This window comes from Budorcas taxicolor, chromosome 16 (assembly GCF_023091745.1).
Source record: "Budorcas taxicolor isolate Tak-1 chromosome 16, Takin1.1, whole genome shotgun sequence".
NCBI lineage: Eukaryota > Metazoa > Chordata > Mammalia > Artiodactyla > Bovidae > Budorcas > Budorcas taxicolor.
In genome coordinates this window covers 39056198-39200376 of record NC_068925.1, presented here as the reverse complement: position 1 = coordinate 39200376, position 144179 = coordinate 39056198, and the positions used below count along the sequence as shown (strand labels likewise).

At 40.1% G+C, this 144179-nt stretch overlaps 1 protein-coding gene across 2 annotated transcripts; it reads right to left on the bottom strand.

The window, feature by feature from the left end:
* Window positions 1–45513: 45513 nt before the first annotated feature.
* On the bottom strand, window positions 45514–119631 carry PRRX1 (paired related homeobox 1). 2 transcript variants are annotated; one of them, XM_052653764.1, is made up of 5 exons: window positions 119361–119631; window positions 60108–60283; window positions 55238–55419; window positions 51415–51486; window positions 45514–45707 (listed from the first exon to the last, which is right to left on the bottom strand). In XM_052653764.1, the coding sequence occupies exons 1-4, from the start codon at window positions 119599–119601 to the stop codon at window positions 51432–51434; spliced, it is 654 nt and encodes a 217-aa protein (XP_052509724.1). In that variant the 5' UTR covers window positions 119602–119631; the 3' UTR covers window positions 45514–45707; window positions 51415–51431. The 2 variants fall into 2 exon arrangements, with proteins under 2 accessions (XP_052509724.1, XP_052509723.1); XM_052653763.1 differs by lacking the exon at window positions 51415–51486.
* Between the last annotated feature and the right edge of the window lie 24548 nt (window positions 119632–144179).

Below are 144179 nucleotides of genomic sequence, written 5' to 3'. Positions count from 1 at the left end.
CCTGCCGGATTCTTACAAAGCACTGCAGCCCGCGCCTCCCGCGCGTCCCTGCCCTGCCCCCACTTCCCAGTGGCGGATGCAGGCGTCTGTGCTGCTTTTCCGCTGGGGGAGTTACTGTTGGGCTTGTAATCTCTTGGTTTTAATTATTTCTTTATTTTTCCTTCCTGTTATGTTGCCCTCTGTTTCCAAGACTCGCCACAGACTCGGCAGGGAGAGTGTTTCCTGGTGTTTGGAAACCTCTCTTCTTAAAATTCCCTTCCTGGGACGGGCTTCACTTCCCGGGACGGAGCTCCCTCCCCACCTCCTTTGTCTCCTTTTTCGTCTTTTATAGTTTTTCCTACCTGTTTTTGAAGACAATGGTCTGCTTTTCTGGTTGCCTGATGTCCTCTGCCAGCCTACAGAAGTTGTTTTGTGGAGTTTGCTCGGTGTTGAAATGTTCTTTTGAGGAATTTGTGAGGGAGAAAGTGGTCTTCCCGTCCTATTCCTCCACCATCTTTATGCTGTTATCTCTAAATTCTAGTTTTTCTTATATAAATATTACTACCTTAGCTTGCTCTTCACTTTCATTTATATAAAATACTTCTTTCATTCTTTTATTTTCAGAGTAGGTATGTGTCTTTAGGTCTAACTGAGTCTCTTGAAGGCAGAATGTATATGGGTCTTTTTTGTGTATCCATTTACCTACTCTAATTATTTTTATTGGAGCAGTTAGTCTGCCTTCTAATCTAAATAGTAATATTTCTGGGTAGAGTATTCTTGATTTTAGGGGTTTTCTGTTTTATCATTTTGAATGTATTGTGCCACTCAGTTCTGCCTGAAAAGATTTTGCTGAAAAGCTGCTTATAGTCTTACAGGAGTTCCTTGAATGTAACTAGCTGCTTTTCTCTGGTTGCTTTTGAGATTTTCTCCTTATCTTGAAATTTTGCCTTTTAATAGTGTATCTTGGTGTGGTCCTCGTTCTGTTGATCTTGTAAGGGACTCTGTGTGATTCCTGGACCTAGATGAGTGTTTCCTTCCCCAGGAAAGAAAAGTTTTCAGCTATTTTTCTTTAAATAAGTTCTCTGTCACTTTCACTCTCTCCTATCTATCATTTCAGTTCAGTCACTCAGTTATGTCCAACTCTTCATGACACCAGTCCATGGGGTTGCAACTGAACAATAAGACGTCACAGAAAAAACATTAGTAAGTTTGAGAACATAACAATATAAACTCTCCAAAGTAAAACACGGACAGAAAAAAAATGTAAAAATAAAAGGATCATTAGTGTATGTGGGACAACTTTAAGTGATCTTTTTTATATGTATAACTGGAGCCCTAAAAGGTGAAATAGTCGCAGAAAAAGTAGTTAAAGATATAATGGCCAAAATGGTCCCAAATTTGATAAATACTATAAATACACAAATCTTAAAATCTCAAAAAAAAACCCTCTAGCACAAGAGTATTGATTAAAATTATACCAATATATATCATAATCCAATTGCGTATAATCAGTGATTAGGAGAAAAACCAAAAAGCATCTGCAAAACAAAGACACATTACAAATATAGAAATAAAGGTAAGGATGGCTACGGATTTATTGTCAGAAACAGCGCAAGTGCGAAGTCTGTGTAGCAACATCTTTAAAGTACTGAGAGGGGGGAAAAATGTCAACATAGAATTCTATACCTAGTTAAATCATCTTTCAAAAATAAAGGGCCTTTCTTTAAACTAGAAAGAGATGGACTACAACTTAGCCATAAAAAGAATGAAATCATGTCATTGGTAGCAGCCTGGGTAAAACTAGAGATTATCATGCTCAGTGATCTAAGTCAGAAAGAGAAAAAAAAATAACATATGATATCACTTATATGTGAAATCTAAAATGTGACACAAGCGAGCTTACCTATGAAACAGAAACAAAATCAGGGACCTGGAGAATAGACTGGTGGTTGCCCAGAGGGAAGGTGTGGGAGAGGGATGGATTTGGAGTTTTGGATAAGCAGATGCAAAATGTTATATATAGAATGGAGAAACAACAAGGTCCTACTATATAGCACAGGGAACTATATTCAATATCCTGTGATAAACCATATTGGAAAAGAATATGAAGCAGAATACATATATGTATGACTGAGTCACTTTGCTACATAGCAGTAATTAACATAAGATAAATCAACTATACATCAATTAAAAAATGTAAAAAGAAAGGTATTCTCAGACATATAAAACCTAAGAAAAGGCATCAGACAGATTCACTGTACAAGAAATATTAAAGGAATTCTATCAATCAGAAAGAAAATAACACCTGGATGGAAGTATGCATCTACAAAAGGAGAGAAAAGCACCTTCATTCTTGTATAAACCTATAAGAAAGTTTCTCCTATTATTTAAATTTTTAAAGATGATTTTAGTTTTAAACAAAATTAAAAATAAAAATAAAAATGATATAGTATAAGATTTATATATCTGAAAAAGTAAAATGTATTACAACAATAGCATAAAATCAGTAGAGGACAAAAAGAAGTATACTTTGGTAAAGTTGTTGTAAAATACCTGGAGTAATATCATTTGAAGGTTGACAGTGAAAAGTTAAAGATGTATATTAGAAACCTTAAAACAAGTCCTAAAATAAGAAGACAAAGAGTTATAGCTAATAATCCAACAATGAAGATGAAATAGAATCTTTTAAAAGCACAAGTTCAATTCAGTTCATTCACTCAGTCATGTCTGACACCTTGCGACCCCATGCAGCATGCCAGGCTTCCCTGTCCATCACCAACTCCTGGAGCTTACTCAAACTCATGTCCATTAAGTCGGTGACACCACCCAGCCATCTCATCCTCTGTTGTTCCCTTCTCCTCCTGCCTTCAATCTTTCCCAGCATCAGGGTCTTTTCTACTGAGTCAGTTATTCACATCAGGTGGCCAAAATATTGGAGTTTCAGCTTCAGCATAAGTCCTTCCAATGAATATTCAGGACTGATTTCCTTTAGGATTGACTGGTTGGATCTCCTTACAGTCCAAGGGACTCTCAAGAGTCTTCTCCAGCACCACAGTTCAAAAGCACCAATTCTTCGGCGGTCAGCTTTCTTTATGGTCCAGCTCTCACATCCATATATGACTACTGGAAAAACCAGAGCTTTGACTGCTGCTGCTAAGTCACTTCAGTCTTGTCCGACTCTGTGTGACCCCAGAGATGGCAGCCCACCAGGCTCCGCTGTCTCTGGGATTCTCCAGGCAAGAACACTGGAGTGGGTTGCCATTTCCTTCTTCAATGCATGAAAGTGAAAGTGAAGTCACTCAGTCGTGTCCGACTCTAAGTGACCCTATGGACTGCAGCCTACCAGGCTCCTCCGTCCATGGGATTTGCCAGGCAAGAGTAATGGAGTGGGTTGCCATTGCCTTCTCCAATAGCTTTGACTAGATGGACCTTTGTTGGTAAAGTAATGATGTCTCTGCTTTTTAATATGCTGTCGAGGTTAGTCACAGCTTTTCTTCCAAGGAGCAAGCGTCTTTTAATTTCCTGGTTGCAGTCGCCTGCAGTCACTTCAAAATCATGTGCAATGATTTTGGAGCCTCCGAAAATAAAGTCTTTCACTGTTACCATTGTTTCCCCATCTATTTGCCATGAAGTGATGGGACCAGATGCCATGATCTTAGTTTTATGAATGTTGACTTTCAAGCCAACTTTTTCATTCTCCTCTTTCATTTTCATCAAGAGGCTCTCTAGTTCTTTTTTGGTTTCTGCCATAAGATTGGTGTCATCTGTGTATCTGAGGTTATTGATATTTCTCCTGGCAATCTTGATTCCAGCTTGTGCTTCATCCAGCCCAGCATTTCGCATGATGTACTCTGCATATAAGTTAAATAAGCAGGGTAACGATATACAACCTTGACCTACTCCTTTCCCGATTTGGAACCAGTCTGTTGTTCCATGTCCAGTTCTAACTGTTTCTTCTTGACCTGCATACAGATTTCTCAGGAGGTAGGTCAGGTAGTCTGGTATTCCCATCTCTAAGAATTTTCCACAGTTTGTTGTGATCTACACAGTCAAATGCTTTGGCATAGTCAATAAAGCAAAAGTAGATGTTTTTCTGGAACTCTGTTAGTTTTTCGATGATCCAGGAGATGTTGGCAATTTGATCTCTGGTTCCTCTGACTTTTCTAAAACTAGCTTGAACATCTGGAAGTTCATGGTTCACGTATTGCTTGTACTTTGCTAGCGTGTGAGATGGGTGAAATTGTGCAGTAGTTTGAGCATTCTTTGGCATTGCCTTTCTTTGGGATTGGAATGAAAACTGACCTTTTCCAGTCCTGTGGCCACTGCTGAGTTTTCCAAATTTGCTAGCATATTGAGTGCAGCACTTTCACAGCATCATCTTTTAGGATTTGAAATAGCTCAACTGGAATTCCATCACCTCCGCTAGCTTTGTGATGCTTCATAAAGCCCACTTGACTTCCCATTCTAGGATGTCTGGCTCTGGGTGAGTGATCACACCATTGTGGCTACCTGGGTCATGAAGGTCTTTTTTGTATAGTTCTTTTGTGTATTCTTGCCACCTTTTCTTAATATCTTTTGCCTCTTCCAACAACACAAGAGAAGACTCTACACATGGACATCACCAGATGGTCAATACCAAAATCAAATTGATTATATTCTTTGCAGCCAAAGATGGAGACGTGCTATACCATCAGCAAAAATAAGACCGGGAGCTGACTATGTCTCAGATCATGAACTCCTTATTGCCAAATTCAGACTTAAATTGAAGAAAGTAGGGAAAACCAGTGGGCCATTCAGGTATGACCTAAATCAAATCCCTTAAACTTATACAGTGAAAGTGAGAAATAGATCTGATAGAGTGCCTGAAGAACTATGGATGGAGGTTTGTGACATCGTACAGGAGGCAATGATCAAGACCATCCCCAAGAAAAAGAAATGCGCAAAGGCAAAATGGTTATCTGAAGAGGCCTTATAAACAGCTATGAAAGGAAGAAAAGCTAAAGGCAAAATAGAAAAGGAAAGATATACCCATTTGAATGCAGAGTTTCAAAGAATAGCAAGGAACAATAAGAAAGGCTCCCTCAATGATCAATGCAAAGAAATAGAGGGAAACAATAAATGGGAAAGAATAGAGATCTTGTCAAGAAAATTAGAGATGCCAAGAGAACATGTCATGCAAAGATGAGCACAACAAAAGCCCAAAAGAGGATAGAAAAGGAGGGGAAAAAAGCAAAAAATAGAATAGACAAATAGAAAATAAATAGTAAGATAGTTCATTAAAACACCACTTAGCTTTCTTTAAATTTTGTTTTACCTCTACCACCCAGCCTCCAAAGGCATCTCCAGCTCCCAAAATATCTCCTCCCTTCCAAATCCTGTTTCTACACATTTTCCAAGTTTGTTCCTTTTTGACTCCCAAGAACTCAATGCTTTGGACTCATGGGATCTTCTATTCTGTTTTCAGTATTTTCCAATCAAAGTGGATTCCTCTTCTTGGGTGGTTTAGTTGATGTTAATTGTGCTCTGTCACTGCAAGGATCCTAACCTGTTATAACATTCTCTTCTGTTCAGTCCCTAACTGACTCTCAGCTGTATTGTGAGTTCTGGAACCAATTCTGTTAATCTCAATTATTCATTTCTCTACCTACATGTTAACTGGACTTTGCATTTTCTCTGTTTCCTTATTATGTGGTTGGCATAGGCCATGGTTGATTTACTTTGTATCTTTTAAAATTTCCATTGTTCTCAGAATGTATGAATAGATTCCACTGTAGGCAACCCACAGTATCTACAAGCAGCTCACATTATCTATCTTCCTGTGTTCTTCCTCGCTTTTTATTTTTTCTTCAGTGATGTATAAGGTGGCTTTCAACATCACTATAGCTTTCTTTCCAAGATCAGCCATGCCCTTGTTGTAGACATTAATGGATATATCTCAGTCTTTAACCTTACTTGATACGTTTGTACATTTTTGGCTACTCCCCACTTCTTAAAATACTTTCTTACAGTCTTTGATAACACTTTTCTGGTTTTTCTTCTATTTTCTTGCCTGCTTCTTGATTTATGATTTCTTTTTCTTCTATCTGCCTCTATTTGACTCAGGGTTCTTTCCTAAATCCTAATCTCTTCTCATTCTAAACATGTTCCCTTCCTTTCATAGCTTCACTTTTCATCTCTATGCTAATAATTTTCAAATAGTTGCCTAAGCTAAAATCTCTTATCCAAATCTCAGACTACGTGCCTAACCACCTGTTGAACATTTCTATTTTATGCTCCAAGGACACTTCAAACACATCATGTCCCAAATTAAATGAATTACTAAGCCTTCACTTTTTCCAATCTTACTCATCCTCTTAAGCACTGCTATCAGTGATTTATCACCAACCAAACAATTCCCTAAGCCCAAAACTTTGTGAACACCCCTTCCTTTTCCTCTCTCTATTCCTCAATGTCCTAATGATTCTATATATTTGTTATCTGGTGACTCTACATTACCTTAGTTCAAGTCTTTATCATCTCTCACCTGGATTATATCACAGCCTTCTACCTACCTAATAACAATAATTTCCCCCTTCCAATGTATTACTCATACTATAGTCAATTTTCTAAACTGTAACTTAATCATGTCCCTCAATTGCTTAAAAATTTCAATGACTCAACCTGCCCTCAGGATAGGGTCTAAACTGAATAAGACTTACCAAGTCAATAGTTTAGCCCCTCTGTAATTCAGCCTTTTCTCTCTCTACTCTTCCACCTTACACTCTACATTCTAGTCATATTAAACCTTGAGTAATTTTTATAAACAATTCTAGGACTTGGCTTATGCGTCTCCCCTTTCTTCACATAGTTAACTTCCAATGATCTCTTAGGTTTCATCTTAGATTTTCTTTCCTATTTGAAGCCTTTCCTGAACCCCTCAAGAATGAATTAGGGGCACGTCTCTTTGATTTCATTATATCAGGTACTTATCCCTCGGTAGGTCTTTTCATACTCTAGTTGTAATTTTTTGATTGCAGGTTTGTATATTCTGTTAGATGATGAGTTATTTGAGAGAATAAACATCATCAGCAGCTTACCAGTAACATCTGACCCAGAACCTAGCATATAACAAACACTGAGTGATTAACTGTTAAATATATATATGCATACATATGTAAATGAATGACTTACACTTAAATATTTATTCCCAGTTATTAAGCTACTTATTGATATTTCCCTTTGCACATTAAAAAGCATGAACATTATTCTCAAGTGGGTATGACTTATGATGACAATAAAATTCAAAGGTATTATTAGTGAAACCTGGCTAAGTTTACTGTGTAGGTAATAGTAATAGGTAATAGTTTTGAACACTCAGTGTTCTTAGCACCTTACAATAATTCAATGAGATTGCAACTGTCCCATTTTATAGACAATAATCTGATTTAGCAAGTTCCTCAAAGTTACACAGCTGGTAAGCAGAGCTGGGATTTGAAACCAGGCAATCTAGCTAAAAAATGCTTTTGATTTGAGAGCTTTTGTATATGAATGTTCTTGCCACCCTTTGATTTATCTCCCATCTTTGCTATGTGTACATATGTAAATATTGAGTCTACTCTACTTAGACTCTACAAAACCAACTCAGAATTAACTTTACCTTCAGAAACCAAATACATAAATGCTAATATCTCTTCTTATTTTGAGGTAGAATAATTCCTCCACATGTGTGCATTCTTTTTCATAAATGTGAGCAAGCATACATACAGCATTGCGTTTCCTTTTTAAGTCTCAGGACTTACTATGTAATTTTCAGGAACCAGTGCAAAATGAGAATGCATCACCCCTGTTTAAAAATTATTAAGAATTTCAAGGTGTCGACAGCAGAGCATTAAACCAAGCATGAGGCCCTTCTAAGCACAGGGCCCTTTGCAACTGCACAGGAAGAACGCCCATGAAGCCACCCTTGCTAATTCTCTTTCCTAAGAGGCAACAGGCAGTCAGCCCCTTGTCTACAGTTAATAATCACTTGATAGAAAGGCTGCTTCGCTTTTCTGTTTGTTAGACTAAAAATTCAATTCTTAACTTTAAAACAACACATTTAATTTGTTTAAAATAACAATCCTCACTACTATTATCACAACACAGAATTTGGGGATTTAACATATGTAAAGTGCATGTATGTGTGCTAAGTCACTTCAGTTATGTCTGACTCTTTGTGACCCTATGGACTATAGCCCACCAGGCTCCTCTGTCTATGGGGATTCCCCAGGCAAGAATACTGGAGTGGGTTGCCATGCCCTCCTCCAAAGGATCTTCTGGACCCAGGGACTGAATCTGCGTCTCTTTTATCTCCTGCATTGGCAGGCAGGTTCTTTACCACTAGCTCTACCTAAAGTATCTATTTGTTTTACCCATCAACACACCTAATTCAGAACTCTGTGTGTTAGAAATGTGTCCCTATTTTACAGATGAATAAAAAGACCAATAGAAATCCTGTCACTTCTTTAAGGACACCTAACTAGTAAATTTGAGAAGCTACTAGTTAAGCCCAGAGTCACTTGCCTCCAAAGTCCACAGTTGTTGTTGTTGTGTTTTTTTCTTTTCATTTTACCATGCTACTTATTTTGTGGCAATGAAATAAAAGCACAATCAATCATGGTCTAAGAAGTTGAATTTTGAGGTATTTCATTTTTGCCCTAAGCAAATAAAACCTTACTCTTTTTTCCCCTGTGTGTCTCTCCACTGTTAATCCTAGATTCTTCAATCACGAGCATGTGTGCACGAAACGATATGTTACTCTTTAAAAGAACAAGGCTATCTTCTTGGGCATGGTGAGATCCCTACTGGGAGTGCTGTCGTGGTCACTCTCAAACATCAGAGGCAGATGTAGTCTATTAGAAATTACAAGGCAAGCTGTTGTTTCATATCATTAGACTTTTGAAACCAACTGGGAAAAATCTACTTCTGCCAAGAGGCAAGTCTCCAGGCTCTGCAGCAAACATCAAATCCAATTTGGTTGAAATTGTGCAGCGTTTTTTTTTTTATATATATATATTTCTCAAGGTTCCAGAAGTGATTCCCTGCACATTGGTTGGAGCTTAACCTGAAATACATCATATTTTCCATCTAGATTGAAGAAGATGTGCGTTTGCTCATGCCTGCCCACTGAAACAGAGGTGGGGTACACATTTTCCATCTAGCCTGAAGAAGATATGCATGTATTCATGCCTTCTAGACCAGAAGTGGGGCATAAAACTTGGGACTTTGAACTGAGAACAGTGCATAACTTGTAGGACCAGTCATCTTGCCTTAGTGGAAAAAATAAAAGAATTATAATTTGTTATTCTGTCTTGTGAACAGTTATGTTGTTTAGTAAAGTTTACTGGATGCCCAGAAATTTGTAAATGGCTCTCCTTGGCAAAACTTGCTTTTGAGTTTGACAGCAATTTGATGATTTCATTGCATTTTAGAATCATGAAGTATTAACACTGGAAAAGACCTCAAAGGTCACATAATCTAAATATCTCATTATTTGATGTTGTTGTTCAGTCACTATGTCATATCGGACTCTTTGTGACCACATGGACTGCAGCATGCCAAGCTTCCCTTGCCCTTCACTATCTCCTGGAGTTTGCTCAAATTTATGCCCATTGAGTCAGTGATGCCCATCTAACCATCTCATCCTCTGTCGCCCCCTTCTCCTCTTCCCTCTCTTTCCCAGCATCAGGTTGTTTTCTAATGAGTCAGCTCTTCACATCAGGTGGTCAAAGTGTTGGAGCTTTAGCATCAGTCCTTCCAGTGAATATTCAAGGTTGATTTCCTTTAAGATTGATTGTTTTGATCTCCTTGCTGTCCAAGGGACTCTCAAGAGTCTTCTCCAGCACCACAATTTGAAAACATCACTTCTAGGGTGCTCAGTCTTCTTTATTTTCACATGAGGACACTGATGTTCAGAGACAAGGTGGCTGAAGTCATAGAGCTAGCAGGTGAATGGTACTGGAAACTACAGCTTCTGATTCTAGTTTTGTTCTCTTTCTATTACGCCACAGCTGCCTTGTCTTACTTCACTGACATGTCAAACTCCCTTTTCTCTAACTGTGCCAGCAGTTTCCAATTTAGCAGGGAAGCTCTTTGAAATTGGAACACTTAAATGAATCAAGTTTTACTGAGCATATATACCTATTTTTCCTTTTTAAAATATTCAACAGTTTGCTTCTTGGCCTTTTGGCTAAGATCAAATGTAAAATAGTCAACACAACATTCAGCATGGCCCTTTGTAAGTAGGGGGACTTTGGTCAATCTTCCATTCATTTGTTCAGCCAACAAATACTTATTGAGCATAAAAAACATAATAGTTTCTTATGCGGAGAAGGCAATGGCACTCCACTCCAGTACTCTTGCCTGGAAAATCCCATGGATGGAGGAACCTTGTGGCCTGCAGTCCATGGGGTCGCTAAGAGTCAGACACGACTGAGCGACTTCACTTTCACTTCTCACTTTCATGCAGTGGAGAAGGAAATGGCAACCTATTCCAGTGTTCTTGCCTGGAGAATCCCAGGGACGGGGGAGCCTCGTGGGCTACCGTTTATGGGGCCGCACAGAGTCGGACACGACTGAAGCAACTTAGCAGCAGCAGGTTCTTATGAGTATGAAATTCATTGCTCATTTCTACTAAGATAAATATGGTATGACCCTGCCCTAAAAGAGCTTACAGGCCAGGGGGACAGATACAATAGCAATTAATAATTGATTAATAATTATATGAATATACATGTATTCAATAATAAAGACACAAAAAATAAAGAAAGATGAGCTTTGGTCAAAGGCTTTATTGAGTAGGTGGCATATGGTATCAAATAGAATCAGATGTATGGAATAGCATGAAGTGTTATGTGGTATTCTGAAATCTTGGAGGAGATTAGGGTGCACAGCAGGTGAGCAGAAAGGCAAACTTACATCAGATCTTGGAGGCTACTGAACACCAAGCAAAGGAATATAGATGTTATCATGTAAACAATGAGAATATTAAGGTGATATTAAGAAACAGTGATGATCTAATCTCTTTGTTTAGGGATAGTGTAAAATTTGTACAAGAAAAGAGAGAAGAGAGATAACTAGTAAATAATTACAAATTAATTTCTAGCCAATGTAAATGAGAAAATCCTACCGATTGTGTTTGACTATGTCACTTTCTTGCTTAGGATTCTAAAATAGCTTCCTATTACTAATCCTTTAAAATCTAAAATCTTCAGTACTTCACTGAATTTCTGCCCCATACCATGAAGCCATGAACAAAAACAAATGTAACAAACTTCCATGCTTGTACATTGGTGCATTATTTACAATGCATTTCCTGATATATTGTACCATTTGATCCTTACAATTGCCCTCTAAAGTATGTAGGAAGAGGCTAAAATCTTCATTTTATAGATTGTAAAATAAAGGCTCAGGAAAATTAAGGTCAGTTTATTGAGGGCCTCTTAAGCATGGGCTTCCCTTGTGGCTCAGACAGTAAAGAATCTGCCTGCAATGCAGGAGACCTGGGTTAGGTTGTGAAGAGCCCCTCAAGAATGAAATGGCTATCCACTTCAGTGTTCTTGCCTAAAGAATTTCATGGACAGAGGATCCTGGCGAGTTAGTCCATGGGGTTGCAGAGAGTCAGACATGCCTGAGTGACTAACACACTAAGCATGTTATTCTACTTCTCACCTTCTCTATGCTCACACATCTAGAATGACAGTGGCCGCTCAGCTCCTTGACTTGTCTTCTATCAATAATCTTATCCTCCATGACCCCAGTCACACCCTCCCATGATCATTCCCTGGACTTTGTCACTACCAATAACTGCAATTACTTTTAATTAATTGTTTTTAATTCTTATTACATTGTTTTTAATTCTTATTCTATTTTTCCCACTCACTCCCTTCATCAATCTAATCCCAACCATCAGTCCTTCAAACTCATCATAATTGATAACCCTACCACTTTCTCACTGGATCTCACTCCTTTGATGTTTTTTTTTCCTTTTCCTTATATAATTAAATGTATAGCTAATCATTAGAATCATTCCATTGTTTATACTTTCAGTAACCTTGCCCTTTCCCACTTTGTCAAAGCTGCAGCCCATAAGCCCAACTATCCCATCTGTTCCATGCCCTCTATTCCATGCCTGCACTTAGGTAGTTGAACATGGCTGGAAAAAAAATCTTAACTTTATAACCAAGAACCTCACATTGGTCTTAATGCTGTCAGCAAGTCAAGGTTTCCACACCTAGTTCATTTACTCTCCTAGTGTCCCAGATGAATATTTAACACCTTTTCTTTTCCTCCTCAAATGTTCAACATCTCCCTCATCCCCACTCTCAGCTGATGACCTTGCTCCCTGTTTTCCTGAGAAAACTGAAGAAAACATAGGAGAATTTTCAGATTCCCATTGTCACATCAACTTATATGATGTGATGATGTGATGATGTGATGATATACTCTGCCTTACTATCTATTGTCAAACATATAACCCTGTCTATGCTCCTATGTAAGGCCAAGTTATCTACTTACACAGATTTCACCCCTTCTCATCTGTTCAGGGACATTACTCCAGTTCTTCCCCTCATTCCTATAACATCAGTTTTCCCCTCTCTACTAGAAAATTCCAATCAGCTTACAAATATCTTATTATTTCTTTCATCTTAAGACCAAAAACAAAAATATTGCTTCATCTATAATCACTAGCCCCATTCCTTTGCTTCCCTCTGCAGCTAAGTGTTGTCTGTAGTTGGTATTTTTGATTCCTCTAATTTCTTAAAGCCATTTTACTCAAGCTAGTATGTCCACCCTGGTCAAAACCACCCTTGACATAGTCACTAATAACTTCTCCACTGCTAAACCCAAATGGTCAATTCTCAGGCTTTATCTTACTTGAACCATTAGCAATATTTGAGACTATTGATAACTTCTCCTTAACATACCTTCTTTAGGCTTTCGCAACATCAACTTTCTTGCATTTTCTCTTGCTATTGCTCCTTCTCAACTTCCTTTTGTTGGTTTCTCCTGGTCTCCTTACCTCTAAGTATTGCAGGTTACAGAGTTTCCTGTTCCACAAATTAAACTCCTCATTTTCCTTGCTGCTCTCCCTAAACCTGTTTCTTCCATGGCAATACATATCTCTGTTAACATCAATTCCACACTTCATTTGTGCAAGCCAAAGCTTTTACAGTTCAGTTCAGTCACTCAGTCGTGTCCGACTCTTTGCGACCCCATGAGTTGCAGCACGCCAGGCCTCCCTGTCCATCACCATTCTCAAAAATATCTTTTCTCTGTTTAACTCTTCTTCTCATATCATACATCTATTCCATCTTTACCTTCAAAATCTATCTGGAATCTAACCACTGCTTATCACATCTTCTGCTACCATCCCACTCTGAACTACCATGATCTCTAGTCAGGATTATTACAGTCATCCCCTGAAATATCTTCCTACTTCTATTCTTGTCCCTCAGTAGTCCATCCAGGTGGCTTTCAACTGAGGGCAATTTTATGCCCTCTGCCAAAGGACATTTGGTAATATCTGGAGACCATTTCTGATGGTCACTACTGGGGAGGTGGTGCTACTGGCCTCTAGTGGGTAGAGGTCAAAGATGCTTTAAATACTATAAATGCACAGAACAGCACCACAACAAATAATCATCTGACTTGAAATGTCAATAGTGCTGAAGTTGGGATATCCTTGTTTATCTTCATCACAGCTGATAGAGTGATCCTTTTTTAAAAACAAAATTGAATCTGGGCACTCCTCTATTAAACATGCTGCAAAATTCCTCCATGTCACTTATGCTAAAACCAAACCTTCTACAATGACCTATGGGCCTTGTATTATCCAACTACCCATTAGCTCTCTGATGTCAATCTCCTATCAATCAGCCTCTATAATGCTTATTCTGCTCCAGAGGCAAGCACTACATTAGAATTACAATTTGCTTCCTCCCCTGGCAATACTGACTCTCCTTACTCTGTTTTGTTCCCTATTTTCCATAACAATTATTACCTTTTAATACACTATAAAACTTATTTTATTATATACATTGATTACTGTCTGTCTCTGAGACATACACTCCATCAAAGTACCCAAGCATCTAGAAGCATGCTTTCATATGGTAAGCACTGAATAAACATGTTTTGATGGAAAGAAGAAGGTTGCTTGAAGGTAGAAACTCAACACTGAAAAGCTGGATGTGTTGGCATAAGTATACAGATCAAGTCATTCTTACAACAAATTTAAAAAGAAGACATTCTTGACCCTATTTCCAGATGGGCAAGAAATTAACGTAACTCACCCAGAGTGAAACAATAAGTAGGAGAGCCAGGATTCAAACCAGGTCTGCCTGCCTCCAAACCTCTGTTCTTTAATAGTGTTAAACTGAACTTCAGTAATCAACATGAGATTAACATAGGCTGAAGGAGAGGAATCTTTTATGACTATATTAGTCAATAAGCTGAGCTAAACAAAGATGATAAAAAAATAACAGATAAGTAAACAAGGTTGGCAAAAAAAATTTTATCTGAAAGAATAGAAGTAATGAGAGCAGAAGAAAGAAGAACAAGAAAAGGATAGTAATTTCAAAGAACCACACAGCTGTCAGGAACTTAGAGGTTGTACAGCCTTTACCTAACAGATGAGGATGCTGAAATCTAAGGGGCAGGACAATTCAGTAGAGTTCAAAAACAGTTATGCTATGACAGTGTCAGAAGGGATACTTGAACATCCTATTCTAATCTAGTGTGTTTTTTAAAAAATTATCTCTCATCTTTCTATAGAAAATAGAGCTGCTCTTCAAAAAATAAAATTATGCACTGTGGTAAGACATAGTAAAAATTTGAACAATTTGATTTAACTCAAGGGTGAAGGAAGTGACTACTCAAAATAATAAACTGTTCTAATAGATTGTTTTATAATTCACGTGATAACAAAAATTAAGTCTAAAAAGTGTTATAAAATACTGATACTTTGGTGACATATCTTAATTAGCATTCTATTGTTAATGTGCCTTGCTAATATACAATTACATATATAACAAACTTTTAATATATAATCATTCTTTCTAAAGTAACTAAAAACTGTTTTCTCTCTTGAATTTCAATACATGTGCACAGGCTATGATCCACCTCTCTAATCTAGCAGATACGCATTTATTTAAGTATGTACATGTATTATATATATGTATGTAGCTCAGACATTAAAGAATCTGCCTGCAATGCAGGAGACCCAGGTTCAATCCCTGGGTCAGGGAGATCCTCTGGAGGAGGGGACGACAAACCACTCCAGTGTTCTTGCCTGGAGAATCCCACGGACAGAGTAGCCTGGTGGTCTACAGTCTGTGAGGCTGCAAAGAGTTGGACATGACTAAGCGAGAGACATGGGTTCGATCCCTGGGCTAGGAAGATCCCCTGGAGAAGGAAATGGCAACCTGCTCTAGTATTCTTACCTGGGAAATCCCGAGGACAGAGAAGCCTGGCAGGCTACAGTCCTTGAGTTTGCAAAGAGTCGGACACGACAGAGCACACACACATACACACACACCACATACACACCACATACACACACAGAGCGACTAACACTGCTACTATCATCCCTTGTTTCTGAGCATGACAGGAATCTACTCATTTCCCAGATTATGGCGTTGTCCTCCCCACATATAATTATAGCTATCAGACCTGTGGAGAGGATGGGCAGGTTCCCAAGCCTCAGCATGGAACAGCTTTCCTAGAGCACCAGATTCTCTAGCCTTAGGGATTCCATTCTGACTGAATGACAGCCTTGATAGCTTCAAACAGAAGTAAGGGAGTTAAGAACTGGATTCCACAGGGCCTTCCACTGGCATCAAGTCTGCTGGGTTAAACTATAACAAAGAAATATTAGTCTTTCTTCAACTAATTTTCTATATAATAAATCAAAAAGTGCTTTCTTCTGCTTAAATGTAAATGCTAATATACTATAAAAAGTTACACTTATGCCAGAGCTATAAGGAATGTTTTATGACCCCAAAAGTAAATCGATCAGAATATTTGCTTCCTTGGAATTGGCCATCTGGCCACTTATGTACCATATGAATGTCTTCAGGCTAACTTGGAATTATATAGTGATATAGCTGTATCACCCCTATGGCTCTTACTTAGTTTTCCAAGATTTTCATCCACTGCTACACCATATATATCCTACAGGGCTGTTTACCTGAAATCACTTTCCCATCATTTTCCTTATCCATCTTTAAGATTCTACTCAAAGATTTATTCTCTGTTTCAGTATCATTCTTTGATCAACTCCAAGGGTAATCAAATGCCTACTCCTTATCCACTCCAGCCTAGTCATTTTATGTTTTCCAGAAAACTTTTATACTGGTTCTTTCGGTAATCATCTGCCTATTTCTAAATTATCTTGCATAGGTCTTTCTTCACAAGTAGACAGTAGGGTCCTCCAGAATAAGATCTGTTTCTAACTCATCTTGTGTCCCTAATAACAGTAATAAGAGCAATAATTCTTAATATGAATAGAACACTTCTTAGTGTTCGAAGAACTTTCATATACCCTACCTCACTTTATTCTTATATCTTGGTAAAGTATATATATTTAAGTCCAAAGGGCTTTAAGGAGACTCATTTGATAGTATAAAACAAAGAAATTGTGGCTTTGCACCTAGAACATAGAATTTTTATTCTTAAAGGAATTTATTAAAAATTAAGATATAATATTTAAAGTCCATAATTTTAGTGATTACAAAGTCATTGAAGATATTAAAGAATATATTTGCTTTCTGTAGCATAGTGGGTAATAAACCAGTTTTGAGAGTTTGTAGTATGTCTTCACAGAAAAGCATTAGAAGGAGAAAGCTCACTTAACAATTTTGATAGTAAAATGGAGAAAGATAAACAATTAGGTTGATGGAGTGGCAAGTCAAGCGAGTATTTTCAAGTCACAAATCTATTAACATAGTGATATATGTAGTAAGAAGAGAGATTAAAGAGACAGGCTGAAAAAAATTAGACAAGCACAATTCAAGGAGTATTTTCCAGAAGTAATATGAGAGAAGATCAAAAGAAAGAACAGCAAGCATACACAAAGAGAAAATTTTATTTTAATACTTCTTTTTAAATTGCATTTCTAAATAAAATACTGAAGATACCGATTTCAAAATAGAAAATACAATAGCAGATTTTTTTTATAGTTTTTAATTTTTTTAATTTTAAAATCTTTAATTTTTACATGTGTTCCCAAACATGAACCCCCCTCCCACCTCCCTCCCCATAACATCTCTGTGGGTCATCCCCATGCACCAGCCCCAAGCATGCTGTATCCTGCGTCAGACATAGACTGGCGATTCAATTCTTACATGATAGTATACATGATAGAATGCCATTCTCCCAAATCATCCCACCCTCTCCCTCTCCCTCTGAGTCCAAAAGTCCGTTATACACAGCTGTGTCTTTTTTCCTGTCTTGCATATAGGAAACCAGAATTGAAAGAGACACATGTACCCCAATGTTCATCGCAGCACTGTTTATAATAGCCAGGACATGGAAACAACCTAGATGTCCATCAGCAGATGAATGGATAAGAAAGCTGTGGTACATATACACAATGGAGTATTACTCAGCCATTAAAAAGAATTCATTTGAATCAGTTCTGATGAGATGGATGAAACTGGAGCCGATTATACAGAGTGAAGTAAGCCAGAAAGAAAAACACCAATACAGTATACTAACACATATATATGGAATTTAGAAAGATGGCAATAGCAGATGTTTTACAGATGCATCTTATATTCATTCAACAAATGTTGGTCAAGTATCTGCTATACACTGGGCAGTGTTCACCCATGAACTTATCTTTCTGGCAATGACTCTTTGAAGTTGTTATTTTGACCTTCACTTTTTCAAGTAGGAAACTAAGTCTAGTAAGTGTATAATATTCTGAAGGTCACACAGTTAATCCTGGAAACAGGCTGATGTCTCATAGATTTTGTCTCCACTACACTAGTCTGCCATTCTGAGATGAAAGACACTGCCCTGTCCTTAAAGGATTTACCCCTCCTGGGTGAGAAAGACAAGGGTGAAGTGGGTGATTACCACATCCAGTCCTGTGAGGTTCCTAGCCATCCAGGGACTATTAGAAAAGGTTTCATAAGAGAAAATAGTGAAAAGTACTTCTTTGGTGGTCCAGTGTCTGGGACTCGGCATTCTCCATGCAGAGAGCCTGGGTTTGATCCCTGGTCAGGGAATCGGATCCCACATGCCACAGCTGAGAGTTTATATGCTACAACAAAGAATTCTCATGCCGCAACTAAAAATTCCTCATGCCAAAAGAAGTTTGAAGACCCCATGTGCCACAGCTAACAGCCAAATAAATAAATAAATCATATTTTAAAAATAAAAATAAAATACTTCTTTGAAATATTTAGGAAGCAATTTCTAATATTCAGTAGATTTCCTATTTTTAACTGCACCTGTTCTGTGAAATTCTCACCATGCCTGGGAGAAAGAGGTTGCTGCAAGGAAAACAGCTTTTAGACATTTTGTCTTCTCAGTGCAGTTCTTTCCAGAGCCGCCATGTGGTATCATTGTGCAATTAAAACAACTACTGCTTTTAGCCATTGGGCCTTTCCCTGGACTAGTTAGTTCTAATCTTAAGCAGATCTTTCTTGAATCCTATCTGTCAATTCTATAATATGCACTTATATTCTCCCCCTAATGTTGGACTTTTAAAATTTCTGTGTTCTCCAATTCCTCTAGAAGCTGAGGGGAATGTCCAGCCAAGCGTGTTTGTTCAGAAAAAGCTGCCAGACACATTTACCCGTGTCACTGCTCCAAGGAAGGGGGGACAATTCTATATTTGTTGGCTGCCATCTTTTCTCACAGCACCACATGGAATAGCAGTGCTTGGGTGGCAGGCTCCTGGCATGAGATACCCCAGGGCCTGTGCTCTGTGCACCACTTGGACACACTGGCCAGAGCTGGTTTCTGATGCTCTCCAGCTCTTCCGTCATGAGAGCCTTATAAAAGCACATGAAAAATTAGGTCTCATCTTATAACTCCCTAAGGGAAACTATTGCGAAGGGGAGGACAGTGCAATAGAAGGAGCACACTGAGCTTTGGAATTTGCATCAGAAGTCATGGGATCTCTTTGGAAATCTCTGGAAAATTCCAGGTGTGGAATTTCCCATCTGTGCTTTAAAGATTATCCTTCCTACCCATCTCAATCATCATCATTACTGTTTATCAATATTATGCTTTATTTGACTTCTTTTGCTGTTATATCCGGACACCCAAAAGAACCATTACTCAGACATCACCAGTTCGTTTTTGAAAAGGGACAAAATCTCAACTCAAATAGAAAGGTGTGCATGCTAAGTCACCATCAGTCATATCTGACTCTTTGCAACCCCAAGGATTACAGCCCATCAGGCTCCTCTGACCGTGGGATTCTCCAGGCAAGAATACTGGAAGAGGTTGGATCTTTCCGACCCAGGGATCAAACCCGTGGCTCCTGCGTTGTAGGCAGATTCTTTACCACTGAACCACCAGGGAAGCCCCAGAAAGGTATACTTAAATGCAATTAAGGATAACCCTGATACTTATGGACAACATTGCTTTGAAATTTTCAAAGTGCCTTCTCATACAGTATCTCATTCATCCTCACAGCAACTCCGTAAAGCAGGTATTGCTAACTACCAATCAGGAAACTTCACTTCTGAGAGGTTCAGGGATTTTCCTCAAATCCTCAAATGACAGAAGTAAAGTGGAACTCAGGCTTCTGATTCTTAGTATTTCCATTTGCATTTCCACTGTACCTCAGCTACCCAAGCTAAGTGGCAGAATATAACAAACAAATGTAAGTGAAAGTGTTAGTTCCTCAGTCATTCTGACTATTTGCAATCCCATGGACTGTAGCCCACCAGGCTCTTCTGTCCTTGAAATTCTCCAGGCAATAATACTGGAGTGGTTAACCATTCCATTTTCCAGAGGATCTTCCTGACCCAGGTCTCCTGTATTGCAGACCAATTCTTTACCATCTGAGCCACCAGGAAAGCCCATAACAAACAAATGCATGCTCAATTATTAAAGTTAGGGATAAAATACAGAACAAGGATATAACAAAGAGGAGGGAACTGGTGAAATAGAGGACTTCCATAAAATGGGTGCAATTTTAATAATCAAAGTATAGTACATGCTCTGAATTCTTTAGGCAGAATTCTTATAAAATAGCCTGGTAGGCAGAAGGAAAGTTGATTCCATGGCTTTAAAAAACAAAAACAAAAACTTTTCATCAGCTAGTGTTTGCCATGATGTCTTTCATTTGAAAATGTGCTTTGCACATGTGACTGCCTAATAAATGCTAGTTGCTAATGACAATGAGAACTGATGAACTGAAATCACCTTTGGCACCAAACTTGTCAGCTTTCACGTGAGTAGCACATGATGAAGAATGCTGCATCCCATTAATAGCTTGCTGAGCATTTGTGTCTCTAATAGTAACTTTTTTAACCTACTGCAGTGTGTGTACAAGGGTTCTTAACATAAAGCCCTATATACACAATGCCAATCATTCTGATGAAAACTGAAAAATTCAGTCAGTCATCTGGGGATTTATCTCCATGACACCTAACATCTGGATGACTAAATGTTTCCAGTTTCCATCAGGATGGTGCCATGTAGATGCTTAAGTCTACTCCTAGAGACTGGTAATGCTCCAAGATAAATAAACTTCTACATAGCATGGTGCATTTGGGGCCACGGGAGTACATTTCTTTCATTTATTCTCTTAGTAAATCTATTTCTAAGACAAAGTACTGTATATCACCAATCCCTCTTTTGATGCAAGAAACCAAGCATGCACAAAGCATCTATAATCCAGTAGAGAAGATAGTGGTTACAATACATGGTAATAAAGGCCGTCATAGAGGCACAAATGAAATGTTAAGGGACCGCGAAGCAGAAATGAACTATCTGTGTCTAACAGAGTTTGCAGATCTTTAAAGATCAACTGGCATACGAACAAGTTATCATACTCAATGAGTATGCATGGTTATTCTAGGTGAACAAGAGACAGAGTGCTGTGTATAAAGACAAGGAGATACTTAAAAAAACTTTTTTAGTGAAAAGGAGAAATTAGGAAGTGGGCTTCCCTGGTGGCTCAAAGAATCTGCCTCCAATGCAGGAGACCTGGGTTTGATCCCAGGGTCTGGAAGATTCCCCTGGAGGAGGGCATGGCAACCCACTCCAGTATTCTTGCCTGGAGAGTTCCATGTACAAAGGAACTGATAGGCTACAGTACTGCTGCTGCTGCTGCTAAATCACTTCAGTCGTGTCCGACTCTGTGCAACCCCATAGATGGCAGCCCACCAGGCTCCCCTGTCCCTGGGATTCTCCAGACAAGAACACTGGAGTGGGTTGCCATTTCCTTCTCCAATGCATGAAAGTGAAAAGTGAAAGTGAAGTCGCTCAGTCGTGTCCGACTCATAGCGGCCCCATGGACTGCAGCCTACCAGGCCCCTCCGTCCATGGGATTTTCCAGGCAAGAGTACTGGAGTGGGGTGCCATTGCATTCTCCGAGGCTACAGTACATGGGGTTGCAAAGAGTCGAATACAACTGACCAACTAACACTTTCAGTTTAGGAAGTGGGTAGTACAAATGGTGGGCTTCCCTGGTAGCTCAGCTGGTGAAGAACCGGCCAGCAATGCAAGAGACCCTGGCTGAATTCCTGAGTTGGGAAGATCCCCTGGAAAAGGGATAGGCTACCCATTCCAGTATTTTTGGGCTTCCCTGGTGGCTCAGATGGTAAAGAATCCACCTGCAATGTGGGAGACCTGGGTTTGATCCCTGGGTTGGGAAGATCTCCTGGAGGAGGACATGGCAACCCACTTGCCTGGAGAATTCCATGGACAGAGGAGCCTGGCGGACACAGTCCATGGGGTCACAAAGAGTCGGACACAACTGAGAGACTAAGCACAGCAGAGCACATAGGGTATGTTGGCTGTACCTTCCTGAGGCTCTGTGTAATGCAGGAGCAGGCTTCAGTCATCCTCAATGAAATACCTTCCATGGAACAAGTCCATGAGCAAAAAGATATACCTACCAATAGCACATGTCCACCCCTTATAACCCTCCTTCCCACCTCTGCCCTTTGCGGACCCCAATCTAGTTTCCTGGGATCCATTCTTTCCTTACCCAAATGTTCCTAATCCTTCTTGATGACCTGCACAGACCCTCCTCCAAATTCATCATGCTGCTGATGTGAACTCATCTGTACTCAAGTGAGGACAATGGGCAGATATTTGGGGCAAGTGGGTATGGATGAACGTGGGTGTGTGAGCTGGGAGTCCATATGGTATGTATGAGGCTCCTCACATTGTGGGCTAGAGCAGGATACGGTAACAGAAGGGGAGCAGGCTGCAAGCCTGAGGCTGGGAGCCAGCTATTCGCACCCCACCATTCTTAAGAGTCCAGGAAATCTAAATTTGAACTTAGCCTTCCAGATTGTTATAAAGATAGGATGATCAGTGCAGGCAGGATACTCTGACAGGTGTACTACCTTGCTTTATGGGCTTCCCTGGTAGCTCAGCCAGTAAAAAATCTACCTTTGATGAGACCTGAGTTCAGTCCCTGGGTCAGGAAGATCCCCTGGAGAAGGGCATGGCAATCCACTCCAGTATTCTTGTCTGGAGAATCCCATGGACAGAGGAGCCTGTTGGGCTGCAGTCTATGAGTCACAAAGAGTTGGATACAACTGAGCGACTAACCATTTCACTTTCTACTTTCACCTTGCTTTATAACTTTAAACATCTAAATACATGGTATATGAGCCTCCATTGATACTTTTGACCTTGGTTTTTCAAGTTTTAGGGACAGATCTGTCCCTTGGGGAAACTGGTTAGAGAAGATGGAACGAGAGGTTGGGACTAGACTGTGGAGGACTTTACATGACAGTTTAGCATAGACATTTATAAAAATAAATATCTGAGATGGTAAGTAGCTCAAATCTTTCCCTTTCACATCTTTTCCAACTGTTCCTGCTCTGAGATGCCTTTCTTTTCTAAACTACTGTTATAGTTATTATCTACTTTATATTTAGCTCTTAATTATAGAGTAGCTAATTGATTAATGAATATCACCTTAACTTCCCAACCCGACTACAAGCTCTAGTATAAAGTAGCAAATATCTTACTTAAAAAAAAAAATCTTCTATGTATGTCTTGCATAATTTTAGAGTGATAGTTTTTTTCTCATAACTACTTAATGATTCATTGGAAAGAATTATTGATAAAAAACAAATTTCACTGTCACATTTGAACTATGATCTAATGCCAATCATTTTTTAAAATTAACTTATTTATTTTAATTGGAGGCTAATTTCTTTATAATATTGTAGTGGTTTTTCCCATGCACTGACATGAATCAGCTACGGGTATATGTGTGTCCCCCAGTCCTGAACCCCCCTCCCACCTCCCTCCCCATCCCATCCCTCTGGGTTGCCCCACTGGCTTTGAGTGCCCTGTTTCATGTATCAAACTTGGACTGATCATCTATTTCACATATGGTAATATACATGTTTCAATGCTATTCTCTCAAATTATCCCACCCTTGCCTTCTCCCACAGAGTCCAAAAGTCTGCTCTTTATATCTGTGTCTCTTTTGCTGTCTCATATATAGGGTCATTGTAACCATCTTTCTAAATTCCATATGTATGTGTTAACATACTGTATTGGTGTTTTTCTTTCTGATTTACTTCACTTTGTATAATAGGCTCCAGTTTCATCCACCTCATTAGAACTGACTCAAATGCATTCTTTTTAATAGCTGAGTAGTATTCCATTGTGTATATGTACCACAACTTTCTTATCCATTCATCTACCGATAGACATCTAGCTTGCTTCCATGTCCTAGCTCTTGTAAACAGTGCTGTGATGAAAACTGGGGTGCATGTATTTCTTCCAATTCTAGTTTCCTTGGTGTGTATGCCCAGTAGTGGGATTGCTGGGTCATATGGCAGTTCTATTTCCAGATTTTTAAGGAGTCTCCACACTGTTCTCCATAGTGTCTGTACTAGTTTGCATTCCCACCAACAATGTAAGAGGCTTCCCTTTTCTCTACACCCTGTCCAGCATTTATTGTTTGTAGACTTTTTGATAGCAGCCATTCTTACCAGCATGATATGGTACCTCATTGTGGTTTTGATTTGCGTTTCTCTGATAATGAGTGATGTTGAGCATCTTTTCATGTGTTTGTTAGCCATCTGTATGTCTTCTTTGGAGAAATGTCTATTTAGTTCTTTGGCCCATTTTTTGATTAGGTCATTTATTTTCTGGTATTGAGCTGCATGTGCTGCTTGTATATTTTTGACATTAATTCTTTGTCACTTGCTTCATTTGCTATTATTTTCTCCCACTCTGAAGGCTGTCTTTCCACCTTGCTTAAATAGTTTCCTTCATTGTGCAAAATCTTTGAAGTTTAATTAGGTCCCATTTGTTTATTTTTGGTTTTATTTCCATTACTCTGGGAGGTGTGTCATAGAGGATCTTGCTGTGATTTATGTCAGAGAGTGTTCGCCTATGTTTTCCTCTAGGAATTTTATATTTTCTGGTATGACATTTAGATCTTTAATCCATTTTGAGTTTATTTTGTGTATGGTGATAGAAAGTGTTCTAGTTTCATTCTTTTTCAGGTGGTTGTCCAGTTTTCCCAACACCACTTGTTAAAGAGATTGTCTTTTCTCCATTGTATATTTTTGCCTCCTTTGTCAAAGATAAGGTGTTCATAGGTGTGTTGATTTAGCTCTGTGCTTTCAGTCTTTTTATAGTCCTCTATCCCTTTGTGACTGACTATATAATTTGCAGCACATTATGCAAAATGACTGGTTCCAAATAGGAAAAGGAGTACATCAAGGCTGTATACTGTCACCCTGCTTATTTAACTTCTATGCAGAGTACATCATGAGAAATGCTGGGCTGGAAGAAGCACAAGCTGGAATCAAGATTGTCAGGAGAAATATCAATAACCTCAAATATGCAGATGATACCACCCTTATGGCAGAAAGTGAAGAGGAACTAAAAAGCCTCTTGATGAAAGTGAAAGAGGAGAGTGAAAAAGTTGGCTTAAAGCTCAACATTCAGAAGATGAAGATCATGGCATCTGGTCCCATCACTTCATGGGAAATAGATGGGGAAACAGTGGAAACAGTGTCAGACTTTACTTTTGGGGGCTCCAAAATCACTGCAGATGGTGACTGCAGCCATGAAATTAAAAGACGCTTACTCCTTGGCAGGAAAGTTATGACCAACCTAGATAGCATATTAAAAATCAGAGACATTACTTTGCCAACAAAGGTCAGTCTAGTCAAGGCTATGGTTTTTCCTGTGGTCATGGATGGATGTGAGAGCTGGACTGTGAAGAAAGCTGAGAGCCGAAGAATTGATGCTTTTGAACTGTGGTGTTGGAGAAGACTCTTGAGAGTCCCTTGGACTGCAAGGAGATCCAACCAGTCCATTCTAAAGGAGATCAGTCCTGGGTGTTCTTTGGAAGGAATGATGCTAAAGCTGAATTTCCAGTACTTTGGCCATTTCATGTGAAGAGTTGACTCATTGGAAAAGACTCTGATGCTGGGAGGGATTAGGGGCAGGAGGAGAAGGGGACAACAGAAGATGAGATGGCTGGATGGCATCATTGACTCGATGGACGTGAGTTTGAGTGAACTCCGGGAGATGGTGATGGACAGGGAGGCCTGGCATGCTGCGATTCATGGGATCGCAAAGAGTCGGACACGACTGAGTGACTGAACTGACTAATGCAAAATGAAAATGTGGGGCTTCCTGTTCAAAAATTATTAAGAATTTTAGGAAGGTGACAGCAGAGTATTAGACCAAACATGGGACCTTTCTTGGCATGGGGTCCTGTGTGACTTCACAGGTCTGCTTTCATTTACTCACTTAAGACAAAATGCCTTTCCTTATGCTTTGTTAGTAAACTCAGTGAAAATAGTCTTTAGAACTCTTTATCAAAGTGTGGTCCAGTGGTAGACAAGATAATCTGAAATGGTAGACATGTGGGCATTTGTTTACTGTAATAGTTATGTACCAATGTGTTATGATATGTGTAATAGTTGTACAAATATGTTTTAGGGAAATAAAATTTGCACATGAATCAATAATTTCATGTTTATTATTGTTTTGGACAAGACTAGAAATGGACGAAATTAAAGAGCAATATTAAAGAAAGGAGTACGGATGTTATACAGATGTTGTAGGAAGTTTAATATAGTACTTCAGTGGTTGAAATTGGAAACAGTAGAAAAGCTGGATGGTTAAGGTATCCTAACGACCTTAAATATTTGGATAGTATGCTTGGGTCACATTTTTTCTTTATTTTAAGCTGATATTGCAGAATATTGAGCAGAGTTCCCTGGCTGTACTGTGGGTCCTTGCTGCTTATCTATTTTAAATATAACAGTGTGTACATGTCAGTCTCTTGGGTCACATTTGATTTTTGATTTTTGTTCTAGTTGATTCTTTTCTGGTTGTTTTCTCATTAGGCTGGTAAAAGATTTTCTAGTATTGAAAATAAAGGCCACTGAATCTGGAAACTTGTAGGAGGCAGTCAGCAGACACCTCCAGAATCTCAAAATCCATGAGCCATTCACCATGCCCCTTCCTGATCCCATTTTGCAGATGGAGACGTCTCTTTATGATGGGCAGAATACTTGGAACTAGCCGCAGAGCTCCTTCTACCAATGTTCCAGTCAGCCTTCCGCCTCAGTTTTGGCTCCTTCCAACTTTATAGTGGGCATGCAAAATTTGGCAAGACTATTTGAGATAATTGCCTGAATTTACCTAAAGTACATAAAAGGGTACAAAGCAAAATTCTTAATCTTCTTCGAGCTCATCAACAATCCAGTAAAGTGTTAGTATTTCCACATTGCCAGTTGGTTGCCGAAGGCTGTCTAGAGGGTATGTCTCTGTAAGAAGGTTTTTAATCTAGCTCTTCCAATTTCTAAGTTCAAAATATTTTGATCATTCTTTGCTAAGGCACTAAATACTGAAACTTGATGTTCTGTTCATGAATGATGTTTCCTCCCAAGTTCACCAAGGACTAGTGCCTCAAATTCCCAAGTATTAATCTTAGGATTTAGAAACAAAAAATTAGAATTCCCAAAGTCATAAATTATTCTTCAAATATTTTCAACATTCTGTATGCTTTTTACTTTTTATTATGAATATACAAAACATGTTTGGTTATAAATATGTGCAAGCATGGGTGCTCAGTCACTAAGCTGTGTCAAACCCTTTAGCCTCCCAGGCTCCTCTGTCCATGAATTTCCCAAGCAAAAATACTAGAGCGATTGCCATTTCCTTCTCCAGAGGATCTTCTGGACCCAGAGATTGAACTCATGTCTCCTGCATTAGCAAGCGGATTCTTACCACTGAGAAACCTGGGAAACCCTTCTTTATAAATACATTTATTATTAATTATTACTGTATTAATGTTCATTATTAACAAATGATATATATTAAGTTTAATAGTACTAAAAAAGAACTATAGTCTGATAGCAAATACACAAACACTGGAAACGCCAGAAAACACTATTGGGTGGAATTTAAATAATGTAACATTTAGATCTTCCAACAAGGTTAAGAGTAGTATACATGAAATCATGTGTCAACATTACCAGTTTAAGAACTTATTTTGTCTCGAAAACCTGTTATTTCCAGAAACACCACTCATAGCCGTTGTATAAAATATTCCTTGTGTTTTACTTACTATATTTATTTTACTTACAAGACAGACTCACTCTTAACAGCCCACAGGGCCATGAGCAAACACTAATGCCATGGTAACCCCTACAAGCAAGACTGATTAAACTGTGACCGCCCCCCGCCATGTGCTCTTGTCCTGGTACCAAAAATGCTGACCTTGAACTTCCACTCCACATGTCACCATCTCCCAAAATTCTTTTGATTCAGGAACTTCTCTATGTTGTTTATTCAGGGTAATTGTCTTGCTGCTGCTGCTGCTAAGTCACTTCAGTCGTGTCCAACTCTTAGTGACCCCATGGACTGCAGCCTACCAGGCTCCTCCATCCATGGGATTTTCCAGGCAAGAATACTGGAGTAGGGTGCCATTGCCTTCTCCGGTCTTAGGAGATGATATTTTTCTTCCCAATTTCCCAGATTGTGCTTTGGGTTTTAGAATTTATAAAAGAATATAACGGTCAAAGAAATGCTGGGAAGAAATATCTAGGTGGAAATATCACCTAGGACAGGCAGCATCATGAGCATTTGAGTGGAACAGTTAGATCAAATTGTTTGTGTTCCAAGAAAGAGAAGGGCAACAACTAAGTAAGGTTTTTAACAGCACTTCCTCCTTTTTGAAATAAAGAGCCTTTTAAATCTTATATTAGGTACTGAGTGTTCTACATGGATTTAAAATCCACTATCTTCCCAGGAAGAACTATTATTTAGGAGTTAATTGCTAGTTGCTTGTTTAGTCTTTCTGTGACTGTCAGATTATTGCTGAGTGGGGGCCTCGTAAACAAGAAGCTCCTAGCATGTCCTCTCCAGACCAAATGGACATGTGTTTCCCATTTAAACATTTCATTGCCCCAACTAAAAACAAATCAACTGTGTCTTTGGGATGTTAAGGGGAGAAGATTGGGATTTATTCCTGGACAAGCCTGAGGAAAACATTACCCTAATGGATGAAATATGTTTGTACTAAAGACTTCTTAAAAGTGTTGAACTGGTCTTTCCCAACTCGATCTCCTCTTCCTTGAACAGAGAGAAAAGTCCATTGGTGTTATCCTAACTTTGTCATTATATGAGGAATAATGGATAAAGATGGCTTTGGTTTAGATAAGCTTCAGAAGGAATAGTTACTGCCTCTAGAGATTATTCACACACCTTTGACAATGTGGTTTAGATGTCTTTCTCTCTTGGCCTTATACAGTATTAGAAAACCACTTCCTGTTTTCTGAAGCCAAATTCCTTCTTCAATTCAATTTTTCCCAAGAAGGCGCTTGCTGATTTCTCAATGCTCGGTGTGGTTAGCAAGAAAATTGGGTCTGGAAAAAATATTTGACTTTCTGCATCAAAAATAATGGTCTCCTCAAGACTGCAAGCCCACTGTGGAGGAATTTTGGCTTATTCTGTGTTTTGTACCCTGATGGAGCACAGGAAATAGGAAAATAGATTATTTTCCTTGGCAAACCTAGGGCATGTTTGGTTTAGCAATTGAATAATTTTTAGAGTTCAAGCTGGGCAGGACAACATGAAGCAACTCTCAAAACTGTGTGCCAGGTTCCCAAGCATAATTAGGAAAATTCATCAACACTAATGATTTAATTCTGAAGTCTATGCGATAGGACTGCCCAGTAAGCAAATATGTCAAAGGGTTGTTTCTTCTCTTTTTTGAGTTTAACTTTGCCACAAGAGGTTTGGAAACTCAACGAACTTGAGAGTTAGTATATTCCACAGTGAACCCAAAGAACAGCTAGCTAACCAGAAGCTGGCATCTTGCTGGCATTTTACTCATATTGGTGCCTAGCCACTCAAGCATTGAAAATATATCAGGATACTCTAAAAAGGGTATTTTAAAATTGTCCTCATAGATACCTAATTCAAAATTAGAATAAAATGTACAAGTCACTTTTCCTTCACTAAAATTGGTGAGCCTCCATTTGGAGAGAGTACAATGTATAACTCTTCTTGATTTAGGCTTGCTTCTAGAACCAACCTGACTGTGTCTCAGCAGAGAAAATTTTAGCATCTAGGATCAGTCTGTGGTTTTACCTAAATTACCATCAAGCTCTCATATTCATAGATTGACATCCGTCTTTGAATTTTAGTTTTAAAAAGTAACACCCTAGGTTTTCTCCATTATCCTTCTGTGATTTTCATTCATGTGAAATGGAAGCACATTATCTCATATTGGAAAATCAGGTTCTGTTTGTGTTTGGTACCAACGTTATTATCTTCTAATGGTAGATTGTGTTTAAATTTCAGGAAACTTCCATGTGAACATAAGATATATTATTCACCAAGGGAAGTGAAAATGTAATTAAAAATAATTAGGATCATGATAACAGTTGTAATTGCTTGTTTGCAGACCCTAATCCTTAAGGCCTTCAAAACAATTCTGAATAAATAATATTCTCTGAAATTACAATGAGAATTTTTTTGGTATGAATGCCCAGTTAATTGAATTAACCAGGATGTACCAAAAGTTTGTTCATTGCTTTGCAGCTCAAGTCATTAATTAATAACTGTTCTTAGATTCCCCCTTCCTACAATTTAAACCTTTCTTTGCAGGGTCATCAAGGTACTTCTGTTTCTACTACTATTATAGATGATTTATTGATATTGCTAACATTTTCTTAGATTTCTACAATCATACTATTTTTAATCTTTATTGAAGTATAATTTACATACAAATACATAGTTTATGAGTATGGCTTGATGAACTTTACCAAATGTGTGCCATCATGGAGCCATCACCCAGGTCAGGGTAGAGAATTGTTCCATCCCTCAGGAAGATCTCTTGTAGCCTTTGTAGTCAGTCCTCCCAACCCCAGCCCTAGGAAACCCACTGAACTCCTATTCCTATAGGTTAGATTTATCTTTTCTAGAATGTCAGGTAATAGATTCAAAATACATACTAATGAAAAAATCCTATTCAGTCAAAAATTATATTGAACTGTACTATATATCATTATCTATCTCAAAATTCCTTATTTTTTCTGTTGAAAAATGAGAAACTTATTAAAAAATTCTCTTGGACATTTTCAACTTTCTAGCTACCAGTCTGAGGATAAAGTCATCAGGAAAAAAAGTATGTAAGGACTGCTATAATAAGTTTGCTAATTTTTGAAAGTCTCCCAGGAATGAAAATCCCAATCTACCTGTCTACAAATCCTGCCAATTTAGCATAAAGTACCTGACTAAATCCTATCCTCTTGTTTGTGGCCATACTCTCTTGTTTCTTTTTTTTTTTTCTCAAAAAGCATATACTCCATAGTTTTCTGGAAAGCAAAGTCAAACAATACTTCATACATTTCATTAGGGGGCTTAAACTTATGAATGTTCAAACAGCTATTGCTTGAGAAAATCAATCTGGGATCATTTTTCTAAAGGATCCTTAATAAAGTTAGTGATGTCAGGATATACAGCACATTCTCTAGGACAGATGGAAGGGCAAATTTCTACACCCTAAGATTCTGCAATTATGGCTTATAATGTCTAAAAGAATGAGAGTAATATCACTTTTCAGGAAACCCAGCATTCTCAGTCTTATACAGGCCAGAGGAGGCCTGAGCATAGGCTTGTCAGAGTATAAGCCTGAGATCATCAAACTTACTGTTATGTAATATGTTGTCGCTGGGACCAATTCAATATAGTACATTCAGCCACCTCCCTCAACTCCTATAGGCCAACATGAGTTTAGTCCTGGGTATGTACCTGAACCCAGTACAGCAGAATAGGGACAAGGGTTAATTGCTCGGAAGTTTCCAGGAGCCAGACTATCAGGACCTTTGACTGGCTGTAGGGCTCATCCCCTATACCCATATAGGTATAATGCCTATTATCTCCTTTCCTTAAAACACTGAAGTACCTTCCTGAATCTACTCTTCTGGAATACTGAATGCTGTCCATGAACTTCAAACATGGCCCGTAGTGTTTTCCCCATCATAGTTCTTTTGATTGCATTTAATTAATTTATGATAAAAAAGATAGTTTATATAGTATGCTGCCTACATGGGGCTTCCCTGATGGCTCAGATGGTAAAGAATCTGATTGCAATGCAAGAGACCCGGCTTCAATCCCTGAATTCGAAAGATCCCCTGGAGGAGGAAATGGCAACCCACTCCAGTATTCTTGCCTGGAGAATTTCATGGACAGAGGAACCTGGTGGGCTATAGCCCACGGGATCCGCAAAAAGTCAGATACAACTGAGCAATGAACATTTTCACTTTCTTTCACTCATATGAGTTCTCTGATATTTAAAATTTATTTTATATGATCAACATGTGTAAAGACAAAGCTTATGAATTGTCTTGTTCAACTCTTCTATAAGCTTTCTAATTTTTACTGTTTATCATTTACTGAGAGAAGTATGTTAAAATTTCCAATTTCTATTGTGAATTTCTAAATTTTATTTTGTAATTCTGTTAGTGTACGGATTATAAATTTTAAGACTGTCATTAAATATTGTTAAGTATTATTTAAAATTGTTATGGTTTCATGTTGAATTTTTTTTTCACCATTATGGAATGATCTATCCTATCCTAAGAGTACTCTTGACTTTAAAGTCTATAATATTGTTGTTTAGTTGCTAAGTCATGTCTGGCTCTTTTGTGACCACATGGAATGTAGTCCTCCAGGCTCCTTTATTCATGGAACTTCCCAAGCAAGACTACTGGGGTGAGTTGCCATTTCCTCTCCAAGAGGTCTTCCCAATACAGGGATCAATCCCGTATCACTTGCAATGGCAGGTGGATTTTTTATACCACTGAGCCACCTGGGGAGCAGTCTATAGTATCTGTCTAGAGACCAGTTCCTCTGGCCTAGTATTCAACTGATTTACATTTTCTTCAAAATTCTACCCCTGTGTTTTGTGCATCTCTTGTCTACAGCATATTTGCGGGATACTTTTAATCCCACCATCAGCAATTCATTTGGTGTTGGGGTAAGATGGAGAAGGAGGTTCATTCTCTACCTGGGAGGACAGGGGCTGAGTTAGGTACCTGGTGAAAGGGGCAGCAGGGGCAGAGGGGACACAGTCCCGTACTTCAGTGTTTTTAAAGCTTGAGGAAGGGACATTTTGTAATCTCTCTTAGGTATCTATGGTGGCTGCTTTTCTTCTCACTACACAAAAATAGTTAACTTTAAGAAAACTGAAAACTAACCTGCAGACCAAAAGGGGAAGGTAAGGGGTCAGGAGGAATAGAGAGTGCTGTCCAGGCTGAGGGAAATTCTCCTCGGCTAACCGACACCAAACACTCCATCCTTGAGTATCAAGGGCGTTGCACAGCAAGAAACAGTAGGGAAAGGGGGTTGAAGTGAAATAACCTGGGGGCTTTGTCTTCACTCAAGAATCAGCTCTGCAGGGCTGGACTGTTTTGTGTTACAAAAGAGAAAAAAAATCATCAAAACTCTTCTCGCTCACTATTCTGTAGAATTTGCAAGGGGGTGGGGAAAAGAGGCTTGTAAACTTAGTTTCGTTTTTGTACCCAAAGGACAGGGAGGGAAAACAGCTTCAATTTTAAGAGTAGATAGCTGACTAAGGTCCGTCTAGTCAAGGCTATGGTTTTTCCTGTGGTCATGTATGGATGTGAGAGTTGGACTGTGAAGAAGGCTGAGTGCTGAAGAATTGATGCTTTTGAACTGTGGTGTTGGAGAAGACTCTTGAGAGCCCCTTGGACTGCAAGGAGATCCAACCAGTCCATTCTGAAGGAGATCAACCCTGGGATTTCTTTGGAAGGACTGATGCTAAAGCTGAAGCTCCAATACTTTGGCCACCTCATGCGAAGAGTTGACTCATTGGAAAAGACTCTGATGCTGGGAGGGATTAGGGGCAGGAGGAGAAGGGGATGACAGAGGATGAGATGGTTGGATGGCATCACGGACTCGATGCACGAGTTTGGGTGGACTCCGGGAGTTGGTGATGGACAGGGAGGCCTGGCGTGCTGCAATTCATGGGTTCACAAAGAGTTGGACATGACTGAATGACTGAACTGAACTGAACTGAGGCAAAAGGAGGGGCTTCCCTGGTAGCTTAGATGGCAAAGAATCTGTCTGCAATGCAGGAGACCCTGAGTCAGTTCCTAGGTCAGGAAGTTCCCCTGGAGAAGGGACAAGCTACACACTCCAGTATTCTTGGGCTTCCCTGGTGGCTCAGATTATAAAATATCCACCCGCAATGTGGGAGACCTGGGTTCAATCCCTGGGTTGGGACAATCCCCTGGAGGAGGGCATGGCAACTCAGTCCAGTATTCTTGCCTGGAGGAGGAGCCCGGAGAACAGAGGAGCCTCGCAGTCCATGAGGACACAAAGAGTCGGATATGACTGAGCGACTAAGCACAGCACAGGCAACAGGAGAAACATCTAGTATATAATTCCTGGAAGAGGGCAGTCACACACATTCTATATACTCCCTCTTTTCCTTTCCATGTTTTTCCTCCTCCTCTCATTGGTTGCTACATAGCTCTCATCTTTGAATTCCTTCAGCTATGTCACCGCACAGAATCTGGGCCTTCTAACCTGCAAACCAAGACTCTGTCTACTGTATCTGAGATACAGTAGAGATGTTTCTGAGATGTCGCTTGTAAGTACGAATAGAAAAGGAAATCTATGATGTGATTTAAGTAGGATGTTAATCCTTCCCATAGGATGCCTGGTTTAATCCCTCCATCATTCTGTGGTGTAGGTAACTGTGCTCATGCTCAGGTGCTCAGTCATGTCCAACTCTTTGTGACCCCCTGGACTATAGTCTTCCAGGTTCCTTTGTCCATGGGATTTTCCAGGCAAGAATACTGGAGTGGGTTGCCATTTCCTCCTCTAGGGGATCTTCCTGACCCAGGATCCAACCCATGTCTCCTGTTTTGCAGGTGGATTTTTTTTACCACTGAGCCACCAGGGAAGCCCACAGTGTAGGTATTACTTTACAAAAGAAGAAAAAAGGCTCATGGGGAATAAATAACCTGCCAAGATTACACCACAAATAAGAAAGCAGAGACCAGAAACAAGGTCCATGCTTTTTCCATTTAATCATATTATTCCCTATATTCTCCTCTGTAGATTTTTCCATCAATGTTTGGTATTCTGCCACAGGATTCCCATACCCCACACACATACTTCTCCTCTGCTTCCATCACATGCATCAAAACTATGTCCTATGGCTTTAAGACTATGCAGGAGTGATAATGGCTAATAATAACTTCAAGATATAGAAGTTATATCTTGAATATAGCTTCCATATGTATATTCCATATATATGGGATATATTTATATATATATAATATAAATTGGATATATATATATATATATATATATATATATATATTTCCAGCCTATATACAGGATATCTATACAGCCCAGATAATGGGAGACTCCTGGAAACCCTTCCTGTGAAGGCAGAAATTTAGGTTTATGGTAGTAATCCAAGGGAAATATTCTTGGTATAAATCTTTAAGAGGCATTGCTTCTTCTGTGTCTAGAAGCTTGATTGGGTGAGTTAAGTCATATGTAGAACTTTTTTAAGTCCTCTTAAAGATGTATCATAACATCTTTGCTCCCCACTTGGCTATAGCAAAGTCTTCTTGTTGTTGTTTAGTCACTAATTCGTGTCTGACTGGACTGTAGCCCATCATGGACAGCAGCCCACCAGACTTTTCTGTTCATGGAATTTTCTGGGCAAGAATACTGAAGAAGCTTGCCATTTCCTTCTCCAGGGGATCTTCCCGACCCAGGGATCAAACCCAAGTCTCCTGCATTGGCAGGTGGATTCTTTACCAGTGAGCTGCCAGGGATGCGCTAGAGCAAAGTCTAAGGTCACACAAACACAGCCACCGACAGTCTTGCATGACCCTCTGCTGAGATTGTGGGATATACATGCCCATTCTTTTTTCCCACATTTAACACACTGTGAAATATCATAAGCACACAAAAGTACAGAGATCAGTATTTTGATCATACTGTGCTTGCCACCCAGCTTTTGTCAAACTTTAGTATTTATTTTCATCTCATATTTTTTAAGGAAATGAAATAGTTCAGATTTATTTGAAGCACCTAGTGTGCTTCTTCAGATTCTGTCCCCTACCTCCTTACTCAGAAATTGCTTTTTTCAGAAATTAGTATTTTGAAGTTATTTTTCATTTCATTTTTTATTTATATGTATGTGTGTTTTACCACATACACATGTTTATAAAAAATATATAATTTTATTATCTATTTTAAAACTTTAAATAAATAGTGTCATATATCCCTACAGTTTATTTTTTTCTTCTCAAAGTGATGTTTCTGAGATGTCTCCAACTAGAGGTGTGCAGCCATTTCTCATTTATTCATTTTTTTATTTCTGAATAGTATTCCATTGTATGAATATATCACAGTTTGTTTATTCTCTCTTTGACGGACATCTCATTTGTTTCCAATATTTTATTATTGCAAGCTGTGCTATGATGAACATTTCTATTCATGTCTTCCTGTGCACATATGTGAGTTTCTCTAGCTGTCCAGGATTTCTAGCCTTATTTTACCTCTGAGTAACTGAGTGTCACTAAGCAGATAAATATGTGACTTTAAGAAATAGTTTTCAGATGTCTTCAGTTTGTAGATGACCTGGCATTCATACTTTCAGGAATGCTGCCTTTTTTAAAACTAGAATAACATTTTGACATATTTCCCAGGAACTCTACGGTGTCAGGCACTAATTTATTGAAAGTGTTATTTAGTCTATTTATTTACTTCAACATTCAGTTAATTATGTATTATACAAAGGGCACAAGATGCTACAAAACCATATACTATAATATTCAAGTGTCCAACATGGAAGAATGTGTGCTTATGTGTAACTCATAAGTCTATGTGTTACAAGGATCTTGAAATGCACATGATATTGAAGGAAGAAGGGAGAGGAAAGGAAAAGGAGGTTTTAGGTTGGGCTGAGTTGCAGTTAACAAATAGACTTTGTCATGTCATGGATTGACAGAATAGAACTTTATTTTCTCCACCGTATAATACTCCAGAATGTTTTCAGGTCAGCAAGAGTTGCAACTTTTCTTCCTGAAGTCACATTTCCAGTCCCAGGTTGACTGTTGCTTTACCATCCTTAAAATGTGGCTCCCAAAGTTGATTGGATGCTGTCTTAGCACTCAGCCACAGGGAAGAAAGAGCAAGGGAAAATGCAGGTCGGAATTATGAGCCAGAATCAAAACTGTCAAATACCACTGCTGCTCACATACCATTATCTGGAATGTGTCACAAGACCACACCTACCTGCAAAGGATGCTGGGGAATGAAACCTATCCATGTGCCCAGAAAGAAGAATAAACGGACTCTGTTGAAATGCTAGTTGTCTCTTCAACAAGAATGAAGAAAGGAATTGATACAGTTTTAATTGATGTATTTGCAGCAAGCATTTGTCAACGTCAACAAGAAGCAAGTTAATACCAATTGAGATGGAAAACAATTGACAGTCAAAGTGTTCTTTTCTCCTTCCTCGATCTGGAGAACCTATGTTACTTTTATCTGCCTACATTTCATTTCATTCTCTCTTTCTTCTGGTAACACCAGGTTCCCAGTATTCAATCCAAGTTTTGGAGAGGATGCCCCCTGGCAAAAGAGATAAAGCTCCATGTTAGTCAGAGACCTCCCCTCACCCTCTCCCTAGAAAAGCACAGATGGAGGTAATGGCTGACATGCAGATGGTTTATTTGGAAAATGGTCACAGGGAGCAGGACTGAGGAGCTGAGGGAATAAAAGGATGAAAATGGAAAACCAATGCAAGGGTCCATTATCAAGGTGGCCACCATCACTCAGGACTGATGTCCAAAATTGGTATGCCTGAAAATGAAAGTGGGGAGCATTTATACATTGGTTTAGTTGATGTTCTATCTGCAAGACTCTGGAAATATACTGAGGATTGAATGTTTCAGTACTGACTAGATGTAGAAGTGAGGACAAGAGGCATTGCACTGGTGCTCAAGTGGTGTCTGAAAAAGGCACACACCGCTGGTCTAGACACTTAGTACATCTCCACCCCTAGGGTTCAGTGATTGGATCATGAGTGTGCATAAACCAAGCCAGGACATTAAAGTTATCTCCCAGGATATTTATAACAGGAGATGGTTTCTCAGATCTTTCTTCTAAGCTAAAAGGATACAAGTCTCCTCTGCCAGCAGCCACTTTCCTTACTCCATGGAGATAATTTGCCTGCAGAGATAAGACACAGACAGGGGGTTCTGGTGATGTCAAGTCTCAGTTCCAGTGACTGAGCTTCTCAGAACTACCTCGATTCCCTTGACTCCTTCTTTCTTCCTCTGATCTACCTCCAAATCCAGCTAATAAACACCCTATTTAAACCACCTCAACTTAATTTCAGTTGGGTTTCTGCCACTTGCAACTAAAGTGCACCAGACAATATAGAAATGAGTATTACAGGCCTTCAACTCTGAAATGAAATGACCTGAGGTATTCTGTGCAACAGGGAGGATTTCAACCCAATGCCAGGTCTGCAAGACTCCAAGGGTCAGACTGTAGAAAACTCTGAATTGCAACAGAAATCCCCCCTTGTCAAATAAAGACGTTGGAAACACAAGGAGACACAATGGAAAGTACTGGGGCTAAGAGGAACTAAAGCAATAACTGAAATCTTCCTTCTCGGCCCTTTCTCAAACCTCTCTGCTGTTCTGTCTCCCCACAAGCATAATGTAAACCACAACCCAGGTAAACCACAATAAATTGGTATGCTGACTGATAAGGGACAGATAAAGTGAAAATGAAATTGCTCAGTTGTGTCTGACTCTTTGCGACCGTATGGGCTGTAGCCTGCCAGGCTCCTCCATCCATGGGATTTTCCTGGCAAATTTACTGGAATGAATTGTCATTTCCTTCTCCAGGGGATCTTCCCAACCCAGAGACTGAACTCGGTTCTTCCGCATTGCAGGCAGACTCTTTACCATCTGAGCCACCAGGGGACAGATAAACTCTGTTCAAAACTCTCCTGTCACCCTGTCCCAAGGAAGACTTGAAAGAAGCCTTCAAGCTGAGGTCCTACAGAGGCACAGAGGTCTGAGTCCAATTTCTAAGAGAGAAAAAAAATGTGGGGCCAGAATGGGTTCATGTTGGAGATTTATGACTCAGAAAGCTTTCTGGCACTGATTTCTAGTTAATGTAATCTCCAGAAATTAAATCAAAAGGCAGCCAAGCCTGGTGGCTCATCCATGGGGATGCTAGAGCCATATTCAGGCTAGAGAACAAACAAAGGCCTGCATATTCACATACAGACACTAATGTTATAAATTAAGCTAACAAACTGTTAAACAAATTATATTCCACCCTCCTCCATTAATAAACCCATTTATAATGACAGGAAAAGCCAGGTTCTCATTCTAAATTCTCAGACTGTTTGCTTTATAGTTCCTTTCCAGAACACGGCAGTGTAGAGAGCCTCTGGCCAGGCCTTAGACTGCAGCCTGTAGCCTCCCCACTTCTCTTCTCACCCAGCCCCATTCTGCACCAAAAGTAGACATGCATTGCTGTTGTTTAGTCGCTAAGTTGTGTCCGACTCTTTTGCGACCCCATGGATTGTAGCCTGCCAGGCTCTTCTGTCCAAGAAATTTTCTGGGCAAGAATACTGGAGCAGCTTGTTATTTCCTATTCCAAGGGATCTTCCCAAACCAGGGATCGAACCCGCATCTCTTGTGTCTCCTGCATTGGCAGGTGGATTCTTCACCACTGAGCCACCTGGGAATAACTGCAGCATGCATATCCAAAAGTACTCTGTACTCTAGAAAATCACTAATCCAATGGGCTTTTCTCTATCTCCGATTAGCTGGTCTGCTCTATAGCATTTGCATATATTGAGCATTCCCTTCTTTTCATTTATTTTTTAAAACTTTTTATTTTGTGTTGGGGTATGGCCAATTAATAATGTTGTGACAGTTTCAGGTGAACAGCGAAGGAACTCAGCCATATATATGCATGTATCCATTCTCCCCCAAACTCCCCTCCTATCCAGGCTGCTACATAATATTGACCAGAGTTTCATATGCTATGTAGTAGATCCTTGCTGGTTACCCATTTTAAATATAGCAGTGTGTACACCTCCATCCCAAACTCTCTAACTATTCCTTCCCCCTATTTTCCCCCCTGGTGACCATAATTTTGTTCTCTAAGTCTGTGAGTTTCTTTCTGCTTTGTAAGTTCATTTGTATCTTTTTTTTTTAGGTTCCACACATAAGGGATGTCATACAATATTTCTCCTTCTCTCTCTGACTTACTTCACTTAGTATTACAGTCTCTAGGTCCATCCATGTTGCTGCAGATGGCGTTATTTCATTCTTTTTAATGGCTAATATTACGCTATATATATGTACCACAGCTTCTTTATCCATTCCTCTGTCAATGGACACTCAGGTTGCTTCCAAGTCTTAGCCATTGTAATCAGTGCTGCAGTGAACATTTGGGTGCATGTATCCCTTCAGATAATTTTTGTCTCTGGATATATGCCCAGGTGTGGGATTACAGAGTTATAAGGTAGTTCTATTTTTAATTTTTTAAGGAACCTCAATCCTATTCTCCAATTTACATTCCCACCAATAGTGTAGGAGAGTTCCCTTCTCTCTACTCTCTCTCCAGCATTTATTGTTTGTGGATTTTTTTTTTTTTTTTTATGATGATGGCTGTTCTGACTGGTGTGAGGTGGTATCTTCAAAATTTACAAACAGCTCATGGTGCTTAACAGCACCAAAACAAACAACCCAGTCAAAAAATAGGCAGAAGGCATTTCTCCAAAGAAGACATACAGATGGCCAAGAGGCACATGAAAAGATGCTCAACATTGTTAATTATTAGAGAAATGTGATTCCCTTCTTTTTAAAAACTTCTCTTTTCTTAAATCTGAGATAATAAAAAAGCTGAGCTCTCCCATATTTTTTAAAAAGCTCCTTGTAAATTGCTTTCAGTAGCTCTCTTCCTAATTGGAAGTGTTTTTCAAAGTCCTGTCTTTCTCCCTGGGCTAACTACTTCCAAAAGGCACTTACTGAAATAATTATCTGAGTCACAATGATACTCTTTCTTCTCAAAGAATTATTCATACAGACCTCAAGGTGTCACTTCCTTAAAGATGAATCCCAAATTTCTGTCTCCACCCTTGACCTCAGTTCTAAGCCCTACTTCTTCACATACTGAACACTTACATTTCAGGTTTTTCTTTTTTTGGCCATGCCATGCTGCATGTGGCATCTTAGATCCCTGACTAAGGATCAAACTCATGTCCCCCACAGTGAAAGTGTCACGCCTTAACCACTGGACTGGCAGGGAAGTCCTTAGAGTGCAATATACCTTTCTCCTGTTATTGGCCCTCTCCTGTTTTTGCTGATTTTTGTCAGTGATTCATCCCCCTCGTGCCCAGGTTTTGAATCAGGGTTACTTCACTCCAGTCTCTTTCTCCAATCATGAAGTTCTGTTGATTTTTTCCTTGCAAGATGCTTCCTATGCATCCTTTGTTTTCTGTTCCTCTTCTATCTGTTCTGCTTCCAGTTTCTGTTCTGCTCTAGTTCATCTCCATCCTTTTACCACAACAATCCTGCAGACTTTCAATGAATCTCGATGGCCTGAGGAAAAATCCATACTCCTTTGACACATAATGCATAGCAAGATGAAGAATCAACTTCAGTCTTCAGTGTTTTCTTCTACTCTGCTTCAAAATAAGCTCTCCATCCCTTCTAGGCCCATCTTGCCATGGTCCTGAAACACAAATTCCTCATTCTTGTATCCCTCCCTTCATCCTTTCTTCTGTACCACTCCTCCCACCTGAAATCCATCGCCTCCCCTTCTCCTGCCCAGATCCTTGCTGAGGAAACTCAAGTCCCAGTTCTTCAGTGAAACTCTCTCCCATTCCAGCTCAGTGTTTTCTTGCTTCCTTTTCTGAACTCCCGTCTGCTTTATTTCTTGGACACATTTATTGTCTTGAACTATAGGCTTCCCTGTGGCTCAGAGGGTAAACCGTCTGCCTGCAATGCTGGAGACCTGGGTTCGATCTCTGGGTTGGGAAGATCCCTTAGAGAAGGAAATGGCAACCTACTCTGGCACTCTTGCCTGGAAAATGCTATGGACGGAGTAGCCTGGGTAGGCTACAGTCCATGGGGTCGCAAAGAGTCGGATGCGACCTCACTTTCTATTGCATAAATTTGTTCATGATATATTTGCCATTTAAATCAGATTTACTTTAATTTGTATGAAAAAAACCTCATTTCCCTATTTCATTTTTCTACCACCCCTCCCCCACTTACTACACACTCAATACTGTAACAATAGGTGCTTAAGAAATTTTACTTTGTTACTTCTTTTTTCTAAAAGAAAAGGCTGTTATTAATCTGTTTTGTCTAATGATATACATTATTGTGGATACTAAAGAGGTAGGTGAAAAATAGCCAAACTCTCCTTAAAGGTTCCTTCTACACTTACCCATTCTACTGAAAAGTGCCCCCACCTTCTGCTACTGTTGTCTTTGTCTGTGAGAAACAAACAAAATATGTAGAAAATATTATTATACTCTAAGAAGTTATCTTGTTCAGAAATTCCTCTTACCTTCACTTTTTTTCTGAATGCAGTCTTAGATCTTAGCAGATCTGTTTTTAAACTTCAAAGGGAAAAGAACCATCAGACTCAGCAGACATAGTTGTATCCTTCTTTCTTTTTATTGAAAAGGAATCACTTCTATTCTAGCGCAAACAATGTATATTTTACATCATAAAGCAAGATATAATTTACATATTACATTTCTTATGAGATCTTTATACCCTAAATGTCATTCCCTTTTTTATCCAGTCACCTCTTCCAGCTTGATTTAACCTGCCAAGTACTCTACAAATCAGTGTCTTGTTTGGGGAGGGACTGGGAACACAGACGGTTGGCATGTATTCATCTGTTATCTGGGTATAGATGATGAAGAACAGGGCTATGCCTTTGAACTTCGTGGCCCTGAGGCCCTCTCACACCTGGTTTAGGAGCCAGAATGCTGTTCTTTCAAATCACATATGAAACTTCTATTTTTTTTAAATCAATAATGAATGAAAAAAGTTGAGTGCTGGTACCCTGTGTACATTTCTCCATCAGATCCTTACATAGTTAATGTTTGTGGTATTGGTTCACTAGCAATAAAAGCTCCTATGGCTGACAGCATTGATTATTCTATATTCCTGGACAGCAAGCAGTTGCCCAGGCACTGCCTAATTTCATCCAGCACTAGGGTTATGGGGGTTCAGGCTTTTCTCTTCACCACTCAAAATGAATGTCAGGATGAAAGTTTCAAATGACCTTGTTTTATATGATCCTCTATCTCTTTACTCACTCTTCTAAGATTCCCCCCATTTTTAGCAAAATCTTTTCACCTATGATGTCGATTCCCTGCACTATACACCCCAAATCTTCTATTAGTTTGTTCTCCCCAGACTCCAAAGGTTCACTAGTTTCTTGGACTGCACTCTTTTCACAAAAAATGTTTTGATCTATTAGGATAAAACCTTGATAATCCTCAGCAGCTAGTGGGACAAGAGAATCAGTTGAAGAATACTTTAGGAAGCAGTAACGTGTGTTGTTCGGCCAGCCTACATAAACCATTCGGTAAGAAATGACTTAATAGTATGTTAAAAGAAGAGGAAATCAGTTGATGAAAGCAAATGCATATAAGATGGGCTTCCTTCTTTAAAGGAAGTTTAGAATCAACATTGGAAATACATTTTCAGGTTGATGACTATTTGACTGAAAATACCACCATTAGTTCAATCTGATATGCCAGGGAAAATCACAAATGTGTACTGAAAGTGCACCCTAATTCCCAAATCCTTGCCTGTTACTCACAGTTGGCATATTTGGCCAAAATCAATCTAAAACTTTTTGACTAATTTTAAAAATTATTATAAATCCAAGTTGGTCAGGATGAAAATATAAGTCAAAGAGATGTCTGTTCTGTGTGTCTCAAGTTATTTTTTGGTCAAATGATATGGTTTTTGAGAGGTCTGCAAATATAAGCCTATTTCTCATTTCCAAATGCAAGGTTATAAGTATTTACAGCAAGGTAGCATCTCCTTGCTAGAAAACAAGGCTTCTGGGTACCATAGCCTTCTATTAACATAGTTTACTTTCATAGTCCCTTCCCTCCCATGGCTACAAAGTGCTGGACATACAGAGAATACAGGAAAGAATAAAGGAGCAAATGATTAGAGCCTCACAACACCCCTGTGAGGTAGGTAAGTATTGTTAAACCCATTTTACCAAAAAAAGGTAAACCAAGGCACGGCATGATAGTGTGGTTTGTTCAGGTCTACCTGACAAGTTACGAAAGCATGGGTGGAAACAAAGAGAAAGAAACAAAAGATCAGTCAGTCCTGGCTCCCAGCCCTAGATACTAAACTTTATTTCAATAGATTAGAAGATACAAATAGCCAACAATTGCCTTTCAAATTCTTAGAATTTAGATAAACCTTTAAGTATTTCACTGAATCGTGTATCTTTCCTATTCCTGTTGAGTAGGAAAAGGACAGATAACTAAATGGCTTTTCCTCTGCTAAGTCTAATTCTCCTGCTTGTTTAGTATGTATCAGCATTTCACCAGAGTTCAGGTGCCAAACTCAAGGACATTTTCATAGCCTTGATTGTTTCTAATGTATTTAAAACACTAATGTGAAAGTTACAGCTGTTCTCAAACAGCTGCTTTATCAATTGCTCTGTGGCCATAGTAAAAATTTTGTGTAGAGAAAGAAAGGAAACAAGATCCCTAATAAAAAGTCTTAACCACGGTAGAAATAAGGACATTGGCAATGGTGTGAAATTTGCTCTTGGTAGTGTTTGAGAAACTGCAAACTCAAGCTTGTAAGAATATTTTATATATATATATATATAATATATAAATATATACAGTATATATATAAGTGTGCATCTGACTACCCTTAAGGCACCAAAGAGATGTAGGCCATGCCTTTCACAACTTAGTGTTTGTTTTCCTAGAGAAATGTCTCTTCCTCTCTCAAGTGAAAAATAAGTCTTCTATCAAATAAGCCTATGTTAGCAAATTACTCAAGAAACAACAAATGTCTTTAACTTAAGATGGCTGTTTGCTTGGATAGGGGTGAGGGGTAGTAGTGAGGTGATATTATCCTCTATTGCTTAGAGCTTAAATCTAGAGCTTAGAGCGTAGAATTAGCCAGACATAGCCAATCACATTGGATTAGACAGGCCAGTGACCAGATGTTGCATACAATTGCTTTGTTTCCCCCCCCATAGCAGCTGATGGAATAACCTTACCATGACCAACACAGATGGAGACAATGAGCAAGGGAACTATGTCTGGCACCAATTCTTCAGAAAGACTTTGGCTTTTCAGAAGTTCCTAGAGCTTCTGATCAGAGAACTGAGAAGAAGGATGGGGTAAGGCACTGAGGTTCACTGAGGAGACTATAGGCAAGTATTCTGAATATATATATACATATATGGTTTCTTTGGCTGCTGTCGATTCTTTTAAAACCTATACAATCATGGGGGTGGGTGGGCTGAACTTAACTGAAGAAGCTCAGAGTATATTAAGCAAAGCATATGAAGAGAAGGAAAAACAAAATTAACACACACAGAAACAAGTGGTGGTGGTATCCCAGAGGGAGGAGGAACATTTGTTAACTAATTTTCATTTTGCTCCTCTCCTGCTTTTCTCTGCCATGGTCCCAATAGTTTAGTTCTGGTTTTTTTGTTTGTTTGTTTTTATTTATTTATTTTTCCAGCAGATGTAGAAATGACAGAGCAGGATAGGTGTCTTATGGTTTTTGATTTCTTCTTAGGCCTGTTTAATTATTTTTTTTCCTCAGTTGACTGTTGGCACCTGGTTCCTCTGTAAACTATATTCCTTGGCCTTCAGTCTCAGGTTGGCAATGCTGTTGGCCATGTTGATGCCCTGTGCAGGGTTATTGTTGGCACATGTGGCAGAATAAGTAGCCATGGCGCTGTAGGGACAAAGGAGAGAGCAGGGAGAATAACAGGCATTAGTTTCATGAAGTCGCAAGTCTGTGCCCCAGATGGGTGCAACTCTCAGGATGGGGGCAGGCGGATTGGACTACATGACCTCTGAGGTCCCTTACAGCCCCAGGTTTTCATTAGTCTAAGGCCCTTAGTGTGTTGAAGGTCCTTAGTGGCAAGTGTTTTGAAGGGCAGGGGAAAGCAGTGGAGAGTGGAACAAGGTGAGGGGGGAAGTATTTTCTGTGTTGGATACAATGAGTAATGATTTATTTCTGGGGTGAGAGAAGAAAGCTGCTTATGGTGGATAACAGGTGTTTCATCAGCTGACCGATTAAAACAGTATTTAATCTTGTCCTGCCTACATCACTAGTTTCTGGGAGCGAGGAGGAAGAGAAGGAGGCATTTGGGAAAAGAAACTAAAGCGCATTTTGCCTTCCTCACTCTAGGTAGCTGACTTGAATTCTAAAACATTTTAACACATTTTAGATAATCACTGAATACCATATTAAGTAGTTTCCTTGAAGAACCAGTTAAACAACCTAGGATGACTTCTCTGGCTTTCTTGATCCACTGGTTGATGGTACCAAGTATTGCAGAATCAAGAAGTTTCCATCCCTATTGGCCTTGATTTTATATACTCAAAAGTACTTGAGCAGCTTACACTGCATGCCATGTCCATTATTTTGGAAATGTTTAAATATCCTATATAAACTAGCAAATGATCCAGTTTCAGTATTCCTGACCTCAGAGGTAATTGTTTCTGACTGTTCTTATTGCAGAGAAAAACCCAAAGTCAGAGACTGTAATTAAGACCTAGGAATACCACTGGGCAGAAATTTGTAATTGGTGGCTTTCTGTTAATTGCATCCAAGAATTTCTTTAAAAGGAAAAGTAAAGGTTTCTTAGACTAGGATGCAAGGTATCTATTACTTGATACTAAATAGCCATAAAGGAACAACTCATTTTAATTAAATGAGCATATTTCTAGTTGTTTCTAAGATTAGCAAAATACCTTTCAACTGAGGGTTGGGATGAGATAGACTTATAAATGGAATGACATGTGCTCTTCTGGTGCCTGCATTCCTGTGCAATTTTGTCAGCCACACAGGAGTTTGTGGTTCTGGGGATCAAGTGTTGGACCAGAAAGAGAAAAAAAACTAAAGCTACTCTACAAATAGGAAGATTATATCATTAATACTTATTTGGGACACCATGTAGTCAAGACTTCGAGTCAAGAATTATAGTCAAGACTCACAATAGCCTGTTTCAGCTCAGTTACTAGCAATTAACCCAGGAAAACTGGGTTAAAAATTATAATTATGTCCTACTAGAAAATATACATCCTTAATTTAAGACCCTTATAACACTGGTATGTGTGTGAGTGTTTATATGGGTGTCCTAGCGCAAGAGGAAGACTCGGAAGGGTTCCACAATAATACTACACTCTTTCATTTTTTTGAAAATGAAAATCCTTACTCTTTTCTGGGTACCTGATCTTAACTGTCTAGACAAAGTTAGGTTCATCTATAGCACCCTGTACTTTTCCTTTTAGCACTTGTTTTAATTCCTCAACTATAAGCTCCATAGATGAGACACCATATCTGCCTTGTTCGCCACTGTGCCTCCAGGTAGAGCTAACACCATATCTAGCACATATTTGGCATTCAAGAAAGTATTTAGTGAATAGATAAGTAACTGAGAAATATCTAGGTACTGTATGATTAAACTGATTACTGCTCAGTATCAGTGATCTCCGTCACCCTGCTGTGAGTAAAGACTTCTAAAAGTATTTTACCAACAGACTTTTATTTTAAGGAACCAGTCCTTCCCATTAATTTTGGTATCTTACTAGGATGAGAAAAATCAGAAGGGACATATCACAAGCAGGGGCTGATGACTGCATATTCTTGGCATATTCTTAATCCACCACAAATAGCTTTTAACAGTAACCAAAAAATGAATAAATATTGGTGCAGGTTAGATTTACTGAAGAGACTATTACTTCAACCACTATCTACCAAAAGACAACAGCTGAGAAACAGTCTCAATTCAGTAGGTTTTAATTAGGAGTGAAAAAAAAATAATCAGAACAACCTGTTAAAATGGGACACGTTTTTGTTTTTTTTTTCTGTTACAATATACCAAGTTTCACTTATTTTCAAAATCCATTTACGTATTATCATTTAAGTTCTATATGAATTACATGCTTCCATTCAAGACCCTATCAGAAAGAAATGCAAATCCATAAATCACATACTTGAGAAATTTCTAGGATATACTGAAATCTAAGATTTCAAAGAAACAAAAAAATCTAAGTATCTAAGAAAAGAGACCTGGATTTGGGAAATGAACCTAAGTTGTATATTATGAAATCAACCAAATCAGCCTTTCTTAGCCAGATTTCTGTGAGAGAATTAAGTCCTAAAGATGATACATGGTACCAGTGTAAATGTATAGGCGATATGTTGGGATTTTGAGTTATCTGTTTTTTTGTTAAATACTGAGAATAAAACTGAATGGCTTCTGAAAACAGGAAGCTAAAATTTCATGAAACAGCAAAAAGAGAAAAGGTTCTCTGATGGCAAATTAGAAATATGGCAAAGATGGAATACTGTGCTTTTAAGAATTTGACTCAGTTTCCTGAGACATCCTTTGACATTCTAAACAAGGAAAGTCTCATTTAATAGAGATTCTCTCTTTCTTTTGATAATCAAGAGTGTGGCCTATTTTCCTTAGTTGACAAAGGGAATTAGAACTATGGGGGATTAGTTTGCTGAAGATGCTGTTACTGTTTTCTAGAAATGTCTGTTGTACTTGTGATTTCAATTTTGTCTATTATACAGTTTTGCTGTAAACTTCATAATTTACTAGTGTCATCTGGTTTTCTAGTCTGAAGACTTAGTATGGTAACACATTTCTTGGAAATATTGAGACTCTCTCTCTAATGCAGGCCAAATGTTAATATTCCAGATGAGATGAATGTTGATCCACTTCCCATCTCAAACCAAAATTAGTGAAATCGGAGTTGTATTTTACCTGGGAAACTAGATTTTCACTGAGACACCTTTCCTTAAACAACAGACTTTGTTTGCAGAGTTGAGAATATCACTCTTGTCTAATCGTACTGTGGTTCTTTTATAAAGACACCACTGTGTTTTGAGACCATGTTAATGCCTTATAGGTAGCTCTCAAGTTAGAAGGTTATCTGAATAAAAAAAGCAGTTGCTATTAATGAATGAGTTTTGCAATATCCTAGATGCTTGATAAGTGATAAGATTTTCACTTGATAAATGTTTAGAACAGTTATAAACTTTCAAAAATTGGTCTAACATTTCAGCATTGCATATCCATAAGAAGTAAGACTGTCTTAATTCACAGCCTCTAAATAAATGCTTAGAATACACAACTGTATAGGCAGAGACCTCAGTGATATTTTGTGCATATATTAAAGAAAATGAGTCTGTTTTCCCCCCAGTAGTTTGACATGAGTCTAGTCTCTCAATCTAAATTAAAAATGCCATTTAGGCAAGTAGGGACCAGTCCTTTGACATACCAGTGCCAATCAAGACATGTTACTGTCAGAAAAGATAAAATTAATCTAAAAACAGCTTAGTCATTCTTTTAAAAGGCCTTAGAAATATGATGGAGAGGACCCACTTCCAAAAGTAACAACAGATGCAAGAAAGCCTTGAGTGGCTGCCAATCTGAAAGATTGTTCATGACCACCTGTTTTCCATGTCATCAAAACTTTTGAAGCTCTGTGTTAGGAAAATAAAGAGAACTTTGAAATGTTTTCTCACAAGACAGAAACCAGTAAGGTTAATAAGCTGTTTTCAACCAAATTTTGGGAGCCATTAAGATCATGGCCTTCCTAAACAGGATTAAGCTTCCTGGACTAAAAAGATGAGGTTAAAACTAATTAATTTATTAAGCACATGATAACACAAAGAGCTTGCTTACTGACACCTAGAGATCTTGCCCGTTGATCTTACCTTCTGCCTATTCCTCTAACAGGATGGAGACATGAGATAAGTACTAAGATTGGGCTTTATAACATTTGGCCAAAGCAACATTTCTATTTGGTTTTTAAGAATGTAAAGTTCTTTGTGTCCGTGACCAAGAAATCACACTGATGAATAAAAGGCATTGAGGAATCAGAGATGAAAAAGAAATACTTGCATCCCAACTGTTGATTCAGCAAATCTGCTCTGGAACTTGCACAGAGCTGACACATTTGAGTAAGCTTGAAATTTTTCCATCTCCTTATTTGGAGATTCCTAACAGATGGAGCTCAGCCATAGACAGCAGAATGCTAACCACCAGCAGGGTTAGAGTTCTGTTTTCACAGGGGGACAAATCATTTTTGATAATTTCAACCTACCTTGAGAGGTTGTCCTAAGGAACAATATGTTAAAATGGCTGTCAAACACCAAAGGAAGTATGGAAAATACTATGCATGGTATGCAAGCCAGGAAACTTATGAACATCTCCCCTTCTGCTTTCTAGTCACCCAGAATGCAATCCCACCAATCACAAAACAATTAAGGAGAGCTGAGCGTGGGGGTGGATAATACCTGACTCAGTTTTCAACTCTGTTTTCTATTTGATCCTTCCGGACAAATGATAACAAACTATGAAAAAATTCACCCCAAAGACAGATTTGTCAGCCCAAGAAGTCTGTGTGTCTTTCTGAGATCCTAGGGATTCTCAGATTTTTCCAAAGGCTATAGAGCTTGAGGTTTTTGTGAGTCTGTTTGTGATGTGTAAACATTGGAGATCATCTCTTGGGTTTGTTCTGTTGTCAGTACAAGAACAACAGAGGTTTACGTGCTTCCATCTAATAAAATTCAATATGAGTTTTCCTAGGGGAATTTAAACTTTTAAAGAGAGACCCGATAAATCCTTTGGGAAGTGATCTTTTGTAATTTAAGTAATCATTTCCAACTTCTCTTTTTAAAACTCAGAAGTTGATCTCTTTAAATGTGCATTTAGCTCTTAAAGTAGACACATTTGGACCATATTTCATTACTAAGACTTCAGTTTGCACTGCATGTTCAGTGATCCATCTGCCATTGTAAACATTTTTCCTCTAAAAATGTTTTATATATGAAGTCTTGCATCTTTCTGCTATCTCAGTGATTTTTGTTTTTCTTTTTGAAATGCACGTTGCTTAACCATAGGTTCCAAACGCCCCTGTGTGATACGTAATAGGGAAATTCTTACTAGCTCAATCTTAGAGATACAAGGCACATAAGAGATTCATGACTCAACTGGCCTGAAGAGCAAGAGCCAGGACAAGAACATAGTTCTTCTGACCTCTGTCCTATATACCCTAAAGCCTCACTATTCAAAGCATGTACCAAGTGTCCACAGCCTGGGCATCACATGGGAGCATGTTAGACGTACAATTCCCAGGTCTTGCCCTAGACTTACTGAATCTGAGTCTGCACTGCAACATGATCCCAGCTGATTCATATGCCCAGTAATCCTTGAAGAGTCCTTCTCTAGGCTATCATCCTACCCTGAACTCTATGGACATATTTTTCTTGCAGCTCTGGTTTCCAATAGTATTTCCCACTGGAAGACCTCACTGCTTTCATTTCTAGGACTGTAAGCCCCGCTTTCTTGAACATACTTAATTCCCACTTACACCCTACCCCCAGCAGCCACCCTCTTCCCCCTCTGACAAGTTACCTTTTCAGTGTCTTCCGTTAGAATCCGTTATGAAGCCCCTCGTGTAAACAACATCTTGGGAGGGAGGAGGATCTATTTTTGAAAGTGTGAAAGGGAGAAATGAGCCAAATGCGTTCAGCAGATGTCAGGCAGCACTGTGACCACGATCAAATGAGGGGAGGAGGAGAAGGTTGGGGGAGGGAAGTCGTGGATAAGGATCACTGGCCTCTCTTTCACTTGTCATTAGTTTCCTTTGAAGCCCAGCCCTCCCTCTGGAAACGGCACTCCAGACCAGTACTGCAGAGCCAGACCATTCTTTATCTTTCACAGGAAAGGATGTCCCTGAGGAAAGGTTTCTTGACTACTTCATCCAAAACAACAGTCAAAAGTCCAGGACTTGGTAAATCACTGCTGACCAAGAGGCAAAACTGTCCAAGTCAAGGAGTCCTAATAACTCTGGTGCTTGTGTGTGCTTTCATTTGCCTAAGGAAATAGTTCTGAGCAAAGCAGTGGGTATGAGCGCTGAAGACAAGCTTCTTTCAACTGGCTTTGAGTAGATAAAGAAGACACCTGCCAAGACAGTAGTGTCCAGTTAGGGACTACTTTGCTACTCTGGGCGACTCAGTTGCCTGCCTGACATCATCACCTCTAATATCCTCGAGGTAATGAAGGAGGTCAGGACATGCTATAAATAGAGTGAACCATATGTCTCAGTTTGCCAGGGACAATCCCAGTTTAGGCCTGTTGTCCTTGTGTCATTATTAATAGCACCCCCCTTTTACTCTCACAAGTGTCCCAGTTTGGATGATTAATTATACAACCACCACTCTGGATATAAAAGACACCCAGAAAAAAAAAAGTGTTGGCTGTTTCCCATGTTATAATTCTGACCATACGGAAGCTATCTGCTTTGAGACTTGGTTTCCTCCTCTCTTCTTCCAGGGGAAAGCTGTGGAAGTCACCAAACTGTCCTCTCTGGCAAAATTGTCTCCTCACAGTCCCTGGGTTGCATGTCTCATTCATGCCAGGGAATGCCCACACACTCCAGAACATGGACCTCAGTGGCAGGCATGCTTCCCACATCTGAGACAAATCCTGAATCAAACAAGCATGATTATGTAGCTTTCCAGTCTTACTCTTTTTACTATTTTCAGTAGAGTAAGATTTAATGTGAATGAAAGTAGGGTTATATGGCCTCATACATTAGACAGAAACAGGATTCGTGAGCCCTGGCTCTAACTCTGCGTGCCAAAGGCTTAAATTCAGGCAAGTGTTCAGTCTCTTCTTTGGAACCAGATCAAGGACAAAGCTGCCACACAGAAGCATCCAAGGATTAACCAAGAGAAATGCTTTTTAATGAATGTCACATGTGAGATAACTAATTTGACATAATAGTACCAACAGAAATAGCAAGTTAATTTTCCATAACACAAAAGATCTATCATTTCCTTTGCTTTTCATCACTTGGTTTTCTTTTATATTTCCTTGAAAACACTTATATTTCCTACCAAGCTTCAAATGTGAGATCATAATGAGTATTTTGGCTCTAACCACAGCAGAAATATCTTTAAGGAACAAGATAATTTTTTGCCACTTTTTGAAATTAATCAAAATATAAACACTTCAGTCAACACTGGGTCAAAAACATAATTGTTGATTAAATTACTGTTTAAACCATCATTTTTCTACTTAAATCTGGAGATTAATTTATTCTTCATACAGAATAGTCAGATTCTGTGAGATTTTTAATTATTTTTAACAAACTCTGTGTCTAAGAGAGAAAAGATATAAAAGTATACCATGAATTGAATAAGAAGTAACTAGGTTATATGATTTTAAGTGAAAGGAGCAGAATACAAAATAGTATTTACACTATGTCTATACTATATAAAATACTGAACTCTAATTGCAAAAATAAACAATACTTATCTCAAGATGGTGGAATTATGAGTGTTTTTTTAAAGTGTATCTAGTATTTCTACACAATCTTTCAAATTAAAATATAACACTTCCCCCAAAAGCATACATAAATTGCATGCTAATAATTTCAGTTAGATGCCCATATACAAAGTATGTATAATGCAGGCATGGGATTTGAACTTCTGCTGAGGTCCAAGTAATCTAGTTCAATATTAAGGTTTTCATCCCCACTATGCAGGATACTGCGCTCTGTCTCTCACTGGTAAGGACCACATGACAGCCATCTGGGTTATTACAGCTGGTAAAAAAAGTTCCTTACTAGGATCCAGGAATAAATAAAAAGGAGCTAAACTTCCTGGTTGTGACCAAATTCAAACCAGAGACTTCAAGCTCTGATCCACATCCATTTCCCAAACCATTTAATGAGTCTATGAGCTACCAATATTTATCAAAAAACAAAAAAACAAAAAACAAAAAAACCCACCAAAGCAATCTTTCACTTACTTAAAAAATTAAAGAATATGTGATTTTATAATGGTCTGCAAAATATATTTTTCAGTAAATCCTTTGGGAGAGGAGTCTAAATTTTAAAAAGGACACACAAATAGGACTAATCTTTTGAAATCAGTAAAGCATACTATGTCTAAGAGCAATAGTAATTTCCAATTTCCTAAGCATAGACCAAAGCAATTCAGGCTAATTTCATAATGGGGAATTTAAAAGAAATTTCCAAATGCATTTATGGCATTTCTTTCAAGGAACTGATTTCAAACAGAAAGAATATTTAGGTAAGGTTTTTGCTTTAATTAGAGAGATCAAATTTGAAACTATCTGCATTTCACTAATGTTGCATTTCACATCAGGAACTCAGCATCAACTGGGAGATAATCTCTTACACTTAGTTTAAAACCTCTCTTTAAACTCTTAATTAACCTTAACAATAAAAAGGTAAACAGAAGCATAGTAAGTGGTTTGTAAATACTTCTTCCTCTGCTGCAACTGACCAGAGAAAATAGAGCCTTGACCTGGTTTCTAAGAGTACACAGGCTTAGGTTCAAATGGACACTTCAGACTGATGACGATGCATTAGGCACAAGTATTTCAGCTTCCCTCTGGCATTCGCCTGTTTTCTTTCTGAACAGCATAATCGATGAAAGTTAAAAGCTTTTCCAAGAAATTGAAATAATATTATGTTATTTGCTTCCTTCATATTTTTCACCTTTTAAATATAAAAATTTTAGTGAAAATTATACACTGCTTTCATATATATATTTTTTAAACCCACACAAACTAACCCCCAAAGAACTTCAAATAAGTTGATAAGAACTAGCAATGGAACAGGAAAGCATCTTGGATCACAAGACATTCCCGCCTCTTAATAAAGAACTATGGCCATTAGAGTGATCTGAATGATCTTGGGTTTTCTCCTTTCTCTCTCTGTCCCTCTCCTTCTTTTTCCCCCTTCCTTACTTCTTTTCATTCCACATCAGTTTTATTGTCAAGTTTGCCTTTGGTCCTACACTTAGAGCCTTACGTGTTAAATTCCTACTTGAGCATAATCGAACCGGTCTGTCCAATTTGGAAATGCAATAAAGTTTTGTTCCAGAATGATTGCAAGAGGGACTCTGGGCATAGCTTAATGATTTTTTCTTTTAGATCCTTCCCCATCTTTGAAACCTTTGCAAGAGTTCCTGAGTCCAAGAGGAGACTGCTGTTGGCCTGCCCCTCTCTCTTCTGCCCCAGACCCTGCTCCTGGGGCAACTAGTGATCTCCTGTGAAAATCTGGGGATGTCAGCAAGTTGAATGTCTCTGAAGAGGTTAACCCAGTAAGAAATGTCAGCCAGCTGCACAAGCAGCTTTGAATGTGACCAACCGCTGAGAAATGTGTGGAGGTGGAGCAAGGGAGAGTGGGCCAGTCATTCACCTGTACGGAGAGGCCGTCCCCCAGGAGAGATAATCAGTGGGTCTTGGAGCAGGACGAGGTACGATGGGCTGCTCCACAGCAGTCACGTCTCCTGAGTAGGATTTGAGGAGGGAAGCATTTTTATTGGCCAGCATGGCTCTCTCATTCCTGCGGAATTTGGCTCTTCGGTTCTGAAACCACACCTGGAAGATTGTCAGAAGGAGAGAAGGGCATGAGGAGGGAGAGGAAAAACAAAGGAGAGGTTCCATGAATAAACTCCTGGTTGATTTTTACCGTACAATACCTTCCCAAGGAAGATATAGGCTAAGCATGGAATTCTTCCTAGAACAACAGAAAGCATGCCATAATCCTTCCCCAGTGGGCCATGTTCCAGGGCTATTAAGAACAAAGACTAAGAGGTGCTTCCAGTGATCAAGCCACCAGATATGGGATCCATGATGAACCCATTTGACAGCAGATTGTGGATTATAATTCCTCTTGGAATTATAAAAGAAAAATCTCACCCAGATTTCTGCCACAGGTATAATGACCTTTTTAAAGTTTCTTCAAAGTTCTTCAAAGGGCAGAAACATCATCTGCTTTTATGATACTTATTGGATATTTAAAGAAAATCTCCCATCTTCCCAGAAGTAGACCCTGCGTTAAGGATTTCAGAAGCAAATAGTTTATCTGGGAGGTGAAAGGAACAACCACAGAAGAGGGAGGAAGTAACAGAAGAAAAGCAGCTGCTAACTGGTGTGCTACTGAACCAGCTCTGTCTGTGGGAGCTTAATCCTTGAGGGACCCTAAGGATAACACAGGGCACACACCTCCCCCTGGAGGGATGAAAGAGTTGTGGATCCATACATTGACTTCTGTCAGTCACTGATTATTAATGTTCCAACACTTCTGGCATGTCTCCTGAAGTTCTAGAAAGAAACTTGTGAAACAGAAATTCAGATACTGAAAGTTGGAATCTGGTTCAGGAGTATATTTAATTTCAGGCTTCCAAGGAAATGGGCAGCACTGATACCATTGACGACAGCTAATAAAAACTCTACCATTTATTAAGTGCTACTAGGACTAGGAATTTATACAAACATGTTACCTGCATTTTTCATAGTAATGACAATTCCACAATTAGGTGTTATTATTTCTATTTCAGAGCTGAGAAAACCATCTCAATGAGATGGACTCTGTTGAAGTTCACAGAAGTAATAAATGGCTGAGTTTTTGAGCTCAAGAACATCTGACTTATGATCTTACAACTCTTCTGTACTGCTGTGGAATTTTATTCCTTCATTTACTCATTCACAGTCTTTGTGGAGACTGCATTCTAGTTCCTGGCCTAAATACTGGGATGGAGAGATGAGACTTACTCTCTGCTCATAAGCAGCTCACAATCTACTAAAAGAAGATAGACATGTAAATTTGAAAGACAGCAGTACAAGAATTTTAGGTACAGTTCTGGAAAGGCATGACAAGGTGTGGGAGAAAGAAATCCTATAGTGTAGAGTAGGAAATTTCACAGCGCTAGCTGGCAACATTCACCATATGATTGGTGCCCCATGGAAGGCCAGGGCGCAAATCAGCAGAGGAAGAATCTTTTCTGGCTTCAGCTCTTTTCTTTCTAAGGTGTCCTTCACATTCCTATTAGAGTTATCATTTTAAATGCAAATATAATTATATTAGTGCTTCTCTTTAGCTTTCTATCATCCACTGACTCTCTGTCACCCATAGAATAAAATCAAAATGTTTTATCAAACATATAAAAGATAATATCTTATCTTTATTCTAGAACAAAGACTATTCAAGAATTAGCTCATTGTCCATTGATTCAGCCACATTCTGTATCACTTGGCCCTCATGCACTGGTGCTTCATCATTTCAGATCTTACTCTGGAGTTAAGACTCCCACATGTATTTGGCTATTTTCCCACCTATATGTATTCACACTGAACATTCTCTCTGTCAGCAGTATTCTCCCCTTTTATCCAGGTGTCAAAGACACGTTTTTTTTTTTTTAAGATTTAACTTGAATATCACCTTCTTTGTGAAATGTTAGTGTGGAAGGAATGTGATTTTAAAATCTAACAGAGTTAATGAAAAATACTGGCTCCATGACTTAAAGATTTGTCCTTGGATAGTTATATATGTCTCTGATCCTTTGTCTCACAATCAAATAAAGATGATAATACCAACTCACAGGTTATTGTGAGATTTGGCATAGAATGACTACTCATTGTTCACATATTCTCTTTTTCCCCAGGCAGATTTAATCATTCCTTCTTCTGATCTATCACTAGTTCTTGAACATTCCTTTAGTGTAGGAATCATCTTATGCTCTGATAATAGTATGATCTGCACATTTGTCTTCTCGGCTCCCAGTCTGGAACATCTTTGAGGAAAGAGCCAGTGTATTATTTATCCCCAGCAAACCCAAACCAGTTCCAAGAGAATAACAGATGCTTGATAAATATTTGAAAGGGAAAAAATGAGATTGCCATGATGATAAGATATGGTTTCTATCCAAGAGAATTCACAGTCTAGCTGGGGAAGTTGGCCTGTGTACAACTCAATATAATACATGTCACATTGTGATAAAGGTCATAAATATAAAGAAGGCCAGATTCAGAGGCAGTGGTTCAGACTGGCAAAGGGTAAGTCTTCACAAAGGGAGAATTCTGTCCTGCTTACATGGGAAATGTTCACAATTCTAAAAGACTTTAGAACATAGTAGAATGGAAAAGGAAGAAGATAAAATAGTTTCAAATATAAGAAAATCATTTGCTTATTGTGATGGGACCAATTTAGCTCCCTAATCCAAAATTGCTCTTTCACCTTTTTTTGTTAATTCCCAGCATTGCCCTGTTCAGGTTCCCTTGTTTAAAATTCAAATCGCCATGGCAAAAGTGGTACTTTCAGGCATTGTGAGTTATTGACCTAAAATTATTTATTATGCCACTGTAGGCCAAGCCTGGGGCATAAAAATATATGGGTTTTGAAGGAGAGAAGAAAGGATTTAAGAGTAGAAACAGGGAATGTGTTTGGAGATCCGTGGTGTGCAGCATGGGGGAAGAGGATGTGGGAAGGCAGACCTCAGAGTTGTGCTGTGGACCGCAGGATGGAGAGAGCAGAACTGAGCTTGTGCCTGTGGACCACTCTCACCTGAGCCCTGAGACTCCCACATAGTAACAACAGCATCCTCACATCTGCCTTTTCCTAACCTATCCCTGGGGATACCACAGTGCCCAGGCAACTTACCCTTTTTGTCAAAGACCTTTTTTTTTCTCCTGGAGAGGACTTCTAGGTGAAATCCTCATTTCACAGGGACAATGCTTGCACACTGTCTTCAGGCTGAGGCAACCTCTCAGACCATCTCCCTCAACTCAACAAATATCTCTCACAAGATAGGGTTCTGCATACAGTTCCTAGCCTCCACACCCTCCTACACCCTAGCCCAAGTCCCCCATCAAGAGAGTTATCATTTGCAGAAAGAAATCCTTCAAGCCCAGGGCCTACCCTGGTGACTCAGGGATGAAGATTCCACCTGCCAAAGTAGGAGACACGGGTTTGATCTGTGGTCCAGGAAGATCCTACATGCTGCAGAGCAACTAAGCCCATGCACCACAACTATTGAATCTGTACTCTAGAGCCCATGCTCCCCAACAAGAAAAGCCACCGCAACGAAAACCCATGCACTGCTATGGAGAGCAGGCCCCGCTCTCTGCAACTAGAGAAAAGCCTGCACAGCAATGAAGACCCAGCTGAACCAAAAGTAAATAAATTTTTTAAAAGGTATTTTTCAAAAAGAAATTCTTCAATCTCAGACTGAACACAGATTTACAAACAATAATTTATTAGGGAAGACAAGCCTACCTCTAGCAATATGGAAGATAATCAAATCTGGACTCTGAGCAGAGATAGCAAAGCACTGCTTGAAAAAGCATGTAGCCAGAGGACTTGTATTTATGTATTTATTTAAAATCTACTGTAATGCTTAAAATCATGAACTCTATATCTGCATATGTGTCTTCGGATTCTAGTTCAGCCCCTTCCTAGCTGTGTCACGTTATACACAATCCTTTAACCTCTGAGTCTCAGTTTCCGTATCTGTCGGATGAATAATATTATCCACCTCACTGAATTGGGGTGAGGATTAGACAGATTAGTTATGTAACTAAGGACACTGGTTGGCATATAAGGGCTCAACTCGTAGTAGTTATTATTATCATCATTATCATTCCTAATCACAGATTGTATTATTTCTAGATGCCTGGCTTGTAGTTGATGAGTCATGGCATTAATATTTGAAAGAATTACTATTCTCTCTTCAGCTTGTTTTATATACACTTACCCTTCTTCACTTCACAGAAACACAAAATCACGTACTTAAATGTGCTCTTAATGCAGTTTCTAAGTTCAAGGTCTTTGATGTGTTCATTCCCCACTGCCATCCATGTCCATCACTATAAATATGTTTCTTGAAGATTTGGACATTCCCAAAGTCTGGGGAGGAAAACTGAGGTGGGGGTCAGAGAGTTCATCTCTTTGACCACCTGACTGCTCAAACTGAAGGCTGGGGCAAGGTGGTGGGGAAGGTGCAGAGTCAAATGCTCTGATGGACAATGTTTATAACATGAATCTGGAAGGGTGGGAAACAGTGAGAGGAGTGAGACCGCTAGCAAGCCATATTCTGCCTTACTGAAAGGCCTTCACTTTGATTTTTTTAAATATGCTTCTGCCAAAAGAAACACAATCAGAAACTGATTCTGTCCTCACGCTGCCCATGTATAATCCTTCTTACTATCAGCCCTGGTCTGAAATCTACAAGTGGTGTTCTTCCACAGTCTTCAGAGATGTGCCTTTGAGGGGGGAGTACTCTGATTACCTGCACTCTGGCCTCAGTGAGGTTCACCCGGCGGGCGAGGTCTTCTCGCACAAACGCATCTGGGTAGTGTGTCCGCTCAAAGACACGCTCCAAAGCCTGCAGCTGACTGCTGTTGAAGGTCGTCCTGTTCCGCCGCTGCTTTCTCTTCTTCTTTTCCTCTGAGTTCAGTTGATCATCTGGAATACAAGAAATTGATGATAAAGGAGATAAAGTCATGTCAGAGGTCTGGTTTATGCCTCTTCACTGTACATCTACAGTGAAGCTGTCTCCTTGGCCCCCATGCTCATCAAAGTGCTAGGGCCAAATGCCACTTTCCAGGGGCAAATACAGGTTTTGGTGCCGTCGAGTTCACACACCAAGAACCCACCACAGTTTTGATGTTTGTTTGTTGCTTCTAAATCTTCAACCAGACCTGAACTGTCAGAGAGATCTTTTCATATGCTCCCTGAAGCCTGTTTTGTGAAAGAGGGCAAAAGAAATATTTTACTCCTCTCTATATTCTCTGCATGTCTCCAGAGATATGGAAAGGAGAAGAGATTGCTTTGGACTTCATTTGTCTTAGGTAATGCTCTGTTCATTCACAATTCCATAACCAAGGAGCTGAACAATTCCCTGGTTATGTCACCTCCACAAACCCACATCAACACAAATGCAGTTATAAAGGAAAAGCCATATTCAAACAGATAAGAAGGATTTCAGTTTTTCCCATGCATCTTCCTGGAAAAAGCAAATAATCCCTCACTATGTTTGTTCAAGGCTCCATGCTGTTGCTGAGTTAGGCATCAAGGGCATCAGCTTAGATCAGGGCTAGTGCTACGACACCCACCCACCCCAGCTGATGCTGACCTCGAACTCACTAAGAACTCAAGAATAGTCCTGAAAGACCCCTGAACCAGTTTCACCCCAAATTTGAGTTCTAGGGCTTTGAAGTCTTAGGAACCTTTGGAGAATCACGTCCTCAAGTTTTTAGCCATCAAGATTCCTCCTTGATTTTCTCAGAGTTCCCCCAGAGGCACCATGGCTGGTTGGTCCAGCCAGCCCTGGGCTGTGAGAGAGTAGTGTGATCCTGTTCTGCTGCCCTCCCTCGGTCCAGCAGGAGCGATGGATTTGTGGGGCTGAGCAGGATACCAGCTGTGCTAACATCACTGTCTTAGCCCTTACCCTCATACCCAAGGCACCGCTGAGCCCCTGCAGTACTCAGAGATTTACAGCTCGAGTTGCTCAGGCCCAAGTCACATGCTCGGCCTGATGAACCAGACTCACACTTCACACTCGCTTTTCCCACTCACCCCGAAGGAAAATACAAGGAGTGAAAGTGAGGATGGAGGGAAAGAGCATGTGGCTACTTGTTCCACATTCAATGGAAGTAGCTCTCAAGTCGCTTTTTTTCAACATGTAAATTCTCCTGAGGGCTTCCCAGGTGGCACAGTGATAAAGAACCCACCTGCCAATATAGGAGACATGGGCTCGAACCCTGGGTTGGGAAGACCTCCTAGAGAAGGAAATGGCAATCCACTCCAGTATTCCTGCCTGGGAAATTCCATGGACAGAGGTGCCTGGAGGGCTAGAGTCCACAGGGTCACAAAGACTCAGATATGACCAAGCCACTGAACAACAGAAGTCTCCTGACCCTCTGTAACTATGAACACACAAAACACTCAAGAAAACTACTAGCATGAATCCTGATGTCCCAGGAGGAATGATCCACACCCGAGCTATAGTGTTATTACTGTAGACTGGGGGCATGTTCCAGAGTTGGGTGGGGATTCGAAGTGCAGCTTAAATCTAGGAACTCCCAGCCCAGATCTCTCAGTGCCTACCTGAGGCCTCCAAGACATCTGATGAGAGACCACCTTCTTCACGAGTGCTGCTTCACCAGTGATGCCCTTGGAGCTCAGAACAGAGACTGCTCGTTCCCTCCTGAGAGGTAAAGCACTCGTATACAGTACATGCTTGCTGAATTTGTGTCCGGGGAAAACGTGAAACTTTCCCTGTCTTGAGGAAACTGTTTCTGTAGGGAAGAAACCGTATGATCTCAACCCCATTCCCCCATTCAGTGTCTAAGAAGCTGCTGACATTCATTCTTTCATCTTTCTGGTTGTCTTCAGAATCGACCACCTCTCTGGTTCTTTCCATTGTGGTGCCCCAACCAGGAGCCCTGCTGTGAAGGCACTTCTGTGACACTCTCAATAAGAAAGAAGGTCAGATCAGTGGCATCTTGAGAATGAAGCCAGTTTGATTATCAGGATTTCTGGGAGTGACTGAACAACAGCAACAACAATCAAAACCTGGAAGATTTCAACACCACCCTTGATTTTACCACCATTTAGCTATTAGAAAAATTACTTTACATCAATGTCAACACTACAATTCAAACACCTAGGATCATACATCTTTCGGTTGTTGCCTTGCATTTGTATTCTCCTTCATGTTTGAATATATGGAGGCATTCCTGTTGCTCCCATTCTCTTTCCAAATCTTTTTGTTTACAGTTCTACATGTCTTGAGCTTCAGGTTTCTCTCTCTCTCGGTCATTCATGCCTTTATGACAGCACCACACCTGCGTTTCATGTTCCTGTTAAACAGAAGTCTGAAAAAATCTCTAACTTCCATACCAATCCCAGACTGAGACCAATTAGACAGACCCTGGGCCATTTTAATCATATAAAGGAAATTCCTTATTAACCCAATCCCATGATTTGCTTTCTTTCCTCAGAGGAACTGTTTTCACAGGTATAACCACAAATTCTAACTCCTTTATGCTGTTTGGGAAGCCCATTTCTTCTTGTACTGCCAAACTGTGATGGAGAACAAGAAGGTTTTATGTTTTGTTCTTAGTGTACAACCTGCTACAGAATCTCTCAGTCATTCTTTGAAATCTTCCACTGTTCACTCAAATTCCACTGACTGTCCACCATAAACCACCAACTCCCCTGATGTGGGGGTAAGGGAAATGGAGAATTATAGTTTATGACAGAGAATAAATAGCTGTGATGACCTGAAAGGATTCCAGCAGAAGTTTCCCAGTGAACGTCCTTGCTGTTTTTAACAAATGAAAACACCAGTCCAGATCATGTTGAAGGTGAGAAAAGACACACGAATGACAGGGGTCCAAGGAGTGTGGCTCTGGTAAACATCCTTCAGAGCACAAGTGTAATATAATAGGAAGAGACGGTGAGGGAGCAGCAGACGGCTCAAGCGGCAGCCCTGGGCTTGTCTGTCTTTGCTCACTAATCACAAAGTACGAGCTCCCTGTTTTCCCCCAGGAGCACAGAACAGGATCCAGTACAGTCTCATCAGCGGCATGAAAGGAAATGTGGGCAAAATAGAGCACATTTACAAATGGGAGACATCTGAAACACCTGTGACAAAGACTGAGACTGTAAACTCTGGTTGAATAGGGGAGAGAAACTAGCATATTTTTATTATTGCTGGAATATTATCTTTCTCGTAAAAACAGCGACAACAAAAGGTCAATTCAGAAGCATGCTGTTCAAGGATACTGACAGCCAACTGGACATCAGGAAATGGCTAATTCTTTGGAATTCTGGGAGGGGCTTCCCGGTGGCTCATATGGTAAAGAGCCCGCCTGCAGTGTGGGAAACTAGGGTTCAATCCCTGGATTGGGAAGATCCCCCGGAGAAGGAACTGGTAACCCACTCCAGTATTCTTGCCTGGAAAATCCCATGGACAGAGGAACCTGGCAGGCTATAGTCCATGAGTCAGACATGACTGAGCGACTTCACGCACTTGGAATTCTGGAACGGGTAGGATTCACCAAAGTGCAGAATAACCGCAGGGTGGTGGTTGCTGTTGAGTCGCTCAGTTGCGTCCGACTCTGTCATGACCCCATGGACTATAGCCCACGAGGCTCCTCTGTCCATAGGTTTTCACAGGCAAGAATGCTGGAATGGGTTACCATTTCCTTTCCCAGGGGATCTTCCCGACCCTGGGATCAAACTTGTGTCTCCTGCATTGACAGACAGATTCTGTACCACTGGGCCACCAGGGTACATGGATACATATTTATCAAAATTATGTTTCAAATCCAAGGTGTTTACAGATTTTATGGAAGATTATGTTATGATTGTGTAAATTTCAAGAACGTAGTTATTGTCATGCTTTCTAACAAAAACAAGCAAAAAAAAATAAGATCACCTGTTTATCTTATTAACAGGTGAATTTTCACTTGATTCATGAGTCATAAAATATTGGCACCACATAAAACCAGAGAAATTATGTGATTCAACCCTCTCATTTTATAGACGAGGTCAATGAGGTCTAGAAGAATGATGTGATTTGCCTCAAATCACAATACAAGCTGAAACTGAGCCAGAGCTAGAAGCCAGGACTTCTTTTTTTTTTTATGTATAGTTGATTTACAATGTTGTGTTATTTTCAGGCGTACCACAAAGCGATTCAGATATATATATCTGAATTTTCTCTATATATATTATTTTATATATAGTAGTATTTTATATAATATTATACATATAATATTGTATATGTGTGACATAACATTTTATATATTACATAGTATCTTATATATGCAATATATAGTATATATACAATATGTATAAAAAATATATACATAATTTTTCAGATTCTTTTCCCTTATAGGTTATTACAAAATATGAGTATCATTTCCTGTGCTATGCAGTGGGTCCTTGTAGGTTATCCATACTATATATAGTAGTGTGGAACCCAGGACTTCTATTTCCACCTTACTTTTAAGTGCAAATGACAATAGACGCCCCACACAGGAGTGAGAAAATTAAGTCAGAGATATAAGTAAAAAAACACTACCCTGGGAAAACTCTGTATGGGAAAAAAGGTTTATCCATACTAGCCATATAAAGAGGGTCTCAGGAAGGGGGTCCATGTGTTCTACATGTTATTTCTGCCAGGAAAGCCATTAAAAAAAATGCAACAATTCTCATCTAGGACAGCTACTTTGATCAAGATGTTCTTGGATTTCCATTTCAAAGGCCTCTGAAAGTCCTTGCTTCACCAGTTAAGTATGTGCAGGGTTACTTGCACACAGTAGTAAACCCTCGTCTTCTATCTTCTCCCCACATTCATATTAGCATTTCTCTTTCTTTCCTTTTAGGACACAGTGCAAAATATGTTTCCTATGACACACTTTAATTCTACCTTATAAAATTTGCTGATACCTCCAGTCCATATTGATTCCTTCATATCTAAATTCCTATACATATTTTAGTGTATAATCAAATATTTTTTAAAAAGTATGATTCATTTCTTTCTATGCAAATGTTTTATCACCTCAATGCACTCAGGTATTTCTATAAAAAAGACATAAGGTCTTTTGATAAATTAAGAGACAATAAAATTTGAAAGAGTATTGTGGTACAGAAATAATTTCAGAAAATTAGAACCTTGGTGATTTGTGTGTGTGTTTGTCGCTCAGTCATGACTGACTCTTTGTGACCCCCGTGGACTGTAGTCTGCCAGGTTCTTCTGTCCATGGAATTCTCCAGACAAGAATACTGGAGTGGGTTGCCATTCCCTTCTCCAGGGGATCTTCCCAACCCAGGGATCAAAGCTGGGTCTCCTGTATTGCAGGCAGATTCTTTACTATCTGAGCACCAGGACCCACCCTGGTGATTTACCTAAAGTTTAAGAGGATTAATCATGTCTGAATTCCAATTAGTCTTTTTAACAGCACATAGCAAATACTTAGGTTAACATTATCTTTTTGTCCCTGGATAATTTTACCTGTGGAGGAAAAAAACATTCTTTTACCATGTTTTTTTTTCAAATAGCTTCATCATCAGATTTAGAGATGGGAGAGAGCTATGTGCTTCCGACTCTTCCCTAAATGAAGCAGCTAGTCCTTCATTTTTATTTCCTACAAGATAAGCAGATCTAAGATAATGAATAATTGAAACAGGAGGAAGAGTCTTAAAGAGAATGGAGTTTCCAATGGAATAGGATGTTAGAATACTTATCAAGCTCCTCTTCAGAAAAGAAAGCTCTAAATTCTAGGGAGGAGACCCTTCAGGCTTTCACAGAGAAGTTAAAGAGAACAATAGCTCTGTTCTTGACTCCAGCTTGAAATTCACTCTGAACTTTACTTGGGACTGCTGGAGTTACACTAAAGGGAGTGGGGAAAAGACAGGGAGGAGTGCCAGCCTCAAGCTTGAGGACCAGACGGCAGACAGTGATCCCTCCTCACTAAGGCTTTGTACTCTCCACTTGGGCTCCAGTTAACTCCCAAAGACCCTGACCCTTTCCCGCTCTGTATCTTGTGGGAGATTTGAGATTCCAAATCGGTAATTTAAAGGTACAGCAAAAACATATTTTAGGGATAAAATCTGAAGGAAAAAAAAAAAAATGTGTTTCGTATGCCTGAGTCACATCCATTTGAGAAGAAATCTGATGCAAGAAGATAAAACGCCAGCTTCAGTAGCAGAAACCAACCACCACATCAAAGCCTGTCATCTGTCTTTTGGTTGAAAACATGGCAGGCAAGCGGATCTACAGAGGAGCCCGCTGATCATTTTATGGGCATTGAAGAATGTTTTCAAAGGAACTTATATTGCACAACAACTACTTACTTTAATGGGATTTGTGTGGTTCAGGCCCTGTAACCTTTGGAAAATTGAAGGGAAGTGTAATTGTAAAAGCCACTAAAAACTGTTTAGCTTTTATTGCAAGGCTTATGAAAAGCAGTGAGATACAGCTGTGGCATTCATTTGCGTTTCTTTGGTTACACTAAGCTCCAATTCTAATTAGGACAGCATCCTTTTAATAAGTTCTCCGATAAATGGCACATAGGTCCTTCACTGGGATGACTGTAGACTGAGTTTAGCACATCCCAGTGACCAAAGCCAAGTTCAGTAGCACATCCAGCTCTCAGCAGCATACCCAGGATCCTCCACCACTGAATGCCAGCAACTGTCAATAGGGACCAGGTGTTTTAGCACAGGGAACTCCACCCCAATGGAGTGGAATGAAACAATACTGCCAATGTTATGTGGCAGCCTGGATGGGAAGCAAGTCTGGGGAAGAATGGATACATGTATATGTATGGCCAAGTCCCTTTGCTGTTCACCTGAAACTATCACGACAATATTAGTCAGCTCTACCTCAATGCCATGTGAGCTACCAGGGAAGCTCCACTGAAGACAGAAAGAGAAGAGAGAGGCAGAGGAGGAGATGGTTGGATGGCATCACCAATGCAATGGAATTAACTTGGGCAAACTCCAGGAGATGGTGGGGGACAGGGAGGCCTGGCATGCTGCAGTCCATGCTATCATGGAGAGTCAGGCACGACTTGGCTACTGAACAACAACCAAACCCCAATACAAGATAAAAAGTATTTTTTAAAAAGAGAGTGACCAGGTTTCAGCCAATACAAATGTCCAACTGTACAGCTGTGATTCATCTTATGGTGCATTATCACATCTCAGCTGCCAGAACCTGACCTTTGCATGATGGTTGTTGATGAGTACATTTTTTCCTTTATCATCAACTTGGTATACACGTGGTTTACTTTTAGTCACATATGAGTCGTAAACCTTAGATTGTAGCATTAAAACACCTTAAATATTTGGAGAGTATATGTTCTTTGCAGAAGAAAATGCTTTAGAAATGTGTGAAATAGCATTATTTTGAATGGGTCTCACCCAAAAGATGGATCAGTGACTGTGTAAAGCTATAGTGGTTTCATGCAGATTCAGGTACAAGTTGAAAGCTCTCTGAGTATAGCCAAGTCTCATTTGAAATAGAAAACACTGGCGAATTACTGCTCTTCACTTCATCTTATATATTTCCTTTTACCTCTGTAGTATATCCAGTTCCACAGAGTCAGAAATACCAACACAATCCACATCATCTTATCTACTTTAACTGTCTTAAGACATTTCTCTGAAAGGACTCCTGAGCAGAATCTTGAGGATATCTGGTAAAAAGCAAGCCTTCCCATGTGGCTCTGTTGGGACTATGTTGATAATTTCCCCCATGCTGTCACTTCCCAGGTTATTCTGGGTCTATTTGAGGCTGTAATTTCAGAGTACAAAGTTTATGTATTTAATTGAAGCTCTTTCCAATGCTCAGTGAATACAAAGTAGTAATCAGATATAAAATATTCATATAGTAGAACTATTATCTTAGGAGTACACAATAATATTGGCTTGGCCAAAAAGTTCATTCCGATTTTCCCAGCTGATGTTACAGAAAGCATGAACATTTTGGCTAACTCAGTACCTTCTCTTTGATAAAGACATAAAATTCTGGCTTCAGATATGTAAACTACTCCCAATTTCTCTATGGATTAATCACTTATTTACCCATTTTTCAATTCATTTCTGGATGTCAAGAAAAGTGGGAAATGAGAGTGTTTTAATGAGAGCCAACTACACTATAATCGGGAGAGTGCAGCAGGGTAGAGAAGCGAGGTCACTGGGTTGGCAATCAGAATGACCTGTGTTCTCCAATAGGCCCTGCTACTTTATCAGCTGTGTGGACTTGGGTAAGACACTTTACTTCTCTGAGCCTCAATTTTCAAAACAATAAAATGGAAGAAAGACTATGTACTTCCTAGGGTCATTTGAAAATTCAACAAACACGGAGCAGGCAGATAGACTGACACATAGCAGTCAATGTGTAAGTGGTGGATTTCACAGCTACCACGGCTGCTGTGATTTTTCCCTGGAGAGGGACTAGTCAAAGTCACTGCTGTTCTTCCTTTTTTCTTCTGTTTTTTTCTTCTATTCATGGCTTGCTGGTATCTAAGTGCTCACTAAGAGCTCTATCACAGCCTAACTGGGGAGATGGTGAGAAAAACATACAAATATGTTGCTATGGCTTAGTTAGGTTTGATGGGGGAGCATCGTTGAGATCTAGGGAGCATGAAAAATGAGTAAAAACTTCATAAATTAAAAAGAACTGAAGTATGACCATAGACTCAAAATTGCACATGGAAATCATGCATTGAAGTTAGTCCCGAAAGCCCCATTTGGATCTCTTTGCTTACTGCTAATCAATTTCCTGGCTCTCTAACAAGGCAATTTTCCTTTCTCAATACAAATTTTGAAAAGAAACATTCAGAAAGCAGGCAGATTCCAACACTCAAAGACAGGTAAGCAACCTACTCCTTTAACAAGTCATCTCACTGAAAATGAGTTTAAAAAAAAAAAAGAAAGAGACAGGAAAAAGGAAGACAGCCAAGAGCTAAACCCAAGCTATGAAAATTCAATGATTCCTCAGGCTGTTTGCCTTGGGTTGACTAATTTGGTTGCCACACGTCTGAAAACACAAAAGTTGGGTCATATTACTCAATATTTATTCAGTGACTTTTCTTTTTCTAAATGTCTGAGAGCCTTGATGAATTCCAAAGGGATACAAAGAAACCAAGGAAAGCAAAGTTCTGGGAAAGGAGTGAGTTCTGACTGAGATTTTAAAAGCTTTCTAAAATTGCAATATTCCAGGTGTGTGGTCCCCTTGGAAGCATGGGGCATTTGAGTAGGATTACAAACAAAGCTCCAGAGGAGTCATAAGCCACTGCCTTCTTTGGGTAGCATTTTTCCTTTGTAGTAAGGCTTGTTGTCATTTTGTAAAAGACACAACATCAATCTTGACATTAGCTGTAGAAACTGGTGTCTTCATGGGAGGCAACTGCCATGAGTCATTTTTTTTAATGATTCATTTTTTGGGGGTAAAAATTTTTAACGTACTGAAGAAAAATATGGTAAAAAAAAATAGGTTTCTTTAAAAATATATAAAGCTGGAGGCAGGTAGTAATGAAGGAGCTATACATAATTAGATAGTCCGCTCAGCTCTTGAAAGGACAGTAGTGGCAGAACAAGACTCTTTTTTTTGGATAAAATAAAAGACAAATATGAGGCATTTGAACACTTAAGAATAGAAGCATGACTTATATTTCCTTATGTTTTTCATCTCAAGTTAAAAGGACAGATGCCTATAGCAGAGAAAGCCACTGAGAACAGAGAATTAGTTTTTCCTTACAATAAAGATGGAGCCAAGGATAATTCCATAACAATGTCTACAGTAAGTGAAGAAGGTTAAAGAGGAAATTAAAGCCCTTCTTAGGTATTACTCTGGTCTCTGACATCAAACTAATTCAGTTCAGTTCAGTCGCTCAGGCATGTCTGACTCTGCGACCCCATGAACCGCAGCATGCCAGGCATCTCTGTCCATCACCAACTCCCAGAGTCCACCCAACCCATGTCCATCGCATTGGTGATGCCATCCAGTCATCTCATCCTCTGTTGTCCCCTTCTCCTCCTGCCCTCAATCTTTCCCAGCATCAAGGTCTTTTCAGTTGAGTCAGCTCTTCACATCAGGTGGCCAAAGTGTTGGAGTTTCAGCTTCAACATTAGTCCTTCCAATGAACACCCAGGACTGATCTCCTTTAGGATGGACTGGTTGGATCTCCTTGTGGTCCAAGGGACTCTCAAGATTCTTCTCCAGCACCGCAGGTCAAAACCATCAATTCTTCGGCGCTCAGCTTTCTTTATAGTCCAACTCTCACATCTATACATGACCACTGGAAAAACCATAGCCTTGACTAGATGGACCTTTGTTGGCAAAGTAATGTCTCTGCTTTTCAATATGCTGTCTAGATTGATCATAACTTTTCTTCCAAGGCGTAAGCGTCTTTTAATTTCATGGCTGCAATCACCATCTGCAGTGATTTTGGAGCCCAGAAAAATAAAGTCAGCCACTGTTTCCACTGTTTCCCCATCTCTTTCCCATGACGTGATGGGACCAGATGCCATGATCTTTGTTTTCTGAAAGTTGGACTTTAAGCCAACTTTTTCATTCTCCTCTTTCACTTTCATCAAGAGGCTCTTTAGTTCTTCTTCACTTTCTGCCATAAGGGTGGTGTCATCTGCATATCTGAGGTTGTTGGTATTTCTCCCAGCCATCTTGATTCTAGTTTGTGCTTCTTCCAGCCCAGCGTTTCTCATGATGTACTCTGCCTATAAGTTAAATAAGCAGGATGACAATATACAGCCTTGATGTACTCCTTTTCCTATTTGGAACCAGTCTGTTGTTCCATGTCCAGTTCTAACTGTTGCTTCCTGACCTGCATACAGGTTTCTCAAGAGGCAGGTGAGGTGGTCTGGTATCCCCATCTCTTTCAGAATTTTCCACAGTTTATTGTGACCCACACAGTCAAAGACATTGGCATAGTCAATAAACCAGAAATAGATGGTTTTCTGCAACTCTCTTGCTTTTTTGATGATCCACTAGATGTTGGCAATTTGATCTCTGGTTCCTCTGCTTTTTCTAAAAACAGCTTGAACATCTGGAAGTTCACAGTTCAAAGATTGCTAAAGCCTGGCTTGGAGAATCTTGAGCATTACTTTGCCAGCGTGTGAGATGAGTGCAATTGTGCAGTAGTTTGAGCATTCTTTGGCATTGCCTTTCTTTGGGAACTGACCTTTTCCAGTCCTGTGGCCACTTCTGAGTTTTCCAAATTTGTTGGCATATTGAGTGCAGCACTTTCACAAGACCGTCTTTCAGGATTTGAAATAGCTTAACTGGAATTCCATCACCTCCACTTAGCTTTGTTCATAGTGATGCTTCCTAAGGCCCACTTGACTTCACATTCCAAGATGTCTGGCTCTAGGTGAGTGATCACACCATTGTAATTATTTGGGTTGTGAAGGTCATTTTTGTACAGGTCTTCTGTGTATTCTTGCCACCTCTTATTAATATCTTCTGCTTCTGTTAGGTCCCTACCATTTCTGTCCTCTATTGAACTAATATAAAGACTAAAGTTTGCCAAAATGGTTAACATGAGAAGATTGGTATTTTTAAACAATGTTTAAGAGAAGGGAATTTAAAATTCTCTTTAAAGAATTAAAAAAGCCAAAGTGTAACCAGTGATTTAAAGTCAGACATATTTTGAGAACTGTATCACACTATAACATCTCTAGGTTTCAACATTTTTGTCCGTAAAATGAGTTGTTTTAAGATATAACCAATATATTTTTTAAAATTATATCAACTAGGTATACACATTTCCTCCTATTTTGCTTTAAATTCTGTTATGAAGCAATTGTGGAAATTGACAGTTGGGGCTTTAGGTTAGCAATCAGGAGGCTCAGATCCTAACTCAATAGCATTACTGACCAAATCTCTGATGTTAGGTTTCAGTGCCCTTACTGGAAAAATTATAGGTTGGACTCGGTAACCAAGATCTCTTTCAAATCCAGCATTGTGGGTTTTTACAATTGCTTTCACATTATCAGCATCTAGCCCAATAGAAAACTTTTAATAATTGCCTGTTTCAGACAATGACTGAAATGTGTTCTTTTGTTTTTGTTATGCTTTTTGTTTTGCTTTGTTTTGTTCTTATCTTTGTTTTGGAAAATCTTTCACTAGACGATGCAGTGGATGAAGACTGTTCTGTAATTACTCATCCCTGGAGGAAGCTGAGGCGATTGACCTGTTCCTCCATGCTCAGAGTACTCTACAGAGATAGGTCTTCAAGTTGAAATTAACATGAATCTTTATTTTAAAAGAAATTAGTTCACCCATTAAGTATAGTCTAGGGAAAGAGAAAATTTAAGAGGTTATTAATAGCTCAGTTGGTAAAGAAGTGAAAGTCACTCAGTCATGTCTGACTCTTGCGACCCCATGGACTCCTCCCAGGCTCCTCTGTCCACGGGATTCTCCAGGCAAGAATACTGGAGTGGGTTGAATCTGCCTGCAATGCAGGAGACCCCAGTTTGATTCCTGGGTCAGGAAGATCCCCTGGAGAAGGGATAGGCTACCACTCCAATATTCTCAGGCTTACCATGTGGCTCAGCTGATAAAGAATCTGCCTGCAATGTGGGAGACCTGGGTTCGATCCCTGGGTTGGAAAGATTCACTGGAGAAGGGAAAGGCTACCCACTCCAATATTCTGGCCTGGAAAATTCCTTGGGGTCACAAAGAGTCGGACACAACTGAGTGACTTTCACTAAGAAGCAGTTATTTTAACATCAGGTGGTGCCAGTGGTAAAGAATCCACGTGCCAGTGCAGCAGATATGAGAGATGCAGGTTCAGTCTCTGGGTCGGGAAGATCCCCTGGCCATGGCAACTCACTCCAGTACTCTTGCTTGGAGAATCTCATTGACAGAGGAGCCAGGTGGGCTACAGTCCACCTGTATAGGTTTGCAAAGAGTCAGATACAACTGAAGCAAGTGTTTAAAGGGGGGAAAAAACAGAAATGAGAATAACGCTATTTCTATTGTTACTTCTACTAGTTTTGACCTCCTAACCATGGGTTGGGTGACAGCAGACTTACTGAAACACTGTCTATGCCAACCACTTTAGACTAGTCCCCAGATTGGTGCTGCTAACAACCTTCACACCTATTCTTGACCTACATACCCTCTCACTATCAACATCTTCATTCATTCAAACAAACATTAAGTATCTACTACACAGCAGGCGAGTGGATGCTCTGAGAAATAGAGAGAGATTATACATAGTCCACCTTCAAGGAACTTTATAATTTATTTGGGAAATGAGGCCACAGGCACTTGAAATATAAAGTAATAACAGAGAAAATATATTCCAGTAGATGCGGTGGCCATCAGAGCCATTAACGAGTGAAGGAGAGCAGAGACACAGAAGTGGATGGTGAGGAGACACAGTCAGCATGAGCCTCCCTCTGTCATGTGTGAGTTCAGCAACACTTCCTCAGCTGCATTATGACTTGTCCCTCCATCCACCCCATTCCAGCTGTGCAACTGAGGGTGTGACAAACCACACCTTCCTCATTTTTCATTCATGTTCTTCTTTGATCTCGTATGTCTTTGCCTAACCACACATCCTAGGCCTTTCCCTGTATCCACTGACCCTTTATATTGATGTCTCCTTCTCCTCCCCCACCTCTCCATTAACCTGTCAGCTCTTCATAGAGACCTTCTCTGGTCACAAAGCAGAAGTAACATTGATGTAACTACTGCCCTTCCAACATCTGAATGAACCATCTGCTTTGTAACTTGTGACAGTTTGTAATTATTGTTGTTGGTTGGCTCACACACTAGAAATATGAGCTTCAAAGGGGCAGGAACCTTTTCTGACTTTTAACTGTAGTATCCCACCCTCTAGCATTAGTGCCTGATATACTTTAGGCTCTTTTCTTTGAATGACTGAATGAATATATGTTAACTGTGCTTGGTGAAAATGCTGCTCTATACACCTTGTTGATTCACACTCAGCCATCAAACCTGACAGCCCTTTCAGGGATGAGCTTCTATAAAGTCTTGGCACACAAACTTTCCTGTTATGAAGGGTCACTGCGTTCTCTACAAGGCATGTAAATTCCAGAAGCATGTGTTATCTGGAGCTTTCATGTACTTTCTTGGTATATGACTCCCTATCAGTAATTATTTCCCTAGTTAGAAGAAAGCATTGAGGCAGATAAGTATGTAGAGCAGAGCTTTATACATCTCAATAGCACTCATTAAATGTTTGACCTTGGTGATGATGACACAGATAGAATTATTGAACATTTTAGTCCTGACCTGATATGGTTATATCTGTTCTAAAAATACATGTTTGGCTTTAGGTTGTATTCTCTTCTAGTTAGTCATTTCTAGTAACTGTGTTTCTGTTCCCTTTCACTGGTAAAGGAGCTTGGGAAAGAGCATGACTAATTCATTCTCCAACATACAAGAACATTACTGTCTGTCAACCACACCTAAACCTTTATTATATGGTGATTTCCTCTCTAGGGATATGTGACTTTTAACTAGTAAGGAAGCTGATGCACTAAGGTCATCTGAGAGAAAAAAGATTTTGGGCAAAGCACTCAAAAATCCATGAGGGATAATCTTATTCCACTGAATCATGTCCCCTGCTGTTGAACAGCCCTAAAGAGCTCCTTGTTAATAGGTGATTCTGTCTGCCTGGAGTGGAAATCTGTGAGTAATCTCTATGTCACTGTGAGTCATGTCATAGCCAACACTTCCAACTCCCCATCATCTGAGGGTTGGCGAGAAGACTTTATACTGCTCAACTCATAACAGGAAGAAGCCAGGAGAGAGGAAAGGCCTTATAACAAGTTTTATTGATTAAAAAGAAGATAACTAGAAATGGAGGATGACCAAGGGTAAGAACAGTGGCTTTTTAGTCACCACCTAAATCACTCTCTTCTTTGACAGCTGTTTCCAGTATGCCTTCAATACAATACAGCCATTCTTCCTTCCACATCCTTGAGTCTTTTTTAAAGATTTCTCTACCTTGAGGTGTTGTTTTTTTTTCTCCAGATTTTAAGTTACTGTCAAGAAAGGACTTTATAGCAATATGCTGAACCAAGAACAAAGGCAAACCAGGACAAACTAGAGTTGAATTCCACTACAGAACCATTCTTTAGTCACTGATAGAACTTTCATTTGCTGGCTTTCTTCTTCTTTCCCCTCTATTCTTCTGCAATTCTAATTAAAATGGGGTAGGATTTGACAATGTGGCTAGCTTACCAAAAGGCAGAACCTTTAAAACAAAGTATCTCTGAAATAAAATGGAAGATTTTATGAACTCAGGTGACTCACACACACACACACACACACACACACACACACACACACACACACAAACACCAAGCCATAATATGGATTAGGTATGTAGGGAAAAGAGATTTTGGGGAAAAAAAGTTACGTTTGCATAAACTGGTTAAAGAAAGTGTGCATATGGATGGCAGGTGAGACCGACCTAAATTGCAGCTTTACATTTTCGAAATCTAGCCAAAGACGGAGTTACCTATAAGGAAATCAGGTCCCTTTCTGGCTATTCAGTTGTGATTTGCAGACCCGCTGGTAGTCTTCTTCACTTTATTCTATTTGGTTGTTTTCATACTAAGATTTTCCAGAATTAGTGGTCATACTTCCCTTGAAAACTTCATTAAATTTCTTCCTTTACTAATGATCTGTCAATTTGGAAGTAAAGCTGCTTGGCTGGAGGATTATCATGATTTTCTCTCCTGGACACGTCCGTTTTAGCACCAGCCTCAGGACTTCCCAAAAGCTGAACGGGCACTAACTTTGTTGGCCACTAAGCCTAGGGGGTCACCAAGTGACATCAGTAGAGTTAACCTTTTGACTAGAGAAAGTCTATTTTTATATCAAAGTTTATCTCTAATTAGTCATAGCACCAGATCAGATTTTCACAATAGTGATTTTATAACCTTTCCTAGCAATCCGATGCTCATGTCTTTTCACAGAATTTTATTATACAGGCAATTTTATATAATTGGCAGGGGTGGGGTGGAGAGGTACTCCAGTGGGTGAAAGTCAGATATCCTGGGTTCCTGACCTGTCTGGTTCTAAAAATTCATGTGATTTTTTTCTTCCTGGTCATGTGATCTTAAGGATGTACCTTTGCCAAGCTTGGTTTCCGTCTCTACTGTTATCAAATAGGGCATGTTATTAAACTTTTTAATATCTTTTCCTGATTTTAAATTATAAATGCTTCTTCAAATAGTTGACCAGTGAATAAATCTGTGCCCTCAGAGAGGTATATAGTAAAGAATAATACATTTGTTTCCTAATTATCTCAAATTTTGGAATCTATAATTATATAATTCCATGGATACCCATTTTTGTGGTCAAATCTGTAGTATTCTCGATGCTTTAAATAACATTACTGATGATCTTTGTGGATGTTTTTATTTCATCATTGCATAGATGCTCATTTTCTTTTAGATAAACTTTAAAGAAAATGTTCAGATTTAGCAGGTACTCAGACTCAGACATGACTGAATGACACACACACACATACACAAACAATTGAAAAGAAAGTAAAGATGAAAAAACATTTCATAAAGTTCCAAAATTTTAAAATAATCTGACATTTAGAGGTGGGGGACATAATTTATAAAACGTCTGTATGTAAATGCATGTGTGTGTGCCTGTGTGTGTCTGTATAAGTCTGTGTATGATTCAGCTCAGCGAATCCTGGATTTAACTGCAACAGTGCTGTATACATGAGAACCAGAAGCAGATCCAATTGCCCACAGTGGAAAGGACCAATTCTTGGCACTGTGAAAGATGTTACTTGTTTGGGCTTTCCACAGAGCCCACTGAAACTACAAAGACCTATCATTATTACTTAGTCTTACACCAGCTATATCTGGTAACTCACTTCGACATATTAGTTTCTAGGTAGGAGCTCCCAGACAATGGCTCGTGTAATATCAGTGCCAGCTGGACTCAGCTGTAAACAACAACAAAAAAATCTTAAATAGATATTTCAGATGTTTAAAATTTAAATAGACCAAGACAGAGTGTATAAAGTTCCAAGTAAGTCAATTGCCAAGTCGTGCTGGTTGGTACAACTAAGTTCTGTATCAATGTGCTTAGTCACTCAGTTGTGTCCGACTCTTTGCAACCCCATGGACTGTAGCCCACCAAGCACCTCTGCCATGGAATTCTCCAGGCAAGAATACTGGAGTGGGTTGCCATTCCCTTCTCCAGGGGATCTTTCTGACCCAGGGATTGAACCAAGGTCTCCTGCATTGCAGGCAGATTCTTTACCATCTGATAGTCTTAAATTGTTGCATAACATAGACACAGAGGAGGGAAAGTGACATAAAAGGAGTAGGAGTGCATTAAAGATGAATCACTAAGGAGGCTTTTAATTAAACTTGGAGAGTTTATATCTTGACACCATCCTACCAGGACCCAAGTAACATGCAAGCCTTTAGAACCATTTGCAGTATATGTTTCAAAGTTCAGACCAAAGCAACTAGGTAGGTTTTATGGGTCCCTCTAGAAAAGCAGTTTCTTGTCAGGGCTAGAAAAATAATGTTACAATGGATCCAGTAACAACAGAATTTGGGCCTGTTAGTTGCATTGCAAGTTGATGCCTCTTCCAAAAGGAGAGAATCCGAAAAAACAATTTATTCCCCAGGCTAAGAGAATAACTCTGACATTTAGGATTAAGAAGAGTTTGGTGTGTAGTCTGTCACACACAAGGTGCAGATCTGTTGGGGCAAATCTGTCTACCATTTTATTTGTTTCAACAAAGACTATCACAATGGCGAGTTTCTCCAGGATCATCCCTTGTGGGGGCTCAGGACAGGAGACAGGAAGATGTATGTCATTGGTTCTCCCAAGTCTAGTTTGCTGTGCAAGGTTCCTCTAAGCATACAGAACAGCTGAGAAGGCAAGTTTGCAAACAGTCCTATACAATGACTGCAGTGACCACTGGCCAATAAATCAATTACATCTTTGTACCCTACTTAACCTTTGGATATGATGAATATTTGGAGTGTGTTTTTTGTGGTCTCAAGCCAGAAGTTAACCACAGCCTAGAGATTTTTAAACCTCAGGAAAAGAACTAGAAATCTGTGTCTCCCATTTTATTCTCAATGCAGTTGGAGAGCACAAAATTCCATTAGAGAGAGACAATGTAATTGTGTTCATAACTTCTGAGGGTTGAGAGGCTGCATTTATATGGTGTCTTTCCTCCAAAGATCATAAAGCACCTCACATATGTTATTTCATTTATATTCCAAATGTCTTTATGGTATAAGAAAGAAGAGTACTTAATACAATTTTAAGGAAAAAATATATATTAATAATTTAATACAGTTCAGCAAAACTAAGTAACAGTAATTTAATATACAAGGGAAACCAATGTTTGTTGGCATTCAGAATTTTAGATGGACAGTGGATAAATTCATTTTTTTTATCTTTAATGAAAAATGTTATTTTACTTGTCCCAACTCTTCTTGATCACATTAATTGTTCTCTTTTCTTAACTCTAATTGCTTTAAGTGCTTGGTTCACACAATTTAGTACATTGTTATACAATGTACCATTATCTCAATAGCTACTCAAAGGGAGAGAGTGGCGTGTATTGGAAATGACACTAACTAGAAGACAGAGCTTGAGTGCCCATCCTGTCTGCCCCTCACTATCATTCAAAAAATTCACATCCTTCCTATGCTCCAGTTTCTTTAATAACGAAAAAAATCTTAATGGATTGTTGTGAGATTCAAAGAAGATGGTTTTCATCTTAAAAATACTATGCATATAAATAAGACACTATTATTGTCAACTCTGTAAAGGCAGAGACAATGTTTTGTACCTTTCTTATCTATTTTCCAGGATCTGGTGTGATGTTGCATTAATATGATTTCCCAAGTACTTAACTAATATTTCTTAATTACAAAGTTACTGAGTACTTACTATTTTCCTGGAGAAGGAAATGGCAACCCACTCCAATATTCTTGCCTGGAGAATCCCATGGACGGAGGAGCTTGGTGGGCTACAGTCCACGGGTCGCAAAGAGTTGGACACGACTGAGCGACTTCACTTTCACTTTATCTATTTTCCAGGATCTGGTGTGACGTTGCATTAATATGATTTCCCAAGTACTTAACTAATATTTCTGAATTACAAAGTTACTGAGTACTTACTAATTTCCAAGAATCATTCTTCAGAACTTTATATGGACTATTTTATCTTTCATTAAGAGGTCGTATTATTATTATCCTCATGTTGCAGATGAAGAAACCTAGGCTGAAAGGGGTTGATCAGCCTGACCAGGGGCACAGAGCTGACACTTGACCCTTGTCAGTTTGGCTATAGAGCCTAAGTTTTAAAACACTTTACTCTGCTTGTCTTTCAAAGAACTGGCGTTCTTTCCTCAAAGAATACAGAGATTATGAAACTTCCTTCCTAAAGCTATCAAAAGACAGAACTTTCTAAGAAGTGCACAGAAATTTGTGAGCATGTGTTGGGTATAATTTTAACTGAGAGTTTGAAATAGATAAATATACCGACTTCTTCATACATATGATTGGGTTGCAATCGTATGATTTGTATAAGAGGTGTTTCATTCAGAGAAAAACTTCTGAACATTTGATTTGGCAAAATAGTAAACACTGAAGTTATAGCCTACAAGATATTTCTATTCTTCTCCTGATCAACTAGTTACAAATTCTTCCCAGAATTCTAGGAGGATAAATCCAATTATGTACAAGGCCAATGGGAATAAGATAATTGCATAGATCTAGTACCCATCCATTACACTCAGCATCATCAATCACTGAACTGCCACAACCTCAGCTTTCTGGAATCCCCAGTTGTTTGAAATACTCTGCTATTGCCATTTATGGAAGAACAATATTATACTGTCTTTGTCTTAAGTGTTATCAAAATAAAATTTAAAAATTACATGTTTATCCTTGAAAGGGTGTGATAGAACAATGGAAAACATGAGAAAAAAATCAAAATTTGACATATGAACATAGACATCAGAACCTCAATCAAAGGATCTGGTTAGCCCCACTAAGAAATTAAGTTGGGTAGTTCTCTTTTTAGTTTTTTTGTGATGGAAATTACATTTGTGAGCAGAAATGTGTGCCTGCTTTCCCCTCATGTGCACCCCACACACATGCCAACTCCACAGGGGGGAATCTAGCACATGTGCAGTCCTTGAACAAACCCAGCAAAGCATTTGGCTTGAGTAGAGATGGAATGATCAGTAGCCAACAGGTTAAACTGAGTTCATTCCCAAAGTTTATATGAGCCCTTAAACCATGGAATTAAAAATTAATTGCAATGATGAGTCAATTCAGGTTGTCTATTTGTGTTTTCTTTCTATTCAGTGTAACATATGTTTATTGAACACCCACTGCCTGGTGGATATGAAAGCTCAGTGGCCCCCACTCCCACAAGGAGCTCACAGTTTAGTGAGAAAAACGGATATATAAACAAGTAACTTCAAAAAAATGAGCTAAGTAATGGAGACATACACTATAAAATTGTGGAACAAATCAAGGATCAAGTGTGTCTAAATTGATGAAAAAAGAGTCACAGACTAACGGCACTGGATTTTGAAGGGAAAAATATACATTTTGACCTAGGGGGAAAGACTACTGGTAATGGAAAGGCAATGGTAGGAAGCAATATTATTCATTCCTAATAGAGGATTTTCACTTCACTTATTTCTCATCCCAGCCCCATGAAGGAGCATGCATCGTCTTAATCTTAGAAGTTCTGGAAAGTAGGTATCTCAAGAATGCAGAGCTGCTAAGTGACATGATCTTGATTTTCTTAAAAGTTGCTGAAGCTGAGCACTGGGAGATCTAAGAGGAAAAAGATGACGCTGTAGGAAAAGTAAGACCAGATAGTGGAGGGCCTCTTAACAACATGCATTTGGACTCCATGCTTTAGTGCACAGGAATCAGCAGGGGAGTGGGTGACAGGAGCAGTTTTGCCTGTCAGATAACATCCTGGTAACTGCATAGAGGACAGTTTCGGATGGGCATGTAGCAAACATCGATGTTGCATAGATTGCAAAATTTGGTACTAGTAATGTGGTCCATCCTGCTACGCTGAATACTTAGGATGCTTTAGGCATCTCTGATTCGTAATATCCCTGTCCATCATCTCTCACTGACTCTCCTGTGTGAACCTACGTTTAACTCTCCTGCTCATCTTTCTTTCAATCTTTTAAGTATATGTGTGTCTAAATTACTGAAGATGCAAAGTACAAATTCCGGACATGAAGAAGCACCATTTTTTAATATATGGGAGAGCTTTGAAGGACTGTCCAAATGGTCCAAATATATATCCCAAAAGACCATGCACCCCTCCATAAGGAACCTGCAGTAACACTATCAAAGGCTGTATACTACCAGAAATTGCCTCCACCCTCCAACTCTCTACCTGAGAACTAGTGAGCTTCCTGAGCTCCTGAGGAGTCTCACTTTAAGCAAATTATTTATTCTAAAAACTGAAAATTTGCATAAACATAGTATCAGATATGACAAAATACTGACCACAGGATATTTTTAAATTGCTAACTCTACTGTACATTTAAAATGTAATTAGATATATATACGAAACTGCCAGAAATGCATCCATTTGTACTCTGAGGCAAACTGGTATTTCTCATCATGTTTTTGTGTTGCCTTGTCCAATTCAAATCCAAGCAAGCCTGTCTCTTTCTGAGCTCACCAGGAACCCTTATTTCTCTCCTCTTTGCCATTTTCCAGCCCTTTTCACTATAACTTTCCCTTTAGTCTTGAAATGGCCAGAACCCTCAGGATACTCATCCTCAACCCCACTGCTCATAATTCAATTTTCTGTGAATTGAGAAAGTTGCCTTCTTGCCCTTTATCTGGAGGAGCTATGTCCAAACCACAGCCCCAGGATGGAACAGAAGAAGTGAGACACATTCAGAAACTCAAAGAATCCCTCTTTTCAAGGAACCAAACATTTGCCTCTCTGAAAGAGTTTTATACAAGAATAAAAATTAAAAAAAATAAATAAACAAGGCTTATTAATGTTTGCTGAAGAAACAGAAAAGCTTTTTCCACAAGCAAAGTCCTTTCTGTACTGAAACTGGCAGCCAGACGGCCCAAGCATTTATCTCCTACATAGAAAGTGCTCTGTCAGGCAAGCTGTGATTAACAATAAGCTGAAAAACACGCCCCAGACTTCCACTGTATTTTATTTGGCAGAGAGGAATTATTCCTCAGCACAAAGTATTTGCAACTGGCATCAGTTAAACAAGAAATTACAGCCTTTAAAAGCCCTATTTATCATTAGCTGCAAAAGTGCAGACTTCACCGTCAATTACCCTGACAAAGGATTACAGACCGTCAACATTGCACACAGGATAACACCAGCCTTGGCGGCCAGTGGGCCACTCTGAAGGGAGGACTAGCACATTAAACACCAAGAGCCCCTTCCCCAGAGAGCCCCCTGGACCCTTCCTCGCCCATTCTTTTCCTGTTTGAAGACTGACTCCCCCATCTCTTGCACTCTCTCTCCCTTCACATCATCTAACAGAGGCTGGTAGACCAGCACGCCAGCAGAAAGACGTGATGGTTGTTTAAGGTGTTGTTTAAGAATCTCTAGCCAAATCAAGTCAGCAGCAACTTTGCTCCAATTCTGCTCTGAATGAGCTCTGTTGATAAAAATGGAAATGACAAGATTGGTTTCTGAAAACTAAAGAAATAATATGGTTTTATTCCTCTCAGCTGCTTCATTTAGAGGCTAACTGGTCAGAAAAATAGTGAATTTTAATATGAAAAAGGCCTCTACTGTGATTTTAAAACACTTTCCCAAATCCTCAATGGTGCCTATGTATTCTTGGAAGAAGTCTTTTTGCATTTCATTGAGGCATTAAGCCATCTTTAAATGATTTCTTTCCTAGTAACAGAAAAACAAAAAGATGCTTTGTTTTCTAGATTTTAGACTTTTTTAAAGATTATTCTCAAGTGTATATATAAATGATATAGCTTCTTTCTCAAGAAACATATGTGTATATCTTCACTAGATTTAACTCTCCAAAGAAGTATGAGGTCATTGTCAATATTACTATTGCCTTGTTGCCACTTAACTTAAATGGTTCTGGCATTTCTCTCAGAGACTTACATATTAATATAACTATTCCTTTTAATATTTTGTTTTATTGACTATATTTATCTCAGCATACAGACATCAGTATTTTATGAGAATGAAATAAAATAAGAGAATATATATAAACCACTTATTTTTGTTTATAGTGGTTTATATATATATCACTATACATAGTGATCCATAAATGATGATAATGATGATGTTGGCAGTAATGTTGATAAAGATGAGGAGAAGGAATATGCAGTATTAAAATATGTTTTTATAAAGGCTTTTTAGTGTTATGAAAGAACACTTGTGAACATTTATGCCCATATGTATACATGCAAGGGAAGTATACATGCAAGTTAGACATATGGTTTATTCTTAACTATGTGAAACAATATTCAACAAAATAAGACTAGAAGGAAATAAATCAAAATGTTGAGTATTCACTTCTAAGTGATGCAATAATAGATATATTGTCTGTAATAATAGACAATAGAAAAATATTGTCTTTTCTATACTCTTCTCTAAGTTTCAGTGATGAGTTTGTCTTACATTTATTATGGGGGGAAAAAAACAGAAAAAGTAAAGGCAAGGAAAAAAATCAAAACTAAAACATTAGGCTTGTAAGGTGATTGTGAATGTTTATACTTTTCACATCCAATATGACAACCCTCCAATTGTTCCCGTTTTTCCTATAAAGTAACTGAGACTTAAAGAGATTAAGTTTATCTCTTTCCCAATGGAAACCAGGTAGGTACCCAGCTAAAACTGAGACACATGTTACTCTATTTCTAAGCCTATGTACTTTCTCTTTCTTCTTGCTGCCTCCCGCACTGATGTGTGTCTGTGTATGTGTGTGTTTGTGTACACTCAGGCACACTTGCTTGTTCTCGTTCCATTTCTTTGCCTGTTAATGTGTGTTTAAGTGGGTCTATTCATATATTGTGGAGAAGGAAATGGCAACCCACTCCAATATTCTTGCCTGAAGAATCCCTTGGACAGAGGAGCCTGGTGGGCTGCTGTCCATGGGGTCGCACAGAGTCGGATACAGCTGAAGTGACTTAGCATGCATGCATGCATTGGAAAAGGAAATGGCAACCCCCTCCAGTATTCTTGCCTGGAGAATCCCAGGGACAGAGAAGCCCGGTGGGCGGTCGTCTATGGGGTTGTACAGAGTCGGACACAACTGAAGTGACTTAGCAGCAGTAGCATTCATATATTGAGGCTCCTGACCTCTCCAGATTAGGGCAAGTTCCTTCTCACTTGGTCCACTGTGTTCTTAAAAACTATCAGAGGGCTATCACTTGTGGGTGACCTCCTCCAAAAATCACAGGCATTTGGGTAGCTTTATTTAGCTCTATTAGGTTCAGAGAATGTGCCAGGCAGATTCTCTGCCCAAAAATAATCTCCTTTTATTCGTGCTCTAAATTAACCCATGGAAGAGTGAGCCGAACTAAATTAAAGCTTTCATACAGCAAGGCCCTGGATTTTTACTGAGTGGTAAACGTTTTCTCTCTCTCTGTGAGAACTTTACTATTTCCTTCCTCTAAGAGAGGCTGTGCTTAGATGCAAAGAAAGTAGCTCAAAGCAGATCTTGAAGAATTCATTTTATTTGACAAATACTCTTAGTTTGAGTCCCCAGTGTGGAATATTTACGATTTTATAGGTTTTCCTAGCTTTTAAAGTAATTTGCATGTAAATAAAGAGATACAAATCTCAAACACAAATGGCAAAATGTGTTCTTTGCCCATTTATATTTTAACTGGAAAATTGAAACATCAGAATCAATCAGTGAGGTATTTTTACTTGTAAGGGACTTCAAGAGGCTTAACAAATCTTAACCACATCCCTTCTGGACCAGCAGCTGTATTTCTGTTATCTTTTCATAACTATTGGAATACTGGGATGCATTCCTCTCTGAGAACTGTACACTAGGGAACAAGCAACATAAGACAAAAAAAAAATGTGATATTGAGATTCAAGACTGCCTCTTTTTCTCTAATACAGACATGTCACTGTTGGTTGTGACTAATGACACAATTTAGTACCCTAGGGAGTAACACCCACCGAGTTTCTAAATAGCTCTAGACAAGCACGCCTAGCTCTGTCTTACTGTCATGTGACCCTGGGACTTTTCACGTATCACTCTTTCCTTTGCTCCTGACTACTTGGCAACTTGCATGAGTAACCAGCACAGGTGTGAAGAGTGGATCTCTCTGTCTCTCTCTTGTACTGGAGTTTGAAAGCACACCATTACAGGGAGAGGAAACTAAAAGCCCAAGCCTTCTACGCTGAAGTCTAGAGGGAAGCATGTCTATATTTTATCTCTCTGCACTAAACATCTAGAAAGTCCCAGAAAAATCATCCCAAGTTGTCCTAATCCTGTGCTATACTACCTCAGCTGGGGTTCCAGCAAAGGTCCCAGAAAATACAGCAAAAAAGAGTATACCCAGGCAAAGAAGTGAAAAGAGAAGATGTGATTAGGATAGCTGTCGGGGGCAGGGGCGGGTAGGGGATAGGGGGGAGATGTGATTTCACACCTCTTATAAATTAATTGTTGACTAGAGACATGACTTTATAATAGAAACTAACAGGTAGTGATTTTTTTACCTTTAAATATGTACACATTTTATTTAAAAAAATAAAGATCAAATAAATAAAATTGTTTCAGGATTTCAAATACATATAGTTTTATACTTTGTTTTTATTATTAATCAGTAACTTAGAATGACTGCTTTTTAGAATATCTTAAACTATCTAATGCCAATATGAGACTACAGGTTCATGAATAAAGACTTTAAAAATGATTCCTCCCTGAAATGCGTTAAAAAAAAATCACATCCATAGTTAGTCACGATCAATTATTAGTCAAATCGTTGCTTACATGTTGCAGATTTAATATTTCAAAATAATGAACAGCACCACTTAAATTCCTCACTTATTTTAGCACAGTCCAGTGCCCACTGAATTTAAAAGCTTTGCAGCAAAATTTCTTTGATGTTTGACTCTCTTGCCAACATTCAAATCCAAAAATGCTGGTGGTGATAGTCTCTATTTTCCTTTTTGAGTTTTTAATCTTTATTTATCTTTTAATTGAATTATAGTTGATTTACAATATTATTATAGGAAGTGATCTGAAGTAGTAGGAAATACAACTGACTGAGAGTTGATATGTCCAAGTGAAAAGAACTAATAGGAAATATAATTGACTGGGGTTTGATGTGTCCAATGTGAAAAGAACTCAAGCACAGCTGGCAGTATAAAGGCTTCGGATCCTGACTCTGAAGAAGAAAATATTCTTCTCTATCTAACTGTGACTGAGAATTTCATGCGTGTATGTATTCGCAGCATGAAAGAATGACCTTTCCAGCCAAACAGACACACTCCTTCACCAAGCGTTGTGAACACAGAGACGACACCAGCATCAAATACATTCCAGAAAGGTTTTGCTAAGGGGGGATGGGGGAATGATTAAATGTTTAGGTATGTAGTATTTGTTTAGCATCCTATTTTGAGTGGTTACAACCAGAAGGCAGCTTTGGAAAAGCCATTGGTGGAAAATAATAAGCATTTAACAGGTGGTTCGGCTGCAATTAGTGAACTGATCTTATACAAATCACTTCAAATTCCTCATATAATAGGAATTTGAAAATAAGAGGTCTGGAAGGACACCTTCTCCAACCCCTTCTAGGTCTAATAGTCTATGGGAGTAGAGTTATTGCATTTAGCCATTCTAATATCAGATATCTTATAAATCAGGCCTCCAAAGGCATCTCAGTGGGTGTACTAATCTCTCCCATTGCAAGTTCTTGCAACTGCATGCTATGTCAGAGAACCTCGGCCTCTCCCAGTGCACCAGATTGTTAGACTGCCACTTCCAAATTTATTTCATGAAGAAGCTAAATGACAAATTAGAAGAACTGATGCCTTTAGCCACCTCTTAGTTCCTGCATCTATTGCTATTCTAACAACAAAAAAGCCTTAGATGTTATCGTACTTAAATTTTTTTATCTATAGAAACAACACTTCAAGCACAGCTGTTTCTCATTAGACTCCAGTGGCTGAAAGCATTTGGTTACTACAGGAAAAAGGAAAAAAAGAAAATCAGTAACGTTTTATTTACAGTCTGCTTTCATTGTGAAATAGTAGAAGGTCCTGAGTCAATAAAAAGATGTGCTCGGTACTAAAAGCCTAAATATGTTTTCTTAAAAGACTGGTAAATACCGTGGGCACATTTCCCAAATTTTAAACACTATTCCAATTCTCTTATTTTCCCCATAAGCATGCTCACATTTCTTAGCCCATATGACTAGCTTTCCAATAAGAAAATGAAGTTATATAGGGAATATGCCTTTTCTAAATGGGCATATGTATTATACATGCACACAAGCAGATACATGCACAAAGTTTTCACATACATTTTGTAAAGATACTTTCCATTCTACCAAGAAAACATCTGTTCTATTAGTGCACTCCCTAGCTGTGAAAATCTTTAAGCAAGCCTTGGATTCTATCTGCCAGGAATACCAGAGAAGGAATTCCAGATCCCAGAATATGTTTGATTCAATCATTTATAAGTTCTCTTTCAACCTTGAGTTCAGAGATTCTGTAAGTTACTGTTTCCTCCTAAATTCATTTAAAAAATTGATCCAACCTTTCTACTGTGTTCCAGGTGTTGGCAGGGACTATAACAAACACAAATGAGAAACTAAAACCTTGTGTTGCTGAAATTTGGATCCATTTGCACCTAAGATTTTGGACACACTTACCCCTAGAAACCAAAGAATGTGGTAATAAAATCCTTTGTGGTAGCAACCTTCCTCCAAAAAAACTGTGAAGTACTATCGAAAACTAAAACTCCGTGGTATCTATGTATGCTGAACAATACCATTTCCATTTCTTGCAGACAGAGAACATGGAAATTAGGAACCAAGTGTCTGAAATAAAATGGAATTACTGCCCCTCAACCATTTTGTTTTGTAAGCAAAAACTCGTGTGCAATTTATACTACGTAGATTGATTGCTTTCCTATGTCTCACTTTCCTCCAATCAGATCAGATTTTTGAGAGAACAGATCTTTCCTGATCCATTGTCTCATCTCAAACTTTAGTCCAATTCAAGGTCTGATCTTCTCATACTTTTAATTCAATCTCTAAGAAATTTCAAGTAATGAATAGCTCATTATGCATTCATCATACCAACCATACTATCAAATATTTCATCCCTAAAAGTTCTCCTTTTTAGAGTCTGGCTGAGAAAGTTTTATCTAGTAATACCAATTTTCAAATTATTTATAGTAGTGATTGTTGAGTTTATTGGGCTTTGGGGTAGGGGAAGTGGGGGATCACAGCCCAACAAGAAAGTCAACTGTTGTTCTTTCCTGGTCCCCTTCATAAGTAAGGCAGTGCTGCCATATCAAATATCCTGTTTCCTGAAAACCTAACTCTGAGATTGGTATGTGCAGGAAATTACATCATTGCACAATTCAGTCACATTGACCTTAAGTACACCCATATTCCAGTTTTGCCCTCTGACCCCACCTCCTTAATCACATTTGCATGCTGTCTCCACTCTTTATGTATAGTAATATTTAGAATCTTTCTACAGCATATTCTATTTTGCAAGTCATTTATCAAAGCTAAGTGATCTTTTCTCACCCTCATTCCTTTGAGGTAGAGCCCTGTGATTAGTAATAATAACAAAACCATGCTATTTGGCTTTTCTGTGGCTTCTGTCACCTGAGACCTCTACAAATACTAACAGCACACACAGCATTCTCCCAGAATGGCTTAGGTCATGGAAGGAGCAGGGAAGAATGCTATGACTAGCCTAAGTGGAATAAATTGAAGGTTGGGTTGGAAATGAATCAAGATGCCGGTGTTAATATGCCCAACTATTTAGGAAAAGTTCCAGGATCACTTAATGATGAAAAGCAATAAGGCTGTCAAATTTTGCTTGGAATATATATAGGATTAGGCCAGCTCCTAAAGTTTCCCAAGGTACCTTAAGGTCAAGGGCTTTCTGCAGAATGTAAGCCTTTTTGATGATATAAAAATTCCAAAAGCCCCAGATGCACAGAAGTGTAAGAGAGGCAGGGGTATGTGTATATATGTGTGTCTGTGTGTGTGTGTGAGAGAGAGAGAGAGAGAGAGATGGGACATTAATTAGTAAAAGATTTCTTTAACTTACTTCCATGAAGATTCTCAATTGGACCCATTTAAATTCCCAATACTTGTCATAGACAATCATTTTTTATCTTAAAAAAAATTCCACACTAGGAAAAATCTAATTCTAAAATAATAAGAGAATACTAGTAACCTGAAATAAAAATTGCTTTGATTTTTCATCAAATAAATGTAATGCAGAACTTAGTAATAAGGTTATAATGCTCACTGTAATATAGGGTTATAACAATGTAAGATTATCCTTTAACTAAATCTAAAAAATGATCTACATTCTAATATTTAATTCAATAGTGAAACAAGGAAGAATATTTCAACTGTCTTACTGAACCCATTTACTGGGATTTTCAAGGTTCTTCTCTTGAGTTAAACCCTTCAAATTAAAAATTTAATCAAAAATTTTGAAACTATTGAAAAATAATTAGATTTTTAACCCATAAGGATGTCAGTTTTAGGAAGAACTTCCTGATTCTGGAAAATTGTTAAAATAAATGCATATTCTTTCCCAGAAATATAAAATCCTACTCCAGTTTTGGGCTTCCAAGATAAAAATAACTTCCATAGCAAATAATTTGTTCTTCTCTTATAATGCCACTTTCTGTTTAATATTATAATTATTTTGTGTTTATCTAATCTAGAATCTAGATTCTAGATCTATCTATCTATCAACTCAAGTTTCTTGAGAGACAAGAACTTTGCGTTCTCAGAATGGTTAACACAGTATCACATACACATGACTGTTCATTAAATATTTCTTAATGTTGCAAAAAGGCAGGTTTAAGTGTTGTAATAAGGCATTGCTCCCCCCACCCCAGTAGAAGGTCACAGGGTCTCCTGAAACCTGCTATTAGATCTCTGTCAGCCACCAGAGTACAAGGTTACATTAAACCCTTGGGACTGTGCTCCTTTAGCTTATTTATTTTCAATTGCACATTTGTCACTCATACAAGAAGAGGGAGAGGAAGCAGCAGGAGGAAGAAAGAAGAGGTGAGGAGGAAAAGAAGGGTGGGGAAGGGAATGCAAAAAAATAGGGGGAGAAAAAAAAAGGGAGGGGTAAAGAAGGAGAGCAAGGAGGGAAAAATGGGAACAACGTAATTCAGTGTACTTGAAATAATAACAAAAACATGAGAAAAAAAAGGAAGGAAGGTAAGAGGGCAAGAAAGAGGGAGGGAGGAAGAAGGAAGGAAGAATTGAATGTAATATCTTCTTGAAGTCAGCATTCATTTGAGTGGCACTCTAAAAAAACACATTGGTTCTCACTACTTGGATTAAGTCTGACCTGATTAAAGCCATCAGCAGTGTCTAAGATATCACTTTATATTTCACACCTAGGTTGGCTAAAAAACAGTTTTTAACTCAATTGGAGTTTGCTTGCTGGCACCCAACCCATATGCTTTATTTCCTTTAGTCAGCAAATACTTTTTGAGGAGTAATTTTCCAGGTCTGTGATGGGCACTGGAAAAATCGTTGTTTGTTGTTGATATCTAGTCGTGAACTTATGTCCAACTCTAGTCCAACTCATGTACCACCAGGGTCTTCTGTCTATGGGATTTCCCAGGAGTGAAAACTGGTGGATTGCCATTTCCTTCTCCGGGGGATCTTCCCGACCCAGGGATCTAACACATCTCCTGCCTTAGTAGGCAGATTCTTTACCACTGAGCCACTGTACTGGTAAACAAAACATGTCTCTCACTTGGAAAAATTACTCTACCCTCTCCACAGCAATCTAAAACCCAAATTTTGTCCAAGAAGCACCTTTTTAAAAAAATCACATTATCTTCTTTAAGTCCTTTTTGTCTGTTGGGACAAAACCATTAGTCCCTTCTCCCTGCCATCAAGCCTTTTCTAATGGACTATCTCTGATCAGTCCTTGTAGTCTCTGGTCTGACCCCAAACGCAGCGTATGCATCAAGCCAACTTACTGTTCTCTCTCCTGGCTCTCACTCTTCTGAAATTCCCATCTCTCTGATTAGCTTCTAAACTATATTTTATTCAAACTCTTTTCAGAATCACACTTCCTGATCTTTCTGACAGAAAATCTAGGTGGCCCATATTTAATCCATCCTGACCTATAAAAACATTTGAATGTTTAAAGTCCAATTAATATTATAATTACTTCTATCACACAAATCCTCATATATAGCAGGAGGTGGGGAGTTCTGCCAAACATGAATTCTCTCATATTTTCAAATTCAAAACCAATCTAGTAATGATAATTACTGATTTTGCTTTTGGGTATGACTATTCTACTCCAGTACTCTTGCCTGGAAAATCCCATGGATGGAGGAGCCTGGTAGGCTGCAGTCCATGGGGTCGCTAAGAGTCAGATATGACTGAGCGACTTCACTTTCACTTTTCACTTTCATGCATTGGAGAAAGAAATGGCAACCCACTCCAGTGTTCTTGCCTGGAGAATCCCAGGGACGGGGGAGCCTGGTGGGGTGTAGTCCATGGGGTCACACACAGTCAGACACGACTGCAGCGACTTAGCAGCAGCAGCAGCAGCAGCAGCATGGCTAAATGCTAAGACTCAACCAATTTTTCTTGTACACAGCCACACAGACTTGAACTGTTTGTGGTGGCAAAATGTGCTATTATGTATAATAACTTCCCTCCCCCAGTCTGTTCTAAGTGATTAGTACCTATTCATGTTTCATTATTCAGCCCAAGGTTTGTATATTCCATGTAGAGAGAGAAGGGAGGAAGGTGGGTCTTGTATATTATGAAATACTAATCAAAATGGCTAGCAGGAGATACACATCTTCTGGTAACTCCTGAATTTTCCATGGGAAATACTGTCTGGAATCTGGTGAGAACAGTGTTTTTCATACAGATGATGAATGCCAACCTAGTCTTTCTTAGCCAAAATACAGCCACATCATTACAACGTCTTCCTTTTTAACTTATCTATCTTCTAAACACACACACTACTATATCTGATCAGTTTGTTCTCCAGATCATTACCTGCTTCCTTTCACTCTATGACATGATCCAACCTGAGCCCCAAGCTTCCCACATCTCACCTCATATCGCCACCTGGTGTCCAAATGCAAGAAAAATATCTAAGAAATGAAAAAAAGATTTGTTTAGGCTGATGAATATCAGGACCTTAGAATCATACAGAAAGTGAAAAAAAATCACATGCTTCTTAGCATGACTTCTGGTCACAAACATTAAAATTAAATACACAAAACTTTCTCAGAGCACAGCCTTGTTTCCACTCACATTATCACACACAAAAAAGAATGCTGTCCATCTTTTCATCTCCATGGACCACCTCCCCACCCTCACAGATTCCATGTTGCAAAAACTTTACCAGAAAATAAGCTATAGTTATGGTGCATTAAGTAAACTCAAAATTGTCAGTCCATGGTGTCATTTAGCCTGTGACAGCCAGGAATATCATCATTCATTATGCATTCAATCAGCTTTTTAATGAGCCCCCTGCTATATTTTGGCACTAGTGGTCAAGAACCCACCTGCCAATGCAGGAGACATAAGAGATGCAGGTTTGATCCCTAGGTCAGGAAGATCCCCTGGAGGAGGGCATGGTAACCCACTCAAGTATTCTTGTTTGGAAAATTTCATGGACAGAGGAGCCTGGTGGGCAACAGTCCATAGAGTTACAAAGAGCTGGATACAACTAAAGCAACTGAACACAGGCACATACTGTATTTTAAGAGCTAGAGAAGGCTTCATGGAATTACAGTAAATTAATATCAATCCAATCAATAAATCAAGATTTTTCTTTGTCTTTAGAGAGTAAACATGTATTTTCATTAGGTGTTGTGAAATAACTGAAAATTAGAAGTTTTTCTATCATTGATCGTAAGAAGTTGGGGAATCTAAGATTGGGTACCAGTGGATAAGATAAAAGTATATCCTGATGGATTTAATACAACCAGGAGATAGTGAAGGACAGGGAAGCCTGGCATGCCATAGTTCATGGGGTTGCAAAGAATCAGACACAACTTAGTGACTGAACAATAACAACAAATCAATAATTCCTGAAAAAGAGGTGTAAATGTCTACTTTTAACTCAGATTATCTCCCATCTAGTTTTAAATATGTAATTGGTTGTTAATGCATATTGATGATAACGTTTTTTTTGGACACAGAACTAAGAGCTGAAAATGCATAGCTAAAGACTAATATGAATTTTACTTGAACTTGGGTCACCATGAAATCACTGAGTTTCAATAACGAAATCAGTAATTACACAGTGAATATACAGGAAGCAAAAAATACCTCAGTCAGAGACTTCCAAAAAAGAGTCCTCAGAACGAAGGCAAAGCTTTCAAGATTCCAACATAAATTGGAAAGGAAATAAGTATAAAACAGCAAGTTACTTAATAAGGGAAATACACCCATATGTTTTATTCTGTGTGCGTGTGCTCCGTTGCTCAGTCGTGTCTGACTCTTTGCGACCCTTTGGACTGTAGCCCACCAGGCTCCTCTGTCCGTGGGATTTTTCAGGCAGGAATACTGGAGTGAGTTGCCCTTTCCTCCTCCAAGGGATTTTCCTGACCCAGGGATCGAGCCCACATCTCCTGCCTCTCTTGCATTGCAGGCAAATTTTTTACTGCTAAACCATCGGGGAAGCTCCTGTGTTTTATTCATTTTATTATTTTAGTACTATAGTATCCTTTACTTTATGAAACAATATAGTCAGAAAAGAATATGAGTTTTATCTAAATGTCCTCATTTGGCTAAGTAAGGGCACCCAGAATTTTGTTTAATAAAATTTTACAAGTAAATAAATTTCTAAAGTCTACATTATCCCAAGCATGAATCTGAAGTTAGTTTTAAAGGGCTAAAAGTTGGAACCCCTTAAAACATACCTGACTTTATATTATCTTCAAGAGCAAAATTTAAAAATCCAATTGCTTTTGCAAATAAATTGTTTAAATAAAGGCAATGTCTAAGAAAAATAGAAAGAATCCAATGCTTTCATTTTTGCATGTGTATCCTAATTTCACAGCTATCTCTTAACACTATGAAACATTACATTTTTTGGTCCACATTGTACTCTAAGTGCTAATGTTCCCCTTCAGTGATTTTATATTGCTTACTGGGTCCAAATTCAGTAGGTAGTTCTAGGCTTTATCTCCCAAGATCTCTAGGTTAATAGATTTAATAATAATAATAACAATAATAATGTTTCGAGAGGTACTGCACTGGATTTAGAAGTCACTCAGCAAATAAATAGATATATAACCTGGATGCTTTGACTTGGAAATCACAGGGCAAGCAACATGTTGTTTCTCAAACAAAATATGCTTGAGGCTTAGCTTTAAGCAAAATCTATTTCTCTTCCACCCATTCTCTTTCTTCCTCCTTCAGTTTCCCTCTCTCTCCCCACAAAGCTTTGTGGATTGAGTAGAAGTATTTGGTCACTTGCTCTCTGACCCCAGAGTCTCCAGAGACTATATATTCATTTTAAGAATGAGTCCCTTTAGTTACCTAAACTGTCCTCAGACTAAATTGTTTCCAGATGTTTACAAATATTTCAAGGAAATATTCACACAGTTTTTATGGCTGAGTGATAAAGGACTCCACAGTGTCTGTTCCACTGTAAAATAACAAGCAAGTGCTTATTATAAAATAACTCCCATTCTGTAAGAATTTGCTACATGCCAGGCACATTGCTAACCGTTCTCAATACATTATGTCACTGGAAGCTTACAGCAGCTCTAAACGGGAGGGTCTGTACTCCTCATTTGGGGGAAAAGGAAGATGAGGCTCAGAGAGTAATCGCAGAATGTGAAGTGAGGCAATGAAACGGGCTGCTGTGCTTGCTACGTCTACATTCCTAGCCAGTGGGTCCTGGTGCTGTCTCAGAACAAAGCTCTTCTCCCGTTGGCTTAGCACAGGACAGAGGAAAGAATTCACAAGTGTGGAGCATCCCTGAACATTCAAAGTCTAGAGGCCAGAGAGGAAGGTTTATAGACTAAGAGTTTTTGTTTAACCTCCCTGAATACCTCCCATGAACTTGTTCACCAAACAAAATGTCAAAAGACTGTAAATGTACGATATCAACACTTTCTCATTATTTAAAAACCAGCTTTCACATATGGGGTTTGAAATTTGCCTGTTTTATATTTATATTGTTCTCCATTCATAATATACTCTGACCTGTAAGAAAAAAAAAAAGAATCCTAAATGGTCAAGGTGACCTTTTTTTAAAAGCTCTTAATATCCTAGAAAACTATGCTTTTTGTTTAACTTTGTGTTACTCTAGAAAGAGCCTAGTATTAACAAAAAAGCTTAAATGACATCTGAGATGGGGATGAGGAAGCATTCAATCAATTCGTTTTTTGTGTGGTATTCATCTCACATGTATGTCTAGTTCTCATTTTTTTACTAGAATATAGTTGCTTTACAATGTTGTGTTAGTTTCTGCTGTACAATGAAGTGAATGCGCAATACATATACATATGTATACGTATGAATCAGCTATACGTATACATATATCTCCTCCCTCTTGAAGAGGTGAATGGGAGGGAGATCCAATCAATTCTTGATTGTTCTAAGGGAGAGCAGAAAAACTTGACCATTTACAAAGGATTCAGTGAATGTTAGTTCTACTCCCCAAAACGAAAGGTAGTCCGAGAAGCCTTCTATATTCACACTTGAAAAATATTATACAGTTTCTTTGTTTTCGTTTACCTAGGAGGCATACATTTCTAACAAGTTTAGCCTAGGTTTAGATTCCAGCTGATTTGGGGTTCTCAACATGTAGTCTCTGGGATAATGAAATGAAGTACCTCTGGAGTGTGCAAGTTAAAGTCGACAACCGGCAACCCGTAGACCTTCAAAGAATCCACCAAGTGGGAAATACATATGCAGGCAATTAAGAGGTGACTCTGTTTGTTCTGGAAATGTCTCCCCTGGAATTGAGTGCACAAGCTGCTGCAGCCGCCTGTCTCCTACCGATGTTAAATGTCATCTATTCATGCCACCTCTTCCTCTGTTCTCATCAAATAGCTCCCCCCCTAAGGCTAGAATTTGAATGAGTGTCAGAAATTGCTGACCTTGCCAAGTCACATTTTCCTTAGTCCCACTCCCCAAGGCACCACAGAACTCTCAGACTTTTGACCTTGCTGAAAACCATGGGATTATTTGAACGAGAAATTCTCTTCCCCACTTCTCTCCTTCCCCTCTGCTTCCCCCACCCTTTCCAGGGTTGCCAATAGCTCCTTTAATGAAAAGCTGGGTTATAAAGTGCAGAGCTGGGTTATAAAGCACAGAGCTGCTCGCTTCTGCTCTCTTAGGTTTTCAGTCCTCGAAACCAGCATTTTTTCCAAGCTGCCACTCTCCACTCACCAGACCATAGTTTTAAAAAAATATCTGGAACACAAACAGCAACTTGTTTTTTGTACTTTTAATGAAAAGTTGACCAGGCTTTCTTTAAAAAATGTAATGCTGTGTCAAATCATTTTTAAGTGAGCTTAATGCTGCTGAAAAGTGCCCAGATTGGCAGCCTGGAGACAGAGGGTCTGTATCTTTAACTATAACAGAGAGAAGCAATGTCAGCTATTGCCAAGGAAATTCACAGGTCTCCCCCTTAGGCTTGGAAGTGTCTTTGTGGGATTGAACAGGTACATGTTCATTGAAATTTGCTTGCCTAGTGTTCATAGTGTTCTTAACTCACCATATTCTGACTTTAAAAAAAAAATTCTACAATACCCAAGTCCTGCTCAAATGCTGCCTCTTCCAGGAAGCCTTTCCTCGTGTGTTCCTGCTCATTTGAAAAATCTACCCTCTGATTCCCTAACAGTCTGTTACCCTCCTATGATACTAGGCTTTTATATTAGTGTTGATCAGACCTCAAGCCATATACATCTTTTCTTCTAAGTTATGTCCCCTTCAAGACTCCATGATTTAAAAAAAAAGACAAATCAAGCAGGCATTACCATTCCATTTTATAGATGGGTATAATAGAGGCCAAAAATAGCACACATAAGCAGAAATAGAGGCAGGATTAAAATCTAGATTATCTGATTCCAAAATCCAAATTCTTCTATTTTTCATCTACTAAAATAAAAATTTTTTTAAACTTCTGAGTCTGGATGAAAGCACTGTAATTCCCAAATCATCTTTCCTCTAAATGTGTCTTGCAGATTGTCTCTGTAAATCCCCTGGCTTGGAGTCAGCCTTCTGAAAACTGCTGAGCTGGTCCCTAGTCAGCTACTAGTCAGGACTTGAATCACCCTGTGACCAGCCTTCCCAAGCTACAGGCCTTCCCCACCTCACACTATCCTTTAAGTACCCCTGCATCAGGAGATGTGCACGGCTGGTTGTTCTAGCTACTATTGGTGTAAAACGATTTATTCCGACCAAATTTCCTCTGCTCCTTTTTTCAGATCATTAATAAAGACATTAGTGGAAGCCTTTTTTCAGATCATTAATAAAGACATTAGTGGAAGCTCAGAAGAAGCGAGAAGCCTAACAAAACTTCAAATAAGCCCTATTGCAAAGTCAATATTTCAGTCTCAGGAAACATTGTTAAATTCCCTGCGGTAAGAAATTAATAAACTGTCTCTGAATTCTGCTCTTGAAGTCAGGGGTCTGAAATGTTGTTCCAGGATTCAGTTTATACGAGGTCGAGCTTTTCTTTCCAAATACTGAACTTTTCTGCATGGTCTGCTTAATCGATTGCATACTTGTATGTTTATGCTGACTATAACTTATCATTTGCCAAATAACTTGAAATATCATGAGAAGTGTTAGAAGGTTTAGAATGATGGGGAAGATGAGATAATGAGGCATTTCTTAACTCTCATGGTACTACAAGCTGCACAATGCTTAAAGTACTGGTAATTCAAAATCTTCTTCAAAAGCAAAATGAGATATAGAAAACAAATTTATGGTTACCAGGGAATAAGTGGGGGGGGGGGGTAGTAAATTGGAAGACTGGGATTGTCATATATACACTACCATATATTAAAAAGTGAAAAGTGAAAGTGAAAATCAGTCGTGTCTGACTCTTGGCGACCCCATGGATATAGTCCATGGAATTCTCCAGGCCAGAATACTGGAGTGGGTAGCCTTTCCCTTCTTCAGAAGATCTTCCCAACCCAGGGATCGAACCCAGGTCTCCCACATTGCAGGTGGATTCTTTACCAGCTGAGCCACAAGGAAAGCCCACTATATATAAACAGGTAATTAATAAGGACAGGAACTCTATGCAATACTCTGTAAAGGCCTATATGGGAAAAGACTCCAAAAGAATGGACATATATACATGTATAACTGATCCACTTTGCTGTACACCTGAAACTAACACCACATTCTAGATATGCTGATAAAAAAAGTTTTTAAAATATTTTTTTAAGAAGCAAGATGTATCTATTCAAAGTTTCTTCTTTCCAACTAGTAGTTTCTCACATGTTTAAAATTCTTCCTCCAGTTTAGAACCACTTTCAGGTCATAGAAAATTCCATCTGTAAAGAACTATAAAGGAAAGATCTGATCAAGCCCCTGTGAGATGAAATGTCTGAGCTGAGAAACAGGCATGTAGAATAGAAGACAAACAGGGGTTGCAGTTTCTGTTGAAAGCTGGAGCTGGTTCCACCTGGTAGCCTGCGGTATCCTTGTGTGACGGGAGAAGAGGAGGAACAGGTATAGAGGATTGGTGATCTCAAGATCAGATGTATTAAAATTACACCAGAAGTGAGCTATGTGAAGGCCAGTATTAGATTCATCTCACCAATTAGATGAGTGACTTTTTTGACCAAAGCCCGTGTCATATGTATCTTTAGTATCCTCCAAAGTGCTTGACATGTTGCTAAACACAACAAATACTTGTTAGCTGAATGATCGGTGGTAGGTAAAACGTTCTAATTGCAGCCCATCTGAACTCTGCGTACATTTGGAGAAAAGATCTCACTAACTTCTGACCTTTGGTGTATTCATGCACATGCACTAAAAATGGAGGGGAGGGGGGTACTCCAACCTAGGAAATACAGTTAATGTCTCAAGACATTTCAGTTATCACGCATCTGCACTGCGGTCCTTAGCAAAACTGCTTTCTGATGTTTTGCTAAATTATAAAGAGGACACTTTTGTATAACTCAAAACAGAACCCTTCCTTTCTGGGAAAATTACAGGCAGTACCTGAATTACAGACTCAAACTTTTCAAATCACAAACTCAAGAAAAAAATTGCTCTCATTTCACACCCCGCTGCACCCAACCACTCCCGCTTCTTTGTCAGCTGACTCCAGAGAGCCTGCTGAGAAAAGGCTTGCAAGTTTGAGAGAAAACCTGGATAAGGAAATACAGAAACGATGAGGCTAAGAAAAGTAAGCACCTGGGGTCAGCCCTCCAGTAGTCAAGGCCTCTCTTATCTACTAAGCCAGCAGGTTCCTAGCTGCCTCTGGAGCCCCTAGAGTAACCACAGTCTGGTGCCTGCCACCTATACCTATGTTCAGCTTTGTATTCATATGGTCGGTTCATAACACTGGTTCATAATGCCATCCCCCACCTCCCAATGTGGCTCATTGCAATAACCTCTTAATTGCTTCTCCTTTCTCCTCTAATATCTATTTTCCATATAACAATCATATTGTTCTTTTAAATAACATCAATCAGATTTTAAAACTCCATAGCTTAAATCCCTCCACTGGCTTCCCAATGCTATCAGCTTCTCATCCTGACCTACAAGGTCACTATCACCAGTCCCTTCCCTATGTCTATGATCTCATCTGCCAAACATCCTATCACTTGCTATCTTCCAGTCACATTGACCTTTCTGTCCCTTAGACCTATCAAGTTTGTCCCTGCCACAGGGCCTTTGCACTTGCCGTTCATGTCCACTGCTGAGAGGCTCTTTATGCTCATCATGGTTATTTCATTTATATTCTTGCTCATATAATCCTGTTCATTTCCTTTCTAGGACTTAGCATCATGTGTAGTTGAATCATTTATCTAATTGTTCATTATTTACATGTCTATTGACTTTATTTCCCAAGAGAATGTAAGGTTTCTGAGAAGAAACAATTCATCTCTGTGACAGTTTGACTGCTGTATCTCCAACACCCAGAATAGTGACCAGCACACAAGCAAGTACTCAATACACAGTTGTCAAACACGAGGAAATGAGAGTCAGAAAGAGAAAGACGATGGAATAGGAGTCTTCCACAATCAAGACAGACGTCAACCTAGGTCTCCAAATTTGTTTCATTAGCAAATCTCAGAAGACGGAGCCTTGGGCAGCCGTGGGTTTATTGAGTACTTGCCTAGATAATGGCAATTCAGTATATTATTTCCCATTAAACTACTGGTTCTGTGTGTTCTTCATTCTTACTGGAACGAAGAGAGAAGAGGGGTAAGCAGAACGATTGAGGCACTGCCATCTCAGTGGCATTCTTCAGGAAACTGGGCAATGCGACCACGCCATACATGATATGAGAGCACTTAGAGAGGAGGGGTGGATTCGGACACGGCTGTTCAGGAGGTAGGAGTTGGAGATGGCTGCCCAGAGCTTAAATTCATCCAGTTCTAAAGTTTCCCAGCACTTACACTAGTAAAAAGAGAAAGACACCCCTGTCCTCCTCGCGACTGAGCCACTGGGACACTTCGTCCAGGACACAACTCTCTGGATGCCTCCGTTGTCACCGCTCTTCATCTACATCACATGTTTACTAGTCTGAGGGAGGCTTCCTGGGACCTGGTGGGGGTTAGTTGCTAAGTCACGTTTGACTCTTGCAACCCTAAGCACTAGCGCTTGCCAGGCTCCTCTGTCCATGGGATTTCCAGGGCAAAAATACTAGAGTGGGTTGCTATTTTCTTCTCCAGGGGATCTTCCTGACTCAGATTGAACCCAGGTCTCCTGCATTGCAGGCAGATTCTTCACTGACTGAGTCAATACTAAGCCCCTATTGGGGTCTTAGTCCAGGGACCCTAATCACTACTTATAATACTGCATCTGGAAAAATGAATTTCCAATTCCAAATAACCAAATCAGACTGATTCTTTTAAATAAAACCTTATTTTTCATTACAAAAAATAAAAATCATTTCCATAGTAGGAAGTTATGAGTGAGCAGTCACTCAGTCGTGTCCAACTCTTTGTGACCCTGTAGACTGTAGCCCATCAGACTCCTCTGTCCATGGGATTATCCAGACAAGAATACTAGAGTGGGTAGCCATTCCCTTCTCCAGGGGATCTCAGGCGAATTCTTTCCCATCTGAGCCACCAGGGAAGCTAGTGGTAAAGAATCTGCCTGCCAATGCAGGAGATGCAGGAGACATGGGTTCAGTCTCTGGGCTGGGAAGGTCCCCTGGAAGAGGAAATGGCAACCCACTCCAGTAATCTTTCCTGGACAATCCCATGGACAGAGGAGCCCCATAGCTCATGGGGTCGCAAGAATTGGACATGCCTGAGTGACTAGGACATCGCTGCTTAATTGTCATTGAAGTATCCAGTGTTGTGAGAGGTTTTCTTTGTGAGAATGCAATTTTCTAAAGGACTATTTTCTTTTTTTAACTGTAATCCTAATACACAGTCCAGGACCACAGTTACAGGGGTACCACATGCCACTAAATGTCACAGAAGAGCCACATTCTGTGTCACGTTCAACTCAACCATCTTCTTCCACTTTTTCAGCCACTGGAGGATAAATGATACGGTGATGGAATACAGGGTACCAGAGGGGTCAAGGCAGGTTCTGGTTTTGTCAGGCTTCAGGCAAGTTCTTCAGCGCCCTCTGAGTCTCAAAACCCTAGCTGTAAATTGGGCATGATAATATCTATAACTTAACATTATGTGAAAAATAAAACAGCATAAGTAGTATAAATCACCCAGCACAGTACCTGCTCATGGTTAGTGCTCAACGAATCTCAATATCTTTCCTTTATCTCCCTTCCTCCATTGAAAAAATCCAAAGACATTAAAGTGGGATCATCTCTGAGCCGCAGGGCCAAACACAAGGAAATAGAGAGACTAATCTAAATTCACTTTACTAATCCAAGAACCTTCTTTGTTATCTCATTGATACATTTTACATTCTTTGGGGTTAATAGGAATGGAAGCACATTTTACAGATACACTATAAAAATTGATATCACATAGGGGAGTATTGTCTTCTACGGAAGCATTATGCTTGCTACTCAGAAAATCATTTAAACCAGGAAGCCCAGTTGCCTTTTGTAAATGTTCGGCTCAGAGAAAAACTCATTGATAAGGTGAGTCAACAAAAAGAGTTTTCAGGACAATCACAAGCAAGGCCAGCATCTGCAAGACCTGAAATATGGGATGTTATGACACTGAAGAATTACTTCTGACGTACTTAATTATGCAACAACAAGATTTGCAGGAGCATAACCACATAGTTCCCCTGAGTATACTGCCAGTATGCTCCACAAATGATTAAATATAAAATAAACAACAGCTAACTGTGAATTATGGAGTTGTAATTCCACTCAGGGGGTTCCAGTGATGTCATAAACCGCTAGAGCAAAGTTTATGTCACCAAAGGATCCCAGATGGGCTTCGAGGCCTCTAACTCAGCAGTAGTCTCTGCTGCAGCTATGACTCCAGGAAAGCTTTCCCCTTGCTTTTTGTCCCTCTCATGGCTGCAAAGGCCCTCCTTTCTTGTTCTCTTCCTCTGAGCTTTCTAAAAATCACAGTAACCCTGCTTTTCCAAATGCAACTCCTTTTTAACTGAATGATCTGTCATTTAAGAGGCTATCCACATCTCCCCACACACTCTTTGGACAGCAATCTATGACTTACATATACTTCATTAGAAAAAAAGCAAAGCCTGACATTTAACAGAAAAGTCCATTTAGGGCAAAAACCCTGGCGCACACCTTAAAAGGAGACATTTGAGATGTAACTTTAGTATGTGCCATGCTAATGTATGTGCCCACTAATGGAATAAATTTGTCTCTAACCATGGCAAACTTGGAAAAGTAGTGTTGAAATTTCAAAATACAACCTTCCCACGATGTCTGAAAAAAGGGTAAATTAAACTTTAGCTTCCTCAGACCATGTAGAAGTACACAAAATTGCATAATATTAGAAAAACTGTGTTTACCCACCATCAGAAAGGAAGGAAGAACTTTGTAAGACAATAAGATATTAAATACAGAATTATAACTTTCTAAATGTGCAATAGTTACATCTGAAAGCTTACTTAAAACTAAAGTGTAATTGAAAATATTAGTATCTGTGTGATAGACTGCCCCTTCTATGACACATGCTTTTCTCCCAGAAGAGCTGAGATAACAATCACTGAAATGTCATCACAGTTGGGATTTTTACAACTCCATATAATTGCCTCAAACTGTTTTTCTTTGTTTTATGTGAAGTATTTAAAACAGTGCCAGGCACCTAGTGAGTGCTCTACGTATTTTTTTTTATCTCCCACTTTGTTCATGCATTTATTTTTTTAAATAACTGCTTTTTATTAAGCCATCTACAACATGAAAAACACTGTGCTAAGTACTCTGAAGTTATAAAATATCTGCCTCTCTGCCCTTTTTTCAAAACTACATTACACCTGGTTAAAAAGATAAGATTGACACTTAGGGAGAGTTAAATAACAATGGAAAACACATTACACAGTGGATGCCACAAAGAAACACATCATTTGATACCAATTACTATGAGAGAAAGTTGTGTACGTCAGTGTTTTCAAACTTTGCAATGTATAAAAACCATCCAGGATATTTAAAATGCAGGTGTTTGTGAGATTCTGATTCACTGGGTGTGGATGAGGTCTTGGAATCTGCATTTTAAGACTTTTTCTTTCGATGCACATGGGTGAGTTAGGGAACACACTTTAAGAAATACAGGATTAGGGCTTCCTTGGTGGCTCAGTAGTGAAGAATCCACCTCCCAATGTAGGACACATGGGTTTGATTCCTGATCTGGGAAGATCCCACAGGCCAGGGAGCGACTAAGCCCGTGCATCACAACTACTGTGCCTGTGCCCTAGAGCCCGGAAGCCACAATTGCTGAGCCTGTGTGTCACAGCTATTGAAGCCCAGGCATTCTAGAGCCTCTGGTCCGCAATAAGAGAAGCCACCACAATGAGAATCCCACACACTACAACTAAGAGAGTAGCCCCCACTCACAAGTATAGCAATGAAGATCCAGCACAACCAAAAACAAATTAATCAATGAAATAAAATTTTTAAAAAGACATACCAGATTAGATTGCAAACACATTAGGGAAAGAATCAGATTATCTGTTTATTTCTCTTCATCCTTTTTGGCCAAATCATTAAAAATGAACTGCTCGTGGGAGAGACATATACAGGAGAAAGAACGGAAGACTACAAAGACCAAAGGACAATTTTCCTAGATGAGGACTACATGCTTCCTAAAGGAAAGCAGTAAGCCAGTTATCTACACCCCCAAATACTGTAAAGTGCACAAAGTACTTTTAGCAAACACACAAACATTTTTCCATATGTCAGAACCAATAATCCTAACAGAGCTATGCTCCTAATCTCTGACTAATAACTACTGAGTATGTTTAGGAGATAATCTCTCATCTATCGTGTGCAGAAGATACATGGCACCCTGCTTCTCTAGACATCTCGCACACAAGTCTTGCAGTAAACCGTCATCAAAGTGCCTCACCCACAGTGACCCATTTTCTCTTCATGCACTACAAGCATTAGCCATGCTGTTCTGCTATGGAAGAATGCCAGGGGGAGTTAATCGTTAACTGCTTGGAAAAGAAAAAAAAGTCTTGGATGCTTCATGATATAGAAATGCAGTCTGTATGTCTTCCAAGTTTATCAGATTTCAAAGCCATACATATGAAAGCAGGTCACATATCAAACTGAGAACAGAATGTTTATCTTACTCAACTGGTTAGGAAGTCTAAGTTGGCAAAAAGAATACCAACTTTATGTATAATCACAGTTAACATGATATTATTCATGTGCAAAAAAATTAAGTAAACCCCACAGAAACCTCAGAAGAGTGGTAAGAGAGTTAGCTACGTTACAGATATTATACCACAGAGAAACTGTAACATGATTGGCCTCCTAGAAACTTACTGGCTGTGTCAGGTCTGGATAAGAAGTCTTGACACCTGGTATCCTAAGCATATGTCATAATTAAATTCAATGTCTACATTGGGGGTGGGTATTTGTTTTCTTCGGTCACAATAAAAGTCTGCAGTGATGGATGAAGTACATGGACATATGAGAGGTTGATGCCATCTCGAACTTTAAAAAGATGTGCAATACTGTTTCATGCTAAAGAAGGGGAGATTGACCTGAAAGAAATAACCTTAGTCAGGAATGTCTGAGCCAGACTCCTGGAGCTGCAGGAACTTACGGTGTGGTCTTAGGAGTGTCACTAAAAATTGTAAGGCATAAGCTCCTAACTGTAGATCAAAAATGGATGTTCCCTAGTCATTCGGTAAGGGGTATGACGTAAGACTGTGACTTTTGGAGAATGGGAATAGTCCTAATTTCAATGACATAAAATGGCCTCCAGCACGGATTGGGAAACCACACTGAACACATAACTGAGCTTGAACTTCTCAGAGATGCTGTTGAAGTGCAGAACAGGGAAAGGGCAAGCATTTAGGGAGAAGGGGAGTAAAGCATTGGGATCTTTGTTTACATTATCTCATCATTCCAACAATAAACCCAAGTGATAGATATTAATGTGCCAGTTCTTTTGATAAGAAAACCAAGACCCAGAGAGTTGTCTAAAGTCAACCAGTAATTAAATAATGGAACCATCATTTAACATGGATTTATCTAGAAACAAAGTAAGATGCTCTGAATCTCCTAGTGTCCCTAAATCTAAATTAAATATTCTTGTTTCTGAGAACAGAGTTTAAATGTATTGAAATGCATTCTTATTTTTGATCTTTATTTGTTAAGTTAATTTAGAAAAGCCTCCTTTAGTATTTCTTATCATATACTACTACTACTACTACTACTAAGTTGCTTCAGTCATGTCCGACTCGTACATAAATTTAGCCCTTTATTTCTCAAATATTTTTACAAACGCAATATCTTTTTGGCCTGCTACATTCCCATGAGGAAGATAGGCACAGTTTATGGTGGAAGTTATATGCCCAGTTTATAACAAAGAATAAGAGTCAGAAGAATTAAAAGAGATTTGTGCAGCACAGCTGTGTACCATGAAGTGGCATGCTGGCGTCACCCTCCTAACTCAGTGTTGTTTCCCTAGACAGTAATGTATCTAAAAGAATCTGGTTGACGTCAAAGGTGGTGGGACACAATGAAAAAAAAAGATAAAATGGAATCAGGAGAGAAAGATTCAAGGCATTCAACAGTAGTTCACTAAAATTCTCCAAGCCACAGTTTCTTTATCTGTAAAATAAAAACAATTATGTGATCCCAACTCACTTCTTAGAATTGCCTTTATAAAACATAATAGTGCTGGCATATGTTCCTAGAGTCTGTGAAGTAGTTTCATATTTTATCTCACTTTATCCTTCTTATTATTAATGTTATTAATCCTTTAAGACAAAGTAGGTCATCAATTTATACAAGTAATAAAGGGAAAGAATTAAGTAAACCAGCAGTCTGCGTATATTACTGCAGTTTAAATTATTGTACTTTTAAGGCCTACCCGAACACAGCTGGAATTTCCTGGCTGTTCAAGGTAGCCTTGAATCTTCTAACCAAAAAAAAAAAAAAAAAAAAAAATTCAAAACACTGCCGACAACAGATATTCTCACCACCCTGAGAAAGGAGAATGTTAGGGTAAAGGGGAAAAAGTTATAAATTTAAATAACACTTCATATATTTTGAGTAAAACACGATCATACACAGAAAAATCTCTGCTTCCCTGAGGGAAGCTGAGAACAGACTCCTAACAGTCAAACGTGCAGTGATATTATTTTCTCTTTCTCTTGTCAGAGGAGATTCAGCCTTTGAAATATGTGTAGCAAGACTGCAGATTTCAGTTTCATGATTAATGAACCAAATTACGTTTTATTTCTTAAATGTGTGGAGGATTCATCCTGTGGTCTTCCCTCGAACTTGAGGGTTAGAGCAGCTGAACAGCACATCTGCTTGTAGGCAAAGCGCTCTGGGTGGCTCTCTTTTTCCCCTCCTTTAGAACTAGGCAATGTGGGAAACTGCAGAAACTTTTATTGGGCAAGTGTGGTTTTTAGTCCTCAAAAATGATGATTACTCTCCCTGTCCCCCCTTTCTCATGAGAAGGAAGAAGGTGAATTATTTAGCTCTATCTAATAATTTGAAAATTTCGTTCCATATGCTGTTATATCACTTGCTAATACTTACCCTAAAGGAAATATTTGCACTCATCAGGCAAATGTTTCAACATAAACTTGCCTGGGAATGATTTTTACACAGACTTCATAATAACAATTTATATTTTCTCTGCAATTATCACTTTAAGCAAGGGCTGGGGGACTGCCGACTTCCATATCTGGATAAATGCATTATCTTTGATTTTGCTAAGTGCTTCTTTCTCTGTCAAAACACACTACTGTGTGCTGGAATAGGTCATTATCCAACTTGATCATCATTCTGCAGGGTACAGAAAAATATCATTTTCCTCCTCCTTTTTCTACAAAAACATATATGAGTCTCAAAACATTTAATAAAAGAAAGTTAAGATCCAGGGATCTACAATAACAGAAAATTTTCAGTCCCTTAAGATATTTTCTCTGCAATTGCTTTGTGGTACTTTTCCTCACTAAATCATGTAAAAACGAATTTTTTTTGAGCAGTAGCTCTCCAACTGTGGTCTCGGAATGTCCTTTAGGTATTATGCAGGCTTTTCCAATTTCTAAAGGAGACATGTGCTCATGTCTAGGGAAGGTTCCCAGCTAGAACAAGCAGAAAAGAAAAAGAAACTGTTTACTCAGAAGGTCTTTACTGCTGGAAATGTACCCACTGGAACTTGAGAATGCTGGGAAATAACTGTGATGTCACAGCTCTCATCATCTTTGGAGAGCTTTTGTTTGTTGTTTGTGTGTTTGTTTAACTTTTCGGTGAGAGCAAGTGGGTTCAGTGTGTGTGTTTTCTTAATTTGGGCGAAACACAATCTTTGAATTTTTTTTTTTTAATTGGCCATCAAGAATGTTAATACAAGCTTTGTGCAAAAGATAAAAAGAAATACTTTAATATTAAACTGTTACCTGCGTCTACCTCAGGGTGGTGAAATATAAGTGACTTGACTTTCTCACTAAAACTTTTTAATATAAAATAATACATTTTCTAAAATAAGCCTGAATCGCACTTAGGTATTATTCATATTTTAAAAATTACTTGCACTAAAGATTTCATAAACAGAAGAACCACTCAATGCTTCCAATTGAGTGGAAGCAACTATCTATTTCTCCCCGCAATTATCTATTTGATTTATTTGTGTACTGAAACTGTGGAATAAATCTTTTCCCCTCCTAAAAAAAGAGTCTGTAATCTTAAGAAACTTCTCAAAGTAAATTAACAATCACAAAATATTTAGAAAAGAATTAAGGTTTATTTGCACAGGAACTGATTATTTCTACAGTAAGCACTGAAAAAGGGATTTGCTTGGTCTGAAAGAGGCAGTCAAAGGTATTGCAAGTAGATCATGGGAGCAGGACCTTGAAAGGTAGCATAGGTGGGTTTGGACAAAAGAGCCACAGAGCAGGGACATTTCAGACCAGAAGTCAAAGAATCAGAAAAGAGACTAGAGTACATGGACTAGCCTGACTAGCATACCAGGGAAAAGTAGAGGAATGGTTCAAATCTGCATGTGTATGTGTGAATGAGGAGATTGCTGGGGCAGAGATAAAAATATAGATTGTAAAGAGCAATTTTTTTAAAAGAACAGGACAAAAATTTGGTCTTAAGTTAGGGAAGAATGAAAAGCAATTGTGAATTCTAAAGAAGGGGAGAGCCATGATTTTTTCAAATATATACATGTTGTAAAAAATGCAGTAACAGTCACTCATTCATTCAGCTGATATTCTTTGAAGATCTATTATATCCACTCTCTGTCATCATCTACATAGAGGAGGACAAGAATGGATGCAGGGAGACCCAATAAGTTAGGAAGATGGCTTAGCGAGCAAGTGAGATATTTTAAAGATTTTAAAAGGAGATGAATTCAAGTAATTTGAGAAATTTGTCGGCATTTAGAGTAGGATTGAACAGAGGCTTGAAGGAAGGAGTCAAGGATGAGTCCAAAGTTTCTGAGTATTGCAACCACATGTTTTGATACAGGAAAATAGGAAAAGCTATGAGAGGATAAGATTGGGAAAAGGAGCTCATTGATGCCATGTTTTGGTTGTTTTGAGGTTGAAGCATTTTGTGCTGTTCAAATGGAAATGTATAGGTAGCTGCATACACAGATTTGCAGCTCCAAGGGGGGGGACTTAAAGATATATACTGGGAATCATTTGTATATAGATGGTTACTAAAATGGTGAGCCTAGAGGAGATCTCTGGAAAAGGAAATGGCAACCCACTCCAATATTCTTGTCTGGAAAAAGCCATGAACAGAGGAGCCTGGCAAGCTACAGTCCGTGGGGTTGCAGAGAGTCGGACACAACTGAGCAGCTAAGCACACAACACAGAGGAGATCTCTAAAGCCTTTAAAGGGTTTAGAGTGGGAAGAGGAGGGGAGGGGACCTAGTTCTTACATTAGGTTGGCAAGGGGATCCACTAAACTTGGGGAGCTCATTCTATCACTTAATAAACATTTACTGAGCACAGGCGAGGGTTTGCCACCTGTCCCAGTGGTATATGACTGCTATAATCCAGTATTTAGGGAAGCAGCACAGGTATAAAATTGAAAGAAAAGGCACAATGTACATAATTATTTAGTGTCACCTTCCAGTCTGGATTAATGGTGATATGTGTCAGTGCCCAGTTATGAAGATTTAGATTCAATGCCTATTTCCATTGGAATACTCAACTTCACATATTTATGAGCTACTTGTAAAAGAAACAGACTAGTAACCAGTTCCCCAAACCTCAATCCCCATGAAGTCTCTAACTAGGCCACTACAAAATGAATTGTTAGAGAAAATGCCTGGTACATTATTGATCAAAAGTCCTCATCTTTTCTAAGGATTCTAGATTTAAGAGGCTTCTGGACCCCTGGATTGGAAAGATCCCCTGGAGAAGGGCATGGCAAAACTCTCCAGTATTCTTGCCTGGAGAATTCCATCGACAGAGAGGCCTGGTGGGCTACAGTCCATGGAGTCACAAAGAGTCGGACACAACTGAAGTGACTTAGCATGTGGCCTCTAGGCACCAGTGTTTTCTGCAGCACACAGGTTGTGGATAGCCAGTTGGGGTACAGGGAATGAATTCAAAGGAAAGGATGATGGATAAGCTCAGAAGGGCAGGACACCTTCTCCCTACCACTCACCAGGCCTAAGCCAATTCTACTAAACCCTTTGCAGACTAGCATGACTTTGTGTGGATAAATACAATGGAATCTTGAGAAAATGTGGTTCTCTGTATATATACAAAGTCCTAGCTAGGCCCTTCACTTTGCCCATAGTCAAGCTGATTGAACTTAGCATATTCTGGCTCAAATTTTTATTGAGTTGGGCCCCTTGGCCTTTAAGTTGTATATCTCAATTGTCTTTGAAAAGATTTGGCCTTCCCATATGTATTCAGAGCACTGGAAGAGCACCCATCTGTTTTTATGCTTATTTGTAACTACACCACCTTCCAGCCCTGTGAGGTCCTTTAAAACATAATGACATGGCTGATGGTGAGAAATTAAGTGAATGAGGTAAATGTTCTTACTCTCAGACAAAGGTTTGTGGGAAAGCAATTTCCCTTCCATTTCTGGCCTCATGCTTCTGTTTCTAGTGAATAACCAAGCTCAAGATTATCTTGGAAAGTATGTATTAACCACCATGGATGCTAAGAAGACAAAATATTCATTCTGCCACTTTGTTTTTCCCAGCATTGACTTGTCCTATTGACCCTGCAAGGTCAAAGAGTGAGAAATAATCCAAGAGAGAAGTAGAAAAATCCCAAGACTTGCTAAAGGTATATCCTCATCTTTCCCTTAAGTCTCTTGAAACTCTTGCCCCAAAAGGAAGGATCAGTGGAGACCAGGAGTCAGATTCAGGGATTGGAAATGCCCAAGTTGCATGCACACACAAGACAGTGGGGGCAGCTACTATTCTCCCTTGAGGGGAAAAGGAACTCTAAGGTGGCCAAAGCTCTGCACTATCTAAGGACTCCAGGTACTATGAGGGTTTCTGTGGCCATTTTGCAGTGTCTCATTGATACGGCTAGCTCCCTATCTCTCAAATCTGCCCCTCTTTCTTTAAATACTTGGAGTTCATCTACAGTAAAGTTTCACCCACCTCCACAGGGACAAACCTTCTCCTTCCCCATGGAACCCAGGCATCAGCCCAATCACCCACTTATCCAGGGTCATCTAGTCCCACTCTCTTCCTGCCTCTTTCTGGTAACCCTGGAATCCTTACCATTTTCATTGCAAAGAAGTTGTTTCCATTAAAACGCATGTGGAGCATACAGTTCAGCAGTCTAGTGATATCTCCCATCTCTTGCTACTTGTGTAGAGGGGTCTTCCAGTATGTCTCTCCCTCCTGCTGGCACCCAAGAGTTTTTGAAGGCGGGGGTTAAGTTCCAGGCCTGACCTGGGAGGAATGCACCCCCTTTCGGCAAGAGAAAGCAAGGAAAAGAGCTTCTAGGAAAGCTCGGGAGTCCGATCTAACTGAGAGCTGCACCCCAGCACCCTTGGAATTGGAAGGACCAGGGCTGAGGTGGGGTGGGACGGGGGATTGCATCTTTGTCCAGGCCAGCAGAGATGGAGAACTTTAAAATCTAAAATACTATGGCTCTATTTATCTTTGCTGATTTACTGAATTAATTTTCCTTCACTCTACTTCTTCCGCCACATCTCCTGCAACCCACCCGGCAAAAAAGAGTCAGAGTCTGCAGTTCCGGCCAGTGCGATCGATCGCCATTTCTGCATGAAAGTTTCATTACAGTCTCTCATCCGCTTGTTAAGAACCTTTCTAATCGCTTGCAAATAACTCCATGAAAGTAGACAAAATAGGAACCAGAGAAGCTGTCCCTGTCTTTTCTCATAACTCGGGTCCTGGGGATTCACATTTTTTCAAACGTATTTCTCCTTTGGAGCTGAGTCTGGGGGAAACCAATTATGGCAAAAAGGAGGCCCAAAGTTCTTAAGAGTTAGAGTTCCCTCATTATGGTGGTGCAGCAAAGCAACTGGGCCATCCGGTGCCCCAAGGACCCAAAGACAGCATTCTGGTCCTAACTCAGACCTACATAAATTCCTGCATTTGAGAGCTTCAGGGGGAACAGCGGAATCCTTGACTCTGCTTGTCCTCAGACTCCTCTGAGAAGTCACTTGTGTTTGTGATTGATTTGTTCTGACATGTTTTCTTTATTTTCTTTCATAAAATTTCCCTAACCCACCACCACGTGTGCCTTTGTTCCCCTTCCCCTCCCCTAAAGTGGCTATTGCCCCTATAATCGGCTTCCCAAATATTTTTTCATCAAGAAAAGTGGTTCCAGGACAAGTGAAATGTAGTGGGGTTTTTTTTCTTTCTTTTGGTCTTAAACCTAAAATTGATAGCCCATAATTCTCTGTACGACTGCTTCCTTCAGGCTGCCTCACTAAATTAGACAAATGAGGATGCCAAGAATCTACTAATATTCAGACCACGGTGGAGACTCCTTGCTCAAAAATTTTCATACGTGAAAATCAAACCCTCTGGCCGCTAAACACCGATGACTGTCCCTCAAACATCTCGACCTTGTATCTCCGCATTTATTGATTTTATAACAAACAGCATTCAGAGAAAAGGAAGTCGTGGTGGTTTGTTGATACTATTATTTACTGTTTGAGATGGTTGGTTTTTAATTGAGTGTTTTTAACCTGCTCATCAAACTATTTGATTTTACAAGAATCCAAAATCTTGTGTATAAATAATAATGCTGTTGACATGTGCATCTTCTTTGAATTTTTTAAAAGTTGGGGGGCACCAAACCTATGGGACTGGTGCTTGCCCCACCTTAAATTAAAACCTCAATTAGAAAGAAAGAAAGAAAGAAAAAACCGTCCAATCAGATTACAATCGAGCGCAATCACAGGTAGTTCTGTAAATGTTGCCACACCAAGTGGCAACTGGGAATTGGACCTTTACCGAAATTTTTCCTGTAAATGTCGGGATTCCTAGCTCGGAGGAATGCTCTGAGGATCCTGTTGGTTGAACTTACAAATCACTTGTATGGAGGATGCTGAACCTCCGTTTTTGTTCCCCGGAAGGATTGTCAGCCCTCCCTCCAAAGCTCTTTCACCCTCTGCAAAGAAAAATATGAGCACAATGCAAGCCTTATCTCCTTTTCTACAAATCCACTCCCCCATTCCTAAAACTTGTACTTCTTATGGCTTTTACTGACCCATCCCTACTAAAGGGTAAAAAATAAATACATATTCTGAGAGTCATTGAAAGTGCGCACCGCCAGAAACGGGAGGCACGCGAAGTTCGCACGCACAGGCGCGCACATATTTGCAACTTCCTTGTACCCGAGGCCCTGACGCTTGCTCGGGCAAAGGACTGGGGTTCTCCCGGAGCTACAGGTCTGCTTAGACGGTTTGCCCTGCTAAAGAGAGGGAGCAGGCAAACAAGATAGGGGAGAGGAACTGTAAAAGAAACACATTTTTTAAAGGAGAAATCAAACTGGTCTAGAGATCCTCATCGTTGATAATCTATAGATGTTATTTAAAAGTGAACAAACGTAATGTTCCTGGAGGTGGCTACTGGCCAGAGCAACGTTCAAAATTCGTATCTGAGGGCATCTGAGCCGGTGAAGTAGGAACATAATTTTGGCTCTGAAATTGCTGAGGATTCTTTTCGTAAGGGGCAGGAGGGGGGTGACTTGTTGATTTGGAGATGATTTATTTACCCGTGTCGTAAAATCTAAAATGACGCCCCTGGGAAGAGGAAGAAACTGCAGGGACCCGTGTGACCTGTTGCTGCCCACCCGACGCCCCTGGTTCTGAACTGAGCTCTCCAGGGGAAAGTTAAGGTTGCCAAGCAAAAACGCAGGGTTGCGTGACGCCCACCGTGAGAAAAAGGCGCTCCGGAGTCTCGCCAGGACCTCCTCGGTGAAATGTACGATAGAGCCAGTGACTCTCAGACTTCTAAAATTGGGGGATCTGGACCCCCGGGGAGTATTGGCAGCCGGGGCCTCGGATTTTAGAGGCTCACCTCCCCGACACTTCAAACTCCAAGCGCCCTTGCTCCAAAGCGGGAGGACGTTACTAGCCTGTCAGTTTCTTCGAAATATTGAGGCCATTCAGCCCCTCGCTCCTGCATGTGAGATAAACAAGACTCACAACATCTTTTCTGGACTTGACATTCGACGCTGGGGACTCAGTGACCTCTCTTGATCCTGGATTTCACTGCCTCCTCTAAAGAGAAAAAAATATTTCCAGGCTACGCTTAAAACGGTGTATTTCGTTGACTTCCCTTTGAATCGAGATCACTGAGGCCCAAATTCGAGTGGCGGCACCGGCTCCAGGTTCCCGGGGTGTTGCCGCAGAAGATGTCCGGTGCCATAGGTTTTTCAAATACAGACTCCGGAGGGGACCGATGTTCCGCTGTAAATTCCAACGGGGGAGCGCCCGGTGCTCTCCAGGGCGTTTCCCTGGCCTTGAAGAGCGTGCAGAAGTAGGCCCCCGGGAGTGCGTTAGGCGGGATGGGCGGGTGATTCCTTCGCGCCGCGTTTACACCTCTCCCTTTGTGACAAATCGATTTCCCCGCGCCGCTGTTCTGTATTTGCCTCGCACAGCGGCCCGGGGCCCAGCTGCTCCCTGTGCACACTTAGCACCGCCTTGTGAATGCGTACGTGTGCGCGCGCGTGTCTAATTGACTTTCCGTCTACCTTTTTATGACTACATGTGTTTCCAACAAAAGGTCTTATTAGGACAATCTGGTTTCACTAATTTAGAGGTTGGGAACGTGGAAGGCAGGCGCTTTTTTAAGAGTTTGCAGAAGTTCAGATTAAGAAATGACAGCGGGATGCACCGTCCTCCTAGGGGTAGGTCTGCCTATTTTTATGCCCTGTTCCTCTTTCCTCTCCCTGACTACCTCTGTTATACTGCCAAGCCACCCTTCACACGCCACACTCCCCCATTAGCCACTGGATTTCTAACGGTGTTAAAGAACCGTTTCTTTAATCACGGAAAGTGTTTGAACCCAGAAGTTTGAGAAATTTACTAGGTTGGGAATATCAGTAAAAGGAGAAAGAAAGCCTTCAACAGAGAGGAAAGTGGAGTGAATAAAAAGGGGGGAAAGAGACTTGTGGTGTGGCCTGCAGGAGATCAGTGGCAAGCCTTCACTTTGGACAGTACTTGGCTCCTCTTTGCTAAAATGGGTCCAGTTTGTAATAGGAAAATCTGCAAAATTAATAATCTAACATTGCAAGTGTAAATATAGTCTGTTTTACTTATCTGAGTTGAATAGAAACTTTAGGGAGGACGTGTTTCTATATAGCTCTGAGAAGAAAAGGGTTCATTGAAATGTTCTCCATCTCTCCAAAGGAGATTATGGTTTCTCACTTGAGTAGACACCCTGCTGCTAAGTCACTTCAGTCGTGTCTGACTCTGTGTGAACCCATAGACGGCAGCCCACCAGGCTCCCCCATCCTTGGGATTCTCTAGGCAAGAACACTGGAGTGGGTTGCCATTTCCTTCTCCAATGCATAAAAGTGAAACGTGAAAGTGAAGTCGCTCAGTCGTGTCTGACTCTTAGCGACCCCATGGAATGCAGCCTACCAGGCTCCTCCATCCACAGGATTTTCCAAGCAAGAGTACTGGAGTGGGGTGCCATTGTCTTCTCCGGAGTAGACACCCAGCACGCTGCCAAAAGCGCCTGACTCTTGGTGCCATCCTCTGTCCCTTGCAGCTGGCAAGCCTAGCTCTTGCCCTCTGCCTGGAGACTCTTCTCTTCTCTGATTCACAGTCTGAGCCTCACTGTCCACGGCAAACTGAAAATCCAACAGTGCTCCACCAGTCCTGACTTCTGGGTAACTGTGACAGCTTCCTTGGCATCTCCTGGTTGGGGCCCTGAACACAAAGGTCCTGCTGAACACTTGCTACCACTCAACTTACCAGACCCTCTCATTCTCACCCCAGAGATGGGTAAGGAGATTGAGGAAACGCGGCTTCTAAAAGCAACTACCCATTTGTTAGAAAGATGGGCCCTGGTCATCCCCAGAAAGCAAGGCCTATGGTGGTGTTTGGGTGTGTGTGTGATTTTGGCTACTTCCTCAGCCCGAGGTGTCCAAAAGTTCATCCCCATCACTTCACACTGCATTCTGTGGCCTCCTGCTGGAACTGTTCGTCTACTATTCTTCTTCAAGCATGCTTCCCCCAGAATCTCAGTTTCCTTTTTCAGGGTCGTTCCTTACTCCTAGAAACTCTGCGATGTACTCAAGTATCAACTGGGCAGGTTCCCACAGGTTTCATCCCTTTTCCTCAGGACAGACTGTCCCCAACTCCTCCTGCTGCCCTTTGCCTGTCCCCTAGCAAACTAGCGCCCCACAGTTGCCACGTGCTCAGCGCAGCCTCAGGCCTGGGTCTAGAAGAGTCGCCTCCCCACACCAGCCTGCAGCCTCACCTCAGATTATGGGTGCTTCCTAGCTGGTCTCTTCAACCCAGCCTTGCTGGGTACCCACTAGGAGGCCACCGTGAACCCAAACTCTCCTCTCTTTGCAGCCACATAAAGTCAAAAGACAGGAACTATCATCATCCCTCCAGCTCTGGCCTGTGTGGACCCTGGGCTTGCTCTGGCCACCTACCCTGGGCCTGCTTTACACAGCCCTCTGCTTGCTCCTGGGGCAAAGCAACCCTGGCTGGTCTCCCTCAATGCACCCTGACCTTCTGTGTTGCAGTTTCTTCACGACCTTGATTTCTGTTGTGGCTCCAGCCTTCTTTGAATAATGGTAAATGCTGTGATTAATAATTAGCCGTGAAGCTGAGTGATAGGCATGTGAAAATTCAGAATACTATTCTCCCTACTCTTCGCTTCCCTGATAGCTCAGTTGGTAAAATATTCCCTAGTAAAGTGTTTAAATATTATTTCACAGTGCATTTTCTTGAGCTACAAGTGCCTACACCATCTATTAACTTGCTCCCTGCCTGTGCCACCAGGGAGCAGCTCCCCAGAAGATGCCAGTAACCTCAACAAGGACACCTCTGCACCTAGCCAGGACTTGGGGACACCGGGTCTTCATTCCTCAGTTTTTCCCTAGTGCCTGGCCAGGTCAGATCCCCCATCACCCTCTGCCAATGCCCATAGAAGGGTGGATGGGCCCTAGTTTGCTTCTGGCTAAAATACTTTGAGGGAAGCCCAGGCCTGGACCAGGGATGCAGGGCGACGGGCAGGCGGCCTGCGGTAGGGATGGGCTCTCCCTGCGGCCTGTTTCAGCGCTGCTCTCCCACCACTTTGCACAGGACTTGCTTCCAGCTGTTTCTAAATCCTGTTTGGTTTGCTATGTGTTTTCCAAGAGTCTGACCTTGGCACTGTTATTTGAAAATCATAGATTGCCAGTGGGTTCCCTGGTTCCACAGCCTCTGAGTTCCAAGACTAAAGAGCAGTCAGCAAATAATAGCATGGAAAGGGATCAGCCTCATTTAAAAACTTCCAGCCAAGTTCTGACTCTTGCAACCTTGAGGAGGAAATATCCAACCCCATTTCTCCTGGGATAAGCAGGTGACAGGTCTGTTATAGACTCCTCCAGGACGTATGGATATACCTGAAGTCACGTTTTATAAGGCACAGCTAGTAACAAGGCGAGAGTTCCTTGCGGACGCGATAGCAATCAAGGAGAGTGCCAAAAGGAGACTCTGCATGGACTTTTCTGGAAATCTTGGAGCTATTAGGGAGAGTTCTCCTAATGTAACACTGGGCTTGGCATTGGAGCCCGGGCCTCCGTAGCGCATCTCTCCTGTGTGGGACCATGCGGGGCAGCGGCTCGGGTTTCACCCCTAAAGGACCCTCCCTTTGCTTCGTCTGACTTTCCCCGTGTCATTCAGGCCTTTCATTGTACCGAGAGTCTTAAACCCTTAGGCAGGTGTCGGCTACATTCCTAGATAGAGAGCGGACACGGCGTTCGAGCCGGGCGCTCCAGGGCCGCCCCTCTCGCACCTCCGGCCTTCGGAGCCCGCGCGCTGCGCCGCGAAAGCAGCGCGGGTCTACCTCGCTTTACGCGGTGCCCTCCGCCTCTTCGGTCCCTTCCGCCCTCCAACCCGCTTACGCCACCCAGGAGAAGCCCTCTGGAGCCGACTCAGCATCCTTAACCCTATGCCTTCTCAAACAGGGCGGGCTCCCCGAGTTTGCACCGATCTAGGACCCTTTTCCTGCCCAGCCCTTTCGGCCGGCTGGCGAGAAGATCCGCCAGCCGCGCTCGTCCGGGACGGAGAGGCAGCGCAGCCGGCTTCTGCGAGAGTCCGCGGCGGGCAGTGTCCCTGACCCCAGCCGGGGCCTCAGAGCCTCCCTCAGGCGTCCGCCCGGGCTCGTTCCTCGGCGGAGCCCCCCTCTTCCCTCCGTCTGTGATCGGCCCTTCCTCTGGCCACTGCCACCAACCTCTCCTCTTTCCTGACTTTCTCCCTCCGGCCCCCGGCGAGCTCCAGCCGCCCAGCCCGGACGCCCCCGCCCCCGATCCGGGGCACACACACACACACACACACGCCCCCGCGGGCACGCGCCCCCTCACTCACTGTCCTGTTGCGGGGTGTCGCTGCCGCTGGTGAGTCCCGGCGACTCCAGTAGGCTCCGGCCCGCCTCGCCCACGCTCTCATCCGCCTGCGCCGCCACCATGTCCCCCGCTTCCTCCAGGTCTAGCAGGTGACTGACGGAGAAGTTCTTTTTCGCTTGCAGGGTGTCGAGGTTGCTCGGGCTGTCCAAGCGGCCGCCCAGCGCCGGTTGCCGCTCCAGAACGTGCCCGTAGCTGGAGGTCATGGTCTTCCCCTCCGATCCCACCCACCCCCCTTTCCCGCTCGAATCAACACCAAACGCTGTGGGCGCGAGGGGGGAGAGGAGCCGAGTGGGGCAGAGAGAGGGGGGGAGTGGAGAGAGAGAGAGAGAGAGAGAAGGAGGGGGAGAACAAAAAAAAAGTGGAAAGAGGGCGGGGGACCCCCTTCTGTAAGAGCAGAGAATTCTGCACCAGCAGCTTTCGACCGCCTCGGTTGCTTTCCTGAGGCCAAGTCCGGCGCGATCCAAAGAGATAATCCACACCAAAAAATAAAATGAAAAGTCACCCTATGTTCAAGTCAGGAGAAAGAAAAAAAAAAAATCCCTTCCAGCTCTCCAAAAGCGTCCACACGCACGCACTAAAAATAATAATAAGGGGGAGAAAGGAAAGGAGAGGCCAGCAGGGCGGGGGAGTTAGGCAAACAGAAGAAGAGAGAAGAAGGGGTGGGAGAGAAGAATCAAAGTGGGTTGTTGTTTTTTTTTTTTTAAGGTTAAAAAAGTTATTCCCAGGCAAGAGTTCAAGCACCAACAGAAGAAGGCTTGTTCCAGCTTTAAAACATCTTCAAGAAAACGTGTTCCCCCTCTCTGCACTCCTGTGGATTCTCAGGAGTGACTAAAGTTTCAGGAGGAGAGGGTGATGTCTTGCAGATGTATTGGAGAGCAGGAGTCTCACTTTACTTTTCGTAAGGAGGGGGGAAAAAAAGCGGGGGGCTCCAAGAGTCCGAAGGAGGGTGGTAGTGGGTTTCCCCCGTTCCCTTCGCTCTCTCCCCCTCTTCTCGCTGAGCTCCCTTTTCCTTCTCAGTTGGATCAAGAAGCTCTCTGGCACTTCAAAAGGCACAAACTGGCATGCAGAGGAGGCTTTGTAGGGAATACAAGAAAATTGGAGACCCCTGGGAGGGCAGATCTCGACTTAATAGGAGCCTGTAATTACGTGGCAAAGCCTTTGTGCGGTGCCTGACGGTTTACAGACCCCCTTTCTCCATCACAATCTCCTTCTTCCTCCTTTCCCTCGGACCAGAAAACAGTCTGATTAAGAAAACCCCCTTTGCCAACTTCTGAGCAAGAGAGAAAGAGAGAGGGAGGGAGCAAGAGAGGGAGAGAGGGAGGTGGGGGGAGAAGAGGGAGGGAAAAGAAAGGAAGAGAGCCCCTTTGGATTTTTTAAGTAAAGGTCTAATTATCATTCCCATGCAATAGTATCACGGGGAGAAAAGACAAACTGAAACCCACATTCACTTCAAACGGGCTGATTATTTTGTTTCGGCATTAACTCCTCCAGATTTAAGATCCTGTTGGAAAATCTCATTTGCATGTTTTGATAACAGCTGCGGGGAAATTTGTTGGAAAAAATCCACAACTGTCTCAATCAAATTTTCTTCTCTCTCTGCTTTTTTTTTTTTTTTTTTAAATAACATTTCCTGCTGTTCTAACAATTTGGGGGTGGTGGGGGTGGAAGGAGCGCCTAAGAGCAAGGGAGAGAGCAAGGAGATTAAGACTACATTCGGTTCTGCAGAGAGTCTATTAAATAATGTGATAAAATGACCAGAGCGATCATAATGGAAGGCTCTTCCACGCTTCTTGCGTGGACTAAAGGCAGGTTGGGGATCTAGAAGGCTCTGAATCGATTCGAGTCTCTCCGCGCGGCTAGGAATCCCAGGGCCAGGCAGTAGGAAATTTACATATTTATTTAGCTGCAAGAAAGGACTCTAGGAGTTTGTCATAATTGCTCCCCTTCCCCCAACCCTGGCCAATTTCGTAACCTCTTTGGTGCGGCCAAGGTTGCTTCCCCAGGCTACGACGCTAAGCCGAGAGGGTCGCGCTGCCCAGATGCGGAGGAAGCAGGGCACTCCTAGAGCAGCTGCGGACGGAGGCTCAGGGTCCAGTCCGGCTGGCGCGGGGTGGGGGAGGGGAGGAAGGACTGAGAGGGGTGGACCAACCCGCGTCTAAATCTACGGATAAGGCTTTATCGTCCGACTGCTGAGCCCTAACTTGACAGAGGACAGAGAGGTGCTGAGGGATTTTTTCATGACCTGTTGGAATTTAGTAACAGCTTTAATAGTCTCATTAGAAATGAGTTACTATATGACGAGTAAGTAAAATATTAAGTGCTTATTTGTGGCGTTTTATGTTCTTTAAACACACACACACACATATTCCCCCACTCGCTTGATAACTAAACTTTTCCTGCTATAACCCAGAGGCTGGGCTGGAGAGAAAGAAGGGTCCGGGTGTGTGTAAATGGTTTCTGGGCTCCAAACGGCCATAGTTAGCCCAGAACTTCCAGCCCTGATCTAGGAAAAGAACATTTGATGCCATCAAAGGGCTGCAGATTGAAACCAGATGTGCTCGCCTCGGTTCTTTCCATGCATTTAATTAAGGAGCCGGGATGGAGACTTTTTCATCATTAGTCCACCCACTCCCCCCTCCTCTTTCCATCCCTTCGCCCTGCTACCCCCTCCGCCCCCTCCTCCGCACCCGCCAGCTCGCACCCCCGACCGGGAGCCCCAGAGCCCCGCCAGCGTCGCGCATTGCGCCGAGCCCGTCGCTCCGTATCCCCAGCGGTCGCCGCTCCAAGTCTAAACATCTGTCCGCGTCTGGGCCGGGGCGAGCTGCGCGGCAGGGCTAGCGGGAGGCTGGTGGGAGACGGACCAGCTCCCGGGTGGGCCCGCAGGAGTGGGAGCGTTGGAGGCGGGTGCCTTGCGCGAAGATTTCCAAAACCACTGCTTGCGCGCGCTGAAGCCGAGCGCCGCGTGTGTCGGTGCCACCGGCTGGAACGGACGCGACTTTATCTCATAGAGAGCTTTTCACCCGGCGTCCGGCTGCACGCGCTTGGGTGAAAGGGCCGAGGGGCTGTTTCTCCTTTCCACGCACTGCGAGGAGCCGCTGGGTTTGTCCCCGCAGCCGAGTCAGCCTGAATCTTCCCAGAAATGAAGCAGGCCCTAGCCTTTCCCTCCTCCCCCACCCTCATTACATGGTTCTATTTTACTATTTCTTCTCGTCCTTGATACCGACCGAACTGCGCTTTGTGACAAAGGTCTGGATAAGGAACCAGAGGCTTCTGACACTCCACAGGACTTGCCACTTCCCCCAAAGACCCGCTGATCTCCTTCGGAGGAGATTGAGCTTCGGAGAAAGTTGCCTTGTCCAGAGTGTGCCGTCTGCCTGCTTGTTAACCGAGAGGTAGCGAGCGACTGGGAAGAGATGAACAGTTGGAAACGTAACTGAACGTCTCCAGTACTGTTCCGCCGTGTTTTCAGGGAAACCAGGTGCTCCCTAATATCATCCACTTGGGATACTATTAACCGATCTTGCCAATACCAAGATGCTAACAATTTCAACGAAACACCAGACACATTTGCTTAACATTTGTCGACCAAATATGTAACTTATGCGTATGTATATGTACATTTCTATGTGCAATGTTTCCCCAAAATGTCTTCTGGACCGAGAGCCCAAATACCAGCAGACTGTGCCAGGATTGTCCGGCTGCCGCAGCGGGGCTGTCTGTTCTGCGCTTAAGTCCTGAAGCCTGGGAGGCCTGCTCCAGGAATTAGGTTGGCATTTGAGGGCTACTTGAGGGGCAGAAGGTAGACAGAGTGTCCTTGAAGCCCAGAAGAAGTTGGAACTAAGAGGCAGACTCCCTGGATGTCCAAGGGAAGGGAGATGCCAGGTTGGGACCAGGTTTGAAGGCAGGCGGCACTCCACTCCCACCCCCACCTCTTGCAGTCAGGCATGCTTTTTTGAAATCCTGTGGGAAAGGTCCCCAGGACTCCTCACTGCTCCAGAAGGCAGCTCCTTCCAGGGTATCCATAGGCCTCAACAGCAGAGACCAAGTCCGAGAGTTCTCACCGCAGGGATCTAGGGCAGCAAGGGTGAGTTGGGAGGACCCTCCAGGAAGGTCTCCAAGAAAGCAAATCCTCCTGGCACAGATCCTGCAGAACTGATCTTTGTTTGTTTGTTTAGGTCCTTGTGGGTTTTTTTGCTTTTTTTTTCTATTAACAATTACTAGTGGGTTGGATCCACACCCTTATTATGTTTACACAAAACATTTGTAATGTATTGAGATTCTGGATTGTAATGAAAAGCGATCGGGATAACTCTACAGGGAAATTCGTGAGCAAGGAGGTCATTCACCCGGTAAATGGTGAAAGGTGTCCATTCCTGCTGCCAGCTGACCAGGTGGGAGATGGCTGACCCGGAACCCTCAGAGTCAGCCTTGGAGTTAGTGGGGACATGGTACCTCGAGCACAAAGAGGCAGGCAAGGGAGCTCCTTTTGAGCACCAAGGGTCTCTGCACCTGGCCTCTCTTTCCTCTAGGCGCCAGGTCCTGCTCATCAGAGGGGTAGAAGGAGGGGAAAACTGGTGGATCAAAGTTCTCTGGGCTCAGGTTGCAGGAACCAGGAGGGCCAAGCACCTCTAGAATGCGAGAACAACCATCTGGCAGAAAGATGTCAGAAGAGGAGAAGCTGTGGCTCTGAGCACATGCTCATCTCCCAAGTAGGCGGCAGGCTTTGCCTGGGAACTTAGAAGGCCTCAGAGAAGGCTGTGGCCTGTGTAGTTCCCTAATCACTACTTTGTTTTCCCCATGTGACTTCCTTTGGGGAAGAGTTAGAAGAGAGCATTTCTAATTCAAAGTCTCCAAACATGTGTACATCTCTCCTTGGCTTTTGTCTTGACTTCCATCCATCCATCAGTGATTATTAAAATGTGAAGCTCTGGATTGTGTAATTAACTGGAACCCTCTTCCTCATGACTGCTCCAGTATCTGAGAGTGGCTTTCCAACACTTCCTCCTGCCCTAACCTTTTAAAAATAACTCCTGTTTCTAGATTCCTCCCCAAGTAAGTGGGAGGAAATCTGGGACTAGTAAGGAAACTTGCCAAGAGATCAGACCAAGGTAGGAAGGAGATTTGGTTCCCAGCCATGTGCCCTTGGGTGGTCCTATTCATAGTTAGGTTTGGTATTGATTATTGCCCAGGGGTTCCCTGGCACTGGGGGCTGGCAGAACTCTGCCTCATCTGGCTAGCAGAATGCTCCCCCACCCCTGACCCTAGGCAGTTTCCCCTCTGAGGTGGAAGCCAGGAGTTGCAGTCTCTGACATATTCATAAGCTGACATGATAATCACATGTGACAGGTCACAGGTTCCATGACATGTAAACAAGACAATACCACCCTCATGCAAATAACATGCTGTAAGGGTGAAAATGCTTTCCTCCTCGTGGCTGACATTCTAGTATATGTATTCATTAACAACAACAACAACAACAAAAAAAAAAAACAGGGAGAAAGAGTAAAATGCAAGATAGATTCTGCAGCATTCCCATACTTTAGTGTTTCTGAGATGACTTTTTATGCCAGACTTGGAAAAAACTCTCCTTTGCCCTCCCACTTCTGGTTCTTATCATAAGTGGCATTTTAGAAATATTTTTCCTATGCATGGGTGAACACTTTTTACCCATCCCACCCCCATCCAATAGCCCTATTGGATTATTTGGAAATTTTGCAATAATCAAAGAAAGTAGGACTAAAAACACATTTCCAAGTAGTGAGCTGGTAATAGGTTCATTTTGTTACAGTTTGGGAGGCCCAACATATCCACGCGGGACCTAATGCAGTTTCACTGGAGCCGTATATTCTTCAGATCACTGGACACTGACTTTGCATGTGCCACTAAAGACACTGGGGACCTGCACGTTGGCAAATGCACTCTCAGACTTTCACTTGCTAAATGCCTTTGTGGTAACTGACAGTATTGAGCACTCTCTTTTTGAGATTTCTCCTGGTTCTCTGTTTCTCTGACCACTTCTTCTTGGCTTTCGTGGAGGGTTCTTTTTCCTCCTCGGCTTACCCCTTAAATATTCATATTATCCAGAGTTCTGTCCTCATCCTCTCTGTCATTTCCAATAAACGGGTAGAAGATCTCATACTTTCATGGGTCAATTACCACTGGTTTGTCAGGGAGCCTAACATCTAAATCTTAAGCTTTGCCACCTATTCACTGTCACCTTGGGCAAACTGGGCAAGCTACTTGTCTCTCTACATCTCAGTTTACTCATCTTTCCAAATAAGACAAACCACAAATGTTCATGAGAATGCATGCAAGTTATTAGACATAGTGCTTACTGTATAGTAAACCCTGAAAAAAAGAACAGCTATTTTCTTGATGAGCTTGCGCTTCATTTTGTTGCTGTTTAGTCACTAAGTCCTGTCTGACTGTTTGCTACCGCCATGAGCTATAACCCACTAGACTCCTCTGTGCATGGGACTCTCCAGGCAAGAATACTGGAGTGGGTTGCCATTTCCTTCTCCAGAGGATCTTCCCAATCAGGGGATGGAACCTGCATCTCCTGAAGTGACAGGTGGATTCTTTACCAGGGAAGCCCACGCACTGATGGCTGGAGGGCATCGCCGACTCCATGGACGCGGGTCTGAGTGAACTCCGGGAGTCGGTGATGGACGGAGGCCTGGCGCGCTGCGATTCATGGGGTCGCAAAGAGGCGCACACGACTGAGCGACTGAACTGAACTGATTGAAACTCAACATGTCCAAAACTGAACTCAGCCTTATCTTCCCATGCTCCTTCTCTTTCCCCAGTAGGAAACCTAGCAGTTACCTCAAATTCCTTTCGCTTTGACATCACCTCCAGCTTATCCAGGTAACCACTCAGTTCTGCCTATTTTATCTAACTAGTGCCAATCCTGTCACTAAGTAGTCAAATAAGTGAGTGAGTGAAGTCACTCAGTCATGTCGGACTCTTTGTGACCCCATGGACTGTAGCCTATCAGGCTCCTCCGTCCATGGGATTGCCATTTCCTTCTCCAGGGGATCTTTCCTTCTCCAGGGGATCTTCCTGACCCAGTGATGGAAGCCGGGTCTCCCGCATTGCTTGCAGATGCTTTACCATCTGAGCCGCTAAGTAGTCAAATAAGTGCTTGTCAAATTGCAAATGAAGTTTAAGCAACACTGGAGCAAATGAATAGGCAACATTACATGTGAGTATGTAGCTATAATATTTAGTGTATTCACATTATGTTTATAAGCATAATAACAATCAGTAGTCAGGAAGATGTGCCAAAAGTCCTCAGAGGAAATGTGAATGTACCGGTGCCATACCTTCTCTGTCCTAAGGAAGTCAAGTCTTACTCTGCATGCAGATTCAGATGAACCACAAATGGCCATAGGGAGGATTAGACAAGAAGAAAACAAAAGCAGTATAGCCTTATCCACAGTCATCATTTAAATAATGTTAATTTCCTTCCTCTGCTTTGTTAATTTCCTTTTTCAGATGGCCAGGTTAAGGTTCCTTTGGACTCTAAGGAAAAATAGGACACTAAATTCTTGCTATCTTCTTATTTTAGAAAAACCCTGGGGAAATACCTGTGACTAGGAAGCTTAAAACTGGGAATGGTTCTAGGCAAGCAGCAGCACACTGCACTGCCAGGGAAACCATTGCTGACCCTTCAATCCTATCTAGAAGGGCTCAGGCCTGGTGGACTTTTTAAAATATATGATCACAATCTGATAGAGAACCTGCATGCTCACTGGATTCTTGGCCCTAAATAACACATCTGAGCTGTGCTGAGGGCCCAGGCTGGCTTGCTGCCTCTGCAGACTCCCAAATATTGGGCCCTTGGAGCTCTGTTTCTAAGCCAAGGAAAAGTGGAGTAGAATCTTATAGGACGGGTACAAAATGCCTCAAGCCTGGGTAAAATTGGCCAGTTTAAAACATAAGGCTCTTCAGCTGACTTTAGTGCTTATTTATAGCATATCCAGTGGGTGTGTCACTTTGGATAACCTTGAGCTTGCTGTTCTCATAAATCTGGAACCAAGCACAACCCATTTTCCACCTGCTTTCCTCTCCTAAATCCTATAACTCTCTAATTTTCTAAACAGGTCTTCACTTCTCAGCCTCAATTTCTCCACTATTCCCATAGTATCAGCTCATAGATCAACAACCAACCTGATTACACCTTCTGTTGTCTGTTCCATTCATTTGGTTCATTCCAGTTCAGTTAAGTGGAGAAGGCAATGGCAACCCATTCCAGTACTCTCGCCTGGAAAATCCCATGGACAGAGGAGCCTGCTAGGCTGCAATCTATGGGGTCATGAAGAGTCAGACATGACTGAAGCAAATTAGCAGCAGCAGCAGCAGCAGCAGATCAGTTCAGTCGCTCAGTCATGTCTGACTCTTTGCAACCCCATGGACTGCAACACGCCAGGCTTCCCTGTCCATCACCAACTCCAGGAGCTTGCTCAAACTCATGGCCATCAAGTTGGTGATGCCATCCAATTATCTCATCCTCTGCCATCCCCTTCTCCTCCTGCCTTCAGTCTTCCCCAGCATCAGGGTCTTTTCCAGTGAGTCAGTTCTTCTCATCAGGTAGCCAAAATATTGGAGCCTCAGCTTCAGCATAAATCCCTCCAATGAATATTTAGGATTGATTTCCTTTAGGATTGACTGGTTTGATCTTCTTGCAGTAAAAAGGACTCTCAAGAGTCTTCTCCAACACCACAGTGCACAAGCATCAATTATTCGGTGCTCAGCTTTCTTTATGGTTCAACTCTCACATCCATACATGACTACTGGAAAAACCAGTTTTGACTAGACATTTGTTGGTAATGTCTCTGCATTTCAATATGCTGTCTAGATTTGTCATAGCTTTTCTTCCAAGGAGCAAGCGTCTTTTAATTTCATGGGTGCAGTCACCATCTACAGTGATTTTGGAGCCCCCCAAAATAAAGTCTGACACTGTTTCTACTGTTTCCTCATCTATTTCCCATGAAGTGATGGGACCAGATGCCATGATCTTAGTTTTTTGAAAGTTGAGTTTTAAGCCAGCTTTTTCACTCTCCTCTTTCACTTTCATCAAGAGGCTCTTTAGTTCCTCTTCACTTTCTGCCATAAGGGTGGTGTCATCTGCATATCTGAAGTTATTAATATTTCTCCCGGCAATTTTGATTCTAGCTTGTGCTTTACCTAGCCCAGTGTTTCTCATGATGTACTCTGTGTATAAGTTAAATGAGCAGGGTGACAATATACAGCCTTGACGTATTCCTTTCCCAATTTGGAATCAATCTGTTGTTTCATGTCCAGTTCTAACTGTTGCTTCTTGACCTGGATGAAGATTTCTCAGGAGGCAAGTCAGGTGGTCTGGTATTCCCATCTCTTGAAGAATTTTCCAGTTTGTTGTGATTCAGACAGTCAAAGGCTTTAGCGTAGTCAATGAAGCAGAAATAGATGTTTTTCTGGAATTCTCTTGCTTTTTCTATGATCCAGTGGATGTTGACAACTTGATCTCAGCCTTTTCTACATCCAGCTTGAAAATCTAGAAGTTCTCGGTTCACGTACTTTTGAAGCCTGGCTTGGAGAATTTTGAGCATTACTTTGCTAGTGTGTGAGATGAGTGCAATTGTGCAGTAGTCTGAACATTCTTTGGCATTGCCTTTCTTTGGGATTGGAATGAAAACTGACCTTTTCCAGACCTGTGGCCACTGCTGAGTTTTCCAAATTTGCTGGCATATTGAATGCAGCACCTTCACAGCATCATCTTTTAGGATTTGGAATAGCTCAGCTGGAATTCCATCACCTCCACTAACTTTGTTTGTGGTGATGCTTCCTAAGGCCCACTTGACTTCGGACTCCAGGATGTCTGGCTCTAGGTGAATGATCACACCATCATGGTTTTACCTGGGTCATTAAAATCTTTTTTTATATTCTTCTGCGTATTCTTGCCACCTCTTCTTAATATCTTCTGCTTCTGTTAAGTCCATACTGTTTCTGTCCTTTATTTGTTTGGTTAGGTATGTATATATTTTACCTCCTTTAAAAGTTTTTATCTATTATGTTGAATACATCTATATCTGCCTTACTTTAGATTTTGCTCAACAGTAAATACTGGTAACAAATTTCACATTTTTGTTCTTGTCTGCCTCAAAAGGATGCTGTGAGTTAATGGGTATGTGTACCAGTTGCAGTGATTATTACCTCCAGTCACATTTTCCTGCCATTCTTTTTGTGCTTTTCATCACTACAGATAAGAAGGAAGAATTTACATAATGGAATTTAGAAACCTGTTTTTTTTTTTTAAGGTCTAAAACAATGTATTATTTCAACACTTCACTGATCGTGAACCTATTACTTCAACACTTTAAGTTACTATTCACCTCTTCTATGCAAATCATACCTTTGCTTTTCTTAAACATGATGTCCAGTTCTGCATTTAATACACAGGAACCACTTCTCTCCAACATGCATGATTTTAAATAGCTCCCCTTTTCTACTCATCTTTTTATTTTCTTCCTCTTGCTGCAATTTTTCTTTTGAGCATATTCTTCTTCAAGCCAGAAGTCTGAATTATTTGCCTGAATCTGAAGAGTAAGATTTAGTGATCTCTTTAATTTTCATTACTGTTGGCTATCTCAGTTTCCTTATTAAAAGTATTATATGGGACTTCAGATGTCCAATTATATATAACCAAATGGCATAAGGTAGGACTTTACTATTAACCTGTAATCATTACCAGATAGTCTATTATGTTCCATGTTGAGTTTGGTATCATGAAAAAAGATTTAAAAACATAGGAACTGTTTTTCTTTTTCTTTTTTTTTTAATTTTTATTTTTACTTTATTTTACTTTACAATACTGTATTGGTTTTGCCATACATTGACATGAATCCACCATGGGTGTACATGCGTTCCCGAACATGAACCCCCCTCCCACCTCCCTCCCCATAACATCCCTCTGGGTCATCACCGTTCACCAGCCCCAAGCATGCTGTATCCTGCATCGGACATAGACTGGCAATTTGATTCTTACATGATAGTATACATGTTACAATGCCATTCTCCCAAATCATCCCACCCTCTCCCTCTCCCTCGGAGTCCAAAAGTCCATTATACACATCTGTGTCTTTTTTGCTGTCTTGCATACAGGGTCGTCATTGCTATCTTTCTAAATTCCATATATATGTGTTAGTATACTGTATTGGTGTTTTTCTTTCTGGCTTACTTCACTCTGTATAATCGGCTCCAGTTTCATCCATCTTATCAGAACTGATTCAAATGAATTCTTTTTAACGGCTGAGTAATACTCCATTGTGTATATGTACCACAGCTTTCTTATCCATTCATCTGCTGATGGACATCTAGGTTGTTTCCATGTCCTGGCTATTATAAACAGTGCTGCGATGAACACTGGGGTACATGTGTCTCTTTCAATTCTGGTTTCCTCAGTGTGTATGCCCAGCAGTGGGATTGCTGGGTCATAAGGTAGTTCTATTTGCAGTTTTTTAAGGAATCTCCACACTGTTCTCCAAAGTGGCTGTACTAGTTTGCATTCCCACCAACAGTGTAGGAGGGTTCCCTTTTCTCCACACCCTCTCCAGCATTTATTGCTTGCAGATTTTTGGATCGCAGACATTCTGACTGGTGTGAAGTGGTACCTCATTGTGGTTTTGATTTGCATTTCTCTAATAATGAGTGATGTTGAGCATCTTTTCATGTGTTTGTTAGCCATCCGTATGTCTTCTTTGGAGAAATGTCTATTTAGTTCTTTGGCCCATATTTTGATTGGGTCGTTTATTTTTCTGGAATTGAGCTGCATAAGTTGCTTGTATATTTTTGAGATTAGTTGTTTGTCAGTTGCTTCATTTGCTATTATTTTCTCCCATTCAGAAGGCTGTCTTTTCACCTTGCTTATAGTTTCCTTTGTTGTGCAGAAGCTTTTAATTTTAATTAGATCCCATTTGTTTAGTTTTGCTTTTATTTCCAGTATTCTGGGAGGTGGATCATAGAGGATCCTGCTGTGATTTATGTTGGAGAGTGTTTTGCCTATATTCTCCTCTAGGAGTTTTATAGTTTCTGGTCTTACATTTAGATCTTTAATCCATTTTGAGTTTATTTTTGTGTGCGGTGTTAGAAAGTGATCTAGTTTCATTCTTTTACAAGTGGTTGACCAGTTTTCCCAGCACCACTTGTTAAAGAGATTGTCTTTACTCCATTGTATATTCTTGCCTCCTTTGTCAAAGACAAGGTGTCCATATGTGTGTGGATTTATCTCTGGGCTTTCTATTTTGTTCCATTGATCTATATTTCTGTCTTTGTGCCAGTACCATTCTGTCTTGATGACTGTGGCTTTGTAGTAGAGCCTGAAGTCGGGCAAGTTGATTCCTCCAGTTCCATTCTTCTTTCTCAAGATTGCTTTGGCTATTCGAGGTTTTTTGTATTTCCATACAAATCTTGAAATGATTTGTTCTAGTTCTGTGAAAAATATGGCTGGTAGCTTGATAGGGATTGCATTGAATTTGTAAATTGCTTTGGGTAGTATACTCATGTTCACTATATTGATTCTTTCGATCCATGAACATGGTATATTCCTCCATCTATTAGTGTCCTCTTTGATTTCTTTCATCAGTGTTTTATAGTTTTCTATATATAGGTCTTTCGTTTCTTTAGGTAGATATATTCCTGAGTATTTTATTCTTTTCGTTGCAATGGTGAATGGAATTGTTTCCTTAATTTCTTTTTCTACTTTCTCATTATTAATGTATAGGAATGCAAGGGATTTCTGGTGTTGATTTTATATCCTGCAACTTTACTATATTCATTGATTAGCTCTAGTAATTTTCTGGTGGAGTCTTTAGGGTTTTCTATGTAGAGGATCATGTCATCTGCAAACAGTGAAAGTTTTACTTCTTCTTTTCCAATTTGGATTCCTTTTCTTTCTTTTTCTGCTCTGATTGCTGTGGCCAAAACTTCCAGAACTATGTTGAATAGTAGTGGTGAAAGTGGGCACCCTTGTCTTGTTCCTGACTTTAGAGGAAATGCTTTCAATTTTTCACCATTGAGGATAATGTTTGCTGTGGGCTTGTCATATATAGCTTTTATTATGTTGAAGTATGTTCCTTCTATTCCTGCTTTCTGGAGAGTTTTTATCATAAATGAATGTTGAATTTTGTCAAAGGCCTTCTCTGCATCTATTGAGATAATCATATGGCTTTTATTTTTCAATTTGTTAATGTGGTGAATTACATTGATTGATTTGCGGATATTGAAGAATCCTTGCATCCCTGGGATAAAGCCCACTTGGTCATGGTGTATGATCTTTTTAATGTGTTGTTGGATTCTGATTGCTAGAATTTTGTTGAGGATTTTTGCATCTATGTTCATCAGTGATATTGGCCTGTAGTTTTCTTTTTTTGTAGTATCTTTGTCAGGTTTTGGTATTAGGGTGATGGTGGCCTCATAGAATGAGTTTGGAAGTTTACCTTCCTCTGCAATTTTCTGGAAGAGTTTGAGTAGGATAGGTGTTAGCTCTTCTCGAAATATGTGGTAGAATTCAGCTGTGAAGCCCTCTGGACCTGGGCTTTTGTTTGCTGGAAGATTTCTGATTCCAGTTTCAATTTCCGTGCTTGTGATGGGTCTGTTAAGATTTTCTATTTCTTCCTGGTTCAGTTTTGGAAAATTGTACTTTTCTAAGAATTTATCCATTTCTTCCACGTTGTCCATTTTATTGGCATATAACTGCTGATAGTAGTCTCTTACGATCCTTTGTATTTCTGTGTTGTCTGTTGTGATCTCTCCATTTTCATTTCTAATTTTATCGATTTGATTTTTCTCTCTTTGCTTGTTGATGAGTCTGGCTAATGGTTTGTCAATTTTATTTATCCTTTCAAAGAACCAGCTTTTGGCTTTGTTGATTTTTGCTATGGTCTCTTTTGTTTCTTTTGCATTTATTTCTGCCCTAATTTTTAAGATTTCTTTCCTTCTACTAACTCTGGGGTTCTCCAATTCTTCCTTTTCTAGTTGCTTTAGGTGTAGAGTTAGGTTATTTATTTGACTTTTTTCTTGTTTCTTGAGGTACGCCTGTATTGCTGTGAACTTTCCTCTTAGCACTGCTTTTATAGTGTCCCACAGGTTTTGGGTTGTTGTGTTTTCATTTTCATTAGTTTCTATGCATATTTTTATTTCTTTTTTGATTTCTTCTGTGATTTGTTGGTTATTCAGAAGTGTGTTGTTCAACCTCCATATGTTGGAATTTTTAATGGAACTGTATTTCTTGATTATGCCTCTTAAAAACTTTGAGCAAGTTATGTAACCCCTTTGAGTCTAATATCTGAGTCTCAGCATCTCAAGATACTGCTGAAAAAAATGTAGCATGGTAAGGATCTACTCCTGGCAGATCCTTACTATGTGCCTGGCAATAGTAAATAGTCAACAAAAGTTCAAAATTTCCCCCCTTTTCTATTATGTAGTAACTAATAGCAGACCAACAATGCTCTTTTCAAGAGCAACTAGAAAATCTGAAATACTTATAGCTTCCTTACTCCGAATATCTAAGAGCTTCCAAGGCAACCAACACTTGAAAATCATGTTCCAGAGAAGAGTACTTTTCGAAGTAAACCAAACTTTCTCCAAGCTTCCTTAACTGTTGGGTTGACTGCCATTTTCTGCCACATTTTGGAATAGAACAACAGATTTTTTAAGAAAAGAAAAAGTACCTGCTAAGAAGCAGGTAATCCAGCAGAGTTTTATGCAATTGTATGAGCATGAAGAGAGACAAATTAGAGTTTGGAGTTGTTGAGATTTCATAGAGAAGTAAGGCTGAGACAAATAAGACCAACATTAATACCATTTCCCCATCAGGATGTTGCTAACTAGCTGCATAAGACAAAATGCTCAGTATAACATACTGAGAATAAAAAGCAGATTAGCAATTTTGTCAACCCAAAAGGGTTAGGAAGACCAAAATTGAAGTTCATGACATATCAAGGAGGAGAATCCTCAGGAAACTCTTCAGGCTCTCTGTTAGGAAATAGAGAAACCTACAACCTAAGAATGCAAGAAACTTAGGTGAAGACTGAAGCTTACCAAGACTGAGTTCAGTCCTGGATTAAATTGAGCTGCTTTTCCTCTTTCTTGCCTTCTAAAATAGGTTGAATACTCTGGAAGAATATAACATCCAGAGTCACTATTGTTTTCATATAAAATGGCCAGCATTTGAGTTAAAAAAAAAAAAAAAGCTATATTAGGAAATAAGATCATGAGAAAAAATACACAGCAGAAACAAGGTGTCCTTAAATATTGGAGGTAGCAGACACAGATTTAAAATAGCAATAATTAATATAATCAAAGTAATTATATTTTAATAGGCTAGGAATTCTGCCCCTGAAACTGTGAGAATCAAATGGAATTTATAGAACTAAAAAATACAACAAGTGAATTTAAACAATCGCTAGATGAGGTTAATTGGATATTTAACATGGTTTGAGAGAATTACCTGAAAAATAGATCAGAAGAAAATAACCAGTCTGAAGTGTGGAGGAAAGAAATAATGAGAAGTAGAGAGAATTCTGGGGAGTTGGAGGAGTAGAAAGCACCAGAAAACTGTCTTTCTACTGTGACAACAATTTTGCTGGCAGAATCTGTCTTGTGTAATTAATTTAAAACTCTGGAGTATATTGAAGGCTTGCAACTTTCAGGGGAAGGCATGGACAGTAAATTGAGGTTAACCAGTCAATTTCAGCTCTTAGCACAGTAGTAACTACCCATCCGCTAGCCTCAGCCTCACAGCAGGCAACTATACACACATTGTTGCAGCAGCTAGACACAGCTTGTGGAAGCAAGGGTAGACAAAAAGCCCTACTCTCCAAATATCAGGAAATAGTGCTGTAATTGTTGATCACTGATTGTGATCATAGAGGTGCAAAAAGGAGGGTGGCAACTGTTGTATTTCCCTCAATTTCAAGCTCTTCCCCTCAGGCTGAAGTGATTTCTAAGGGACCTAAATGGCCAGAGCCCTCTCTCCTTACTTTGTTTTTCTCTTTTTTTTCCCCTTTTGGGAGACAGACACTAAAGCTGAAGGCATTCAAAAGCAACTGCACATACAGAGGAAAATGAGAAAATGAACATGCATGGGAAAGGTAAAGGCTTAGAAAAAACCTGAGAAGATTTTAAGTTTCCACCTCAGGCTGATCCTTGGAACAGAGAGAAAGAAAACATAAACATAAAACAAGAAAGAAAGAAGGAAAAACAGCAAACCCCGGGGAAATGAGAGAATCTGATTTTCAAAGTTTTCACATTAATAGATGCAAACATCAAGTTTTCAACAAAAATTGTTGTAAGACAAACAAAGCAGCAAAAAAGTATTGTCTATTAAGGATAAATAAATGTTCCTTTAAAATACCTGTTGGAAGAAATACAGGGTGAAGAAATTAAAAACTACTGTTTTAAAGATGCTCAAGAAAATGATATGTAAACAAATTGAAAATATCAGTAAAGAAATAGAAAATATAAAAAGAAACCAAAAAGAAATCCCAGAGCTGAAAAGTACAATAACTGAAATGAAAAATTCACTAGAGGATTCAAAGGCATACTTGAGCAGGCAGAAACATCATCAAACTTGAATATAGAACAATGGAAATTACTAAAAGTGAGGAATAGAAAGAAAAAAGATGAAAGAAAAATTGAGGATAGCCTAAGTGACACTATCAAACAGACCACTTAATCAGTGTGAGAGTCCCAGAAAGAGAAGAGAAAGAAAGTGGGCAGAGAGGATATTTGAAGAAATAATGTCAGAAAACTTTCCAAATTTGATGAAAGACATGAATATAAATATCTAAGAAGTTCAACAAACTCCAAGTAAGATAAACTCAAAGAGATCCACACCAAGACACATAATAATAAAATTTTTGAAAATCAAAGATTAACACAGGATCTTGAAAGCAGCAAGAAGCAATTCATCATATACAAGGGATACTCAATAAGATCATCAGATTTTTCTCATAAGATAATTTGGGGGCCAGGAGCCAATATATTCAAAGTGCTCAAAGGAAAAAATGAACTGTCGACTGAGAACCCTATGTACAGCAAAACTGTCCTTCACAGTGAGGGAGAAATTAAAACATTTCTAGATAAATAAAAATTGAGAGATGTCATTACCATTGGAACTTCCCTGTTAAATGCACAAAGGAAAGGTAAAATGAAAGGAAATCAGACAATAAATTGAAGCCATCTGAAAAAATAAAAATCTCAATAGTTAAATACATGGCAGCTATAAAAGGTAATACTATCACATAATGATTTGTAACTCCACTGTCTATTACACATGATTTAAGAGACATACATTTTTAATTATTGTCTAAAAGTTAGTATTACTGTAATTTTAGTTTGTAAATCTACATGTTGTCATATCCATGATTTAAAAGACTAATGCATTTTTTAGAAGAATTATTAATTTAGGTCTTAGAGCACACAATATGAACAGTAAACTTGTGATGTCAGCAACTGGAACAGATAGTGACAGAGCTGTGAAGAGTTTAGTCCTAGATTAAATTGAGCTGATTTTCCTCTTTCTTTCCTTCTAAAATAGGTTGAATCCTCTCTAGAGGATTCAATTTTTTGTATGCTATCAGAGTTAAGTTGGTATAAATTCAGATTAAAGTGTTATAATCTTAGGATGTTAAACACAATCACCATGGTCACCACAAAGAAAATAGCCATTGAATATACAAAAGGAAATGAGAAAGAAATTTAAATGTTTCACTACAAAAAATCAAATTAAAAAAAAAGACAGTAATGCAGGAAATGAGGAACAAAAGAGCTGTAAGGAATACAGAAAACAAATAGCAAAGTGACAGAAGTAATCCTCTACTTATCAGCAACTACTTTAAATGTAAATATATTAAATACTCTAATCAGAAGACAGAGACTGGCAGAAAGGATAAAACCACTTGATCCAAACTATATGTCATCTATAAAAGACTCACTTTCCTCAAAAATACAAACAGATTGAATTTGAGAGAATGGAAAAAGATAGTCCATGGAAACAGTAATCAAAAGACAGCAAGGGTGGCTATACTAATATCAGAAAAAATAGACTTTAAATCAAAAATAAGTTAAAAGAAACAAAGAAGAACAGTATATGTTGATAAAAGCTTCAGTACATCAAGAATATGTTATAATTATAAACATTTACATACTTAATTACAGACTTGCAAAATTTATGAAGCAAAATCTAACAGAATTGAAGAGGAAAATAGCTCTACTTAACAGGAGGAGACTTCAACACTCCACTCTCAATAACAGGTAGAACATAAGAAAGGACACAGAGAACTTACCACAGTAAATCAGTGAGATCTGATAAACATACAGAACACTCTACTTAACCATAACAGCATTTGCATTCTCCTTAAATGTACCTGGTGCATTTTTCAGGTTAATCTCAATAGATTTAAAAAGACAAATATGATTCAAATTATATTCTGTCACTACTACAGGATGAAATCAACAGAAGTAAAACTTGAAAATTCACACGTTTTTGAAATTAAATAATACACTCTTAAACAATGGATCAAAGACAAAATCACAGGAAATTAAGTCTAACAAAGATAGTATCAGTTCAGTTCAGTCGCTCAGTCATGTCCGACTCTTTGTGACCCCATGAATTGCAGCACACCAGGCCTCTCTGTCCATTACCATCTCCCGGAGTTCACTCAGACTCACGTCCATCGAGTGGGTGATGCCATCCAGCCATCTCATCCTCGGTCGTCCCCTTCTCCTCCTGCCCCCAATCCCTCTGACAAAACTACAGACCAATATATTTTATGAACATAAATAAACAATTCTCAATAAATGCTAACAAACCAAATTCAGTAGCATATCAAAAGGACTGTACATGAGGACCAAGTGGGATTTATTATGGGAATGCAAGGACAGTTCAATATATGAAATATATACCCAAATAAATGTTTTTTAATTATTTTTAAAATATGTAACTGTATTATTTATGACATACTGAAGGAGAAAATAACCCAAATACTCAACAATATCATGTATAAATAAATTGTGTTATGGGGCTTCCCAGGTGATGCTAATGGTAACAAATCTGACTGCAATGCAGGAGATGCAGGAAACACGGGTTCAATCCCTGGGTCAGGAAGATCCCCTAGAGGAAGGCATAGCAACCCACTCCAGTATTCTTGCCTGAAGGATCCCATGGACAGAGGAGCCTAGCGGGCTACAGTCCATAGCACAAAAAGAGTAGGACACTACTGAGGCAACTCAGCGCATATTTATATACTTAAATAGTATCCGCTGCTTCATGCAACAGTATGGATGGGTCTTACAAAGATAATTTTCATGTAAAAATGCCAGACATAAAGAGCATATATTGTTTGTTCCATTTATTTTTTAAAAAGTTGATTCCCTCCATGTTCCACTTCAAAAGCTGAAGATATCTCATATTATGTTTCTTGCAGAAACTGCCACTCATTTACCACTTATCTTTCACAGAGAATTTCTGTAAGAGTAAGTAGAAGCATGAGAGAAAATGCTTAAAATATCACTTGGTCTTAGAAGCATTAATCATTTTCACAAACTGCCTTCTGATATTTAGTAGAACCTTAACTATGCTTTTATGTGTTCAATTAAATGATATACCAGGTTTATAGCACTGAAAACAGATGTCTGAAATATATAAGGACATGCCAGTGTTCTCCTAGCTACACAGGTGTTCATGGTGATCTCAACTTCATAACTTTGGAGCTGTAATAATAGTAATAATTGCTACTATTTTGGAGTAGTTACTATATGCCAAACACTGTGTCAAATGTTTTATAACCATTATTTCATTTAATCTTTGCAATAACCCTGGGAGGAGGGTTTTACTATCCCCTGTTACAGATAAGGGAACTACCATTAGGTAATTTTCCCAGGAGAGTTACCCAGCCATATTAGTATTTGGTTCTCTCTGACAGTCAGGCATGTGATCTTAACTACCTTGCAAAATTGTGTGTTGTGCTGGTGTGTATCAGTGATGTAAAGAAATGTCAGTTCAATGGTTTGAAACTGTAAATGTAAGCTTTGGTATAAATTTAGCTTCAAAACTCCCGTTTCCCTACCTTTGTGAGTGAAGTTGCTCAGTCATGTCTGACTCTTTGTGACCCCATGGGCTACCAGGCTCCTCTGTCCATGGGATTTCCCAGGCGATAGTCCTGGAGTGGATTGCCATTTCCTTCTCCAGGGGATCTTCCCAACCCAGGGATCAAACCCGGGTCTCCCGCATTGTAGACAGATGCTTTACCATCTGAGCCATCCTCACTTGACTCTCTTGAGTCACTTTACAGTGGCAATTGAAAATCTAGATATATCACGAGGAAGAAGAGAATTTTAATCGTTTCATTTTTCTCACCAAAGGGTTCCTATTTTCAAGTAGGGTACCATTGAATGTTTGAGACTCAGTCTTTGCTTTCTTTTTGGGGGGTGGAGGAAAGAGAGAAGTTGCATCATAGCATTCAGGCATACTTTTTTTCTTGGTTCATTCAGTTCAGTCTCTCAATCATGTCCCACTCTTTGCAACCCCATAGACCGCAGCATGCCAGGCCTCCTTGTCCATCACCAACTCCCGGAGTTTACTCAAACTCATGTCCATTGAGTCAGTGATGGCATCCAACCATCTCATCCTCTGTTGTTACCTTCTCCTCCTGCCTTCAATCTTTCCCAGAATCAGGTTCTTTTCAAATGAGTCAGCTCTTCGCATCAGGTGGCCAAAGTTTTGGAGTTTCAGCTTCAACATCAGTCCTTCCAATGAACACCCAGGACTGATCTCCTTTAGGATGGATTGGTTGGATCTCCTTGCAGTCCAAAGGACTCTCAAGAGTCTTTTCCAACAGTACAGTTCAAAAGCATCATTTCTTTGGTGCTCAGTTTTTTTTATAGTCCAACTCTCACATCCATACATGACTACTGGAAAAACCATAGCTTTAACTAGATGGACCTTTGTTGGCAAAGTAATGTCTCTGCTTTTTAATATGCTGTCTAGTTTGGTCATAACTTTTCCTCCAAGGGGCAAGCATCTTTAAAGTTCATGGCTGAAGTCACCATCTGCAGTGATTTTGGAGCCCCCCCAAAATAAAGTTTATCACTGTTACCATTGTTTCCCCATCTATTTGCCATGAAGTGATGGGACCAGATGCCATGAGACCAGATGCCATGATCTTCGTTTTCTGAATGCTGAGTTTTAAGCCAACTTTTCCACTCTCCTCTTTCACTTTCATCAAGAGGCTCTTTAGTTCCTCTTCACTTTCTGCCATAAAGGTGGTGTCATCTGCATATCTGAGGTTATTGATATTTCTCCCGGGAATCTTGATTCCAGCTTGTGCTTCTTCCAGCCCAGCATTTCTCATGATGTACTCTACATACAAGTTAAATAGGCAGGCTGACAATATAGAGCCTTGACATACTCCTTTCCCTATTTGGAACCAGTTTGTTGTTCCATGTCCATTTCTAATTGTTTCTTCCTGTCCTGCATACAGATTTCTCAGGAGATAGGTCAGGTGGTCTGGTATTCCCATCTCTTTCAGAATTTTCCACAGGTTGTTGTGGTTTACACAGTCAAAGTCTTTGGCATAGTCAATAAAGCAGAAGTAGATGATTTTTTGGAACTCTCTTGCTTTTTCGATGATCCAATGGATGTTGGCAATTTGATCTCTGGTTCCTCTGCCTTTTCTAAATCCAGCTTGAACATCTGGAAGTTTGTGGCTCACATGCTGTTGAAGTCTGGCTTGGAGAATTTTGAGCATTACTTTACTAGTGTGTGAGATGAGTGCCATTGTGCGGTAGTTTGAGCATTCTTTGGCATTGCCTTTCTTTGGGATTGGAATGAAAATTGACCTTTTCCAGTCCTGTGGCCACTGCTGAGTTTTCCAAATTTGCTGGCATATTGAATGCAGCACCTTCACAACATCGTCTTTTAGGATTTGGAATAGCTCAGCTGGAATTCCATCACCTCCACTAACTTTGTTTGTGGTGATGCTTCCTAAGGCCCACTTGACTTCCCATTCCAGGATGTCTGGCTCTAGGTTGGTGATCATACCATCATAATTATCTGGGTCATTAAGATCTTTTTTGTATAGTTCTTCTGTGTATCCTTGCCACCTCTTCTTAATATCTTCTGCTTCTGTTAGGTACATACCACTTCTGTCCTTTATTGTGCCCATCTTTGCATGAAATGTTCTCTTGGTATCTCTAATTTTCTTGAAGGGATCTCTAGACTTTCCCATTCTATTGCTTTCCTCTATTTCTTTGCATTGATTGCTGAGGAAGTCTTTCTTTTCTCTCCTTGCTATTCTTTGAAACTCTGCATTCAAATGGATGTATCTTTCTTTTAGCTTCTCTTCTATTCACAGGTATTTGTAAGGCCTCCTCAGACAACTATTTTGCCTTTTTGCATTTCTTTTCCTTGGGGATGGTCTTGATCCCTGCCTCCTGTACAATGTCATGAACTTCCATATATAGTTCTTCAAGCACTCTATCAGATCTAATCCCTTGAATCTATTTGTCACTTCCACTGTATAATCAATCATAAGAGATTTGATTTAGGTCATACCTGAATGGTCTAGTGGTTTTCCCTACACAATTTAAGTCTGAATTTGGCAATAAGGAATTCATGGTCTGTGCCACAGTCAGCTCCTGGTCTTGTTTTTTCTGACTGTCTAGAACTTCTCCATATTTGGCTGCAAAGAATATAATCAATCTGATTTCTTGGTAGAAAAATGGAAAAGAAAGGATTATAAAGTGTATGCTTATATATCCTATAAATCAAAGGATACTTAGATTATTTTTTCTCTATATTCACACCCATTACCATTTTTGAAAGGTGCCATTTTTACTTGTAGTGAAAGATGCCTTTGCCATATTGGCATCAGCATGTTCTTCAGCTGCCAGGAGCCAGATCCCTGTTCTTAGACCATTGGGAAGACTTGTTATCATGACTCTGCTCTTGAATTGTGTTGGAGAAATATATTCCTTCTAGAGATAACATCCTCAATTGAAAAATGAATCTCTACTCATGCAGGTTGAAGAAGAAGTTCAGCTACTGCACCCTGCTGCAGCAAGAAGACTAATAAAAACCCTGAACCCATTACTCACATAAGAGAACAAAGAGAGCTTTATTGAAATGCAAATGAAAAGTATAAATAGTGAGTGAGACAGCACATGAAGTGAAGATTCCAACGTTCTTTTTTTGCTTATGTTGCTTTTAATGGCATTTGAGATTAAAGGTCAAATATAATTCAATGCAGTAATCCTTGTGAGGCTTAATTTTCTATATTGGAAGATTCAGAGTATTCATCTCTTCACCCAGAACTTTACTTCTCAACAGGATGTCTGTCTTCATTGCACTTTTCATGTGTGTTTACCTCAGATCCCAACCAGCAAAATGTGTCCTTTAAAAATGATCCCCCAGGCCTTTCTTCACTAGATACTCATTCATTCACTAATTCACTTACTTAACACATGCAAAGACTATACTCAATCTGATTTCTTGGTAGAAAAATGGAAAAGAAAGAATGATAAAGTGTATGCTTATATATCCTATAAATCAAAGGATACTTAGATTATTTTTTCTCTATATTCACACCCATTACCATTTTTGAAAGCTGAGCCCACTGTACTCAGCTTCCTAGGATTAGGATCCTTTTGATCAGTGCTCTGAACACTGCACTGAAGATTTTTAAAAAGCAAAACAAACAAGCAAATAAACAGGAAACTCAGGTCTTTACACAATATACTCACTCTCTAAAAGGGAAGATAAATGTGTTTAGAAAATGATTTGTGTAGTAGAGTTGATGATTGAACACTTTATTTTTCAAATTAAAAACAAGTAATTTCTTTAATTTCTAAAATGGATCTATTTCCCTAGTCCTTCAACCAGGAAAGCCAAAATAATCTTAAATTCAGTAAGTAATGGTATCACAGACTCTTGGGGATTGAATAGTTTCTCAGAGATAATTCCTTATCCTTGAGGATTCTAATGCTCACTCTTTCAGCTTGCTTTCCATCCCCCTGGCTTTCCCTTAGGATGGCATCTGAGAATGTTAGAGATGGGTTTCAAGTCTCACAAAGGCTGGAGCGAGAGAATCTAAGATCCACAAATAAGATCCACGGCCCATGAATAAATCCTGCATTTATTTCTAGGTCCTCTATGACAAAGCTCGTTGGGACTTATTGCATCCCTCTCTCACAGGTTTTACTGTGCTTTTGTTTCTCTTAGCTGGTTAGGCCCCAGTGCTCCATCCTGGCTTACTAAGCTCCAATGTGGCTCTTGTCTAGCATTGCATAACCCTCTCAGTTTTAGCCCACTGTACTCAGCTTCCTAGGATTAGGATCCTTTTGATAAGTGCTCTGAACACTGTTGCAGCACTGTTTCTGGTTTTATGTGTGTAGTTTATGTGTGTGGCACTGGTGACCCACTCCAGTACTCTTGCCTGGAAAATCCCGTGGACAGAGGAGCCTGGTAGGCTGCAGTCCATGGGGTCGCTAAGAGTCGGACATGACTGAGCGACTTCACTTTCACTTTTCACTTTCATCCATTGAAGAAGGAAATGGCAACCCACTCCAGTGTTCTTGCCTGGAGAATCCCAGGGACGGGGGAGCCTGGTGGGCTGCCGTCTATGGGGTCGCACAGAGTCGGACACGACTGAAGAGACGCAGCAGCAGCAGCAGCAGTTTGCTCTTTATTTTTGTTTTGATACAAGATAGTACCTTATGAGATCATCTCTTTCAAGAGTTG

Excerpts from the sequence above, each read along its gene's own strand:
- PRRX1 (XM_052653763.1), bottom strand. The coding sequence starts at position 119,601 with ATGACCTCCAGCTACGGGCACGTTCTGGAGCGGCAACCGGCGCTGGGC. Across the intron at positions 60,284-119,360 it reads CGACACCCCGCAACAGGACA|ATGATCAACTGAACTCAGAG; the intron begins GTGAGTGAGGGG and ends CTTGTATTCCAG. Across the intron at positions 45,708-55,237 it reads GGGACGGCCTCTCCGTACAG|CGCCATGGCTACTTATTCTG; the intron begins GTGAATGACTGG and ends TTGTCCCTACAG.